The following is a 109,900-nucleotide window of genomic DNA, read 5'->3' as shown; positions in this document are numbered from 1 at the left end:
CAAGAGTAAATTGCAGAAAAGGATGGGAGATAAGTGGATGAATGATAGTTTGGTTGTATATATTGAGAAAAAATATCTTTGATAAGATTGATAATGAAACTATTATGAAGTGGTTTTAAAATATAAAAACTCGAAGAAAACAATTATAATGTAAGTTTTTTTTATTTTAAAAGTATTTTTAAATTAATTTTACTTGATATGAATTAATTTGTATGTTTTGAATTGATTTTTAATATATATCTATGTAATATAGTATTTGTTAATAATTTATCTTTTTATTTAAAAAACTCTGGCTCCGCACACCATCACCTTTTGTTTTCTATACCTTACATAAATTTTCAAGACAAATTTGGATAAATATTTCATCGGGAAATTAGCACTGCAACGAAATCAACTTCTAGTCTTGATTGATTTCGCCTGCTTAGTTATCACTACACGCATGCCAATATGGTATGATGCTTCCTTGCAACGAAAAATAACTCAGAACTTGCTGGCTTCTGGTTACAAACAGCCCCCGGAAAAAAAATGGAAAAAGAAGAAGTAGTTCTTGCATTGAAACAAACCATAAGCTGATCATCATGCTTCGTCTAAAAGATACCTTTTCCAGGATTTTGGTCAAGAAAAGCTAGAAAATAGATGCCTACATGCATGTTGACAAACAGGATTGTACCATCAAACAAAGGAAAACCAGTGGATCTGCGTTCTCACAGTCCCTGGCTTCTGAGGACAAAGTAATAGCGCTACCACTCCCTAAACTAAGAAAAAAGATAAAAGTAGGGCAGATAACAAAATCAAAGAATTTCAAGGCATGTTCAAGAACCAATTTGAAACAAAATCAATCAAGACTCCGTAGGCATCTGGTAGCGACAAACAGGGCATGTATTGCTATTCATTAACCACTCAACAATGCACTTCCCATGGTAGATATGAAAGCATGGCATGCGTTTAGCTTCGGACCCCGTTGAGATCGTTTCTAAGCAAACGGGACACTCCAAATTTGATGATCCCCTATCAATCTTCACCTCCTCCAAGTTTTCAATGGATTCTTTACTCGCGGACTGCGCCTTTGGACCCTCATTATCACTCAATGTTTCCGCTAACCTCGAAGATGGATCTTCAAGATAAAAACCAGCAGAATAAACAGTGAAAGTATACGGCGGAGGAAGGGGCGAAACTTCACCCAGGGCAAGTTCTGTCCGCAGCTGCATTGAAAGATCATTAGCATCAAGAACATGACTAGTGTATGATTCTGAAGAAACAGAAGACATGTTATCCTCAAAACCCATATCTTCCTGACCATCAGTACTATCATCTTCAAAATCAAAATAGTCATCTTCACTCAAATCATCCAATACAGACGTGGACACTTCGAATTCCAAGAGTATGCGTGCTGATTCATCAAAAGGGATCAATCTTGAATTATCTCGATCCCATCCATTGTTGTTTTCGTGGCTACTAATAAAGGGTATTTCACTAGACATCTTCAAAATAAGAGAGAATACAACCCAAAGGAAAAACTGTGAACAAGAAGCGGTGGACAGGATCAAGAAAAGAAAGGGAAGATGATGTAATCAGCAAAGAGGGTGAAAAGAGACAAAAATACATACATTGTATACCTTTTTCTTTTTGGACAAACCTCAAATATACCCCTAACTATTGGATATAATAAATTTTACTCCCAAATAATTTTTGTATCAATTTTATTCCCTAATTACTTGGATATTTCAATAGGGTCCTTTATTATAATTCTAAATATAAAACATTAAATTTTCTACAAAATGATAGTGTTTCTTATAAAGAAAGTACCTTTTGAATTGGATCTGTGATCAAATATGGATGGAAAAACTTAATTGAGAATTTTTAAAACTTGAGAGATGAAATTGAAAAAAAAAGTATATTTACAGGAAAATTGAGTGTACTTGGGATTATTTTTTTAGGTTCGTCCTTTTATTACAACTAAGGAACTAAATATTAAAAGAAAACTAAATTTTCTTATGGATTTGAAGGATTTTTCTAGATTTTTAAACTTGATTGAAATCTAATTTAATGAACTATGTTTAATTAGGTGAGGAAATATACGATTAAAAGAAAGAGGAAGAAATGCAAGACAAGAGAAGAATGCATGGTCATTATCAAATTCACGCAAAAAAAATTCTTTTCAGTACATATATTTCCTTTTTCTTCTTTTATAGTTCCTTTAGTTATGAGGTTTTAATTTTGGACCAGAAGTTCATTTTATTTGTTTTTCATTCCTTGGATTTGCTAGAGAGAGAAAAGAGAAAGTTATTGAAAAATAACAAAACAAAGATAAAGTTATTGATTGGCCATATTCTGGCAACAAAAATAATCAATCTTGATATCAACAAGTTTCGTTCAATAAGAAAAGATCTATTTAGAAGTTTTTGATATTTCATCTTGCTGGGAAAAGTAGATTAAGGCTCGAGGATAGTTTTGAATTTAGGTTACTTTTTATTTTTTAAAAGAATTAAAAGTTAATTTAAGAATTAAAATGGATTTATTGAGGTGTTTATTATGTTTCTCATATGTTTTCAAATGAAAAGGAGTTGGAATATATTTTTTTTGTCCTTCAAGTTTGCCTTGATTTTCTAGCCACCAAAGACGGATGGCAGTGGGTTGAAAGCCAACCAATAGATGATAAGTCATTTATCGCAATAAATGACGTGTCATTTGATAGACATACTTAAGTACATGATCCAAGTCATGTGTTTGACATATTTAATATAAATTAACTAGGATCAATCTAAAATATCATTGTCTAAGTATTTTTAAAAAAATATATTAAAATAGTGTCACCTTGATTTGTTTTTTATTAAGTTAGACCAAGTTTTTGCTAGTATGACAATATCATGCTTGGACTCACTTAGTCAATTAGGTTACATAAGATCAACTTTCATCCAGTTTAATTTGAATCCTATGATAGCTGAGGGCCCAACCAAACAAGTCTTTAGATATTATTTTATTGAAGCAAGCACACTTTTTTACAACCCTCCATGATGACTTTTTTTTTTTGTGTGTTTTTTTCCTTAAATTTTATTTAATTTGTTTCATACATATGTTTGTTTTTTTAATTATTATTATTATCATATGACTAAATAAAAAATTAATTCCAATAAATAAAGTTAGTAGATGACCAAGTCAATGACCTAGATTGTGGGAGTGATGGTTTAGCTCAGATTAACTCGAGTCAATCCAAAACATCATCGATTGAATATTTTAAAAATGCTAGAATGACACCGTTTTCATTTTGTTTTGTCAAACTATGTTTTAAATTCGTCAACCAAGTCGCGTTTGGATCTGATTAGTCAATCGAGTCATAAAATATTAATTTATACCAAGTTTAATTTGAAAATTATGCCAAGCAAACGATTGGGATAAAATGTCTCTAGATTGACCTAACCATCATAACTGAGTTAAATAATGCTTTTAAAAAATGTTTTCCAAGACAATGCATGGTGATATCTTATTCTCATATTCTTTTAATACATTTGCATTGGAATTATTATAACATTATTTTTTGTTTAATTTAAACTATGATTATGGTAAGATGTTTTCTAAATATATATTTAAAGAAGGATACCTTTTTTATTCTGATTTCAAATTGTCCAAATGTTTTTTTATATTTGTTCTTGTTGTTTTTTTATTTTTATTAAATAAAAGAGAGATTATACTGACATATTTTTTTTATAAGATATAAATTATTAATTTTTTTGAAAAAAGTACTTACATCTAATTACTTGAGAAAAAATGAACAACTCTCCAACTACCTAATAAAACATCTTACCTTTCTAACGTGGGATAAAGTTCTTTTTAATTACCTAATATACAAGTAGTATTTTAATAACAATCCCCTACTTATCTTGTAATATTAGGCGGTATCATGTAAAATGCATAAAAGAATGTATCTTTAGATTTAAACCTCTTCTTAGTCTAAGCATTTCAAAACTCTAAAGAAATCATGGTTCTAAAAAAAGCTTAAATCAAGATTTTATTCAATAAAATTAAAAATACTATACACCTTATCCAATTAATCCAAAACAGAAGTTCATCATTATTTCAGCACTAATATGATTTTATGCTACTTTATGAATTCATGAACATTTATAGAGTTTTCTAAATTTTTATTGAAACGACACCACTTTATATGTTCATATTAGTGAAATTTCCATTTTACATTGAGATTTCATTAACAGTGTTAATTATTCATCCTCCTATTTATTTAGAATACTAATTTTGTAAATCTTGATTTCATACACAAATTAGTATACACAATTCTTACTAATAATTTGTTATTACCCGTGAAACTCATAACTAGCAAAAGTACTAATAAAAGTTGGGTTCCTTTTATTAGTAAGTTTAATTAAATGGTCTTAATCTCATACTAGCATAAATGTTTCTAACTAAATCTCTTTAGAGATATTTAGTGAAAGATCTGCTAGATTATTGCAAGATCTAACATACACAATGATAATTATCCTATCAGAAATTAATTGCCTTGTATATTTATGTTTCAAGTTGATATTTCTAGATTTTTCACTATAAATTTTACTAAATGCTTTGGATATAGTTGCTTGACTATCACAGTGTAAAGAGATAGATGACATCAGTTATGGCCACAACTTAATATCAATAGCATATTTCTCAACTATTTTGTCTTCTTACCTGTGACTATTAGAGCTATGAACTCGAATTTCATTGTAGAATGAGTTATAAATGCATGTTTCTTTAAAACCCAAGAAATAACACCACCTCCTAAATTAAATACTTATCCAGAGGTTGCTTTTTTATCACCTACATTAGTTATCCAACTAGCACTAGTATAACTTTAAAGTACAACTGGAAAATTATTATAAAACAATCTAAAATTCATAGTCTTTTTTAAGTGATGTACTCTTGTAATTTATTTCCAATGATTCTTACTAGAATTACTTGTGTATCTAGACAATTTTCATATTATGAAAACAATATTTAGTCTAGTACAATACATGACATACATTAAGCTACTAATTGCACTAGCATATTTAGTCAACTTAAAAGAAACATCATAAAGAGTATTTGCTTCTTTGATATTCAATTGATTAAATTTATTTAAGACTTTATTAATATAATGAGATTGACAAAGGGCGAAACCCCCCACCATATTTTCTTACTTTTATACCTAAAATTATATATAGGGGTGGTTCATGGTTTGATTCGATTTAGGCTGAAAATCCCAACTGAACCAGAAAATAAAATTTCCTAAGAAAATGGACCAAATTGAACTGAAAACTAGTTCAAATTGAACTGGTTTAGTTCGGTTAAGATTGGTTGTTTAGGGTTGAAACCGAAAAATATAATCACCTCAACCAGCACACGCAAAAAGAAGGTGAAAAGAAGAAAATTTGTAACCAAATTATTTACTATACTCTCTCAAGGTCCCTGCCAGAGTATGCAAAGACAAATTTATCGGAGAAGAAAATTATGCAAGTTGTGCAGTGAATGCATCAACCTTTTTAAAAGTACAATTGTGATTAAAGTGGATGAATGAGGGAGAACACTTCTAATCTTAATATAAAAAGCATTATCCACTTCCAACAATTGTACTAAAAAAGTGGAGTGGATTATACACCGGCTCACCATGGTTTTTACTATATAGACTATACACTTTAAATGATGAAGTACAATAAATGGAAGTGAAAATTGTAAAAACAAAACCCAAAGCATTTAAAAATCAAAATGAAATATAAACACATAAACTAGTGGGGGGAGATGGCAGCCAAAGAGAGATGGAATGAGGTGGCTGCTGTTTTTATTGGAAAAGTGAGGAAATTTGTAATCTTAGGTCAGGTTACTTTTCTATTTATACCCCTCTTTTTTTTTTTTTTTAAAGTGGGTTTAAGCTTTTAAGACACATTGGGTCCAATTTGGTTACCTAATTTTTGTTTTTAAAACCAAAACCGAACCGGACTAAGTGAGTTTTCTAATTTTTAAACCGGCCTGATCAATTTTTTCTCTTGGTTCAGTGTTTTCATTTAATGTTTTTCTTTTTACGGTTTAATCGGTTGATTGGTTTTTTTGTTTAAGCCTTTAAGACACATCGGGTCCAGTTTGGTTACATAATTTTGTTTTTAAAACCGAAACCGAATCGAACTGAGTAAGTTTTCTAATTTTTAAATCGGCCTGATCAATTTTTTCTCTCGATTTGGTGTTTTAATTTAATGTTTTTCTTTTTATAATTTAATGGATTGATCAGTTTTTTTGAACACCTCTAATTATATCTATCTTGTTTAAATCCTTCATTTTAAGTTTTAAGATTATACATTTCTTCCTATCATTAACATTATTCATGTTAGTACTAATAATGATTATGTTATTAACACTAATAATGATTATGTTATTAACGTAAAGACATATTATCACACCAAAATTATTTATAAATTTAAAATAAATACATGAATTGTGATTTATATGAACTGTTTATATTAATTCATATAGAATAATTTATTGAAAATGATAGAAATAAAAAGTTTCCTACTAAAATCAGAACTTATATTCTTTGATTTATATGAATCTCTTGTTTTCATTACCCAATCATCTTTTCTATTTTGATTTCCCTTTTCTTTTATTTTTTTCAAAGGGTCACATGTTAACATTAATAAAAGATTTTAATTTTTTTATTTTTTTAAATATATAAAAAATAGGGTTAAAAATTGGACTACACCAATTGTTTTAGATAAAAATTTTAAAAAATGAAAAATGCATTGTTTTTGGAATTTTTTTTTATAAAATATTATTTGAATTGACCAGGTTAGGTCTTAACCAGTCTACATCCACCCTAGTTTGCAAGGAAATTTAGCCTAAATTAAACTTTAAAATTGATGGTTTATTAAGTTAATCTGTTAGGCTAAACGAGTTTAATAAAGTTATTTTGAATTTGTGCTTGGGCTTCCCGTAAATGGATAATTGAAAAGGTAACAAACAAAAACTATTTCCAATATGCACAAAGCCCAAACGAAAATAGATGGTGGTAAATTTTTTACAAAGATCACTGAATTCCTCATCTATAACTAATTAAAAATATCAAATACAAATCTCTGTCTTTCTTTAAATCGCGGGAAATGGAAGAAGCGGCAGCAACTCAGAGAGATCAATCAACGGATACAGAATCAGTAATCATACAACCAGACCTGGATCCACCGGCCATGTGTCCCGATGAACCCGACCGCCGTGAACCGAAAACCAATTTGAACCAGGGTGAGATCTTCAAGGCACTAGAAATCATCGAGAGAGACTCTCTAGCCATCGCCGGTAGCTTCACTTCTCTCTTCGCTTCACTTCGTTTCGCTCTCTCCGAGGTCAGCTTTGACTCTTCTAACTTTCTGTTTGGTTCTTGAGAAAAGGAAATGTAGTTTTTTTTTTTTGTGTGTGATAATTGTAGGCTACTAGTACATCAGTTGATCATATGCAATGTTTTGGTGATGCTACTGCTCGTCTTCAAGAATCTGGTAAAAATAATTAGATATTTATTTTTAAGAATTTGATTATTGTTGATATTAATTGTGAATATTTTTTATTTTTTTTGTAAATCTTTGATCATTGTATCTAATCTTGCAGTGCTTGATGCAGCAACGAAGGGAAATCGGTACATAAATTCGTGTATGAGGTATAATTTAATTAATTTGTAATTCTTAAATTTGAAAGGTTTAATTAATCAAAAGAGAAGGGTTGTAAAATTGCTTTTATTGCATTTTTAATTAGGAGAAATATTAACAGTATAGAGAGCAAGTTCTTGTGCTCATGCTTGATTAACTGGTAAAGTTTAAATTCTACTCAGATGATGATTAAAATCGTGTTTAGTATTGGGTTACCGGTTACTTTTCAAAGTGCTTTTTTTTTTTTGTTTGGAAATACATCTAAATAATATTTTTTTACTTTTTAAAATTTATTTTTGATATTAGCATATCAAAACAATTCAAAAACATTAAAAAAAAAAAAAAAAAACTTAATTTTAAGCCAGAAAAAAAATAAAAAAATTTTGGTAACGCGCTGCCAGCCGCATTCCCAAACAAGCTGAAAGTTTAGAGTAATAAATGTTAAGTATAGTCACAACTTCTATAAGATGCCTTGTGCTTTATATATATATATATATTTGCAGATAGTTTTCTGGTTCTGTGAAGCATAATTTTTACATGGTTTTCAAAATGTTAAGTGCAGAAAAACAATGCTGATGGTTATTTTTCTTTCTTACTTACTGGGATTTAATGAAGAATGTTGGATAATCTGCATGTGTGAAAGATTTTTGGAGTGCAACATGGTTGGTAGCTGAATCTGAATGAGATTGTTCTGCTTAATTTTTCACCACCTTGTTGTTTCCCTCAATTGCTCCTGGGATAGTGTCTTTGTGATTAGAAAATAGAATCAAAGTTTTGCAGCTTAATATATCTGGACAAGTATCTCGTTACCTATGCGTTGAGAATTGAACCTCCAATTTGTGCGAGTTTTTGTTTGCCAGAACCATCTGTCACCATATTGTTTTGCCACCCCCTTCTGAGTATAAACCAGAATTTAAAAACAGTGTTAAATAATTTTCATGTCTACTAGAGATAACTGGTTAGGGCGCTGAAACTAACCTGGCTGGAGATAGCTCCTTTTGTTGGCTAACTACTCACTCAAGCAACCCAACTTGGAGTCTTGAAAACCTGTTTACAGTCCTTATTTGCGAATAGTTGATGATATTTTAGATATGCCTTTCCCAACCCATTTCTGGAATTATGGTGCAGATTGAACGAGGAAATGAAGGGCATTGACACTCTAGCGACTCAACTGTATCCTTTTGTGTTTGTTTTCTTAGCATGCTTGTTTACATGTCACTTACCCCACTTGCTGCTTTAAGCTGCTTATGATGAACCGACAGGCTCATCTTACCTCCTCGGTTTCTCCTTCTAGCACGGAGGTAACCAAATTGCCAGGTGGTTCCTTCTTCTCTGGGAACCACAGGCCTTTGCATTCAAGAAAGCGACTCTTTCTACTATAAAAAAAATTCTTGGTAGTGCATTTCTCTTGGTTGTCTTCTTCGGTATTCTTGGGTTTCTTAATGCTTGATTAGAAAAAACCTGAGGAGAAATGTCGATGTGCTGGACTCGGCTGTGACCAAACTCCTCCGCTTTCCATGAACCACTAACATGGAGTTACTCGCCTGATTGGTGTTTATCACTCACGGGAGCTTTTTATATACAACTTCATCTGCTTCCCAAGCTGATTTTACTTGGGAAGGTTTGTATTATTTGGTGAGAGGGTAACTCGTTTTAAAATTCTATTTGATTTTACTCGTTTTCTGTGAATTCCACATCTGGCTGCTCCGGGGAGCACAACTGTGCATGAGATCATTGGTGGGCTATTGATATCTGAAAGCATGAACAGCTGTTAAGCACGATTAATAACATTAGTTCAATTGCACACTATTTTCCCCTGGTAGGTGAATTGATATTCTTGGCTTGGCTAGCTGACTTTTATTGAAAAGGATCTGGCCTTTTCTTGACAATGCTGTGATAGCCCTACGTGATGCTCTGTAATGACCATTGCTCCTTTTCAGCAACCGAGGACTTTGCTGCGCTGTCACCATTGTGACATCAAGCATGGTTCATTTCTGGATTCCAATTCCGAATGCATGGAAGGAGACACGAGCCAATTATTGGAGATGCTGGAAACCCCGGCAACCGCGTTTCTGGACTTCAGGATAGACAGCAGGCCCGAGTAAAAGAAAAGCCCATGAAGGCCCGAAAAAGAAACATTAACCCCTGCCCCTCTCCAATCAAGAAGAAAGATTGTGGCCACGCTATGCCCGGGGCAGTGGTGATATCATGCTGTCTCCAATAGTGCGTGACTATTGGTGATGGGATCTTGAACAACGACGTTCTTTCCTGAAAAAGATGGAAAGGGCTAAATTATGGAGTGTGAAACCGGGAGGAGGAAAAGGTTTTTTCATGGAGTTTGGTTTTGAGGTTAGCAAATGATTGTCCTAAAGTAATAATCACGCCTTATTGAAACTTGTTCCGGCTTTTGTCCTGCTCGAGCATCATTTTTAGATAAACGAGGAACACGTTCATCGCAAGGGTTAGGTTTTATATGAAGAGGGTTCACATTAATCTCAAATGTTTATAGTAAATAATACTTCCCTTGGAAGTTGGAGGTGAAATAGTAGATAACAAAAACCAAGGAACCTGCTCCTTTTTTCTTAATTTTTAATCTTCCCTTGGAAGTCTGGAGATTTAAGCTTTTTCTTAAAATCTCATATGGGTTAAAGTATGGTTTACCACCTATACTATATAGTCTATTTTCAACGATATGGTTGCATATCTAATCAACCCGTGAAAAAGAAAAAAGAAAAGTCATAATAAACCAAACAATTTGGTCAATCAACACTCGGGAACATTAGGAAAGAAGGCATAGGCTCCAAGAGCACGTTTCCATGCACTCATTAAGTAGATTGTCGTGACTGTAATAAAGGTAATCAACCACTAATTAATGCACCTTGATTACTGGGAAACTTAATTAGGTCTCCTCTCTTTTGCACAAATTGCAGTTTAGGAACTGTTAGCACAGAGACCAATTCAGAGTCCCAAATCTCTAGACATTCTTGATCACGGATGCTTAAAGATAAGAGACTCTTGCGTGTGAGTGGGCTACCTAACGTTGTTTGACTCGCCCTAAATAAACCATGGAAGATGCGCGCATAGACCAGACATGCAATGATTTCCCAACGTGTTTGTCCTGGAATTAGAGTGCGTTTATTTTTCACTTGTAAATGGTATTACGGTAGTTATTATAATTATGATTTGAAAAAAATTATTTTATAAAAATATTTTTTAATTGTGATTGGTTTAGAAAAATATATGTTTGGTTAAAAACTATAAATTGAAATTAAGGTTAAATAAAAAGTAGTTTAATGTATTTTGTTAAGACTGCTTTTGAAATTGAGGTTATAAAATAATTTTTAAAAATATATATTAATATTGATGGTTTTTAATTTAAATATTGTAGATTTAACTATTACTATTATATCATGAAATAAATAATACTTTATATAAAATATTTTTTTAACGCTAGTTTTTCGAATAAAAAACAATTAAAATAAAAAAAATATATATATTTTTTTATTTTATTAGGTCGGATCCAGTTCAATGCATTTTAAGCTTTGAACCGGACCGGTTCCAGTCGAAAAAAAAACCCATCTCCACTATTCGGGAAAGAAAACCATGAACAACACTATTCATGAGTTTTCCAGTCCAAGAAGCAGCTCTTTAGGCCCCACTGTTATAAATCTTCTGTGGGAGCATAACCAAACAATTGAGTTGCTGTGGTTGCTTCAAACGCAGAAACAACCACGCAATCAAACGGACTCCTAGTTTTAGTTTGAAAAAAATAAATTTTAAAAAAATATGGTTAAGTATGGTTGGTTGGATTTAAATACGAGTTTAGTGAAAATTGTGGTTGAAGTTTATGTACAACAAAAAACATGTATAAAATATTTGGTAATTGTGTGGTTGCGGTTACTTTTCAAAGGTTTTTTTTACTAAGAAACGCATCAAAATAATTTTTTTATTTTTAAAAAATTATTTTTGATATCACTGCATTAAAATGATCTGAAAACCAAAAAAATAATTTTTTTCAAAAACGTTTTTGAAACGCAAAAGGAAATAGAGTTTTACAAAACTGAGTTACAAAAACATGTAAAATCCTTTTAAAAAAATGGATTTCAAACTCAATTTTTTAATGGATTTCACAATTAAAAACACAGTTTAGTGTGTAGCCAAACACATTATTGTGTTTTTTGCATCACAAACGCAAAAGCTCCAAATAAACAACCGCAGCCTTAGCCGTTGACAGGGATAGTTTGGTAATAACAGAACCAGTGCCTGCATGCTAGCTCTTCTTCCTTATTCAAGTTGATCAAGCAAGCACCTTTTCTTGAATTCTTTCCCCTGTCATGTATCTATGAACTCAAGGATGTTTTTGGCGTTAATTATGTTTGATAGTGGGCGAAACAAGAAAGAAGAAGAAGCAGAGTTAGTGGACTAGTTGTAGCAGGCTGTCCTAACACACACACACACACACACACACACACACTCTTGAATTTGATTAAAAAAAGAAAAAGAAAAGAAAAAAGAGTATAATAAATCACAAGTAGTTGCAAAACTCGTAACTCACGACCCAGAAATATATATGTATATAGAAAACAGAGGAGAGTGGTAACACAGGGCACTGCATGGTTTGGGAAAACAACACTTGCTGTTAAAATATATACAATGGAGCACAGAGACAGACGATAAGCCGTCGCAACATCAATGTGATTGATGCATTCTTGGACCACCTAATTAATTACAGGCTATAGGGCGCACATGTCTCAGTGTCACAGTCACGAGGAAAGATGATGGCGAGCTCTGTTCTTAAAAGTGACCTGTGATAATTAACTACTAATAAAATGTTTTTTTCTATAATAAAATTTTAATATTTTTATATTATTTTAATACATTTATAATTAAAAAACACTCTAGAAAATACAATTACAAACATACATTGAACACGGTCTGTGGGTATCAACCTGAACCAAAATAATAATAACAGTAATACGTAAATTCAAATTAAACAGAGGATAAGGTTGGGAAATCGAGACTGTTAATTTATCATGAAGAAAAGAACTCAGTTCAATTTTTTCTCAATTAATAAACTGTTTTTTTTTTTATTATTTTTGTAATTTCATAGGATGATTTGAAGCAAGAAGATGGTGATATAATTCATCTGTAGGGGGAACTAAACAGTAGAGGCCACTTATTCTTCTCTCCACAGTCCACCACCCAACTGATACTGTCAGCCTCCATTACTGAAGGGAATTCTTTCTTTAGAATAATGTATTTATATTGCAAGTGTAATAATATATATATATATATATATATGAATTAAATATGCTTCTCCTTCCAAGCAGTATGCACTTCATGCAATGGATCGACCCTGTCATGTAGCCTGGCTTCAATGGCTGCCCCACTACTCTGCCTAACCTCCCATGGATGGAGCGGGAGGTGAAATTAGAGCAATTCATGGAGGAAAACAATGCTAAGACAGACGTTATTTTCTCCTGAATTCATTTAACAGATGAAAGGAAGGGTGACAGGTTAAATGACAAAAGCAATCAATTTAACTGGCCCACCAAGCACATCATCACAAAACAAAATAATTGTCTCTTAAAAATACATTATCCCGCGTTGAACCTAACACTGGCTTTGGTCTCTGTCAAGACAAATTTCAAAACACCATGAGTTTGTGCTCACCCCTTCATAAATGTGCAAAATAATTTCTTCAAGATTTATTATTATTATTATTATTATTATTATTATTATTATTGCTGTTATTATGTTAATGATGGCTCGCCACCACATAGTTTTACTGCAAATTAAGAGGTTAATGTGAGCGTTACTCTTTCTATGATTACTACTAAAGTCCTCCGGAGTTGTTTTGGAACAAATCTGCAAAGGAGAGCACCCGAAGTCAATAGATCCAACGGCTGATGGCTGTCCACGTTTGAGTAGGGCCACCGTTACTCTTTCTATGATAATGACTGGGAAACCACCGCCTGGATATGGTCTTTGACTAGTAGGTAGTGTGGGGATAGTCGAAGGGACTGGAGATTGGACTCCTACGGTCTGTGGTATTTATTCATACTAATTTCTCATTTCAAGAAAAATGATGGCGTATTTTGCAACACTCTGCCGTATGGGCCCACCCTTTTTAAAACAAATACTAGCGCATTCTAAAAAACCGGAATACCATCCATTGAAAAAATTCGGTGAAATTCCATATTTGCTATATTATTTTTATAATTTATTTGGAGTAAATTTTTATTTAGTTATAGTAGATTTATATTTTAATGCACATAATTATTTCTTTCATATTATAAGCTCAATTATATTATTGATATTGAAAATCTGAACACCACTACTATATAAGTAATAATTTTTGAAGATTTTAATTGGAGTCTATTTTTTAGCCTACGAGTTAGACAAAGAATTATATTTTAATTTATAAAATATATTTTTAAAAAAAATTATAAGATTATGGTTTTTATGTAAAATAGTTTACCGATCAATATAATCGGGTCCATCTAGCTGATCAAGTGAGCTTCATGATTATACTTTCACCATGTCGCACTTCTGAAGCGTCAAAATGTGAAAAAATATTATTTCACCAAATCTTTTTTAAATTGTGTTGTTTCACTAATTTTTTATGTTTATTGTGCTAATTTGACAAAAAAAAAAACAATTCTCTCGTTTATTTTCTTCTTCCTCTAGTATAAAGGGGTGTTTGAGAGTATGGTAGTGATTGTTTTTCAAAATGCTTTTAAAAAAAATATTTTTGATATCAACACATTAAAATAATACAAAAACATTTAAGCAAAAAATAATCAAATTTTTATTAAAACTCCAGGGCAAACATAACCCCAAACAAGTTCTAAAATAGGTCATCAAGACTCTCCATACTTTTTAGAACTCCAAGAAAAAATATATATTTATCCTAGTTTTCTACACTAACTTCTATATAAAAATAAGTGCAAAGGATTTCACTCCCAAATGTTTTTTAAAACTGAAAAAAAAAATCCCAAGATGAAAGAACTCTTTTTTAAACTATATATATATATATATATATATATATATATAATATATATATATATATATATATTGAATTGATCTAGATTTTGTAGTATAACTCTCTAAACTTATTATTTAGGTTATGAATTCCATTATATTTGGTTTTTTTTAATACTATTTTAATTTTTTTTTATAATATGTGAGTCGAGTGATAAATTAAAGTTGATTTATAAACTTTATTTTTTTTTAATTATACAACCAAAAAATAGATGTACATAAAATTAAACATTAACTAAATATTGAAGCGCTCATTTGAAACCGTGAAAAAACCACAAATATCAATATGAAACAAAAAAACATTTCCCAATCCAAAATAAATAAAATATTAAATCATGAAAATAAAAAAAAACAGTAAGAAAATAAAAATAAAATTAGAAAACATCAAATGAAAAACGACTAAAAAGCCCAAGCGTGCAGACCTGCAATAACTTGTGTGTCGAGCCCATTAATTTAATTTTTTTTATTTTAATTCATTGTAAACAACTAAATCAAATATTTTTATGTGAAGTTGGGCACCAATTCCCGATGACGGGTTGTTTGTTCAAGATCTTAATAACCACATAAAAAAAAGTAAAAATAAATTATCGAAATTCCAATTAACATAATTTTAAAGTATGAAATTTTTAAAAAAAATAACATAAAAAATATATATGAGAGAGAGAGAGAGTACACATGGTCCACATGAATGTTGCAATGTCTTTTTATTTTTGAATAATTAATAAATTAATCAATCATCATCAATTTAGTACTCCTACATTGGTCCACATGAATGTTGCAAATGTCTTTCCATTTATGAATAATTAATAAATTAATCAATCATCATCAATTTAGTACTCCTACATTAATGTTTCCTACCGTGAGTTCATGCATCTTAGGTTAATGGTTCTGCTATAGAAATTAATACATGAGATCTCACCTAATAATTTAAATTTTTATGTTAAATTAGTTCTTTAATATGTTATCAGAATTTTGATAACTAAGTGATCACAAGTTTAAATTCTACTTATCTCTATTTATTTAATAAAAATTAAACACGATATATATATTATGAACATGTGTAAATTTCAAGCCCAAAATACTTTTACTTGAGAGGATATGTTAGGCAATAATATAAATCAATATATGGAACCTCACCTAACAACTTAAATTCTAGGTTGAATTAATTCTTTGACATATACAACTATACCTATTTATTTTTCTTTTATTGAATGGAGTCAATAATCAATCAAGAGTCTCTTAACAACTACGCCCTTTTTATTAGTTGGACCGAATCAAACGGCACCGTCTAGTCTAATCTACCATGATACTAACTGAATGGCCGATTAAGGTAGCTATTCTCAAACTAATGAAGATAGGTTACGTGATTGTCAGTCAAAATTCAATTTTTTCTTCAAGTCATTTATCTCAATCAAGAACACATCCTTCACATTAACCCAATACATTGAGTTGAATAGATTTCTCAAAAGAACATTAAGAAAATAAAATCTCTGCCTGGCTTTCACTGCCGAGCATGCATGTTGCCCCCATTTTTGCTGCTCCAAAGAAACACACTGAAAATGTCGCATGCAGCAGAGCACTCACGGGCGGTGCAATAATTCCAAGAGATATTAGACCCCTTAATTGAGACTTCAATTAAGAACTTTAACCTTTTGTGCACGTCGCAAAATCGGTGGGGATCACCCCAATGCGAGGTCATCAACTTAATATATGCCAGAGAGAAAGAAAGGATTTCAAGAGGTTTTTACAGGCACTAGAAGCTGCCAAACTCAAGCAAATCAGGGTTGAAAGGCCACCATCCATGAGAGGATTGAAGGGCTACTGTGCTCTATTGTCTCAAATTCTAGGAGATCCATGAATACGTGAGAGAGTTTGGTGAGAATCCGCAACGCTTAAAGTGGTGATCAATTTGAGCCCACATAAATGGAAAGTTTATACAAAAGAATCTCATCATAGAATTAGACAAAATATCCACAGCACCCCTCGTGAGAAGCTAGCTGGGGAACAATTTTTGGGAAGATGTCATGAACATGATGTACGTGAGAGGAAACATACTGCGTGTGAAATTTGTCATCATCAACAAGAAGTTCTTGGAGGAAATGGTAGTCCTATTCAACATGTTTGGCTGGACTGTGAGAAGCTAGGTTGAAGCTTAAAAGATGGTAAGAGAAGAGGCAATTAAGAAATAGGAACCTGGACGCCACAAATCAGATGCGGGAGTCAAAAAAGTTGGGTTGAAGCGTGCGCAACAGCACAATACTCGGATTCATAGCTGAAATGGAATACAATAAATTGCTTCTTAACACTCCAAAAAACCAAATTATCATCATGATAAATAGATTAGCCACAGATAAAAAGATGAGCGTACGTAATCAACATCAAAGTAAGCAACTAGAGCACCAGCAGTAGCATATTATGGGCAAAGTGAAAGGACAAAATAGAGGGTGCCTTTGACATGATATGCTTACTAGCCAAAAAAACTGTGATATTAAGTTACAGCATGCATAAATTGGTTGATAGAGTTGGCAACATGAGCAATATCGGGGTGCGTGATAGTCAAGTATTGGAGTGCGGTAATGAGAGACCTATAAAGAGTATGATAAAAAAAATAGAGGACCACTAGCAAGTAAGTGTTGGGAAAAAACCATAAGAGTATGGATATGTTTTTAGTCAAGTAATTGATCTCTAGTAAGAATATCTCAAGCATATTTTGTCTTACTAATAAAAAGATGATCATTTGTAGTTAGTGAAGCTTTAAGGCAAAGAAAGTAACTGAGATTATTACCCAAATCCTTAATGGTGAACTCAAAAGTGAGCTTACAAGTAAATTTGTTAAGATGACATGAGTTGTTAGTAAGAATAATGATCAACATAGAAAAGCAAATAGATAATGCTAGATTGCTTATGAAAAACAAATGAAGGAGCGCTTCTCTTTTTAGAGACAGACCTGATATTCTTGGGGTCTATTTTTGCTTTGAGTAAAAGAAAGATAGGGAAAAGGTATTTGATTAAAGAGATGTCTGAAATAGTTTTTTCCTTTTTGGATCAAGAATAAAGATGGAAAAGATAATTTAGGATTTTTTTATAAGAGAAGGTTTTAAAAAAGCATAAAAAAAAAAAGTCATAGGCAAAAATGATTAGGGTTAAAAAAGAATATGTTTACTCCCACCATCAGATAAATTATTTTTCATATCATCACATATATTTAGAAATTCACTCAATTATCGTATTTAATGCAAGTCATCATTTTATTTTCCAATTAACACCTTCTTCTAGTAAAGACAAGCCACCAAGACATGAAGATCCCAATAGTTCTTCATGGGACATGTAAATCTTTTGAAAAAGGTAAATATCTCTCATACGCTTGATAGATTAATATTTTTTTAAAATTTTTTCTAAATCCTTCATCCTGAACAAATGAACAAAGTTTAAGGTAATAATCCATCATCTCTAAACTTAGCCAAGTGTAAATCCTTGACGTGTATGAGTCTGATGAACCACCGGATCCACAGTCAGGGATATTTTACTCTGATTAATCAAAGATATCTTAATTTGATGAGTCGTAAATATTTTATCATGACAAGACATATATATTAGGCTGATATGTAAATATTTTTCATTTTCATGAAATGAGGGGACCTCAAGAGCCATAAAAAGGGACCACGGTAACCACCACGGGCAGGTTCAATTTTTCAAACATATATTTTCAAACTATAACCATAAAAATTATCATAATGTAAAACAAGAACTAGTAAAAAAGAAAGAAAAAACCACTTGAAAAGCAAAAGCAAGTCCATGCTGTCGATTTCCAACCAGAGGCTTATATGAGTTGATTAAGGAACCCATCTTCTTTTCCATTTACAGCAACAATGGTCATGGAGAATTTGATCATCTGTCTTGTTCACGCGTCCCAGAAAAGTCGCTAACTTGAACGAAGAACCCAAAATGTCAAGAGTTTAATTTTGATTTATCATACATTTTGGTGACTTTAGATTGCATTATTGATTCCAAATTCATGCGTGAATTAATTCTAACCTCTCAACTTGTAGGTAGCGAGGCGGGACGACTCTACTTGATGGGATCCCTTTTTATTTTATTTTTTAAGTGATTTTAAGCATGGTAGAGATTAATTTTTTTTTTTTAATTATTAGTAAATATATTATTTTAAAATTTATTTTTAATATCAAAACATCAAAATGGTTAATAAACATGAGTTTCATGCTATAAAACTAGTTAAAAAAATTAATAAACAAATTAAACAATGAATTTAAAGCAAACAAAATTTAAAAACATAATTGAACAAGACATGAATTTCATGACATAACCCTAGGTATACACGTTTCTTAGCATGGATGTATAATAATTAAGTTGGAAATTAGAATGTGAGTGACAGCAACTGAAAATGATTGAAAATCCAATTTAACCACATCGTGATTAAACAACAGTAGGCATGCGTATGGATGAAAATGAACCATGAACCGGGACATGGCGTCCACAAGATGAAATTAATAAAGTGGACCAAAAGGAACAAGCCACGGTGGACCAATCACGAACGTTGCTTCAGAAATTAAGAAATCCCGGGTAAAAATTTTCTTCCTCCCAAATAATTTCTATTCAGAATTCAAAAGTCAATTCGTGAATGTTTGGAATTGAGATTAAACTTATTTTTTTAGATTAATCTTAATATATCAATGTCAAAAATAAATTTAAAAAAATAAAAAAATTATTATTTTAAAATATATTTTAAAATAAAAAACTTTGAAATATAACTTGTACTACTTTTTCCTCGTTGCTGACCATCTCAAGCAATCATCATTTCATGTAATAACAGTGTGTATAAAAAAGAAATAGAATATTAATATATAAATAAATTGGAGAATGAACGATAGATATTAAAGCTTTTTTAAATAAAAAAACTGAAATTCAAATAAATAAAACAGCAGGAATTGACTTGAATACAAATTTGTAGAATGATCGAGATGCTAAGCAGTATAACGTTAATCAAGCATTTATATTTATTTATATGCCATGAGATCCATGTATTAGCTTTGCCCCTGACCAAGCCACGTCACTACTTTTCTTTACAAGCATTTCGTGGGAAAGTTCACTGTCGTTTTGCTACGACGTTTCGATCTTTAATTAGGAAAGATAATCAGGAAGGTGGTTGGTTCGGAGGTAGTTTTGGTTTTTGTTTATATGATTTATATATAAAATATATATTTTTAGCTTTTAAAGGTATAATTTGTACTTTTAAAAATATATGTTTAAATATATATTTTTAACTTTTAAAGGTATAATTTGTACTTTAAAAAAATATATCTTTTTAAAAAATCATCATAACTCTAAACCAAACACCCTCCTATATCTAGTGATAGATACGCTTGCATTTTGGTGTTTGAATTATTGGCAGGATAATGACAAAAGACACATGCATACACATATTTCTCCCAACTTAAACGAAAAACAAATACCCTCTTAATAAAAATTTTAAAAAATGCGGCATAACCGTTTCAACCTTTTTATCAAATTTCAAATTTTTTTTTTACTAGAATTAAGTGCGGTTTGTATTTTTTGGATCGTTTTGATGTATTGATATTAAAAATAATTTTTAAAAAATAAAAAAATATCATTGGCATGTATTTCAGCACGAAAAGCTATTTGAAAAGCAATCACTACCATACTGCGAAACATTTAGAATTAATTTTGATGAAAAAACCCTCCTTAATCCCCAACCCTTGCTTAGAGCTAATGAAACCAAAAGGCACTCTTACAAAATAAAAAGAAAAGCACGAGAAAGGAGAAAGAGGGTGTTTTTTTTTAAAAAAAAAATTATTATTATTTTATTATTCAGAGAGATCATGAGGAATAGTGAGGGCTTTTAGGGGTTTTTCCATCAATCTTTTTAACAAAACCCTAATAATAACAGGGGGGGTCATCGAAGAAATATTTTAGTTCAGAAGACTATATTTTCTTCACTAAAGTCGAGTATTTTATGATTTAACCTGGAAAAATCATTGAAAGCGATCACATGAAATCTGAAAATCCAGTTCAGAATCTGTTCTTTTACACGTATGTTTTGTCAAATAACAGGCAGACGAGCACGCACAAGGAATATAATATTATCCCTAGTCGGAGAAAGGTTGGAATGATGACAGAGGAATCTAGGATTATCCAATATGAGTGTGTTTCTTGGAATTATCGCGATGATTATGTATGAAGGGCAAAAATGATTTGCAGATCGGTGGTGCGAGGCTGCTAGCTACGCCGTCGGCTACTATTTAATACATGCTAGATTATTGCCGGCGAGGATCGAGTTTTTTAAGTAAAGAAAATATTCTGATATTTTTAATATGTTTTTCTTTTATAAAATAAAAATTAAACAATGTCAAAATTAATTTAATGTAATTTAGTTAACTTATTATATCTAATAACTTAAATAATCGATAAAAATACAGTTTGGTTTTAAAAAAATTAAAACAATATATTTTTAAAACTAATTAAAAGACAACAAATTAGACTGACTCGAACCAACTATGGCTACCATGTTAAATCTGCTACCTAGATTATGAGCCCTTGATAACCTCGTAGAAATAAAATAAAATAAAAAACTATTAAACTCAATTCTCGATCAATATAATATTGATGAGTGGAATTGAAAACAAAATTCAACTAAAAACATTGCTCGGGTAACATGTCAGACATAAGTTATAAAACAGGGATAATTTCATAAAAAACAAATCAAAATAAATTATGAAACTCGATTCTTAATCAACTCAATGCTGAAAGATGAAATTACAAAAACTCAATTAAAAAGGGACACAAAAAATTACTCGAGACAGCAAACCAAACTCCTAACTCAGGTTATGAGACGAGAATAACCTCATATAATGCAAATAAGATAAATTATGAAGTCTTATTCTTAATCAAATCAATATTGAAGGATGAGATTAAAAAAAAATCAACTAAAAAAGGAAAAAATATGACTAGAGTCAACTCGGGATAACCTACAAAACTTATATCAAGAGACGAGATAACTCCATAGAAAGAAAGAAAAAAGTATGAAGTCAAATTCTCAAACAACCAAATATTGAAGGATTAAATTGAAAAAAATAATATTCAATTAAAAAACTATCATAAAAAACCTGAATCAACTTGGCTAACCTGTAAAACTCGCAACCGGGTTTTTGAGACCATGATAAATAATTTAAAACTCAATTTCATGTAAACTCGATTTGTAAGGATGAAGTTAAGGGAAAAAACAACTAAAAATAAAATAAAAATGACCCAAGTCAACACGACCAACGCACAAAACTTGTGACCCGAATCATGAAACAATGATAATAACATGAGAACCAAATAAAAAATAATTATAAATTTTAATTTTCAATCAGCTCATTGTTGAAGAATGAAGTTGAGAAAAAATTAATTATAAAAATAATTGAGCCACCATGGCTGACCAATAAAATTAATTTTTTTTTATTTTTTTTTTCCAATAAGAAATTAAAAAAACAAATTCATTTATTAAATTTTTAAAAAAATATTTCCCCAATAAGAAATATTATATGTGAACAGAGGATTTCAGCATTACCCTCTTCAACACTTTAGTTTTTCAGAAAAATCATGATGGTAACAAGAAAGGTGGTAGACTGGTAGCCCCACTTTTAGTTACGTATCACAACTTGCATGTTTATCATTTATTAGTTAAAAAGTGGTGGATAAAAAAGGTAGCGAATATTCCAGGTCCATGTCACGGTTCTTTCCTTATAGGGAAAAAAAAATTATTAAATTTAATTATCAATTAAATTAATATTAAATAATAAAATTAAAAATAAAATTCAACTAAAAAAATTACGAATTAACATGTTAAATCTAAGTTATAAAACTGGAATAATCTCATAAAAAATAAATCAAAATAAATTATTTCAAGTCAATGTCACATGTTCTTTTCTTCTAGAGCAAAAAAAAAAAAGAAGAAGAAGAAAGAAATTAAAGCAAAAAGAAAGATTACTCGAATTATTGATTAGATAAGAGGGCAAGATAACTTTTTTCCATATTATAGAAAGATTCATCGAATATTCAACGTATGCCTAAAATATTGAAAATCATGCATCCAATTCATATTTCTCTTGGACAAAACGTTCTTTGTGATTGCTGGACAAGTTGTTGAGTGCTGTTTAGTCTGATAAGACAATAGTAACAGTATCCTCGTACCTTTTGCTTCTTTTTTTAAATTTCTTTTTTTTTTATTTGATATCTTTGCCAATTCATTCATTAAAAAAAACAAAAACTAAAACTAAAGAGAGATAAGTGAAGCATCGGAGCCCAAGACGCATTGGAATAATATTTTTATTTTTATGATTTTATCCTTCTTAAAAAAACCAATGGCATGCAAGTGGGCCCCTCCATGTAAGAGCCATGCATGTGGTCATCGGGAGTCTAGTTTGATGTTAGAGACTTTTTTTTTAAATAAAAAATTTCTCATTCATCGGGAGTATAGTTTGATGTAGTGATTTTTTTAAAAAAACAATTTTCTCATTCTTCCATGATTTTTTTACTAACCCTTCAAGTTTTAAAAATTAGTCTTTAATTTATTATTTCTTTAAATTTAAAATTATTTTAAGAAAATATTTTTTTTAATATCAAGATAATAAAATATTTGATTGACTTAGGTCAATCGAAGTTAACATGTCAGATCCGTAATCCAGATTATGAGACTATAATAACCCTGTAAAAAACAATTCAAAACAAATTATAAAGCTTGATTCTCAGTTAATCAAATATTAAATGATAAAATTAACAAAAAAAACCTATAAAAATGAATTGAATTAACCTGTCAAACTTGTGATCCAGGTTAGAAGATCAAAATAACATCTTAGAAAAAAAAATATAAAGTTTAATTCTCAATCAACCTAATATTGAAGGATGAGATTAAAAAATAAAAATAATAACACAAGTTAATCCATCAAACTCATGACCCGAGTTATGAGACAAAAATAACATCATATAAAGAAAATTAAAAAAAAAAACATAACCTATCAAATTCACGACTCTAGTCATAAGACTAAGATAATATCATAAAAATTAAATTAAAATATACTATGAAGTTCAATTCTCAATCGACCTTGTCAACTTGCTAAGCATTTTTCTTGAGTTATAAGGTCGGGATAGCCTAGTAAAAAAAAAAATCAAAACAAATCATGAAAACTAATTACTAATGAAACATAATATTAAATGATGAAATTAAAAAAAAAAAATTGAGTTAATCGGGTTAACCTGCGACCTAGGTTAAGAGACGACAATAACCCAATAAAAAAAATCACATGTTGAAGGACCCATGACTCGAGTCATGAGACTGAGATAACCTCTTAGAATATATATTTTAAAAAAAATCAGCTTGATTTAACTAGGTTAAAAAGCCAAAACTCACGCACCTGATCATGAGACCATGATATCTCTATAAAAACAAATCAAAAGAGATTAAGAAGCTCCATTTTCTACCGACTAAAAAATAAATGATAAAATTAAAAAAACATAAAAAAAATAACTGGAGTAAACTTATGCTAACTTATTAAGCATTATTCTTAGGTCATGATGCTGGAATAGCCTAATAGAAAGCAAACTAAACAAATCATGAAGCCTAATTTATATTTAACTAGATATTAAATGATGAAATTGAAAAAAAAACTTTATTAAGAAAAAAAACCCGAGCTAAACAGGTTAACTTGCTAAACTCACGATTTGTATTATGAAGTGAGATAGTCCAATAAAAACAAATGTGATATTAAATGATAATTTTTTTTAAAAAAAAACATTAATTAAAAAAAAATTTAAAGAAAAAAAAAGAAAAAGCAAAGCACATGTGCAAATAAGGTCAAATTGGGGTTTTTATTATAGAATGCTAAACAGAAAACCATATATGTTTTAGTGTATTGTTAAAGAAAAAATCCGAGTTAACCGGATTAACCCACAATTAGTATAACGAAAGAGAAATAACCTTTTAAAAAACAATTATATTATTAAAAGATAACATTAATAAAAAAACATTGATTAGATAAAAATAATAATAATTATACAAATAAGGTCAAAGTGGGGTTTTCACTGCAGTAAAAACCCAGGTCTTGTTGGATTGTATAAAGAATAAATAACGCATGATAATATATTATTGCATGTGTCAGTATGTGTGTGTGGTGGGTATCGAGGACGTCATTTATATATATAAAAGCGGCAATGACGTCCACGTTCTGATAATACACATGCACTTGCGATTCAGGCCAATAATTTGTGAAGCTGAGCCCTGGTCAATGCCGTGATGTTGTTGACGGAGAGGGATTCACGCCGTCCTGTTCTCGTTGGCCTGATTTAAATTTTCACACTAAAGTATTTTACACACATGCTCAATTAAAACTTAAAAGGAAAAAAAAAATCAAGAACAAGACCGAACCCGCCCACTCAGTTTTTAACCTTTTCAACTCAACTCAAGACCTTCACGACAACCAAGACCTCTTGGCTTGGGTCCCCACACCGCTTGCTTGCTTCATGCACGCCACTTTTTGGTAATTATATATTCTTGAGTGGGTGAAAACAATTTGCAGTTTTACACTCCACCGACTTGAATGTTGTTATTAAAATAAATAGTTTTTTTAAAATTTTATTTTATGGCGATAACTCTTTTTTTTCTTTGATTGCATACAAGCAATGAAGTACAATTTTCAATGTGTTTTTTTTTTTCATTGGAGCTCGCTTTTCTTATATAATATTTTATTTATTTTATTCGGCACACGCATTAACTTTTAAATTTATAATTATTTTTTTTATAATGATAACAAATGATTAGCAATATCAATTCATTTTTTTAGCATTAAAAATGAACTTTTAATCCTACTCTCACAATGTAGCGTAGAAAAGTTGGTTGATGGGTGTATATATTTATATGTGTGTGACTGTGTGGGAAGGGTGTGAGTGTTCTACTGTAGCATTAGACATTAGACACAGTTATTATGGATTGTTTTGGTAAAATTAATTTTTTTCCCCTGAGCGGAGGTGTCTTGGTGATTATAAGATTGTTAGGGCCTAGGGGGATATCCAAGGTTTTTTTTTTTATTAATTGTAAAAATATATTTTTATCCTGAGATGAAAAAGATTTAAAGCTAAGATTGTTTTTAACTTTTCATAAACTTTTAATTAGTAAAAATATTTATTTATCCCTAATATAAAAAAAAATATTGTATTGTTGGACAAGAGTTTTTTTTTTTTTTTTCATTTTTCATGTACAACTAAAACACGTATTTCATTTTAGAAAAGACAAAATAAGGTTTTCATCTAGGGTGTTTTTGTACTTTCACACGGTGTTTTTAGTAATTACCAGGTTCATGGGGGTATTTTGGTATTTTCAAGTTGATTTTGTTAACTTTTTAATAAGAAAAAAGTTGTTGTCGTGTGCTCAACGAGTGCCAATAAGTGGATGACGTTCGCATAATTGAGACGATGTGTTGGACACCATCCGATAACCAAACTTGGCCCTCTGTTATCTATTTGCGTGCACCATTATGTCTTCTTCCACATAGTATAGTTTGTGATAAGTTATGGTGACCGGATCATCACTAATGATCGTTTTTTTTTTTCTTTTTTTTTTCTCTCTCATTCCAGATGAAGTGAATGATTATTCTTTTTATTTTTTATTTTTCAATTTCAGTCCCTTTTCTTTTAATCTTTTATTTTATTTTTATTTCTTTTATAAAATTTTTTTATTTCAATTTAGTTCTTCAATTACAAAATTCTTATATATATATTTTTTTTCATTTTAATATATATTTTTTTATTTTTAATTTTTTCCTTTGATTTTTTGTTAAAGTTATTTTGATTTTTAATTTCATCATACAATTAATTAAAGTTTTGATTATTTTTTTTATGAAAAAAAAGCACTTCAGTCATAAATTACAAGAAGATAATAAATATTCTTGGTTTTTTCTTACTTAAGACTCCATTTTTCACGAAATTCCACTATCAAAGCATATTGGTAGTAGTTAGTACAAGATGATCTCTCCATTGCTTAAATGCTCAGGGCCCCACCATCTCTCCATCTGCTCTCTCTCTCTCTCTCTCTCTCTCTCTCTCTCTCTCTGTTCCCTTACTTGCATGAACTTTGAATTCAAAGGATGAAAATCTTTCTCCTCATAATACATCATTCGTTCTCTGCAAATTTCTTTGGGTGGTTTTAAGATCTCCACTTAAAGAAGAAATGAAGCAAAAATCAAGCACTTAAATTTTGCATATGGAATACTGCTTGTCTTGGAGCCGTTTTGTCTTAAAAGTAAACTATAGTATATCTCTCTCCCTCAGTATTTTCCGACTATAAGAAGTATTTTTGAGCTGTTTTTTTTGGTGAAAATAACTTTCGTTGAGTTCAATAAAGAAGAAAGTTGTTTTGCTTGGACAGTATTGTAGGTCCAAGTGTCTCAGTTTTCTGGGTCAGTGAATACCCAGATCTTTTAATAGGCTCTTAAACCGATTCTGTTGTGTTTTTAGAGCTTGAAAAAGAAGTAAAAAGGAAGGGAAATAAGTGGGTTTGTGTTTTCCAACCATTCACGAGCTTCTCTTTCCGGGGCTTAAAAAGGAAGGGAAATAAACAGGGGTATGTTTTCCAACATTCATGAGCTTTGTCTTTCTGGGCTTACTTTGTTTAGGCTAGTAGCTACACTAGAATATTTTTCTGAGCAATAAATTAAGATACCATTTACAAGATTGAAAGTAGAAACCAAGAAAGATTCTACTTCCATTTACTGTCCCTTTCCTTATCAAAGTTTGTGTTTTGTTTCTTGTTTCATAACAGGAGATAACTTAATTACTACACTTGTCTAGTTAGTCTCCAAAATAGTATGTTTTTCACTTCTGATAAAACGAGGAGCTGAACTTCCCCTTTGGTTAATCCTCCAAGCTTCACTACTAATCTCACAAGTTCCAACCCTGAGTTTCTAGTCTCTGTTGTTTTCTTGAACAAACCTACTTTAGGTATTGAAGAATCAAGATTTTAAGCATGTGGCTCTTAAGATACTGAATATTCCATCGTCGAAGTTTCTGGTGCTTAGAAATACAGAATAAAGTTCAAAGCAAGATTCTTGTTTTGTGACTGATCTGATAAAAGTGGTGAGTTTTATCCTCTTGATCTTAAAATATGGCTACTAAGCTCCACAACCAAGAGAGACTACCAGGGAACCTCAAGAAACAGCTTGCTCTTGCTGTCAGGAGCATTCAGTGGAGCTACGCAATCTTCTGGTCCATTTCAGCAAGACAACCAGGGTACTAACTAAACCTTTCCATATCTCCTCTATTTTTGTTGTGTGTATCGGTGCTAATATTTTACTTTATTTTTAGAGATTGTTCTTTTTATAGCGAAATAAAATATATTTTAAGAATCTCGTGAAAGAAAATTTTCTGTGTTTTGTTTGTAGTATTTGTGAAAGTGGGTCAGCTAAGTTTCTGGGAGTTCATTTACATGTTGGAACTGGGTGCACGGAGTTCAATTTTCAGAAAGAGTGTAATATGTTTGATCTTCTATGGTTAGAGTTAAATCTGGTTGTTGTGTAAAGAATTGTGTAAATAGTAATGATTTTGACATTTAATTGGCATTTTTAGCTTCATGAATTGAACTTTAGGCTTAGCTTTAAAGGAATCGACCCCTTTCTAAAACCTCATTGTCCACATTTTACAGAACATCTATCAAGATGGCTCATGGTTCCTTTCTTTGAAGATGTATTTACCTTTCCCCAACAAAAGAACATAGCATTTATGATAAGCATTTCTTTTTTTGCCTGCCCTGAGAGAAAGGGTAGTCTATTTGTTCATGCTCTTATCACTGGTAAATGTGAATTTTGTAGAGTGTTGGAGTGGGGTGATGGGTACTACAACGGAGATATTAAAACAAGGAAGACAATTCAATCCATAGAGCTTGATGAAGATGAATTGGGTTTACAGAGAAGTGAGCAATTAAGAGAACTCTACGAGTCACTTTCAGTTGGTGAAGCCAGTCCACAAGCTAGAAGACCTTCAGCTGCATTATCTCCAGAAGATCTCACTGATACAGAGTGGTATTATTTGGTTTGCATGTCCTTCATATTCGACATCGGCCAAGGGTAACTTCATTTTCTTTACCATTTTTCTGAACCAGGCCTTTCAATTTACTCGTTTTTAGAGTTCAAATGTCGTTAATTCTTCCTTTGAATTGTGTTCATAGCTTGCCAGGAACAACATTAGCAAGTGGTCATCCTACTTGGCTATGCAATGCTCATTCTGCAGATAGTAAAGTATTCAGTCGCTCTCTGCTAGCTAAGGTCAGGATTCTGTTTCCTTTCTGAGATCTTATTTTATTTCTGAATAGAAGTTGTGCCCGTTAGACATACTCAAAATGATAAAAGAAACTTACCTTTTGTCCTTTTAATCCTTTTGTCTCTTGTTCTATGATGGGAATTGTGGCGACATAACCCTCAGAGTGCATCAATTCAGGTACCAATTCTACCTATTTCCTAGTAGAATTCCAGTATATTATAGGCGCAGGCACACAACACTGCACTTTTTACTGAATGCATTACATCCTCTATGAAATAATATTTAAGAACCAGCATAAATGGATTATACCAAAATCTGAGCAAACTTTCCTGTATAAACTTTCAGACTGTGGTTTGCTTTCAATTTATGAGAGGTGTGATTGAGCTGGGTGTGACTGAGCAGGTAAATACTTCTGTCAGATCTCAATTTAGAGTATAATCAACTACAGATTAGTTGTCTGTACACCACTACATTCGCCAATTCAAGTCATGTTGCTTCATTGTAATTTGTTTTCTAAAGGTTTTGGAGGACCCAAGTCTCATTAATCACATAAAAACATCATTCTTGGAGATCCCATACGCAGTAGCTGCCAAGAATTCTAGTGCAAGAAGTGACAAAGAGCTTGCATGTGCCACCTTCAATCGTGAAACACCTGACACCAAACCGATTCCAGTTATAGGATGTGGAGAACTAGACATAACTTCCCCTAACCGCAATTCAAATGATCAGCCGGCTGCAGATTCGATTATGGTTGAAGGGCTAAATGGAGGAGCTTCCCAAATGCAAAGTTTGCAGTTCATGGATGATGACCACAGTGTCCATCATTCCTTGAATTCTAGTGACTGCATTTCTCAAACCATTGTAGATCCTGTGAAGGTTGTTCCTATTTTGAAGAATGTGAAGGTAAATAACCAGAATCTTCTGGATGTTCAAGACTGCAATCACACGAAGCTGACTTCATTGGACCTTCAAAGCGAAGATTTTCATTATCAAAGTGTTCTCTCATGTCTCTTAAAGACCTCCAATCCATTGATTTTAGGACCCGATGTCCAGAATTGTCACCAGGAATCGAGCTTTGTCAGTTGGAAGAAAGCAGGATCAGTGCATCCTCACAAATTGAAAAGTGGAACTCGACAAAAAGTACTAAAGAAGATACTACTTGAAGTTCCTCGGATGCATGTTGATGGCTTGCTTGACTCCCCAGAATATAATAGCAATAAAGTTGTAGTAGGGAGGCCAGAGGCTGATGAAAATGGTGCAAGCCATGCATTATCTGAGAGGAAGCAAAGAGAAAAGCTGAATAAAAGGTTTATGATTCTGAAATCAATTGTCCCTTCAATCAGCAAGGTAGTTAAGAATTAGTTCCCAAGAGTTAATTGGTCTTGAACAGGGAGCCATAGGTTAATTTTTTCATTGTTTGTGCAGGTTGATAAGGTATCTATACTAGATGAGACCATCGAATACCTTCAAGAGCTTGAAAGGAAGGTTGAAGAGTTGGGATCTAATAGGGAGCTATTGGAGGTTCTTACCAAAAGAAAACCCCAAGATACTGCGGAGAGGACATCTGATAACTATGGCAGCAATAAGATTGGAAATGGAAAACATTCGTTGACAAATAAGAGGAAGGCTCCAGACATTGATGAAATGGAGCCAGATATCAACCATAATGTATCAAAAGATGGTTCAGCTGAAAGTATAACTGTCAGCGTGAATAAAGAGGATGTTCTAATCGAGATCAAGTGTCTTTGGAGGGAGGGAATATTGCTGGAGATAATGGATGTAGCTAGTCATCTCCATTTAGATTCTCATTCGGTTCAATCATCTACCATGGACGGGATCCTTTCTCTGACTATCAAATCAAAGGTATGAACTCAAGATTGCACAATGGAAGTGACCATCTATTTATATCATCGAGGTTAACTTGTTGATTATTATTAACCATGATTCCTTAAGTAATGTCATAATGTTTATTACAGCACAAGGGATTGAATGCTGCATCCATTGGCACAATCAAACAAGTCCTTCGAAGAGTTGCTGGGAAATGTTGAAACTTATTCTCAAATCGATGACAGTGTGGTTAGAACTCACTGCTTCATTTGTAAAATTCCGTGTCGTGGAAGGCTTTGTAGATCACAGCTATAGAACATAGAATTTCCTCCACGTAGAGCAGTCTAATAAACAGAAAATGCTCTTGTTCTGAACATTTGTATTTTCTTCAATGATTTAGCGCGGACTCTGCACTAGAATGAGTATTTGACCAACGTATTTTTAACAGTCTCTTAAATTCCCTAAATCCATTTGACTAAAACTTCCCCTTCTTGATTGTCAATTTTAGTGGAAATTAATTGATGCTAGCATGCATTATGTGAATTCACCAATTACGGCTTGCCTAAAACCCGATACCAGTGTCTGAAAAGCTGGCCCGGTGATAGAATGAAGTTAAGATGTAAAACCAACACCAGTTCGTCCACTGCACTGCTGATAAAGTGATAAGAAGGGATCCAATGTCAAAGTGGTGAGAGCACATGTAGAAGCTAATCATATTTTATAGCAGAACATAGTAGTACATCATTGGCTAAGAGAAAATTCAGATTGGTTATGTGGGCTGCTGCTCATGGCACTTGGCAGTCGACTTCGGAAGATAAATAGATGACAAGAAAAGTAAAGGCATGCAGAAAAATTCCATCAAGGTTGGATTGTTTTAGCGCGTGGGGGGTTGTACACCTGCAAATTTAAGGGCCAAACTGTGTTTATCGATCTGATTTCTCATTAGAAAAGAACATGAAGAAACAATGTATATTGTAGATGGTTAAGGTCAGAGTTAGTTTCTCCATCGCCCACACAGCAAATGTATAACACTGGCATAGGTAGTTGAAGTCCAGACTAGTTTTTCCATTACAAGAGGGGGGAAAACATGTAAAACATGTGTAAGATCAGCTAGCTTAGGTAGTTCAAGCCCGGACAAGTTTTTCCATTAAAAGAAAAAAGAGAGCATGTAAGACCAGCTAGCACAGGAGACACCCCGAAAATATTGCTGTCAATCATTGTAAGAGGCCAAGAAAAGAAAGTGTTCTCGCTCTAGTACGAGTTTTGAGTACTGTATGAAGATGTGCTCGAGAGCCATAGTACACGCACAAACATTATAGAACATATTATTTACGAGGGATCGACAAAAAAAGCTTACACCAGTCTGCATCACTGCTGATCAACTTGCAATTGGCAGAGAGACTGGCCGCAGGCTTGGCGTGGGTACCAACATGTATCCCTCCTTGGTGATAGCAAAGATGAGTCCATTGCTTCCATTCCAGTTGATCGATGAGCTCAATGAGAAAGCTGATGGATTTGCTAAGTCTTCTGAAGAAATTTGAAATATTAGAGTCTACTTTATTTGAACAATCATCAATCTTTACATGTACAGAAAACAAATTAAATTGAAAATATACTGACAACCACATCTTACTCCTCCAATTTAGACATAACAATTTGGAACAACTAGTTCTTATCGTTATCTACAAATATGCTAATCCATAACACCTAATTTACATAACAAATGCCAATAATAACGGGAACAATTTAGGCTTTCCTTCAATATTGCCCCTCAAGTTGGATCAATGAGATTAATTGATCCAAGCATGGACAATAAATGATGAAAGTGAGTAGAGGACAAGACCTCGATGAACACATCAACAAGCCTCTCTATCATGACTGTGAGGGTAATGTGTTTGGAGATAATTTAGGACTAAACTTATTGATGAATAAAATAACAATCAAAATCAATTTCAATGTGTTTTGTTTTTTCTTGAAACAGTGAATTAATAGCAATATGATTTGGTTGTCACAAAAAAAGATGAGGATCCTAGTTCAGTAAGAAGACTTTCAAGACAAATTAATTCACAAGCATAAGATGTCATTACGTGATGTTCAGCTTCAACACTAGATCGTACAACAACATGTTTTTTGCTACGCTAGTAGACAAGATTACCACCTACAAACATACAATAACTCATGATTGACTTTGGTCAATAGCATTTTTAGTCTAATCTCAATCATTATATCCAGTTATTTGAATATAATCATTATTAACCATGATGATTCCACTTCTAATATAACCTTTGAAATAGTGTAGGATGCACTTGACAATACTAAAATGAAAGACAATAAGCGCATGTATGAGTTGGCTAACAAGACTAACCGTATAGGTTATGTCAGATTGAGTAATAATAAGGTAAATAAGCTTACCCACAAGATGTTGGTAATGATTTATAGACCGAAGAGGCTCATTAGTTGTTTCAAGCATTAATTTACTACCTAATAAGGTAGAATTAGGCTTGGCATCCATCATTTAAGCATATTTAAGTAAGTAAAAAATATACTTGTGTTGGTTAAGGAATAACATTTAATGAGAAATTTTCATTTGAATTCTAAGAAAGTACTTCAAGGTGTTAAAATCTTTAATAGAAAATCAATGTTAAAGTGTGGACATGAGATGAGAAATGGTCTCAACATTATTTTCTATAATAATAAGATCATGATCATGTATAAGAACCACCAATGTCTTTTAAGTCCAAGATGGACAAACAAAAATGAGTTGGCATTACTCCTAATGAAACTAATTTTTTCAAGAACAACACTTAATTAAGTATGTCAAGCATACAGAGATTGTTTCAGTCCATAAATCATTTTGTGAGGTTGACACACCAAGGTAGGATCTCAGCTTTGAGAATGACTAAGTGCCAATTTCATGTAAACCTCTACATCAAGATCCTTATGCAAGAAAGCATTCTTGATGTCCATTTAACACATTGACCATTTATTATTTAAGACAACTGATAATAGAACATGTACAATATTCATCTTACTAATAGGAGCAACGATTTCCTTTTAGTCCACTCCAAAAATTTGTTAAGTCCCTGGACCACAAGACATGCCTTGTGTCTATCAATAGATCAATTAAAATTAAGTTTTATTTTATATACCCATCGATTATTAACAACTTGTTTTTCTCTGGAAAGTTTGACAATACTCCAAGTTTGATTCCGAGCAAGAGCTAGAAGTTTATCATTCATAACTCATTTCCATACATATTGAGAATTAGCTTCCCGGAAGTTTTGTGGCTCATGAACACTTGAAATAATAGTGAGAAAGGCCACATGAGCGAAAAAGAGGTGATGATATGAAAGAGAAGTGGAGATACGATGCTTGTCTATATAAGCAATAAAATCTTGCATTTTTTTATATTAAAAAAGCCCGATTACAAGTCGGGTCCCTGTGAATGTGCGGGTTTTCATACACTAATAAAGTAATAAACATTTATTTAAATACATGAATAAAATATATTATTGTTTTTCACGAAACAATGATGTTTTTTAAAATTACATTTTAGTTAAAATTAACAGTGGAGGAATTTTATTTCATTTTAATTTTAGTATTTTTTATAGTAACAAATATAAGTGTTGATAGATGAAAATATTTTCTTTCAATTAAAAGAACTTAAAAAAGTCAAGTCTTTACGAGTTCCCCCTACAGATAAAATTAAAAAAATAAATGGATATTAAAATATAATAAGTTGTGGTTTGATGTGTCTTGAGTTCACAAAATCAAAAGAAAACGAAATGTCATATATTAGAATAAGTTTGTCATTAAACTCGTATTCGACTCAATGAATTATAAAGTAATAAAAGATTACATCTCATGACTAAGAAAAAAGTTGCTTTGATTACATCTCCTTTGAAATTGCTAGCAATGGCAGGACTGTTATAATCTTTTTTATCTTCCTCCCTCTGCTAATAGTTTCTTGGATGCTTTTGTCTTTTGGCTTGGCTTTTTTCCCCTCTTTTCTGCAATTGGTTTCTATCTTCGGTGTTTCTTATAGGCATATGCCTTCCGGAAGATAATTTATTTCAAGACTTTATTGATTTGATTTATTATTTGTCAAGAGCTTGCTAAGATACATGTATAGCTTCATTCTTCCACAAGCGACTCCATTAGTTGGTAGTGTGATCTGATTTCATGACATGGGGAAAATGAGTACTGCCCTCCTCTTCCAAATGGCCATCGTCTGTTTTTGCATGGCATTCCTTTAGGTTATAAATCGAATACAAGGCAATGCTACAAATGCAATGGATGTTTGTTCAAACAAATATTTGCTTGCTGATTGGATGTTTTTGCATGGATGTTTCTCTTATGCAGCAAAATGCTTTTGTTTTCAGTTAACATCCGTGTTATCTTCCTTGAACTTGTCATCAATACTGACAGTCGACTTATCAATTAGAAGATTCGCACTTTTATCAATCGCAAGCAAACTACCTGTGCTGTGCTTTTTGACGATTATTGCAAATCATTGTGCTTTATAGGCATAGTAGACAATGATAATTTATCATAACATTATAGCATCCTAAACTGCTTAATTGTACATGGACAGAAGAAATAGGCATGGACGTAGTGGTTTCAAACAGTGGTGAAACCTTCTTTAAGTAGGCGAAGCAAATGAAATGAAATGAGCTGGTACAAACTTGAGGTCCCTATGACTGGAAAATTTTGCTAATTCAAAATACCAAGATAAGTACGCTAATAAATAGCCTTACACGAGCAAACCAATCGCACTGAACAGCTTCTATAAGCACTACGCATGTCTTGGCATGCGAGAAAAAGGAACAGACTTGTCATAAGAGTATTCAAAACAGCTTATCTGACCGGTTATGATGTTCCACGAAGCATACGGAAGTGTACGAAGAAGGTATATGTCCAGTATGATTATCTTTACAATTAACCGAAGGAAAATCCTATAATTGATGGCTGTCGAGGGTTCAGTTTAAACGCTACTATATGCAGGAAGTTGGAGCTGCATGCCATGGTTTCGCCAGTGCCTCTGACCAACTGCCAGTCAATTAACACAACTCCCTCCATTCTTGTCCAATCTCGGCTTTGCAATTCTTAAAAGAATCCTTTTGAAGATGTGCAAACATTTACTTGCGCGATCTAGAATGCAGAACGCCGATTATGTTAACCTGCTCAAGCTGCCTGGCAGAATTCTGTTGTGCAATTTTGACCAAAACACATAAGCAACAGAGAATTCTACTACTATCTACCTACTCAATTGCAGTCTCCATTATCACTTCTTCTAGAACACTTTCTGCTATCATACTAACAACATATTCAGCATCAATCCGGGCATCCAACCAAGTCACAGAGCTGGTCAAGTCCTTTTCAACAAGATGATCTAATGTTCGCGAAGGTGGCTGTAAGAGTATGTTCCGTTCAACATGTTTCATCACTTGTTGAGCCATGTTTTCTGCAATTGTAACAGGTCGAACTTTTGGTTCGACAAATGACAACCAAGGGGAGCTTCTCGTGTAGTTCTGGTATACCTCTAGAAGGACTTCGACAAAATAATCACAAACGAGCTTACGACCACCACATGACTCACCATGGCACTTTGATGAGAGATCATCCAAATTAAAGCCAGAAGCTCTCAAAACCGCACCTATACACTCCAACACGGATCCTAGCTCTTCCAAAGAAGTGCTTGAATTAATCTTCAGATCCAAAGGGGAGTGAACAAGAGCAGCCAAATAGTCTTCCTCATCACCTATTCTTAGTGGCAGGGCTGATAGTTCAGCTGCATAACTTTAATTGTGTCAACAAGATTGCAAAATCAGGAAAAAGAACATGTAATAATTCCCTAACATAAGAGCTTACCAGGCCGCGATGCGTGGCTTGAAGGTCTAGTAATCATATCTTCCATGAAAAAATGCTCAAGGACAGATACTGGACTTGGCTGCTCTGCTCTCTCTTTGGCCTTTTCCAAGTCTTCAACCCTCTGGATGGTTGAAGGGCTTGACAAATAATCACTTGTTGAAGATGGTGACATCTGATTATCTGTAGATGAATCCTGAAAGAGAAAATTGGCAGGGAAATGATGCAAAAGGGCACATCAAATAGCAGGAAACCAACAAACTGAAAGAGCTATCAAAACAAATTGAAAGACAGCAACAATTCAATAGACAGGGGAAACAGTCATTTACCAGTCTAAAGAATTTTGAGGATTCATGTTCGTCAGTTGTATTTGCAGTACAGGTGCTTTCATTAGCATCGCTATTGTGCGAGCCATCTAGTCTGGAGGGCACGCCGGAGGGACTACATTCTTCTGAAATTTTACTGTCCCTTTTTCCTATTATTTTGGTGAAAACTGTAGAAAATTATGTACTGCTTATACCAAACAGAATTACAAGCATGATGAAGATTAAATTGACAAAAGCTCACCTCTAGGGCTAGAATCATTTTCAAGAGAAGAGATGTTTTCATCCTCTTTGACATCAGGGAAAAGTTTGTCTGAAATAGTTTTCTCTGTCTCGATGATATGTAATTGATCCTCACATTTTTTATTATTGGCCCATGGTGGAGCCTCTAAATTCTTCCGGGTTGGACTTGTGTTGTTTCTCTTTTCACTCTGATTCCACTTGTTCTTGTTCATCAGTTGATAACTGCTATAGGGAGAAAATCTCATTTGTGGAGTGACACGGGCATGCTCTGCTTGACATCTAGGACCGGCCATAGGAAAGAATTCAATTTCAGGAAGAGAACTCATCCCATCCCAGGTTTTTGGTCTCTGCTTTCTCGAAAGATTCACATTTTCATTCATTAAAAAGTCAGATAGATGTACCCTTGTCTCAACATATTTGTCATTGTTATTTTCCTTGGAATGCCTGAGATTTGAAAATCTTGAGCTTTCATGACCTTTTTTACTGGCTGTAGCAGCTTCCTCTCTAACACTAGATTCAATTATTTCCACTTTGTCCATCTGGTCTTCACTCCTGACATCCATGGTTGTTCTTCCTAAATAACAAGAGGTTTCACCTGGTGAGTTTCTTTCATTAATATCCACACCTCCGCCACCACATTTTTCGCTCTCTTGGAAAATATATTTGGACTTCTGCACTGCACCATCAGTCAACATCAACTGCTGCTCTTTCCTGCTCACCCGCATAGCATGCATCAACTTTCTTTTCATTTTGACAAGGGGAAAAAATGAAGGTTTAACACTCTGCTGCACATTTTTTAACCTATAATGAACTGGTGGAGAGTCATGACTGATTCCATCCGCACAGTTTTGCAAGCTTGCAGAGCCAGGCTTCAAAACTACTATTGTCTCCAAGGGTTGAGGATCACCAGTTCCCTTGGACAGGTATCTATCAATGGAGTTGAAGTTTCGGGTACAGTCAGTCCTTTCACATTCCCTTGAATCATTTTTGTGTTGTTCTGGCAATTTATCTTCGGGGTAAGATTTAATCTGCTGCACTTTTTCCTGAGAGTCTCGCAAGTCTTCAATATGTTTCACCAGTAGAGAATTGGGGTCTTGTAGGAGTTTTATGAACAGTTCCTTGTTGGAATTCAGTATCTCTAGTGCTTCCATGAAATGTTTAGACTGGTCATCTGCCCCATCTGTGCTGAGGTGTTTTCCATCAATCAACTTCTGATTTATAAAAGCTTCAGCAGCTTCATTCACGCGAACCTGAAGATTGATCTCCTTAGATTGGCCATGCTTTCCATGTTGGATACTTCTACAGTTACAATCAGTTTCGTTTCTAGGTGGCACTTGATTGGAGAGTGATTCTTTGGTCACTGCAGATTCCAACTTTTTTGAAGAATCATCCGCTGAATTTTCATGCACAGATTTTGCATGCCCCATGGTTGCTACATCATAACAACCATAAATAGGTAAACGACGAGGTTTCCGAGTAGCCTTGATTGCTTTTCTATGGCTTGTTGATGAGTCACCAGCAAGTTCAGTATCAGATTGTACATGTTCCACTTTTGCAGTGGTCTTCTTTATCTGCTGCTTGATGGGCATATCTTCCTCTGCAATTTTCTGCATTTCTGTAGTCGCAGGACTGAACCCATTAAATCATGTTAGGTTATTATAATACAACATAAATCAAAGAATTCTTACCAACAGCATGTCTCTTCAAAACTGCCTTATCAGAAATCAGCTTCTTTGAGTGACGTTGGCGGAAATGAAAGATATTAATTAAGCCATATGCACATTTAGACTTGTATTTTTCATAGAATTCAGGACTCTGTGGCATTGGGCTCTTCGGAAAAGGGCTCCTCGGAAAAGGGCTCTTCGGTGACCTCCTTTCCATGATATGAGAATTAGTGCTAGTAGACATGGTGTGAAATATGCATCCAATCACAGCATCACCGATATGCCAGCATTGAATCTGAGCAAGGAATGAAATGTGTGTAAAGTACAGAACAAACAAAACTTTATAGTCAGATTGCAAGCATTCTAATTGCCTTAGAATATAGTTCTCAAACATTAAAAAAAAAACAAATTGAAAATGATAAATTGTCTCAAGAATTGTTAACGAGTCCTTGTAATTCTCTCCATCCAGTTTCAGAAATCATATCTGGATGTAGAATCTTCTACAAATTCTTATAATTTCAAACTCCCGTCCAGTTTCTAGAAAAGAAATCTAAAGAGAGAAAACTGAATCATTGTTTTACACATTTCACAGCGAACTTGAAACCAGGAAACATAATTTCAAAAAACTTTCATCAACTACCAATCCAATCCTTAAAACAACTTCTTTTTCATCATCATTCTCACTGAATACAGAACAAAATTAGAAGCTGAGTTCATACAAACTCACACTTGTTGAATATCCATGGAAAATCACCAAATGCCCCCACCAAACGCAATTTTCCACGGATTACTACCAACCTTCACAAAAATTGCACTGACACAAGCAAGGAAAAAAAAAACCACGGTAGCAGCAGCAGCAGCAGAAATATAAGTACCTGGGGGTAGTTCTTGAAAATTGAAAACAGAAGCACACGAACCGAGTCTTCCTCCCACAACAAGTTGAAGAACTCAAATGGGTAAATGAGAAACAGTAACCTCTGTCTGTCCTTTCATTTACTAATAACAAAGGAACAAAAAAACACAACCCTAGTCCCCTCGTCTACTAATAATAAAAAGCTTCCTTTGGTCAAATTATGGGAGTAGTCATTGCCCTTTAATGTTACTGCCATTAAAGAGAGGTTTTTGGGAGTTAGGAAAGGACTTGAAAAACAAAGAACGGGTGACAATGGCCTGTGAGCCAAAGCAGTTAATCAATGATGCTGAGTCACTGACCATCATGTGGCAATTGGCAGCAGATACGTGCCAAAAAGGGAATTACAAGCCTTTTCAAATGTAGCAGCTAAACTTGTCTTGCTTTCCCATTTTCCCTCCGTCATTCAATAACTAGTAGTATTCAACAGACAGACCACAACACATGTACACATAGACATACACCCACTCTTGTCTGTTGATAATGTCTTATAAGGTTAAAAATGTATGCCGCTTTAATGTTTTGGTTGGTGATAGAAGAGGGGTTTAGGTTAATCTGTTATTGAGTAAACTATAGCTTACTCCTTGTATTCTTAAGAAAGTAATAGCTTAGTCCCTCTTTTTTATGAGTTATATTTTAGTCCCTGACCGTCAACTTCTTAAACATTTGCCAATTCCGTTGCCTTTTCAATTGATAGCTAAAGTAATATCTCGGCACCTCCGGATAAATAACAGAAAGATTGGAGAAAAAAAATAATTTATAAACGAGTGTGAAATAATAAGGATTTAGGGATGTTTGGAAGTGTAATAATAATTATTTTTTAAAATATTTTTTACTCGAAAATATATTTTTTTGTTTGAAAGGTAATATTAAAGGAGGGCTAAATATGGGATTTTTGGACTAGAGTGACTAGTTTATTATTGCTTAAGAAAACGTGAACCGGGTTATAATTTACATGTTATTATCTTATGATAATTGAGAAGATTACCATATATTTCAGTGTGTGTTTATGAGGCGTTATTCTGCCCTCTAATAAAAATATGAGATCTATTAAATAATTTTGTTGATTGTGAAGTTTCTTTTTACATGGGAAATGGTGTGCGTTGGGATACCGGAGAAACCGAGAAAGGTTGTTGTCTCTCTGGCTGCTATATTTTGTCAGTTTAATGTCAGGATTTCGAAGGAAGGGCCCCTGTTGTAGGCAGTGTTGTTTTCTAGTCATGGGTTAAAAAAATTGAAAATGGATGTCCTTATTCAATCTAGACCTTTCAATCCCTAGAAAAGATAGAGCATAGACCTTTCATATTCTTAGGGTTTGAATTTTTGACTGCCATGGGTCACTTACCTCCGGTGAGCTTTCAAAACAGAGCATCGGTGAATAAAACAGAGCACATAAAGGTCCAAGGAAATACTCTGTCAACAAGTGTTGCGATACGTTGCCTGTAGTTTCTTCGGATTCATGGAATGCACATTTACATGGTAGACTCTTCTCGATTGCTTCAAATTTAAAATTTGTTTTGATAGTGAAACAAATGGATTGTTCTTGAAGACACGTAAAATGTCACTCGTGATCTCATGCGCCGGCTGCCGTGTGAAATTTGAATCAAGATTTTCACATACGATTGGATCATGAAATTATTTACTCTTGGCACCGCTGAAAATCAAAATCAAGACGTGTGAAATATTGTAAGGGCTGGTTTGTCAACATGGTGGCTGCGATTGGTTGAAATCATATTTATATTGATTTATCAAATAATCATCTCAATCTAATAATTTAAGTTTTTAGATGAAGTTTCAGTATATGATTTATTTTATTTTTTAATATACCCCTTAAGTAAAAGTTTTTTGAACTTAAAAATTACACAGATCCACACTATCTTGTGCCTAATTTTTTTAATCAAACAAATAAGGAATGATAAGATACGAACTCGTGACCGCCTTTAGCCATCCAAACCATAATACTATGTCAAAAAAAAATCTCAACCTAATAATTTAGTTGTTAGAGGAAGTCACATGATATGATTTATATTATTTTATAACACGATTATGGTATTTAACACCCAACAGTTTTACATGTGTTTTATTGAAAATTCTACTATACAAATTTTTATAATAAAAAAGATATAATTTATAATTTTTCTTAAATTTATTTTCTTTACTGAAATTTTAATTGCAAGAAACTGGGGTTTTTTTTTTTTCTTCCGACTCATGGTATTTTCCTCCAGAAAACTCTCCACTAAAATCATATTTTATCCCAATCATAATTTTTAAAATATTTTGTTAATCAATACATTACATTACAATTCTGCATAAATTCCACGAAAATTCTCTCTAGGAAATTTAATTACAAAAAAAAGAAGAAGCTATAACTTAAAGGTTATCTTCAACCATCTTTAATCTTTAAATCCTATACCAAAATTATAATTTCAAGAAGGTAAGGTTTTTTTTTTTTTTTTTTCCAGACTTTCAACTACTTGTGGTATTTTTATCCCTGGAAAACACAATAACACGTGTACGCTGAACTCGATGTTTGTTTGAAACATCAAGTTAACGGCTCAAGCCATCATTGGATTTTATTTTCTTAGAAGTTTTAAGGAAATTGGAAAAGTCATTGGATCCGATACAGCCACCTGTCACACTGGCTAGAGTATTCGTCATCCATGGGGTCATCTGGTCAACGTATGGGATCCTTGACTCTCAATCTACCCTCCCTAAATTCCTCCTGAATTCCCTGTCCACAACGCAAATCTCTCCCCCGCCTCGTATGCTCTTCCTAAAAGAACCCGCCTGTGCCCTATCTTCTATGGTATCGTACGCAAATACCTAGGGTCTTGTTTTGTGCCACCTTTCGCGGTGGTGCTGCGTTCTTTAACGAGACATCGCGCAACCGTAGCGCCGTTTAGGACCGTTGGTTTGCCCTAATCTAGTTTTAATACAAGACGAGATCATCACGGTGATAGTTTCTTATGAAATGCATTGATTCAAGCACAAGTAACGTTAGTCTTACGTAATTTATATGGTTATTTTACAGAATTCACTTAGCATTAAATAAAAATGATTTCTGTAAATCACTCTCGTGTATCCAATTGTCGATGTCTTTCGTACGTAAGTGAACCTTATAAGACTATCATATAAAATTAGCATTGCTCTATAAATATAGATAATTTATTTAAGATTTAATCTGGGTATGTCAAAACAGATACACTAATATAACAATTACTAATAAAAAAATCACTTTAATGATCTTATATAGATCTCCGAAGGTCCAATTCAAATATTTTTTATGATGGATAATTAAGTGATCATGCAATCTTGCCTATCGCCATCATAACGTGTTCGTGACATGTGAATATTATTTTATTTTATTTTTTTTTAAAAAAAAAGTCTAGCGCGGTCCCACAGCCTGTGCGTGTGAAGGACTTCATCACAACCTGACAAACAAGGAAAATGAATAATACGATGGCAGAGGTGATCAAATAGGAGAGGGTTAGCCGTCCACATCTGGAGCAGTTGATTAGGCATGGATCCTATTAAGCAAATCTCTTTTCGTAGTGTTCTTCGTGGGTATTATCTGTCTCCACGTTGAGTTTTTAATCACCAGAATGAGAGGGTGATAACGAGTGTAGATTCCACTCCATACTTGCCAAGTCGAAAAATACTGATGAAAACGAAAATGACAACGAAAATAATAGCCGGGTTGACGGGGAAATGCCTCGAAGTTTGACCGGAAATTAATAATATATTAACTGCTCCTCTGAGCTTGTGGCTTCTGTGAAGAGATTGGAATGGGGTGATCATTTATCCACGCGTATGCCTTAGTCTTCTATGAACATGAAATTTGCAGTGTTTAAAGCCTCCACGGATTAGCAACCCCCGCATCGTGGTCAAACCTGAAAAAATTTCCCTTTTTAAATCGTTTTGATGTGCCAAAAATAATTTTTTTTTTTTTTAAAAAAAATTATTAACATGCTTTTCAGCACGAAAAACTGTCCCTAATTCCCTCCACAGTCCCTCCTCTAATGCTTGCGAAAATGTTGGTCCTATGGGCCTTCTTTTGCAGTCACTTGCCTTGGTGAGCATTGGGCCCTCTTTTGCAGCCCTCCCTCTTTTGCAGTCCTATGGGCCTTCTTTAGATCCGACAAGACAGCATCTCTGAGTATAAGGCTGTCTGTAGTTCCCACTGCCCGGAATGCTCAAGTCTAGACCGGTCGAACACACTTGGAGCAAACTGATCATCGCCGAGTTCATCATTCAGATAGCTTTTGCAGAGGCTCGTTATCACTCCAAGCAAGTGTTTCCCAAAATTACAAGTGATGCTTTTACCCTTTAGCTTAACAAAATACATACCATCTTTGAGCGCGCTATTTTTCATCCTCTTACCCTCTATAACCCTATTTGCAATCATCTTCCTAAATCCATATTTATTAAACACATGCACAGCATAGTATTTAAGGCTTTATTTCTTTTTATATTAGTGTTAATTCAAGTATCAGAGGTTCTTCTAAGCTTAAGATAAGACTTTTTTTATATATATAAATATTTATGGAACGCACCTCTAGCTTTCGCAACATTTCAAGCCATCTATCAACTTAATCAGTCCATTTGGTTTGGTATGCAACTTAATCAGCCATCTATAAATAAACACACACACAAAAAAAAGACAACATAGAAAAACCAAAAAAATCATACTCGAGTTCCATTTGGTTTGACATGCAAAATCTGCAACTTGATCGTCATACCGAGGTAATCCATCAAAGCAAACTGAATAAAAACTATGAAACTTGATTACCAAATAATTCAATATTGAAGGGTGGAACTTAAAAAAATAATAATTAAAAAAAGGCAATGAAAAAAAGAATTGAGTTAACCCGTTAACCTCATGATCATGAACACAAGATTGAGATACCTCATAGAAAAGAGATTGAAAAAAAAGCACGAAGATCAATTTCTAATAAATCAAATATTAAAGGATGAAATTGAAAAAAATAATAATTTTAGAATGGGATCAGAAAAAAAAAATTAAATTCAACTCTTGTTAACCTTCAAAATATGTGACCCTAGTCATGAGTTAGGAATGACCCTATAGAAAGCAGACACTAAAAAATAGCAAAAAAAAATCCTAAATCATAAAAATGCTAAGGGATGTAATTAAGAAAAAAATACAAAAAAAAAGGATCCAAAAAAAAAATAACAATTAAAAGAAATGAAAATCAGACTTGATACAAAAATAATTTGATATCAAACACTAAGTGATGAAATTGAAAAACAAAATTCAATAGAAAAAGAATTAAAAAAAAAAAAAACAATAAAAAAAGAATGAAAATCAAATTTGATATAAAAATTAAATGAAACTAAATGACGAGGGGTAAAATTGAAGAAACAAATAATAAAAAAGGGTAAAAAATAAAATAAATAGTAATAAAAAGAATGATGATCAAATTAAAAATTAAAAATAAATTAAATGACTTCTTTATATTTTGATAAGGAAAAGAGAGAAAAAGAGGGAGGAAAAGAAAAAAAAAAGTCTTATCAAAGCTTATCCACCAAGTCGTTATCGACATGTGCGACACTAATAAAAAGAGAATGGTGAGACATTTTCAACGTTACCCTGTAAGGCGATGTTTAGGGGTGAGGGGACACCGCTCCCATTGTCCACTCCTGCACATATGCCAACAATTGTTTTTTTAATAATATTTATTTTATTTAAAAGATCAAATCACCCCATATGAACTTATTAATTACAAAAAAATCAACATGAAAAGATGAAAAAAACTCATGTACGTCATTTTAGCAATTCTTGCATGTAAGAATAATATAATCTTTATATTATACTTTTAAAATGTAAAAAAAACGAATTATACTAATACTGTTGATTTTTTCAAAGGGTAAAATAGTAATTAAATCTTTTTTAAAATGTAAAAAAGATCGAATTTTCTATGGGTTTTAAGGGTTTTTTTTTTTTTTAAAAAATTGTAATTGGAATGGAATAGCAACCCTGGCAGCCATATCCCAACTTCGCCTAATTCAAAAAAAAAAGAGAGAGAAGAAAAGAATCAGATAAGATAAAGGAAAAAGAATTTAACAAAAAAGAAGAAGTAGAAGAAGAAAAAGACTGTCCTGTTCACTCTCACCTGAAAGCGCACCGTTTTTCCCTTCAGCACTAAACCTCCCTTATCCCCTTCCACTATCATTTCATCTCTCATCATGTCAATGGCCTTCACATTCACTCTCCAATCGCACACATTTCTCTCTCAAAACCCAAACTTGCTCTCTCCAAAACCAACCTTCTTCAAACCCCGCAATTTATTTCCTTCTCTCCCTAAAACCCCTTTATTTCTTTCTCTCCACGGCACAAAACACTCGCTATTTGCTATTGGCCCAGATGGAAAATTCTACCCAAACACAGCAGATAATGACCCACCTGAAGCACCAGAAGATACAGCACATGGAGTATCAAAGTGGGAACAAGTTCATATCCAAGCTTCAAGAGCAAGAAAAGCTCAAGAAGAAGACTTCAAAAAGAACCAATCAACGTTTCTCAAAGCCATTGCAGATACCGAGGTAAATCCCAATTCCTTAAATAGTGACGGTGATGATTTGTTTGGTGAGATTGATAAGGCTATCGTAATGGAAAGACAAGAACTTGTTAAACAAGGACTGTTAAAACCAAAAGACATTAAAGGAAGTAGTGATGTTATGGAAGGTGTTGAAGAGTTAGAACCTGAAGAGGTGGTGGACTTGGAGGAGATTGATGAACTAACAGGGTTGACTGTGATTGATACTGACAGTGATGAAGATGGTTCAAGGGGGTTTGATGTGGGTGTGGGTGAAAAGAGTGGAAAAAGCAATGCTGGGGCGTCTTTGGATGAAAAGAGTTTTGATTTGGATTTTGATAGTATCGGGAAAGTGAAGGTGAATATTGTGGAACCAAAGTTTAGGATGAGTTTAGCTGAGCTTTTGGATGAGAGCAAAGTGGTGCCGGTTTCGGTTTTGGGGGATTTGGAGGTGGAGATTACTGGTATACAGGATGATTCGAGAGTGGTGAGTGCTGGTGATTTGTTTGTTTGTCGTGTGGGGATGAAGACGGATGGACATTTGTATTTGAGCGAGGCTGATAAGAGAGGTGCTGTTGCGGTTGTGGCTAGCAAGGAGGTTGATATTGAAGAGACTTTGGGGTGTAAGGCTTTGGTGATTGTGGAGGATACTAATGCAGTTTTGCCTGCGTTGGCTGCAGCATTTTATAAGTTTCCTTCAAAGAATATGGCTGTGATTGGGATAACTGGGACGAATGGGAAAACTACGACAGCGAATTTGGTTAAAGGGATGTATGAGGCAATGGGGTTGAGGACTGGAATGTTGAGTACGGTGGCATATTATATACACGGGGATCATAAACTGGAGGCACCTAACACAACCCCAGGTGCCATTTTGGTTCAGAATTTGATGGCTAAGATGCTGCATAATGGAACTGAAGCTGTTGTGATGGAGGCTACTTCCCAGGGACTGGCTCTAGGGAGGTGTGATGAGGTTGATTTTGATATTGCTGTTTTTACCAATTTGACGAGGGATCATTTAGATTTTCATGGGACAGAAGAGGAGTATAAGAATGCCAAGGCTAAGTTGTTTGCTCGGATGGTGGATCCAGAAAGGCATAGGAAAGTAGTTAACATTGATGACCCAAATGCACCTTTCTTTATTGCTCAAGGAAACCAAGAGGTGCCAGTTGTGACCTTTGCTATGGAAAATAAAAATGCAGATGTTCATCCCTTGAAGTTTGAGCTCTCCCTGTTTGAGACACAAGTTTTGGTTAATACACCCCATGGTATTTTAGAGATTTCATCAGGATTGCTTGGGAAGCACAATATCTACAATATTCTTGCGGCTGTGGCAGTTGGGATTGCAGTTGGTGCACCATTGGAAGACATTGTTAGAGGGATTGAAGAGATAGATGCAGTACCTGGTAGGTGTGAGTTAATTGACGAGGAGCAGGCATTTGGGGTGATCGTGGACTATGCTCATACACCTGATGCCCTATCTAGACTACTTGATTCCGTAAGGGAGCTTAGGCCTAAAAGAATTATCACAGGTGCGTTTCTATTACTTTCTCCTAACCTTCATCATGCATTCAGTGCTACTTCTCTAAGTTTGTGATAATTCTAGGTTTATGCTTGGATAAGGCGTTTTAAAGTCTTTTTCCTTGTACAAAGTCTTGGAACATTTGCTATAAGGAAGTGATAAAAGCTAGGCTGAGTATTATATGCACAGGAAATTCTCAAGCTAGAAATATGCTTTGTCGTATTGATTCTCTTAATTCTTTAATGATGATATATTGATTTAAGTTTTTGTCAACCATTGATCTTGCCATAGCTAGATGTTCTCTTCCATTCATGGATAATTATCCCAAGTCTGGCAGTGCAAATACAGTGATTTAGTAGTTATCCTTTGTTTAGGTCCAAAAATGCCGAAGATAATCATAATCCTGAGAATTCCATATGTAATTGGGATTTGCAAGCTCCAATTTATTGACATTAGTCCTGATCTGTTCATGGTTATCTTCTTATTTTCTCCAACATTTGACAAGTTAGAATTAGGTTCTGATTGTTGTTGGAAGAGAAAATTGTCAATTCACTTCAATAAAGTTGCCATGTCAGTTGGGATAGCTGGGAAGTGATGAGTTTCATGAAGAAATTAAGTATTGTTAACCTGACCATCTTCTTGCTTTTTGTGAAGTTATTGGTTGTGGCGGAGAGAGAGACAGAGGCAAGAGACCAATAATGACAAAAATTGCAACAGATAAAAGTGATGTGACAATTCTGACATCTGACAATCCAAGGGGTGAAGATCCATGTATGCATGTTGAACTGTACTGCGTAACTAAAATGCCATCTTTGCAAAAGTTATTACTAACTCGTTTCATCTTCATCAGTGGACATATTGGATGACATGTTGGCTGGCGTAGGATGGTCAATGCAGGAATATTTGAAACATGGGGAAAATGATTACTACCCTCCTCTTCCAAATGGCCATCGTCTGTTTTTGCATGACATTAGACGAGTAGCTGTCCGTTGTGCTGTTGCCATGGGTGAAGAAGGCGATATGGTTGTAAGTGTTTATGCTCATTTCACTACAACTCTTTTTGAAGATTTATGGACAGATGGTTCAGTATTTTTCAATGAAAAACTGAATTGTCTTCTTGAAATTATTCTCACCGTAATTTTATTTGTATTTTGTCTCTTGAATATTCTCTAAACTGCAGGTTGTTGCTGGTAAAGGCCATGAAACATATGAGATTGAAGGTGACAAAAAAGAATTCTTTGATGACCGGGAAGAGTGCAGGGAAGCATTGCAGTATGTTGACGAGCTTCACCAAGCTGGGATAGACACAAGTGAATTCCCATGGCGGTAAGTTAATTCCCTGTTATTTTGACATACTAATAAGAATGCAGCTTGGTCTTGATTGTTCTCATATTTTCAAGGACCAATTGTGAAATTTGTCTAACCTGTTTATAATAAGCTGCTGATACTGTATGGATTTCTGGGACATGGAAGTACCATTCTATTGTGTAAAGAAATTTAGATTCATGGTTCAACATTTCTTCCTCCTTTCATGCCTATGTGGAAGCGTTCATTTGGGAGTCTCATTCCAACTTGCATCTTTTAAAATCTTTTCTGATTTCAATGCTTGTCATCAGACAGATTATTCAAATATTTAGGATCTCAAACACTCAATGTGATTGTGCGATATGTGCAGAGTAACAACCAAAACAAAAGAAGAAAACATTTCTTGGTCTCTTGTTTATTGATTGTCATATGTGATTGGTCAGAACTCGAAGTATATGAAAAAGAAAATAACATTTTTATATATCTCATGCTTCTTTTTTTTTTTTCCAACTTGCCTCTGCTGCCACAGGTTACCAGAAAGCCATTGATTTAGTTTCAGAAAGGAGAATTGGTATTATTGAGCCCATCCAAAGCGATGAAGGGAACAGTAGTTTTGGTTTTGTTTGTTTTTTTTTCCCTCTTGTATAAGAGCATATCTCTTCAATTCCTAACGATAATTGTCTAAAGGAAGAGAGTGCTTTGTGGCTGGTAAGATCTCCACGGTGCAATTCTTGATGAAACCTTCAGAGAGGATTAGGTAATTGGTAAGATCTTCACTGTGCAATCCCTTAAATGAGTTTGTAAAAGCTATAATTTTTTTGTCCTGCCGGTTTTTCGGATCTTTGTGCAATCTAAAATCTGCGGTGTAAACATGTTGGATAGGAATCTGAAGTATCAGCACAATTTTGTAAGCACATTGCAGGACTGCGTGTGTTAAACTCAGCTTAACAAGAACGAGAAAGAGTATAAAGAAAAGAGAATGGAAATTGAGAAAGAACCGAAAGAAGAGAGAGCAGAGGAGAAGGAGTAAAGAATTGAGAAGAGAAAGGAGAACAGAGGGGTGAGCAGAGATCGAGAATAATATTCTGTATTTTCCTATCTCAACACCTTTTCATACACCAGTTTATATACAAGCTGTTATTCTTCTACTAACTGTAACTATATTCAAGCCTACTGATTCTCACTACTTTCTTGACTAACTCAACTGTTTTTCTAACTAATTAACTACTAACAGTAACTTCCAGCTAACAGAATTCCACCACATTAACCGTTATTAGTGCTGTTGTTGCTTCTTGTGCTCTCCTTCAATCCTTCATCACGTCTCCTAGTTCGTAACAGCGTGGGCATAGAGTACTGATTATATGCCATCCGCGAGGAATTCTTCGATGCTCCTTTGAGTATACCAAATTGATTTTGTCTACGTTTCGAATCCTATATGATGATATTGTGGTGCATTTCAATGGCCCGTTTCCTCTTCTTGTTGAGCCAGTATGGGAAGGTGAGAAGCTACTAGATTTAATGGTAGAACCGTAGCGAGTCATAGTATTTGCTGGAAAAAAAAAAAAAACGAGAAGGTCCTTGTCTCTCCCAAGCAATTTCACTTCACTTCATGCCACGACTCCTTAATCCCGACAATAAGCTTTTTTCTCATCAATCATACAGTGACTGTCAGAAAATTAACAAATGCTCAAGTTATATTCATGATTAATAATCAGAATATATGCCCGAAGGTTGATAGACGTAGAGTGCATGTGATCTGTCTTCCCACCATGATGATCCTGACAGAACAAGGCCTTGCACTTCTTAAGTGTCCTTAATGATTTGATTGTTGTTAATTTTAAACGTCTCTTTTATATTGGACTATTTGCTAAAGTAGTATCAAGAAATGTATTTAGTACTCATCAATCATCGTTGTCTCCATGGAAATTCAAATTATTTCATTTTGCTAATAGGTTTCGATAACCTGTTATTCAAGCAATGCTAAGTCAAGAAGAATAGAAGGGAAAAGGAAAGGGGTCATGAGAATTACCCTCTAATTCCGGAACTGATAATCCCTCATGTAAGTTTTGAAATTCCATGTTTAATTGGCTGAATTATCCCTGTGGATAAAAAATATATTTGTTTTTCATCATCAACTTGCCTACTAATGATAATTTCTTGCTCGATTCATCTCTGTTATGAGAAATTTTATGATATTTAAGGAGTAATTAATGATATTTTACTAGTTATTTTTTATAGTTTACTTGAATTAAAAAAAAAACAGATACAAGAAATAAAGAGAATAAAATCCATGATCTATAAAAATTAATAAAAATATCCCTATATAGAAATATATTGGTAAATTTCAGTTTTCTTTCTTCGATATTTCTCACAGCTTCTAATAATATTAATGTAAAGTTAATGCCTTGGTGCAAATGCGTTTGGTGATTCTCTATTTACGCCATGTTATTCTATTTATATATACTGAAACTGTAAGTACATGCAAATTACAGCTCTTGTAAGTCTCAGATTGAAGAGAAGTAAGAGGAGAAACAACATTCCATAGCCATGTTTGATTCAACATGCTATCCAAAGAACACCGTTTCTAAATTTGTCCACAGAAACCATTTATAACATGATCCCACCATATAGTAAAAACATTAAATGGGTTTCTCTATAATTGCCAAATTACTTAAATAATCAATAAATACATAAATCCCATTAATCTTTACAGCTGTTACATGAACATAAGATGGAAGTAAGTCCTACGGCATGGAAGTTACAAGGCTTGGAGATACGAAGCCAGTTTACATGGAAAGACAAATTTATCTCTTTCTCAACAAGACAGTTTACAATGGCCAGCCACAAGTAACAAAAAGGGTTAAAATGCCACCCATAACTCTCTCTGCTACTTACCACCCAACTCACTGACTCACTTCCATAAACAGCAAAACACACTCACACTGCACAGATGGAAACACTACACAGACAGACGAAAACATATCTTTTCTTGCCTTTTAAAGAGAGAGAGAGTGGAGATATAAATGCCACAGTGAAAACAGCTCTACTGAAAGAAATGGGACTTAGAGGTTGATGTTTGACAGAGAGAGAGAGGGGGAGAGAGAAGCATCTTCTTGTCTTGTTACATGGTGAGTTTATGTCCATCTATGAAAAACTCATTACTTTGTGCTGTTATGATTTTATTCCGAATCTTTTTTATTTGTTAATGCTCTTTTTTTCTTTCTGTTCGTTTCTTACTGTATGCAATATCATGAAAAAGAGAACGACTTTGAATCCAGTTTTCTTTTTTGTGGATTTTAAGTACATTATATTTGTATTTTGGAATTGTTTGAAGCTCTTTTCTGTATTGTTCTGGTTTTTTGGGTTTATGAGACCAACATACAAGATGGTAGATATATCCTATAAGTTGATTAGTATCTGTTCACTAGTTTTGTTATGCTATGTTATTCTCTCTTTTGAAACTCTGATTGAAGCATTATTCTGCATTTTGTTTCTGATTGTGGATTTTATAAAATAGCAGTTTGCTATGCAAGTTTGTGCCTTTATTTGAACTTTATTGCCTCATTGAAAGGTATTTGAGGTTCAGGAATTGGATTTGTTTTCTGCTGGTTTTCATCCCAGGCCTTAGTGAGGTGGGGATTTTGAAACTATTTACTTGTTCCTTTAAGATCAAGATTGTGCTCTTTCTTTTACACATGGGTTTGTGTTTCTGTAGATATTGAGCCTGTCGTTACACAATCTCGAAAGTACAGAGAATCCATGAAGTCATTGAATTCATTACTCTTTGATTATTGGTTGCTCTTTGTTTGATAAACTTGTTTTCACTTCGAAGTAGTTTCAATGTAGTCAGGTTCCTGCTTAATGAGTTGAATTCGAAGTTTGGTGGGCTGTTTGATTGTCTAGCAGCTTTTGCACTTCAGAAAATCATGGAGTCTTGATGATACGTGGGCAGGAATTGGTGCTGTGATCCTCCAGGGGATGAAAAAATAACATTGATAATTCAACATCTTCCAAGTTATTTGATGGTCCAGAGTTAGTGAAATTCTCATGATGTTCCCCATTTCTAAAATGGCAGAGCAACTGAAACTGCAGCAATGCTGGGAGTTTAGGAGGAAAGACGACGACTCTGATTCTTCAAGCAATGATTCAAAACCAAGTGGCGAACCAGCTCTAAAAAAACACAAACTGATCTCGAGCTTCATTTCAGTTGATAATGATGAAACCAGTGATGCTAGTAAATTGCACCAGATTGGCAACTGTGATCCAGGTATTTCAGACCAAATGAAATCTGGGAAAGCTGAAAATGGCCGAAGAAGGAGGAGTAAAAAGAATGATTCAACTCCTAAGGAAAAGAAGAAGGGCCCTCACAGAGAAGTCCGCCGTAAGAAGAGTAAACCTAGTACTGATGAACAAGCTGTGTTTGATGATCTTAAGAAGTACATGAACTTTTTATTAGAGGATCTTAAAGTTTCAAGAGAGAATTTGTTGAAGTGGATGAGGGAAGAAATGCAGAAATTGGTGGAAGAGGAGACTGTTTCTGAGCTGGAAACAAGAGAAGGCAGCTTTAGAGGAGAGAAAGTTCAATTGCAGATTCAAACCAGCTTTGAGGAGAATGCACAAGTTCAGAACCAAAACACTTTCGGGAACATACCAGTCCAGCATCAGAACAACATTCAGGGCTATGGCCAAGCGCAGCCCCGTAATAAGTTTGCGGAGAATGTCCACAGGCAGAACCTAATCAACTTTCAGGAGAACACCGAAGTGCATCACCAGAAGAATTTTCAGGAGAACATTTTCCTGCAACATCGAAATGCCTTCAGTTTGTGCAAAGGATCTCAAGATTGCAATGGTGGGTCTACAGAAGGGTTTGGCAAAACCAACAGATCAACTGATTCTAGTAATTGCAGTCTAACATTGGATAGTCATATTAGCCGAGCAATTGTACCCATGACAACAACTGAGAGGGAAAGAGAAGAAAGAATGGCATTATCTGCCAAGATGAATTCTAAATCTAGTCCTTCAGATAAGAATGTGCAAGTGCAGAAGCCAAAGAGTATTGTGTTGGGCATAAGAGCTCAATGCAATGGTGGATCTTTAGAGAGTTCTGCAAAAGGCAGAAAAATCACTGATTCTAATAATCACCATCAAGCACCTGAACATCAATCTGATTATGCCCTAGCGATTGGATCCATGACATCAGGCAAGAAGAACAAAGGAGAAAGGCTGGCATTAACTGTCGAGCCAATGTTTCCAACTGGCTCCTCCAATCAGGTAGCTTCTTCAATGTACTTAACACTGCCTACTGTGTTAACAAAGCCTCTTGAAGCAAACCATAGGTTTGATACATCTTCATTGAACTCTATTCAACCAAGATTTGCTGGGAATCGAATAGGCATGAGTTCAGAAGGATCGAATCTGATACTAGGTTCAAGCAGTCATCATGGATACTTTCAGGGCATGCAGCCAGAAGAAAGAAGTAGAAGCTTTGCTCAAATGAGTTCCAGAGACCTCAGTTACTTCAACCAAAACAGCACCAGGTCATCAATGGTTGGAAATGGACTCCCAGTTCCATTTCTTCAGGCTGCAAATAGTAGTTTTAACATCCCGACCCAAGTCAGCTTGGAAAATCTAGCTCCTGAAAGCAGCACCCCAGGTCTGAACATGAATGGAGGAGCCACCAGGCTTCCAGGGGGAAGCTACTCTTTCTCAGAACAGTTGATAGCCAGCAACTTCCTCAACCATTATAGTTACAAAGCTGATGGTAGACTAACGTCATATCAAGATGGTTATCAATTCCCAAAATAGTTTTCATTCGAGGTGAATAATGAGCCGGAAACAAAATTGCACTCAACTATGGATCACAAGATTCCAAACATCTCTATATTGTTTTTGCCTGGTTTCAATCCTTACCAGATGTAGGAGAGAACTATTTTGACATTTTCAAAGATCCTAGTTTCGATACTTGATTTATATTGTTTTCAACATGGGCACAAGTGAGATGAGGGATGCTCTTTCAATTAACTTTGTATCTGTGTTTCCCATGATGAGGGGTTATCTGAAGTTTCAATGCATCAAGTAAAATAACTAGGCATGAAAACGGAATATTTGAGATTGATTTCTTCTTTAATGTCATCCTCTCAAAAACAGGCTGCATGGATGCTGCAACCATGGATGGTCGGTCAATAGGAATAGTTTATCTCCTTTTCATTTGGATTTGATCAATTAGTGCCAGCTTTCTTCAGCAAAATACTACAACTTCCTCTAGCCTGTTGAAGGTGAAGGGAATAAAGTCCAGGGAGGCGTCCTGTTTCTTTCGAAGCTTGAAAAACCTGCAAATACTTTATTCTCCTCCGCCAAGCAAAACCTTGAGTTATGTGACAAGATGGATCAAAGCTGCCTTCACTTAGGCCCGGAAAGTAAAAGGTTTAACATCAATATTGATAATCACGTCAAGTCACCAAGTGATTGGGCACAATTCAAGACTAGCCAGGCCATTTCGGCTTCTCCCTTTTTCAGAATTGAACGTTATATATATATATATATAAACTCTTCAAGAATTGACTCTGCGTGATTAATTAATTTATTAAAGAATGGGAAAACTAGTTGTGTCACTGTAATTGGTTACCATTTACCAATGCATTTTTTTTTTATAATTGGATTAATTCATACTATTTAATTATTTTATATTTTTTTAGGATTAACGCTATAGTCAGAGAAAAATAATAGGCAATGACACATGCTTTGGAACTATTGGGTAATATGGTAGCTGTTATTTTCTTAAATATTTTTTTAAAAAACAAATAAATAGAAATAATATATTTTTTTCTCACCTCATTTAAGTTATTAAACTTAAAATTAATTATAATTTGAAATATGATAATAATGTTTCTCTGAAAATTTTGAATCTTGTATTAATCAAACATGTATTGAAGTTTTTATATAATAATTCATTTTTTTCCCCGGCTGGATATTATTAATATAATAATGAAATCTTCTTCTTTTTACTTTTCAAAAAAAACTTAAAACCGAAGTGGAAAATAAAAAAAAGGGAAAATTAGGCTTACTACTCAGCAAAAAATTCCAAAGAGGCTGTATATGAAACGCATTTCATATCATGATTACTAATTGTATAAAAAAAAACCCAGAATAATATTATTAATCATGATTGTTGAATACTAATTGTAGTTTAGATCTTTGTCTGTGATCTCACTTTTTTATTTATTTTACTATTTATTATGGCCATGTTTGTTTCCTGAAAAGTAGTTTTCAGGAAATAATTTTGCAAACTTTTCTGTGTTTGTTTGTCGTTAAAAAAGTTGGTCAATGAAAAATACTTTCTGGTCAACGGAAAACACTTTCTAGTCAAGGAAAAACACTTTCCGGTTAACGAAAAATATTTTCCAGTCAATTTCAGTCAAAAAAAATTTGGCTTGGTTTTCAGCAAAGTGTTTTCCCTTTAGCTGTGTTTGTTTTCCGGAAAGTGGTTTACGGGAAATCACTTTCCAAACTTTCTTGTGTTTGTTTGCTATTAAAAAAGTTGGTCAATGAAAAACACTTTTCAGTAAAAGAAAAATTTGACTTGGTTTTCAGGAAAGTGTTTTCCTGAAAAATTTAGGGGAAAAACACTTTCCGGAAGTTGTGAAAAATTTAGAAATGTCATTATTTGCTGATTATATCAAATTTGATCTTCAAACTTTTGATTGCTATATATATTTTGTTTTGAATATTTATTTTTCAATTTCATCTCTTAAAATTTTATTTTTATATTAACTTTGATCTTTATTTTTATAATTGCTATTTGCTTTTTCCTTATCATTTTGTTATTGAAATTTTTTATCTATCAAAATTTGATCCTCATTCTTTTGATTGTTACTTATTTTATTTGAAATAATTTATGAAATGTTAATTATTATTATTTTAATTTTTTCATCTTTCATTTTTTTTTAAATTTTTAGATTTGTTCTCTATTATTTTGATTATTATTTATTTTATTTGAGATAATTTATGAAATTATTTTTTTTTCAATTTCAATCTCATTCAACTTTTTAATTTGTAAGATTTGTTCCTCATTATTTTAATAAACTTGAGAAAAATAAAATATTAATAAATTATTTTCCAACTCATTTTCCATTACATAACCAAACACTAGAAAGTGTTTTCTAACTTATTTTTCATTACATTACCAAATATGAAAAAATATTTTCTCGGAATTCACTTTCCTAGAATTCACTTTCCCCGAAATTCACTTTCCAAAAATAAACTACTTTCCAGCAAACAAACGGGTCTATAAGTGTGTTTATTTTCATGGTAATTTTTTTTATTTTTAAATTAATTATTTTTTAATTTTTAAATCGTTTTTAATTGTTAATATTAAAAATAAATTTAAAAATAAAAAAAATATTATTTTAATATATTTTTAAAAATAATTAATTTTAAAAATATAGTATTTGAAAACATGGTGTAAAATGTAAATTGTGTTATTAAATTTTTTTAATTTTTTTTAATTAAATTTTATTTTTATATTTTTAAATTATTTTCATATATTAATATCAAAATAATTTTTAAAAATTAAAAAACTTTTATTTTAATATATTTCTAAATAAAAATATTTTCAATGATTGACCCTGTCCGAATAGCATACCTGCCACGGCTACAGAACACAGAACAGAACAAGACAAGACAAGACAAGATTCTGTTTCTCTCTCTTGCTCTAAATTTTCATTTATGTTAGTAGGGAAAGAAGAGAACGCCAAGAAAGATAGCTTAAAATCAATCCATGGATTTTAGAAAACTGTGCTCTATAATCACTATAACAGGTGTGATTTCACTGGTGTGTCACCCATCTTCTGTGACAGCAGGAGATATAGTCAATGATGATAACTTAGCTCCCAAAAAGCCTGGCTGTGAAAATGACTTCGTTTTGGTAACATCTAAAATGCTGATTATTTATATCGACCCAGTTCTTGCTTTGATGGTTTCTCAACCGGGTTTTGATTATTTTCTCTTTTCATTGCTTGGATTTTGTGTATTTTGTTTGTATTTTTATGGTTTAGTTGTAGCTTAAAATTGTACAAACGTTTAATTGGTTATTGTTAACTATATTTTTTTTAACATGATTACATGTTTTTGATTTTTTTTTTTGTTTCTGTTTTACAATTTTGTGTGATCTGGAGCTAGTAATGTGATCCCTCAAAAGTTGGAGTTTGTAAATTTGTGATCTTGTTGAGGTTTTGGTTCTGTGTATTTGGATTTGGTGCCTGATTTGCCCTCTAGGGTTGACTTCGTTTTGCATGTTTTAGAAAAGTTTTAAAGTACAGTTTTGAAGATGGTTTCTTTCCTTTTTATGACCATAATTTAGTACTGGTCCTTGTCTCCCTTTTCGGCTCTCTTTTGGGTTCTTTAGGTTACATCAAATGTACTTATATTATGAGCTATAATTGGGAAAATCATTTAGTGATAGAAATGTCTACCTTTCTTTTGATTTAGGTCATTCCATTGGAGCCAACTGTTTGTTATCTGGTTTTGTCGGAAAGTTGCCTTCATAAGATTTTACGGGGTCTGCAATTGTACTTTAGTTAGCTCTAGACTCTGATTGAATTCATATTATTTATCTGTTAACTTAGTGGCTGGTTTTGTTAGGTAAAAGTTCAAACTTGGGTCGGTGGAGAAGAGGATGCTGAATTTGTTGGCGTGGGTGCTAGATTTGGCACTACCATTGTGTCAAAAGAGAAAAATGCAAACCAAATTCGCCTTACACTTTCAGATCCTCCAGATTGTTGTAGTGCACCTAAGCACAAGGTTTATACTTAGTAATATTATATATGCCCAGGATATTTGAACATAGTTGTATAATTCATCGATATGCTGTGGACATTTACTACAGTCGATGTTCTTCAATTTGTTAGCTTGATAGAGATGTCATCATGGTTCACCGAGGTCACTGCAAGTTCACAACCAAAGCAAATAATGCAGAAGCTGCTGGTGCTTCAGCTGTGCTCATTATAAATAACCAAAAAGGTAATTGGCGTATTTGCTGCTATATTTGATGCATTTCTTATCCGTAGGGATCTTAATGGAAGCTCTCAGCAAACAATGATAATAGCCCTGATGTCAACTCAATCAAACACGCCAATTCTAAGTGCTACTGGGAATATGAATCTTTTTCCACCATCCTGTCCAATCCCTTTTCCGTCTTAACTTTTTCATTTTAGCTACACTCATTTTATGGACGTTGTTTTGTTAATTCCCAAAGCCCAATAAATCTGCCATTTTTAACTTAATAGGCATGTTAGGATTACATTTACAGCTGCTTGAACTCCATCCACGAACTTGCCTGTGAAATTCTTCTTTGAACTCTTTTAAACACATCATCCTTTTAATCTTCATGGACATGGAGGAGGAACTTCTCTTGAATTTACCCACAATTTGCTTACACCAATGCTTGCTTGGTCATGACAACCAATATAAAGTTCTTTACTGTCAATTTCTATCGCTATGGCTTATTTTGCGGCTTATTTTGCCTGGAATTTGTTTCCCTTCTCTACAGAACTTTACAAGATGGTCTGTGAGCCAGATGAAACTGATGTAGATATACACATACCTGCTATTATACTCCCACAAGATGCTGGTGCAAGCTTGGAAAAAATGCTATTGACTAATATATCAGGTAAGTTCTCTTCCATAGTCCACATGGTTTCAGGGTAACATTCAAATTCATCTGTTAAGTTGATCTTACCTGCTTTTGGATATTTCATTTTTCTGAAGATGTTTGTCCATTTGTTTAGGTGGTGACTTTTCTGCTTTGATGTGCTGCGTACATATATTGGCAGTTTCCTTCTTGTGGAAGAGTTGTCTAAAAATAATTGCCTGTTTGCAGTGTCTGTGCAGCTTTACTCTCCAAAGCGACCATTAGTTGATGTCGCCGAAGTCTTTTTGTGGTTAATGGCTGTTGGTACCATCTTGTGCGCTTCTTATTGGTCTGCGTGGACTGCCAGAGAAGCAGCTGCCGAACAGGACAAGCTATTGAAGGTGGTTTTTTGGACAATATTTGCAAAATAGCATCATCTTAGCACTTTCTTCTTGAAGAGTTATTTTTTTCCTTACAACTTCTACTTTCTTAATGATTTATGATTCTGTCTTCTTCATGTAGGATGCTGTGGATGAAGTTCCAAATGATAAAGCTGTGGGTGTTAGTAGTGTTCTAGACATCAATACAGCATCAGCTGTCCTGTTTGTTGTCTTTGCTTCATGCTTCCTGGTCCTACTTTACGAACTCATGTCATATTGGTTCATTGAGCTTTTGGTGGTCCTGTTCTGCATAGGTGGTGTGGAGGTATGACTTTTCCCTTTTGACACTGAAATCGTGATTGGAATGTGGTGCCAGTAGCAAATACTTACCATTTATGTACATGTCTACTTGCATTATTACCATGCTTACAAGTGGTACTTGTTATGCAAACTGTGATAAAAATTTTTGGACATCTGAACATCCTAATGTTACAGGTTTGTTCATGTTTTCCTTTTTTTTTTTTTTCCCTTTTCTTTTGCTGGAATCAATTTTAAGCATGTAGTTTCATGCATCTGCAGGGCTTGCAAACTTGCCTGGTTGCTTGATTGTCAAGGTATATAATCAGTCTCTTATTTATAAATGACTTACTGTGTTACTGAATTTTTTTCACTTTTTAAACTCCTTGCTAGCCACGTTCCATATTTCAGTTGCTCATAACTATTCTTTAATCTTTGATTTGGGGAACTTGGTTAAAAGTTCCTATTTGTTGGTAGGTTTCCAGAAAAGTAGTGTAACAGTGAAAATTGCACACCCCCTCCTAAGGAAGTTTCGTTTGCTCTTTTTGTGATTACAATCCAGTGCTATAAATGTTATTGTATAAGGGAGGGATTATATGAAAAGTTATTAAGTATTTGAATTTACTGGCTGGGAGTTTTCATAGAGCTGGTTATCCATGGATGCTTGCTGTCAGATTACCTAAGTATTTTCTACCAGTTCAGTGGTCGGGAGCTAAAGTTACAATAATTGTGCAGGTGGTTCAAGCATGCTGGAGAATCATACATAAAAGTACCAATCTTTGGAGCTCTCTCGTACCTAACGTTAGCTGTTTCTCCATTCTGCATAGCATTTGCAGTTGGTTGGGCTATGCATCGCAATCTCTCCTTTGCCTGGATAGGTCAAGATATACTTGTAAGGACACCTTCTTTCCAAATCGGTTAATGCTTTCTGCAATTTTTAAGTTTCCAATTATCAAGATTATAAAGAATTCTCTCTCTGGTTGCTGCTTTAGTAGTGCCATCTACTGTACTTTCCATTCCAATCCCACTAATAATTAATGACTCCAAAAGGAAATGGATAATAAGTGGTATACATTATGGCCTTTTGCAATCTATCTCGTATATCTCATTTTGGGTGAAGTTGTCAAGTGGAGCAATTCAGCTAATAATCCTTTGTCCTTTATTTGTTTGTAAACCAGGGAATTGCACTGATAATCACTGTTCTGCAAATTGTCCAAGTACCTAATCTCAAGGTAATGTTCTTAAAAAATCTAGTAAGCTAACAAGTACAAGTTATTGCGATAGTTTTGGCCCCCACCAAGGCAGGGTGTGAGGAAGAAGCGTTCCTTGTGGTTGTGAGTTTAAAACTTTTTCTGTTGCACCAAGTAATGGGCCTGCATAGGCTGCCCCTTAGATTTTTTATTTCCCATCATTTTTATCCTTTCTTAATTGCTTTTTTTTTTAACCTAGTATGTGTGAAGCGGATTACCTTTCTAAATAGGCAATCTTTGTTAAGTCAAATAGCTCCAGCAATTACCCCTTTTGTTTTAGTGTTGCTCTGCACATGCTCACACAATTACTTCCTTCAAGTTGGATATTTTGGTTGCTGTTGTGATATTATCATTCAAATCTCCTTTAATTCCATATAAAGATGCAATCTTTTTATTCTTTCAACTGTACTTGTTCTAGTTTTACCAGGTTTAGTATCACTCAGCGTCGATTTAGATAGAGCAAATTTTTAGGACAGATACTATTTCTGGTGACTCAGTGGTTCTTCTGAAATGAGTGAAAATGTTTGTAAATCAGGTGGGTACTGTTCTTCTCAGTTGTGCGTTCTTGTATGACATCTTTTGGGTGTTTGTTTCCAAGAAGTTGTTCCATGAAAGCGTCATGATTGTGGTAAGTAATCCTCTGGTACTTTTACTATCTATCACGTTTATCTTTTGGTTGACTTTCGATAATCAATGTGTTCACTTGCTGAAGTATAAAGATTGGTCACACCTTTTTTCTTAGGTGGCTCGTGGTGATAGAAGTGGAGAGGATGGTATCCCAATGCTTTTAAAGATTCCACGCCTGTTTGATCCTTGGGGTGGTTACAGCATCATAGGGTTTGGCGACATCCTTTTACCTGGGTTGCTGATAGCATTTTCCCTCAGGTTTACACTCCACTCCATGATTCTCTGGCATGTCTTTGCAAGAAGTATACCCTTAGCCTATTTGTATACTTGTAAACTTGATATTTGCTAGCATTCTCTGGTGTTTATTCCTCATGTTTCCCTCCAGGTTAAGCTAATTTTTTTTATATTTCTGTGATCAACGAATTCTTTTTTGCAAACTGTTCTTTTCTAAAATAAAAAATAGATAAAAAGACGAGGAAAAATGCAGTTACAGGAATTGGGGCTTTCACCTTCTAGCAGTATCTTTGGTTCTTCCGTTCTATTTCAAAGCTCTGATGCTTGCTTTAGCTGCTAGCTTTCTAAGTTGTTATAAGAATATTTGCAACCGTAGTTCTAGCTCTCCAAGTTATAAGAATCCAAATCTGCCATGACTTTTTTCTCCAAATAAACAAAATAGCACCGTGAGACCTTAAGAGAAGTAATTGCTGAATAAAAATGATCATATTATTTAACACATTGAATGGGATTTATATAGATCATAAACATCCCAAACGGTTTACAAAGAATATCCCACAAAATATGGTCAAGCTAATTACAATCAAAACAATTATTTGAATACAGTTTGTTACAGCAGAAAGATAACAGCAGCTAAAGAACAGCTCTCCTTTGATTGAGCTTCAATAAGCACTCTTGGCATTTTTGAAGTAGAAAAACGATGAGGCATGCTGCTCCACCTTTGGTCCTGGGCTTCTTTTCCAGCTTGCAAGTTCTTAATTTCATCAAGATTTTCTATGCTAAAAAAACAAAAAAAAAACCAACTGTTCTTGCAGGTATGATTGGTCAGCAAATAAGAGCCTTCGTGCTGGGTACTTCCCATGGGCAATGCTTGCTTACGGATTAGGTATGGAATTATCAAACTAGTCTCCTATCTCTATTGGAACCACTAAATTGCATTTCAAAATGAAAGGATAAAGAAGACTGTTGTGCTGTTCATATACTTTGGAATTTTGAAATAGCACTTATCTCTTACATGTTCCCTTTTTAATCATGAAACGCGGCAGGTCTTCTCATCACTTATGTTGCCCTGAACTTGATGGATGGCCATGGGCAGCCAGCACTGCTATATATCGTCCCATTCACCCTTGGTAAATTCTTTTTCACAGAAAGAGTGGAAAACAATCTGAAAAAGCAAAATGGTTTGGTGTTTACATGACCCTATAAATAAAATTCATGCGTTGATGCAGGAACTTTTCTGGCGTTGGGGAAGAAGAGAGGGGATCTCAGAGTCTTATGGACACAAGGAGAACTACAAAGACCATGCCCCCATGTCCTTCTCCAACGTGGTCAAGAATTGGACTAGGAAAAAGAAGATTTCCTGTGTAATTATGCTTGTAGTATTTCGTAGTTTATTGTCCATCCACCTGGAAGCTGGTGAGAAAGCAGCCGGTACTGTAGGCAGGCCCTTCAGGAGCTTATTATCAGTTACCATGTCAAGTACTTCCTTCTAGACAAAGAGAGGAGTGGTTTGTACAAAGACAATTGAGCTCCTATAATGATCTTGTCTCTCACCAGGATGGATAACTGTATTTTATTAATTTTTTTATATTTTTTATATTGTTTTGATTATTAATATTAAAAATAATTTTTTAAAAAAATATATTATTATTTTTATGTATTTCTGAAGCAATTATAATATCAAATATTATTTTTTATATAAACATGCAGGTAAAAAACCAAAAATTTGTAAAAGGATTTAAAACAAAACTTCTTATGCATTCTAAACATAAAATTAAATATTTAAAATTACAGACCTTAGCATGCATATTATCATATATTAAACTAAAAATAATGATATGTAAGCTGCTTATTTGTTGAGGAATTTAAAACTAGATTTAGTTATAATTTTTTATTAAGAATTAATCTTTTATTTTTAAAATTGTATTACTCGTGTAAACAAAATATATGAAATTAACTTCCTCAGATCCTAACAATATCATTTTATTTAATTGCATTTTTAAGTAAGGACTATAACCTCAAGGAAATATCACTCAAATCTCTCTCTAAAACTATAATGTAGAAGGATAAAAAGGAGAGGAAAAACAAGCTTAAAACTATTGAAGGTAAGCTAAAAATTTAAAGTAAAGAAAGTTTGAAAATCTATGTAAAATACTTTTTTTATATAGTGAATTTTAAAACCAAAAACTGACATAGAATTCTGTCATTTATCACCTCTAATTACTTGTCATAATAAAAAATTAGTTTGCTAGTTTTTGCCTTGACTTTTTTCATCAAATAAAAAATTATTTAGATTAAAACTAAAACTGACATAAAAAAAAGTTTTTGCCTTGGCTGAATCTGGTCTTCCTCTGAAATCTCTTAATCTAAGAAAACTAAAACTAAATCGATGCTTCTTACTATATATCATATATTGGATATATATATATATATAGTAACGCTACTTGCTACAGTATTTAAAATAGCCAAGTATATAAAAAAAAAATATATCAAGTATAAAAAGAAAAAAAATATAAAAAAATCTAGTTTTCTAAATAAAGTTGAAATTTACAATTGTGCCACCGCTTTAGTTCCAAAATAGCCAAAATCCCAAACATAATTACAAAATCACCATTTTTACAGTGAAATAGTGTTTCTTTTTATTTTGTTGTATAATATTTTCTATGCAAATAAATAAAATATCTAAAGATATATATATATATATATATATTAGAAAATAAATTAATAAAAAAATAATTTATACTAACAATTACATTTTTTTCTAGAAAATTTAAATATTGCATTTATGAATTAAAATCTATTTTTATTGACATAGAAAAAAAATTTGAAGGCAACCAGTGTCACAAATCAAATCTCTATATATATTTTTTAGCTTCCTACTTGAGTTTTAGTTAGTCTCAACTCTTTTTACTATTTATTGTTTTATATATTTTTTTATTTTATTTTATTAAAAAATATGAATTCATCGTTTCCTTTTTTCTTCTTTCTTCTTTTTATTTTTTTAAATTGAGGGATGTAAGTGATTGGAATTCAAAGGCTTTACTAAGCTGGAGTTATGAAGCTCTATTAGGTTGTTCAATGTCATACAAAAAACATATCTTTCAATGAAATGGACTTCACCATCGAAAAGCACAAAATTGATTGGAAAAGTTGCCCTAGACAATATCGAGTTTTTTGTCTTTCATATGTATAATGATGTGAGCCTTATTTGGGGCAGTAATGAATTAGCTTATCTATGCTGGATAGTCATTAGTATTGTTGATCAAGACCCAACAACTGATGACCCATGAAATGGGTTTAATTAAGCATAGTGTGTACTTAAAGATGCCTGTAGTTGGATCATTTGAATCTGTCAAAAGTCAAGCTGGTTACATAAATCCGAAGATCATTTGATGCTAAAAATTGTAGCTTTGCGGAGCAGTTTTCAATAAAACAGTTTGGTGTGATTTCATTACTAGAATAAGCAGAATGTGGCTTTTTGGATGGAAAGGGCCGTCTGGGTTCTCACTTCTCAGCCTCTTCTACAGCAGAGGAAGTTACACAAGGGATTGATGGAACTGCTCTTACTGCCATTGTTACAGGTTTTAGTTCCTTTTCTTGCTAAGCAAATACCCTGCCCTAGTTTCCTTGCTAGAGATTTTAGTCAAGGATACATGTAGGAAAATTTTATGAGCGTTTGAGTTGACAGGACTTCAGTTTTCACTTAATGAATTTAACTTAACTTCAGACCAAGAACTATCTGTTGTTAATTTCCAGGAGCATCAAGTGGTATTGGTGCGGAGACCACGCGTGTCCTTGCACTGCGTGGTGTCCACGTAGTTATGGCAATGCGGAATCTGGATGCTGGAAGGAATGGCAAAGAAGCAATGCTCAAGGAAATCCCCAGAGCTAAGATTGATTTCATGGAGTTAGACCTAAGCTCAATGGCATCAGTGAGGAATTTCGCATCTGAATATACTTCCTTGGGTCTTCCTTTGAACATTCTCATGTAAGGAAGCTATGTTGAAGCAGTTAAAATGTAGTTTTTATCTTATCAAATAGCCAGTTTGTCACCAGTCAGTTGAATGCTCCTGTTATGCTAGCAATAGAATTCATGTTCACAGGCAGATTCTAGCTTTCTTGCGAAGGGTAATATTTTCCATTCCTGTTTGAAGTAATAATGCAGGGGTTCTGTCATCTCCTTCCAAGCTTTCTCAAGATAACATTGAGCTGTTATTTGCAACCAGCCATATAGGTATGTTCTCTTTGACTTTTAAACATTGAAACATTCGGTCACAATATTTTATGTGTTGATATTCCAAGTTGGGGTTGAAATACTGCGATTTTCAGGTCATTTTCTGTCGACAAACCTTTTATTGGAGATCATGAAAAACACAGCACAAAAATGCAAGCAAGAAGGAAGGATCGTTAATGTATCATCAGTAGGTCACCGTATTGTGAGTCGTGAAGGGATTTGTTTCGATAAAATCTACAACGAGGCGAGGTAGGTAACAGCTTGATGGCAGGAATATTCGTGCCTATGGTTTGAAGTTCCTACATATAATGTTCAATGTCTTCATCGAGCATCAGCTGTTTCTGTCTTCCTTGCTCTTTCTGATGGCTGACAATTTCCTATTCTATTAGTTGGTTTTCTTATGGACAATCAAAGCTTGCTAACATATTGCACGCCAATGAGCTTGCAAGGCGGCTGAAGGTAATTAAAGCATAATATGTCCAAAAATTATCTTAATTTTGTTTACCTAGTATCACAATAAAGGTTTCTTTTTTTTTTTGGCTGTACTCAAGTTGCTTTCTTTATCAGACAGCATGAGTCACCAATTTAAGCAGTTTGGTATTGAAGATTACCACCACAAAATATGAACAAATTAAATGTCTTAAGTTGAAACGTGAGTCGTAATCACATTATACTGATAGGAAGAATCTAATACAAAATTGTCGGTCCATTATCGCCTGAATTTACAGGAAGAAGGGGAAGAGATAACTGCTAATTCACTACATCCCGGAGCAATCCATACCAATCTTCTGCGTCACCAGGGTTTTGTTAATGGTAGACTTTTCTCAAGCCTTTTCACTTGATCATTCTGATATTCTGTGCTTTGACAACTTACCTTTACTGTTTTACAGGATTTGATTAATCTGATGTTGGATTACGGAACTGTTGGTCTTCTTGCATATTTTACAGAACATTTGAAAAATCTTTAATAACTTGTACTTGTTGCTTATGCCATGGACCTTTTGACTATAATCAGCTTTGTGTATTTCTTCTTTTTCATTCACAGTACCGAAAATTGCCTGGTTTTATTAATATCTTTCCCATCCATTGGTCTCGATGCAGCTATTTTCAGCTTGTTCGGTAAACACATGACAAAAAATGTTCAGCAGGTATGGCTTTCATAATCCTGAGAAACATATCGCAGAAATTTATCTCATTAGGGTACCCTGTGTGCGCAAATTGGAAAACGATGATGAAATTGTTGTCTGAACAATCAATCTGTTTGCTACTTACAATCCAATATTGACTCCATGTGGCCTGGTTGCTTAATCATTTCATTTGACTCTGGTTACAGGGAGCAGCAACTACATGCTACATTGCATCGCACCCACAAGTGAAAGGGATGATTGGAAACTATTTTATGGACAGTAACATAGCAGAACCAAGCTCTCAGGCCAAAGATGCAGAATTGGCCAAAAAGCTCGGGATTTCAGCTTGATCATCACTGACAAAAAATAGTCAGGATTCTTTCATAGTTTTTTTGGCAGTAAATAAAGTTGTTTGTACTCTTGTGGACATTCAATGTCCATTGAACAATTTTTTAAAGAAGTAAATGAAAGAATTTGCTTGGTTTGATGCTATAAAAGATACACAAAACTGGCTCAAAAATACATCCCCGTTCAAGTCATGATGCGGCACAACTAGATTTAAAGACAAACCTGGCTCATTACTGTCCCCAAAACTTACAAATGCAGGTTGTTTTGCACTAGTGCACAGGTTGAATCAGATTTCTTCAATTTGATGGTAGCTATAACTGTATACATTAGATACAAGAATATCAGCAGGACAGCCCACAAGAAATTTTGCACTGAGCTGTTACAAACTGATTAAAGAAAAACAGGCCAAGCCTGGCAAATTCTCAACTGTCATCTTCACAAAAATCTGGACTTCCAACTTGGTATCGTCTTTCTGTGCAATATTTGTTTTCAACTCCCACCACACCCTTCCACCCAAAAAATAGTATAGGGGAGATAAAAGCTATGAAATCCACAAATGGTAGTAGCCCTTTCTATCTCTGCATTCCAAGTATAATAAATCTCGGTTCTATATACTAGCAGTTATACACTTGATTGTGAGGAGCTGATGAATATGGGAGCTCAGAAGGCAATTTTCTCAGCATAATCAAAATCTTCACACACTAAAGAGTTTGCAAACGACTGTTGGTCAACAAAGTTGTGAGTAAAAAAAGAGTTGGCGGCTTCGGTAAAGTATATAGCTGCCAGGTAAAGAGCTTCAATCACCAACACAAGTGGAATAGTTTGCAAGTGCTACCAAATTTCCATACTTGAGTCCTCCCATATCTAAGCTAACTGATTGCTTGCCATAAGAACTATGAAACAAAGCTCTAAGGCAATTTCCAAGAAATCTCTCCAGCCCTTTATTTTTTGCACACGGATATGATTTGTCTCCCCTTGATTAGAATGAAAAAGATAAAGGAAGCATCAGGAGTTACAGTGCCAAGAAAACTTTTTCTGATAATGGATGGATTCATGCATAGTTTAGACTTTAGATTCCGTTGTAGTGGCCAATAATTGATGAGTTAGGATTTAGGTCCAGGGAGGGCTTCAATTTCATATGATCCCTTAGGAGCTGCTGGGACACGCGATCAGCTAAAACAGGGTGCCTATCATAGAGTTCAGCCTGTCCCAACTGATTTCCAAGAGCACTGTTTTCTGAAGAAGTTATTTCCTGGAAAACACAAGAGGCTTGTGACACACCTCGAAATAGATCAGGCTTTGGCTCCTGGTAAGGGCTACTGCTATTGGGATAGAAACTACTTTGGGACCTAGGGATCATTCCTGTGCTTTCTTGCAAGCAAGTAATGGGCTGCTTTGCGTGATGAAATGGGATGGCGCCACAACCACCAGTGAGAGGTGTGGATGAACCAGATGCAGTATGAGGGCTAGATAAAGGCGATGGGGCCATACTCAAATTCATCGGTGACCTTGAATGGAGAAGAGGGCTTCCAACAGGAGACAATGGACATGAAGAGCTTCTTCATTGTATAGACATTACTGAAATAGGAAAAAAGATCGAATTAATAATAATAAGAAGAAAACTCGCTAAGGAACAAGGGTTTCTCCCCTCAATACAGCAAATGCTAACATGCAGCTTCAAATTTCAAATGCACCTCAGGGTAATGAGGACAAAATGTTACAGGTACAGAGCAAAACCAATGAAAGATGTCTTCACATTAAAAGTTATTGACAGAACAAAGAACGCAGGATGATTCATTGCTGGCAGTTGTACAAGGTGATAATAACATCCAATCTAAAAAAATTGTAATAATGCATCCAACTCATTTCATGCAAGTTGGGGGAGAAGATGACTAGAAAAAAACAGGTCTTTGAACACTGACTTCCTTCAACACTGCTCCCATAGCAAGTCATTGAATTTCAAACACAATAACTGACATAATAATTTTTTCTGTGCCTTGTTGAAAAATCTCTAGCTGAAATGCATTGTGCAGTATTAGTCAGTCTTCAGATAAGACAGAACTAGACATGCCAGTAATCCTACCAACACATTAGACAAACTTCATCAGAATGCAATGGTGCAAAGAAAAAAGAAGGGCAAGTGCACACACATGTGTGTGTGAGTGTGTGGGTGGAAAGGTGGGGGAGGGAGGGAGTGAGAGAGAGAAGAGGGACCTAAACCCCGAACCAAATTTTGACCCTCCCGGTTGATGGATAGCAATCCCGTCTGAGTCGAAGCCTGAAACATGTCTTGCAGGTCCAGTTCCCTATTGGAAGTTCCAAAATTTCAACCCATCAGTCAATTCAAGAAACATCATCAAGGCCACAACAGATAAGTCAGGCGAAGTGAAAGGAATTATTCCATATAGTGCATCACGAAGAAAACAAAATACATAATGGTAGCATTAGCAAGCAAAACATGAACAAGATAGGACAAGATCACATATACTAGCCGTCCAAGTTTCTGTGCATGAGATAAAACTAAACATATAGCTAGTAACTCCCGCTTAACACATTCATCCGTTCATTTACTTAACTGCCAGCCAATATTGAAGTACCATGAGTTTGGGATGCTTATTATCATAGTTTTGTTCTGCTCTGTTTCTTAGTTTGAAGATGGCTTATTCTCCTGACTTCCTCTGTATATTTTCTTCTTTTTATGATATGAAATCTTTTGTTGTTTTTAAAAAATATTTAAGTTCCATAAACAGTAGCAATGGAACTTCCACTTATCTCATATAATCTGTGAGAGAAAAATTGCAATACTTAATATCATAACAGGCACTAAGAAAAAATTCTAATACCATTTATCTTCCTGAGTTCATAAATGGAGGCAGTTCTTCTGAAGGCTCAATGGAAACAAATGGCCTCTCCATGAAAGCAACATTTTTCACAAAAGGGTGGTCCAAAAGTTGAGCAGCTGTGGGGCGATGTAATGGGTTCCGTTGCAAACATTGCTGCACAAAATCCTTTCCATCATTTGACAGATGATCAGGGATTTCTGGAAGTTCCTTGCTGTTTCCAATCTTAAACATAGCAGGAACCTTTCGAGAAGTAAAGAAAAATGCGGGTAAGAAATAAGATCAATTCTAGCACAACAGCAATCTGACCAAGAAACATATTTAGATGTGCAAGCAGTGTCATTCAAATTGCAAAACAAGTTGTATGGCTAGAAAATTCAAGCTGTTGTCTTTCGATTTTACTAACCCCTTCATACTGGCTCCAAGGTGGTTTTGTTGTTGCCATCTCCAAGACAGTGCACCCAAGGCTCCATATATCAACAGCAAGATTACAACCATTTGAATTCTTTATAACCTGAAAACAATTAATGAATTTAAGAAATGTGTTCCTTAAAAGAATCACAAAGAAATGTCAATTCAGAAAGTGACAATTGACCAAGGCTGACCTCAGGAGCCATCCAGTAAGGGCTTCCTCTGAATGACAATGGACAAGACTGCCCAGATATCTGGAGATCAACTGAGTTAAAATGGGTTACAGCACATTGCCTATAGGTTAATATGCATAAGAGTAAATTTCGCTCTTGCTTTGCAACTAAACCAAACAGATAGCAGTTATAGAGAATTAATTTCCTTTGGTTACATAACCAACAGGTTTTAGCATTGTTTAAACAAATGGCAAAGGCAGTCAACATATTTTTCCAGGTTTGCGTAACTAGAGAAAATAAAATTCCAGATAAAATCCTTACATGCTTTGCCATCCCAAAATCTGCCAGTTTCACACGGCCAGTGGGATCAACCAGAATATTAGCTCCTTTAATGTCTCTGAACACAATAGAAACTTGTGGCATTAACATGGTCATGTTTATAAGAGATTAGAGTAAGTTATGGTTCGATATTAAAGCCATGTGATGGCAATTATAAGGCTCACCTATGGACAGTATTTTTAGCATGCAAATAAGCAAGCCCACTCAAGATTTGTTGGGTGCAACTACGAATAGCTATTTCATCAAATTGGCCATATTCTTGAAGAAGTTTATAGATGGAGCCACCAGACACATACTCCAAGTATATATACAATTTGTCCTCCACCTGTTACGAAATAATAAACCAATTCAGTTAACAAAATCTTATTCATTAATCTGATAAAGTATCTAAAGACAACACACTACAATAAGGCATAAATGAAAAAATATTGATACAATGGAATTATAAAAATCCCAGAAAATATCATAAATAGTCTACTTAAAATTACTGCAAGTCTGTAACATATCTGGAGTCTCAATAATTTGGAATGATGAGCATAAGAAATCAATAGTTTATTAATAACATGTAAAATGAAATTATTCAGAATGTAAGAATCTTTAAGGAGGTAACATAAAGCTGGTATGAAAAATGTTACCGTTTCAGATCCATAATACTGCACTATATTAGGATGTCTTAAGCGACTCAGAATCATAATTTCCTGCACACGTTATCAATAACTATAAAATCTTCCTCAAAAGTTCTGAGAAGAGGACAAACAACAAGAAATCTTAAACCAGAAAAAAAAACATTACCTGTCCCAGCTGCTGCGCACTTTCCTTTGATTTTGCATCATCTGAAAATAGAGTTACCTCCTTCATTGTACACATCTCACCACTTTCACTAAGGTCCAAACAAAAAAATAAATTAAACAAGACATGCAAAATGTATAAAATAATGTGTATGGCAAATGGTTGATAACTCAATTCAGTATGGAGACAGGTACGTGTTCAAGAATATCATTGAATATCCGGTTTAATCATGAAATGAAATGATAAAAAACATAAGATTTGAATGCATGATAACAATGACAAGGATGGTGATAGTGATGACAATTGCAGATGGGAACTCTACAAGGTACTGTTGCAAACAAGTCACCCAAGGAGGATGCAGAATGAGTTAAAAAGGGTGTGTGTGAGCTGTGGAGGGAGGAGGAGGAGGAGGAGGAGACATATCTTTAGTTCAACTGTGAAGTAAACGAAGATTAAAATATCACTTGACACATGACAATGATGAAGATTGTGAAAGAACCATGACAGATCGACTGTTGCTTTACAGAGGTGAAATGGCATAAAAGAGTAAAACAAATATTTTGTAATTGCACAGGTCATAACTAATCCGAAACAATGTCAACTCAACTCAATTTAGTCTCAATCTCAAACAAGCTGTGAAACTAAATGGATCTGCTTCCCCCACCCTGTCATTTATGGAATAAATTTTCTTTATGTTTTTATGATGCTAAATCACTCATGTCTGTACAATAAAGAATTTAGCAATAACCTTTGTACAGACCTGTTAAGCCCAAGATATACATCTCCAAAACTGCCTCTCCCAAGTAAACGACCTTTCTTCCAGCGTGAACCAGGACTTGTTGGATTCTCCATCCTATTAGGACTTCGAGGCACTGAAGGAGATGTTGTAGTTGAATAGGTAGGAGAAAAGGGAGAGGTTGTTATCGGGGGAAGAGGCAAGCGGTGGCTTTGTTGCTTTCCATCATTTGTTGCCAGCAAAAAAACCCCATAAAAGGAGCACAGAAAATGGCACAGCTTGGGAATGTCAATCTGATGAGTTGGAATATAAACTTGTATTCGCGTTTCGTTATCAGCAGCTATGCAAAGATACCTGCCCAAGCATAAAATCCAGAACTAAAATCACATTCAAAAAGGAAAAGGAAAAGAAAAAAACAAGGCACAGTATTCCATAATCAGTAAAAACAGCATGGCGGAAAATTCCCCGTTTGTTTGTGGAACCAAACTCCATGATTAAAATGTGGGCATGATGACTTTAAAGTACCTGTATGCATCGACTGTTATGACAAATTTTAACGATTTAACTCTTATCTTGACATCAATCCTTGATGAGTTGATTCCAAATTCATGAATAAATTCCTCTGATCACCGTGGTCATACCACGTGTATGATTTGCAACTCTTTTTCTTGTGCGCTTCTTTTACAAGTGGAAATTATCACCTTGGCCCCTCATTTTATCCCCTAACTAATGTCTAATCCACACTGGAAGAGAAAATCTTGAATTCTAATACAGTTATAGTCCACTCCAGGTCAATTCAACAAAATTCAAGAAGACAAAGACACCATTTTCACACTACCACAAAGACCTTGGCATGCACTCTACAACTGTTATTGAATTAGATCCGTTCTTCAATGCCCCAGTTTTCAAAACAGACTAACATAGCCTCCTCAACCTTAGCAACCCAAAACATAATCTATCAACACCAGATCTAAATGTCCTAACTTTTTGAACATCACAAACTAACCAAAGACTAAAAACAAAAAACAAACTAAAGAGCAAAATATACGAAACAACCATGCTTAAAATTAAAAACCCATCTCCAAATTCACTTTAAAGAAACATAGAAACTCTTGAAACATCAAAATTCACCTAAGAGACAGTCCTTTTAAGCTCAAAAAAAGAAAGAAATAAATTCAAGCTCGAAATTGGAAGGCAGAAGCTTTAGTCTTTGTACTTACAGTGTACGTGAAAATATATAAACTTACAGTGTCAGTTCGCTTCGGACAGAATAAAAGAAAGAAGAGAAGAGAAGCTGAAAAGTCAGAAACAAAAAGAAAGGTGGACAGAGATCAAAATACAAACAAAAGCTTATTTTAGAGAGAGGGGGGGGGGGATTAATTATTGGAAAAAGGGAAGACCGCAGTAGACTCGTGATGCATGATAGTAACTTGGTGCTTGAAATCATGACCGTGGTAGATTTCCATTGATATGATAGTGTAATTTGGTGTTGATTAGGTCAATTTTGGTGCGAGGGAGCATAGAATATCTCTGGTATGAGATGCATGTGATTTTCATTTTTTTTTCTTATACGCTATCTTTAACGACTTGCTTCATTTATTCCATAGCCATGCTTTACGCAATTGAGTTTTCATGGAAGATTCCTTTTCTTTTGCTTTTTTTGGGGTATTTTTTTTAACTTTATTTATTTTTGTGTATGATTATGTCTTCTAGTGGTAAGGAATCGTGTTAACAACTCTCTTCTCTTGAAACACTGTATATATATCTTCGGAATAGTTTTCCCTCATTGAAATTGATTGCTTCCTCGTCTCCAATCCTGATAAATTTATGTCATTCATATTTCAATTAAATATTTTAACTTAATTTCACTTTTAGCTATTCCCTAGTCGAAGTTTATGTTTGGGAATGCGGTCAAATTGTATTTTTTAAAAAACTAGTATTTATTAGATTAAAATCAGTAAAAAAAGAAGGTGCAGGCACTCTCTAGCTATGGCTGGTTTGATTTTTAATTTGGATGCATGAAGCTAGGATGCAAAAACATGAATATTTATGTGCAAAAACGTTAGCATTCACAGGATATTTTGAAAAGAACTGTGTAAAATATGCATTAAAATGTTTTGATAAATTATAGAAGCGGAGATCGCTCATAAAATCCACCAACTGGTTCTCCACTACGGTCTTCAAGGCAAGAGTCCATTTATATACAACCAGAAACTCTTCAGGATTGTCCCTGAAATCCCATATACAAAAAGATTCAGCCCTAGCTCGAGTGAACTCTATATAATTCCTTGATCCTCCATTGATGGGTCTCAAGTTCTTGTACTGGTTCTCAACTATTGTATGTGTGGATGAAGTTATAGTAGAAGAAAGTGCTGCACGTATCAAATTAAACCTTTTCGCATTCTATCTTACAAACCTTTTATATCCAAGTAGAGTGAAGTGTGTGGGAGGAATTTTCTCCTTGCTTTTCCCTCATAATTCTTTACTGGATGCCTAAACAACTTTGAACTTCACAATAAAAAGTAACTCACCTCCTATCACAATTACTACATTAGGTGTGTGTGTGTACAAACTCATTTCCACTTGATCGGGTGGAACTCTTTTGAAGGTCTTACCCAATAACAACCGTGTACAACGAATTTCGGTAAATAAAAATATTAAACTTGATTTGATAATTTCACACTTGATTAGTCCTTAACTAGTTTATTGACTTTTTTTTGTTGCTTGGAATGTAAAAAAAAATAATATCTAAATCGTATTATTGTTATTAAACTCTAAACAACAATTTAAATTTTAAAAATCTCGTTTATATAATTATCTTAATTTTTTAAATTAAATTATATAAAGATTACTTTGATATAATCTTGTCGACTTGAGAGGCATAGTAAAAAAAATCAAAGAAAAAACCCTAAATCATGTACTATTATTTGTATTTTTAAAATAATGTTATAGATGCTTAATCATATCACTTTTTCACCCTCTTAAAATAAAGGAATTCTACCTGTTTTTAGCCCTAAAGGTCATACATTAATTATTGAATCTTTTTTTGATTGTAAAGGGATCGTAACTTTTATTTTTTGTTTAATTGTTTGAAAGATAACTCAAGCTTTCCCGTCGCATAAACAAAGATTTTGATATTTTGATATATTACATTTGGTTGTTTATAGATATTATTTAGGTGCTATTTGGTATTGTAGCTGCAAGTAAAGTTCACTCACAATCATAAATATTATTTGTTTGGTATTGCAATAAAAACAATTTCTTATTGGTAGGGCCCACCATCAACTGTGATTGTGCCATAGATTTACAAAAAGCTGCTCTTTACTACTTATTGTACAGAGAAAACCCATGAACAATACCAAGAAGCAACTCTTTACTGCTTCTTGTACAGAGAAAACCCGTGAACAATGGAGCATGTTTTTATTGTTCACGTGAACAATAGAAATATTCTCCACTATTCTAACCGGACCAGGTCCGGTTCAAAGCTAAAATTACATTATAGTTCATGTGCTGAGGACTTCTAAAAAAAAACTCATCATCTGCAACTTTTTGTGGCCAAGTGAAAAAAACTCCATGTGTTGAGGACTTCAAGCTAATGGCAATGTATATATCCTTATGGACGGACCAAGGTATAAATCTTCTTTTGCTTGTATTCCCTTTTTCCCCTGTATTTGCACTAGTCTTGTGATTAATGTTTGAAGTTGGATTAACCTGCTGGAGTTGGGGTGGCCTTCTTCATGTCAAAATGGTTCTGTTTCTTTGCCTTTTGTACATTTTTGTATTTTCCTTGCTAGCTTTTCCTTGAAGAATTTGCTCAAGGTATTCAAAAGGCAGAACCAGAACGGAGTATCATTTTACTCAGATACTTCAACCCTGCTGGGGAGCTCATGAGAGTGGTAAACTTGGTGAGGAATATTCCAAGGGTATCCCAAGCAATCACCTGCCCTACATACAACAAGTACCTGGTGGCAGATTTCCTGAGCTTAATGTATGCAGTGATGACTATCCCACAAAGGATGGTAATGGCGCATTTGAAAAAGCTTCTGACCAGGTGACTGCTCCTTCTCCTCACCTGTCATTCCTTCTCTTAAAGAAATGCAGCTAGTCAGAGTATTCACTATAAATTCTGTTTTCAGAAAATCCCTGTCAAGTTATGCTCCTACGGAGAAAGCTGAGAAAGAACTTGGCTGGAAGTATGTTCTCAACCCATCGTTTTTCCTGACATTTTACAAGGATCTTCTCTTTTGCATTCCTAATAACAATGGCAGGCTTAATAAAATACCTGTAGCCCATGGACTGCTATAAATCTGAATCGATCATTTTGGTTATCTTGTTGAATTTCACAAGCTAATTGTAGCATCAGTTTCAGTCCAATCTGTCGGTCCTTTGTTATAATTACGGTGATGGATTCTCAGGGCAAAATACGGGCGTGGAGGAGATGTGCAGAGAACAATGCTGATGGGTTGACCACAGTAACTACGGGGAGCTTGTCTTACATGACTTCGACTTTGACCTGATCGGTGGGATTGTTGGACTATTTGCCACACACCCTCACAGCGACCTCCTATCTAGTTCTTGGAAATCTCTCTCTCTCTCTCTCTCTCTCTCTCTCTGCAAAGCATATCAAAATCCAAACTTCACTGTCAAAAATAAAATAAAAACAGAAAGGAAGTTGCGCAGAATAACCTGTCACCGTTATCTCCTTTTCATTTTGGGCAGAACTAGTATAACCTGTGTGTCACTCTTCCTTTCCCATCCCAGTTTCTTAATGTTTCATTATCGTTACTTGCAACAAGTTTAGGATTCTTTAATACAACAATTAAAGTTGACTACGCAAGAGTTGACGTGTGCCAACAATGTATAATTTTAAAAAACTCAAAAAACAGTTTAAAAATACAAAATAAAAATAAAATAAGGGACCATCCCGATCGACCTTTTCTAGCAACATGAAAATCCAAAAAGACCTCACTGACACTCCTCTCATAAAGAAAAATATTAACATCAAATTTGATTATTTTTGTCATTGAAATCCAACCAACTGAACTCTTTCTCTCTTTTGCTGTTTTCTAACAAGGTTCTCTTTTTCTTTTTAAATTTAGAGACTACAATGTAAATAAATAAATAAAACAAACTAAACCATTTAATTTCCAAATTAAAGGGATAAGATTTTTTTTTTGAAAATATCACTAAACACAATATTGAAAGATACAATTAAAAATATTTTAAAAAAATCAATAAACCTAAAAAATAAAATGGACTAGAGTTACACCACAATTTTCTTAAAAAGAAAAGAGGTGCCATTTTTTCTTTGTTTTAATTCTAATACTCTCATTTTCAATTTCTTACAAATAATAAAATTGAATTTTTTTTTCACAAAGACAATCACCACTCAATATTATAATATTTTTTTTTAAATCATGATAATCTTATAAAAAAATCAAAATAAATTATTAATCTCAATGTAAAATTCTTTAAAAAAAGTAGAAAACCAGAAGAAAAAAAAACCAAAAAAAAAAAAAAAAACATTATACGAGTCCACTGTTTTTATTTCACAGGCTGCAGTACATTGCTAGCTCATTTATTTATTATTCTTTATTCTTAATGGTCAACTATATAGTATACAGTCCGTTTTTAACTTTTCCATCAATACCTAACTCTTCCTGGAAATTCCATGAATAATATAACAAAAACACACTGAAGATGAGAGTGTTGTAAGAACCAAGCTTAAAAGCAAAGTTGATTTTGAAGCCTCCCCCCCACCTCCTCCTAAAAAACATAGAAAAAACCACTGGAAGCAGTTTGAGGAACCATTTCTTTAAAGGAAGGAGCAGTTGGACTTGGACAGCAAACTAAAAAAATGAAGCAGGAAGGAGAGATGTTTGTTGTTGCTTGCAGACCCATGGCTGCTGTGTCGCCTGTATCAGCCAATTCTCAATCGCAACAACCATTCCCAACACCTTCACCATTCTCTTTCTCAGATGCCTCCGCACGATTGAGCACTAGACCTCCCGTTTACCTTTCCAATCTCATCCTTCGATTCTTGGCACTTGTGTTCTCCTTCGTCTCTGCACTTTCCCTGGCTGCTTCATCATCCAAGAAGGGTAGCCCACGTCCTTCTAGCTTCGCTGACTACTCAGAATTGCTGTAAGTGTAGCCCTATACCAAAAGTTCTGAAATTTTAGTTTCCATATTTTCACTAATGAGGAGCTCTAAACAAAACAAAAATTCAGCAACCCACAAATCAAAAGCAAGAAATAAATATGATCACTCTATGGTATTTTATTTTCATATTACGAATTATGTGTCAACAAATAATAATCTGATCACTCTACTTCCTTATGTAGGTACTGCTTCATTGCATCTGTTTTGGTGTTCGTTTATTCTGCTTTCCAACTCTTCAAAGGTATTTGGGACATTGCACAAAGAGGCATCCTCATCTCAGACATGTTCTCGGACTACATGAGCTTCATTCTTGATCAAGTAAGTGCAGTTTCATAGAAGCTTAAAACAATCCTTCTAATTCCTCTCTCAATGTTTTTGGCCTTTTGTCCCTATCAGGAAAATACAGTTCCCCGATTACTAATCTTTTTGTAAGCATTTAAAGGTGGCAGGCTATCTTCTGATCTCTTCTAGTTCGGTAGCAATAGTGTCCATCCAACAGATTGATAAAACTGCATCGATCTTGAAGGCGGTCATCATTTCCGCAATCGTGTCGTTTGTGACTTTCCTTGTCATTGTGATATGCACTCTGTTATCAGGCTACAAGCTATGCAAGAGAATCATCTGGTGACGCATCTCGTGCCTGCTTAAAATCCTAGCTTTCTCTCTGAACCACAACAAATCATCTCCGATTTCGCATGTAATAGAAAAGGAACCCCCTTTATGGGCATGCCCGGTGTAATATCATGCTCTGCTGCTTCTTCAATCATATGAAATACAATCATTTTCCTTCCTCTTTTTTCCCAGGTTAAACATGATTGGGTGCTAGGTTGTTACTACTGGATTAATAGATGAGTTGATTTTTAGCTATTTTACATGAAGGTCATAATCATAGGCTTTATAAGTGTTTACTATTACTTTAAGCTCTAAGAACTGAATATCTCATAATAAACTTCAAATTCAACATAATCTAGCTGCAAAAAGCTGCTTAAGAAAACAGCAGGGATTGACTATGCCATAAAACATACCCGTTATCTTGATGGAAATAATCTGTCCATCACCTCAAGGCCTCCGCATGTTTCTTCTCTTCTTCAGTGACAACAAGCTTGCCCTTTTTAAACTCGCATGCAGGGATACAGCCCCCAAGCTGCTTCTGCAGTTTCTTCACAGCAAACATTTCTGGCTCCTCGCAAATTGTCACCACAGTGCCCTTCCTACCAAGCCGGCCAGTCCTGCCAGCTTGATGTGCATAATGAATTGAGTCCGTAGGCAAGTCAAGATTGACAACAAGATCACACTCCGGAACACCCGGACCCCTTGCTGCAAGTTCATTCGTTATGAGAACTCTCTCCTGCCCACTTTTAAATTTCTTTAAAATTGTCGACCTACCAAGCTTGCCAAGATCTCCATGGAGCTCTGCATTTTTCATCACACGAGCCTCTAGTTTGAAGACACCATCTTTTAGTGCCTTGTATGGTTCATGAAGGCTATCACATACTGCGCATCCATTGCATGAACACTTCTTCTCAGAGTACCAACCTTGCGGTGCAAAATAGCGTTTGGATGCTGGAGGAAGGCTCTGTACTGTTGCCCGTGGCTGGAGATTTGAGTCTGAGCTTGAATTAGAAATAGGCCTGGACAGATTAACAGTTCCAGGAAGTTAAATGAAAGAAGCTCATCAATTTCATTTAAGACCAAAAAATGACAACCACGGGTATGAAGTTTATCAGCTGCACTAATCTCTGCAATCCTGCCAGGTGTACCCTAAACAATCAATGGCTTGTTTTTCTTTAAATCTTCTTTCTGTCTTGACCAGTACAAGTTGCTGAACCACTCATGTTATCAGGTCCTAACAGCTTCTAAACCCCTCTCACTATTTGCATACCTAGCTCTCTAGACGGCGCCACAATCACTGCTTCTATGCCTGTTTTTCTCCGAGTTTCTTTATCGCCACTTGAAGATTTATTCTTCAGAGGTCCAACTTCACACAGTATAGGAAGTACATATGCAAGTGTCTTCCCTAACCCAGTATATAATTGTATGACAACATCATGGTTCTTGAGAATAGTCGGGATTGCTGCAGATTGAACATTAGTTGGAACATTAAATCGTCCACTCTCTAACCTTTCTATCAACGGCGAAGGAAGGCCAAGCTCAGAAAATGACTTCGGAGCAAATGGAACCGACTCTAGTTTTGTTGCTTCCAACCGCCTTCGTTCTACTTTTCGGTGCTTCATTCGGATAATTCACTTTCAGATTCTCAGGTTTATTTCTTTTATTTTTGGTAGTTGTTCCAAACTCGGTATTAAATCCAAGATTTGCAAGAGTGAGAGGTGCGTGTTTGTCCCTGTCAATACGACACACTTCGTTGACAAAAAGCCGAGATAGAACCAAAAGATAACTCCATGACTCCCCAACAAGAAAGAGCAACCGCGGTGATACTGATGATGGCATCTTTGCTAGAGTTGAACCAAGCAGAGATTAATATTTGAACAATCGATAAAGTCTCACACAGGTGACATCTTAAGCAAATACTGTCAGAGCCTTCGAAGAGAGAGAAGCCCTTTCCTTCAAGCTGCATTTTAAGTAGACAGCAACAAAATCAAAATCAGAATGATGAAAATAAACTTGACCTTCAAATAAGTCGTAAACGTTTTCGTTTTGGTTTCTTAATAGCTATAAAAGTCCAATTGGCTGAGGCATTTTGACAAACAGGGTATGAGCGTCATAAGTGAAAGAAAATACAACAACGAAAGAGTGACTCATATCCATCCAAGGCCTGAGAAATAACGATTATATTTCTGAAATTTATATAAACGTTAACACTTAATATCCTAAAAAAAATCAACAAAAAAATCTAATTATTTATAAATTTATCATTATATTTATCAAAATAATAAAAAATGCCATCTATAATTTATAATTACAATAATGTCATCTATGATTTCATCAACACAAATTACTTTTAGACATTTCATCGAACAATTAGGGGCATCATTGGTGTTCTTTTTTTCTACTGTTTTAGGAAAGAAAAGAACCAAAGGATTCATAATAGTACATCCAAAATCAATTTTCACCGTTTCAACTCTTCCTTGTTCTATTCGAAAAGGTCAATTAAAATAGCTTCTTTTTTTTTTTTCTTCACAAGTTCTATTTGAAAAGGCCAGAAAAGTTGAGATTAAACCTTGGAGAAACATAGCAACCGGGGGCAAGCCAGGTATCCTAGTAGGATTCAAAACAAAAGAAAGTGTAGTCTTGGAATGGGACTAGGTTTAGGTGTGGAATTCTTTTTCCAACTCATCCCAGAATGGGCGTTATGGCAAAGAACAAGAAGAAAGCAATCTGTTACAAGGGACATAGTTATTAGATCTACTACTAGTGCTTTATCCATAGCCTTCCTTCCTTAACCAAAGCTATCTTCTCTGCTTGCTACAATGCCGCTTAGTTATGAAAGATAGGTTTATATCAAAGCATCCCCCAATTGAACCCATGGGTAAGAATGCCGAAACTTGTTGAATTTGTTTCATAATCATCATAAAAGTAAACAATCACTGCCTCTCAGAGCAAGCTGTGGCAATTTATGAAATGCCGAGGAAACAAATTTTCCTGGCAAGATACAAATCAAAAGAAGAATATACCCTTCTAGGCGAAACAAGCAGGCAAGCTCCCTGCGAAGCTCATCATAGCTGCTCAACTTGAAAGTATCTAGTGAATAAAAATTGAATAAAATATAGCAAGCTGATCATAGCTGCTCATCATAGCAAGCTCCCTGCTAAGCTCATCATAGCTGCTCATCCGTAGTAATCTTCAGAGTTTGTGATTGTTTTTAAGGTAGTTTTCGTGATTGTAATTTAGGAAAAGTAAATTTTAAAAAATTATAGTTAGCGTGATTGATAAAAATTGTAATTTAAATTTATATATAGTAAAAAAATAATATATAAAATATTTAATAATTATATTTAAAAGTGTACTTACAGTTGTTTTTTTAAATATTTTTATTTATAAATATATTAAAATAATTTTTTTTATTTAAAAAAAATATTTTTATATCAGCATGTTAAAATAGAATATTAATTTAAAGTAAAAAAAATTAAAATTTTTTAAAAACACTTTTAAAATACAAAAATAAATATAAATTTACAGAATTTAATTTTAAAAACATATAAAAAATACTTTACAAAAACTATATTTAAAATTTAAGTTTTTGGAAGATTCCACGGTGCAAAATACAATTTAATTTGTTATTAATCACCTTACTGTGTCTGTTTATTGCACCGCAAACTTGGCGTAAAACTGGTTGCCAAACAAACGCAGTCTAATTTATCAAAACACGGGGTTTTTATGATTTCAAAAAAATTGAATAAAATAACACCGGCAAGAAGTTTTCAGCTCCCCATATTTATACGAAGAGATTAAGTAGAAAAAACAAAAATATTGCTGTTTTGTATGTTTAGAGAGAGATAGACAATGCAGAGAGATATTGTATTTGGAAGAGAGATAAAATGAGTTTATAAGAAAACAGTGCGGATTTATATTCATTAAATATAAAAATTAAAATATATTTTCGTTGACCACCGAATCCAACAATAATTTTCTTAAATTTTTTATTGAAAACATTAAACGAGTCAAAATAAATATAAAAAAAATTGTAATTATCTTGAAAAAAAAAAAGTTGCAGACTTTTGGTTTTTTTCAACCTCATTTTTCCTCTCTTCACCTCCATTCTTTCTTTTCTTCGGCTCCTTTCTTCAATTCTAAGCTTTTTTTTTTTTTTTTAAATCTTCATTTGTCCCGGAATTTTAAGTAGAGAGAAAATAGTACTGTTATCTTAATAACTCAAAATGAAAATTTATATTTATTGATATAATTGGTGAACTTTTTTCTTTATATTTATTTTGGTATTATAATAACAATTATTTTTTAAAATATTTTTATTTAGAAATAATATTTTTTATTTTAAAAAAATTATTTTTATGATTAAAAAAATCAAAAATATTTTTAAAATAAAAAAATAATTTAAAACAGATAAAAAATATAATAATTTTTAAAAATATTTAAAAAAAAAACAAAAACAAAAAAAAAAAAAACAAAGAAGGAGAGTTGAAGTAGTGTGTAGGACACATTTTAAGACACGTATTCACGTGAGAAAAGTCTACATGATGATACCAACCACTTTCTATCGATACACTGTATGTGGGTTAACAGTTGATTAAGAAGAGGCAACTTCACGCTCCCCTAATGATTTCCTAGCTTTTCTTTTTATTCAAGAAATATTATCCATTCAACTTGCATATTTATGATATTAAATCTTTTCTTTTTTAGAATATGTAACAAAAAAAATCTTTTTTTAGAATGAGTTTAAGAATACACCTGCACGTTGGTTTATTGTATTCAGATAAATTTAGCCCTTTGCTTTTTCGAAATGAAGATTAAGTAAAATTTAAATTTTATTTTGTTTAAAATTAATTTTTTATATTTTTAAATAATTTTAATACACTGATATTAAAAATAATTTTTAAAAAAATATTATTTTAATATATTTATAAATAAAAAATACTTTAAAAAATAAAAACTAACACACTAACAAACACTCGTTCATTTATACTTTAGATATAAAAAAAAAAAAAATCAAAGCAACAAACATATTTTTTCAACCACCAAACTAACTTTTGATTTTTTTTTTCCTTTCCTTTTTATCAATAAAGTTTATAGCTAGGAAGGCGGGCAGGCACGCAGCCGGCCCTATTTCTAAATTAATTAATACTGTGCACTTGCCATAATGTATAGGAATCCAAAAGCCGCCCCTCCCCTATATAAAGACCATAAATGACACCATGAATCAAACCACAGATTGACATAAGCTGGTATCCAGTAATCAGCTATGAGCCACTTAACCAGATTTCTCACCTCCTCCCTCCTCTTTAGCCTTCTCATCATCTCTACTAATGCAGCCACCTTTGAAATCCGAAACAATTGCCCTTACACTGTGTGGGCGGCAGCCTCACCTGGCGGTGGGCGCCGTCTAGACCGTGGCCAAACTTGGTATCTTAACGTGCCTGCCGGCACGTCCATGGCTCGTATATGGGGCAGGACAAATTGTAACTTTGATGGTAGCGGTCAGGGTCGTTGCCAAACCGGGGATTGCACCGGTGGCCTACAGTGCAAGGGCTGGGGTGTCCCTCCCAACACTCTAGCAGAATATGCGTTAAATCAGTTTGGTAACTTGGATTTTTATGATATATCGCTTGTTGATGGATTTAATATCCCTATGGAATTTAGTCCAACATCAAGCGGTGGCTCAGGGAAGTGTCAAGCGCTTCTGTGCACAGCAGATATTAATGGGCAATGTCCTAATGAATTGAGGGCTCCTGGTGGGTGTAATAACCCATGCACTGTGTTCAAAACTAACGAATATTGCTGCACTAATGGGCAGGGGAGCTGTGGCCCTACCTATTTCTCAAGGTTTTTTAAGGATAGGTGCCCTACTTCTTACAGCTATCCCCAGGATGACCCTTCGAGCACATTTACATGCCCTGGCGGGACCAACTATAGGGTTGTCTTTTGCCCTCGGGGGTCTCCTCATTTCCCCTTGGAGATGGTTGAAGAACAGCGTGCAGAGTAAGGAAGAAGCTAAGAACATAGCTGACGACTTGACTTATAATAAATATTATGTGTTGCCTTGAAAATCTGGTGAATTGAGGTCCGTGTATTATGTACGTGTGGCTGTGTGTATCTTTTTTCTTTTTTCTTTTTCTTTTTCTTTTTCCTACTAAAAGAACAAAAAACGAGTCTGTGTTTTGTTCTTGCCTGTTTCCATGTGCTGGGATGTAATAAAAATTCCAGTCAAATAAAGAAATGTTTAATCACATGGCTGTGTTTATTTTTATTATTAATGTGCATGTTTCTACTAATTTATATTTATTTCAACTAATTTTATAGATCAGATCCTAAAATTAACTATTGTAACTTTGAAATTTAATTAGTTAAACTTGTAATTTTTAAAATATAAATCTAAAATTTAATCATAAATTACATCCCCATATTTTCTATGAGTTTACTTTAATTTGATGACATGACCAAGTTGCCACATATTTTTAGTGACCAAATTCGTTCCCATTGACAAGTAATTAAATAAACCAAAGATTTTCTTTATAGGTGGTTCCCGTATTAATTAATTAATTAATTATTATTATTATTATTATTATTAATTTCCTCGCTGGCTCTGATAAGATCACCATCTTATTTACTCTTGCATGCACTATTTTCCCATGTTGTCACATCAATTCATGTTTTCTCCAACAAAATTATAAGGCAGATGCATTGCATGCGAAGTGAAGGAATGGATAAGGCAAATAATATTCCACGCGCTATTCCTCCATTTCAATCGGTCTCAATCTATACAGGTGTCCCGCGCTGAAATTTTTTGTAATGTTAGAAAACGATGTACAAGTGCTGTCACTGTATTCAAAAAAACCCATCACCTCAATATATATAAAAAATCAAATTAACAAAAAAATAAACGAAAAGGAATATCCTTAGCCAGGTGCCATTTTATGCCAAGCTTTTAGTACTTTTCTCCGCTCTTTGAGGTGCGTAGCTAGGCAAGGCAAGGCTTCTTTACCCAACTTTGAACTTTCAGAGCATTACCTCTCTCTGTCCCGTGCAAGTATGATGGCTTTCGGTAAAGCGACACTCTGCATGTGCTTGTAGTTAATGGTATATTTTTTTTATGTTTTAAAAATATTTATGTTTTATAAATTAATATATTTTTAGTATTTTTAAAATTATTAATGTTAAAAATAATTTTTAATAAATAAAAAAACATCATTAATATATATTTTAGTATAAAATATTATTTAAAAAATAACCATAATTACACTACGAAAAAGCTATAATGCTTTTGTAAATAGCGTCGTAAATTAATTAATCCTTTGTTTATATGGATGATATTCGGACTTGAAAAATCGACGCCCAGCTTGCTCCATATCCTGCTGGCTTCGATGGAAAGAAAAGTCAAGAACGGAGATTCAAACTCTTCAGACGACAAATAATGGAGAAATCCATTTCACTCGAAAGCGAGTTCTCTTGCTCTTATCCATACTCTTGCCTCCCATCTCCAACTCTTCACTCTACTAATCCTCTCATGTTCAAAAGATAAATAATACAAATCTCTTCTACTAATCCATGTTCCTAAAAAGTCTACAAAAGAATAAGAAACAAATACATCCCAAGATCCCACAGCATTTTAGTTCAAGTTTGATGCAAAAGCACACGTCAAAAGCAATGCATCACACATAAATACAAAGCATCACACATAAATACATCCTCATCAACACCTTCAATTCAATACAATGTATATATTGAGTTTTTTTATGTCCATATAAGCAAAGTTTGAATTAAAAATGATATAATTGAGTTAATATTATCACTGTCTATCAAAATATCATTATGCTTCTTTGTAGTTTCATCATCACAGTCATAATCAATCCCATTGAAATTTATCAAATATATAATTAAAACATCATCAATGTATAATTATTACATGTTACACAACATTTTATTTAAAACAAATTAATAAGCATCAATCATTGATTATTATCAAAGAAATTATCTTTAATAGTTATCATTGATAAATTATATCGAAATATATCTACTTCTTCAATTGTTAAGGTTAATGGATCATCGTTTACAATTTAATTTTTCAATGTCACAAAATACCACAAAATTGATTGGATTAAAATTTATCTTTTTTAATAATTTCTATATAGTCAAAATGAAGATAAACACAATATAAGTATCGATGATACGACTTGATAAGATAATATAATATTTAAAGAATTAAATAACATAAAATATTTTTGTTTTAATCTCAAATTATAATGGATGAAAATAAGGTGATTAAGTCATTGATACTCCAATTTATTTCTTTTTCTTGGAGTAGATATGTTATAAAACACTCCAATTCCTCTCACAACATGGATAACTATAAGTTTGACTTAAAGCTCTTAAAAGATGATTCTCTTAAAAGATAAAAAACAAAAAAAAACAAAAAAAAAACTAAGCTAGAAAAATAAACATCTTTATATTATTTCCTTATTCAACTACAATCTCTTTAGATTATTTTTTTTAATTTTGCTTGATTCTCCTATTATTTTAATTTTCTTTTTTTTCATGATCTCCCATTATATATTGTTTGGTCCTTAATCACTTTAGTTCCTTTTTCTTTCTTTCCTCTCATTTCACTCAAATTCTTTTACTTTCTCTTTTTATTATTTACAAAAATAGATGAAAATACAAAATAGACGAAAACTAATTGAACTTCATTGCAAGCATATTCTTGAAAGAATTTTATATTTTGAAAATGTATTTAGAAATTAGAAGTCAAAAACAGGTTATGACACAAACAATAAATTATATTTTCTCTGAACGTAGTATGAAAATAATGATGTAATGGTAATGTATTTATACTTTATTTAGTATAATGAAATTACCATTTTCTTACTAAAAAAATACTTTTCTTTCTGAAAAAAAAGACTTATATTTATTTTAATTGAGATATTAAATCTATGGAGGATAATTGTGAAACAATTACAAATTTCAAGGGTAGAGAAAGTTATGGCATTATTTTAAAACTCCCAAAGAATTATACTGCTATGAAGAAAAAACATATGAAACAGGATAGCTGTGAAACGATTACAAATTTCAAGGGGGTGTTGAAAAAGTCAAGGCTTTATTTTAAAATTCTCAAGGAATTCTTTTATTTGCCCTGTTTTTTCGGTGATTGATGTGATATTGTGCTTGATAGGAGTGCAAAACAAAAGTAGCATTTAGACATGGTTGGCATGGCATAGTTTGCAGGTTTTAACAATAACTCTTTGGCTCTGGTGTCTGCTATATCTTTACCTGCCTTCCAATATGGTCTCTCTTTCACAGATACACACAAATACACGAAGATATTGCATCTCTCTCTCTCTCTCTCTCTCTCTCTCTCTGCATCTCCATTATATTTATGTTCGAAGTAGAGATCATTCCTAATCCTAAGCTATCTAGCTTGTTTTGCAGTGAGGCCTGCTTTTGTTCCAATAAAATTTATGAGGTTTAGATTTGGTTGGATGAAGAAACATAAATATATCTTGTTGACATTCCGAGGGGTTAGACATTTTAAAGCAAGCAAAGAATCTCCAGAATAACATTTAGCGTGACGTGAAACGCCATGATGAAAATGGATGACAGAAAATCTAGTACTGTTGCATGAAGAGGAAATACGTGTTCCAAGCGCATAGATAATTTAATTCATGTTAGAGCTTATCGCAATTCAGAAAAGGAGGGAAAAACTTCACTTATATGTATATAGACACGCATCCCATCCCTGCTTGAAATAACAAGCCACCCAAGCTGGTGATGGCTTGGGAATGGACAGAAATGGTGCAATGGAGCCACAGACAGATTAGATCCTCGATCCGAGTCTTATGCCAGATAGTCCTGGCCTTCATTCCTTCCCAATCGTTAGACTTTTAGGTCTCGTTTGAGGTGTCTAACATTAGGGGGCTGCAGAGCCTAGTTGATCTTATGAAGTGAGGAAAATTTGAAATCCTTATCAGTCAGAATTTGAGACTCTTGATGTGGTGCCAAGAACATTTCCTATCATAAAAAGGAAGCAGGAAAGGTACTACAGAGACCTCCTATGACAAAAAAAAAAAAAAAAAAAAATGTAAGACGTTTGTGTGTGTGTGTGTACCTATGGGGGTGCGACCGGTTTTACACTTTCTATTAACTCAAAGTATCTGGAAATAGTAAGCAGAGCAGTGAAGTTGGAGCTTACTCACTGATTATACATTTTTTATCCACAGACCTACCTATTTATTCATGATTTGATAATAAAATCACACTTATTCACTGATTATCATCCTCCCAGCTTCCCAGATGCGAATGGTTTTAGCTTCCGACCTCTTAACAGGGAGCTTTAAAGCTGCTGCAGGTTCCCACTGAGCTATCTCTTTGGAGCAATTTGGCAATATAGCATAAATATATGTAAGGTTACAATTACTATGTCAACTTAATTGAAGACAAGGACTTCTGTCTGGCTCCATAGAAACCCAAAATGTAACAAAGTGAGATAACCAAGCAAATTAAATCATTGGATGAAAGATGTTAAAAGGTTTGGAATGTACTTTCTACACTTCCAATGCCTGTAAGCCCAGTTCGGATTTATATACAGCTAATTTGCAGACTGCAAAACAGAGAAGGGCAAGATAGTAGATAAATTTAGGTCATTAGAGGAATACCATAAAGGAGAGAACGCCAAGAAGAAAAATATTAAGTTAGTAAAACTTCATTCAAGAATGAAGAGTGTAAAAGAGAAATACAGACGCTTAAGAAGACATGGTAAATATTATACTCAAACAGTTATTAGACAGAAAGATTTATAATTCTTTATGAGGACATTTCATCAGACATCAATTGCTACATGAACGGAGCTGGTAAGAGAAAACATGATGCATATCCTTCTAAATGAATAAAAACAGAGAAAGGCCAAGGAGGAAATCAGTACGTAAGGTAAAGAAGACATGATAAATGCTGTTCTCAGGTGACCATACTAAGAAAAAAAATTACATGATTCTTTGTGTAAATATGAATGAATGGGATTGGTAAGAGAAAACATGATGCATATGCTTCAAAACTGGTTATATTTAAAGATGCGTCATATCTTATCTAAGACGATCATCAATAAACAAAACTAACATCATTCACAATTTTGAAAGCAAAATGACGAATCATCCAAGCACTAACTGATGACCCAGTGACTCAAACCAGAAGATTTCAAAACTGGTGCCATCAAACCTGTGAATCTTTCTGTTTTTCCACATATTTTATCCCATTCTGGTTTAAAATTCAAAGCATTGAATGTAAAAAGGCAAATCATACTAGAAGAGGGGGTGTAGAAGGTAACCACAATTAAGGTCTTCCAGTAGTCAACTCGGGACTAGAGCAAGGTGACCAAAAAATTAGTTCTTTCAAAAGAAAATGAAGACATTGAACCAATATTTAGTTAAATCCACACTTGAAATAAAGCAAAATCATGCTATAATATGACAACCTCGTCCCTTTTCTTTTTTTTTAACCAGTAGAACAACAACCTATTCCTGAAAAATGGTAACAACAACCAGGTCCTGAAATAATAAAAACTTATTTCAATAGTTTAACATCATCCCAACTCTAGCTTATGTTGCCAATTTTGTTGTGCTCTTACTGTCAAACGGTGTGTCCTTTAGAGTTCATGCAATCATGTCTACTCTTCACTTTCCATATAAATGCATCAAAAGGCTTTTAGACTAGTAGTAGTGAGGCATGCATTAAGAAGTAATACCATAATACCAACAATGTTTAGAACTCCAAACAGAAATCAAAGATGCAAGGATAAGAAAAAATAGATAAATCAAATTATTGGTTTATAAAACCATTTGGAGATAAAAGGTCGAATATTTTGCTCCTGGTAGCATTGAAAGGAGTAAAGTCAGGAAGAATTCGGCTAAAGTGATGTTGATCCATGAAATTGAAACACTGATAGATAGTGCAATTTTACATTGATCATTGATGAAATCCCAAAGTCAATTTCGAAAAACGAGCAGAAATCATGATCACTTCGGATTCTGATATGGTAAAAACAGACATTCAAACTCCTACATTTGAATATTGTGTTGCAGTTCAAAACTAAGGAACTCAGGTAAACATATTCTCATTGGTAATCATATGCATATTAATTAAAGCAGAAACAACAAATTGATTTCCTCGTACTAATCTCACTGAACTGATCATTAATAGACATTTATAGACTTGATAAAATACAAGGCCATTTACAAATATATAAACTATCAAACAAACTAAGCCCTAAAACAGCAACAAACCCCTAATATACAAAAAAATAAATAAGATACTGCCAACTTTCAAAAAGTAATGTGCAGTCTTACAATTAATCCAGAAATGCCAAACTAGCCCCCTTTTTAAATCAAGATCCCATTACAGAACTTTGCCAAACCTCAACAGACTGCTGATCCTTCCACGTCACGAACATTCTGTCCCCTCCAAAAGCCAAATTAGTTACCCTTGACCCTCCCATATCCTTCACTCTACCCATCAAATTCTTCCTAAACACCCTTTCCGGCAATCCCTCTTCTCTCTTCTTTGACGAATCCATCACCACCTCAGACCAAAGCTCAATATCACCACCTTTACTACAGAACACTTGATTCCCATGAGCCTCAATCTTACACCCAACCCCCTCTTTCCTCACATTCCCCACCTTCCTCTCATCACCTAAACAAACCCACGAATCATTAACCTCACTCCCTAGCTTCCTCAAATCTGCATAAAATACCTCCCCAGAATTCACTCCAACTTTAAATATTGATGACAAATTATCTGAAACAGTAACATCTGAAAAGCAATCAACCTTTTCCTTGAACTCCCAAACCACACATCCACTCCTTATATCCCAAAACTTCACATTCCCTAACACACCTGACGGTCCACTATGAGACCCCGATGCCATTACCAAATTATAACTCTCTACCCACTTCAATTTCGTGGCCGGTATAGCAGAATCCAAATCAGCACCAAATATTTCATAATGACCAATCTCAGTAACTGGCGATAAAGTCTTTAAATCATAAACCACTATTGAATTCGAGTTTCGCCTAGTTGATTCGAAACTCGTAAACAACAAATCATTAGATGACCCAATTGCTTGTACTGTTGACCCTGATTTAGTCATATTCTCCCAATTCAATGTCTCTAAAACTAATCCCTTTTTCTCTAGATCAAGAATTTGCAACCCCGAGAAATCAGTGGCCCCAACAGCAACCAAGTTTGGGGAAATCGCTAACATGGAATCAATTGCAGTGAATTGGGTTAAAGCTGTTGACTTGTTCTGCAATGACCAATCAAAAGATGTGATCTTGCTACCATGAGACACATGCAAGGAACCGTACGGTGTCGTGGTAATCGCTGACGCCGTGTCTCGGCTGTTCAAGGGTAAAATTACGGTTTTTTGGAGGTTAAAAGGATCAAATTGAGACGGGTTCGAGAGAGAATTGACTAATAAAGACTCAATCTTGTAAAACTTTGACTCTTCGATCAAGTCTTGGAGATCGTAAGACTTGGCCTTCGAGGGGAGATTTCCGGTTCTCAAGAGGGATAAGAGAATAGAGAATAAATCAGGGTCTCGGTCGATGAAATGGGGAACGAGTTGATTCAGCTCGGAGAGTTGGGAAAGGAGGGATTTCGGACCTGCTTGAGTTAGGGTTTGATCTGTTGTTTGAAAAATTCGCCCACCAACGTTAATTGTGACTATGTTTGATTGTGTTTTCGGGTTAATCTTGAGTTTGTGGAGACTAAGGTTGTTGCTTTGAGAGGACATAACAGTTGTGGTTGTGAAGGTAGGCATTGCTCTTGTATTTTGTAATCTCTTCTATGCCTTTGAGAAGAAACTTTGAATCCCAAGATTGAGGAGGTGATGGTGGGATTGTGGTGGTTGTGGAGGTGGCGGGGAGGTTATGTGTTGTGAGGGTGGTTGTGCTAATTATACAAGGGCGAGCAAGGCTTGGTTTTGGCCCTTTTGGGTCTGGTCAACATGAGTGGCGAGCAAGGTTGCTCTCTAGAAACTTTTCTTTCTGTCAACTATGCTTATTATTAGTCTAAGGGTTTAATTTGGTTGAAAATTAACTGGTGGGGCCAGCCATCCAAGTTAGACCACCCTTTATATGACATGTCCCTTCACAGCTTCCTGCTTATAAGAAACTCTTTCCCGTAGCTAGTATAATCCGAGATTCCACTCTTCATCCTATCGTATATTACTATAAATAAATTATGTAAAATTTTATATTTTTTTAATTTAATTTCTATTTTTTTTTGTCAATTTAATCTTTAAAAAAAATCAATTAATTTTGATTTTTTATAGAAAAACGGGATTAAAAATATATATATTTTTAATAAAAACAAAATAACAAATACAATAGGAAATAAATATCCCGTCTTTTAAAATTAAATATCTTGAATTACATTTATTTTTTAATTTTTCAAGATTTATTTTTAAATATTATTAATATTTTTTGTCTCTTTAATGTCGTCCAGACTCAATGCAATTATTAAAAATAAAAAAAGCAATTGTCGTCCAGTGAAAAACCGATAAAGTTTTCCTCGAGATAGTAATTTACCCAAAAAAAAAACCTGCATTAATTTACAAAGTAAATGCGATCCGAAAAGTATTTAAATCAATTGAGATGTAAGAAAACTAACTCGACAATAGTTTTAAACGTTAAAATATATATATATATATATATATATATATATATATATATATATATATATTCTCTCAATATGTATAATTTTGGCTCATGATCATCGTGTGACGCAGGAGAAATGCTTTGCGTGTGATTTTTAAACTTATTGCACATGTTCATATATATATATATATAGGAAAATTCCAGCTGGTGTTGGTATATTGACCATTTGAATTTGACCAGAACCCACATGTTCGCATCCCTCATGTAGTTTGTGCTGTTTTAAGCCCCTCCTTTATTATTTCATATTAATAAATTTTGTGATTCTTTTTAAGAGAAAATCTCATGATACCTTTCAATAAATGCATATTAAACTATCCAAATTGGATAAATTCACTCTCTCTTTTGTAGTCTAATTGCTTGTTATTTGTTGTTTAATATTGTTATAGTTTTTATAATTGTTGTTTAAAACAATAGGTTTAAGAAAAATACTTTAAATTTTAAAAAAAAATAATTTTTGGTTAGAACTGCTCTAAGATAAGATAGATTTTTGTATGTAAAATAAATGAAAAATAAGTTTTTATAAATAAAAATAAGTTATATTTAGCTTTTACAGAAATTAAAGTTTGAAATGCAATTATAAATAGATTTTTATGAAAAAAAAATTATTTAATTAACTAAACAATTTTTTTTTTCATGTTAGATGAAAAATAAAAACATCTCAAATCTGTTTTATTAGTGTATTGCATTGGTTCAAACGTTAAAATAAAATATCAATCAACATGAGCATGATCGTGCATGCTTTCAAGAATATACAAACACGAAATTAATATTTTAGTTTATCAATTGAAGCAAATCATCATGCAATCCTTTTTACTTGATTTAAGCCAAGATAATTTGAGATTTGAGGGAGTTTTGCTGATGTTTAAGAAAATATAGATCTTCCTCAATCGTTAATTCTCAATTCTTACACAATGCCGTGAAAAAAAATTATGAATCTTTCATTTAGATGGCATAATCAATTGAAATAAATAAATATAATTATGCTTTCAATATATAGAAAATGGATCCAAAAATTTTATAAATTATAAATTAAACATTAAAAAGAATAAATTAAAAAATTAAAAATAATAAATTAAAATGAAATTAAAAACCAATAAAACTTCAACAAAAAGATCAAGAAAAAAAAATTAAAAAATCTAAGAACAAGAATCGAATTGGAAAAAATACTATATAATGAAATACAATTGAATGACTAAATTGAGAATGAACAAAAATTTTATAAAAAATCTAAGAAAAAAACTAGAAATAATAATAATACCAAAAATTGATATTGAAATACCAAAAACAAAAGATTAGCATGTACTTTTGTGGGGAGGAGAATGAAAACAAGGGGGGAAACAACCATTGGCGATAAACCACCCGTCATTCGTCACCACACTTAACACTAGAAGAAAAAGGAAGTGACAATCCTTCCAACAACACGATAGAAGTTAACATTTGACGACCAATCACCACCGCATGCGCTCAAATGATTGTGACAACATTTGTTAGTTGTGCGTGTGTATGTTACACTTCCAATTTTTTTTAAATATTTTTCACATAAATGCCCTCAACCCTACTAAAAAACAATAAAAAAATCCTAAATATATGTAAGACAAAAATGCCTCTTAAGAAAACTTCAAAATTATTTGACAGAGCATTTAAGTTGTTTTATTATTCATTAAAAAATAACCACAAAGTCCCTAGACAAAAGCTAGATTTTTCTCTCTCTCTAAAAGGTTATTTTAGTGATTCTACTATTAAAAAAATAAAAATACCCTTGTACCCCTAATTTTTTTTTAAAAGACACGTGTTCTTGTGAGAAGACCATGCTACCTCCATTATTAGCTTTCATTTTGCGTTGAGAGGGACAGAATGAGAAAAATATATTAATTTCCTCATGTATTTTAAAGTTTCTATTCAGTCAATAGATTTTAATTGATCAAAAGAATTTTAAAGTGTAAACAGTCAAACAATAAAATATAAAAATAAATATATTCACACTCAATTAAAAATTATTTCTTAAAAAGTTTAAACATCATTCAAATAGTAGAATTAAAAAAATAGACATGTAAATTGATAAAGAATTTAAACGACTAAAGGAACGTGACTTTACAAAAGCAAACAAATTATAGGCCTTTTAGGAGTCTAGAGAACACCAGTTGTCAGGGCCTTAGAGGGTTCCCCAGTAACTGGGCCTTTGTTGGATAGGCAATAATTTGAGAAACAATGGCGACTTCTGTTAGTAGCGCTCAAAGTAAAATATTTATTTATTTATTTTATTTTTAGGATTCAGCAGAATGATGGGCCCTCCCTGAAATCCAAATCTCACCTTTTGAAAAATCAAGTTTTAACGGTTGAACATAGAGAAAAGGGAGGAAACTGAGATATAAAAGTCCTGAAGTAATTAGACGAACACGTTGACTTGCCGGGATGAATGATGATTAGGGTGTCCTCGTTTCGTTTCTACTTTTGTGTTTGTTGTGGGTACAACTCTCCAAAGCAAAAATCATAAAAATAAAAATAATAAATTCATGCTCAGGTTCTTATGTGCTCTAGCCAAGTAACTCTAATTTTCCTCTAATAAACTGGGGAGGAATCCTGGATCTTTTCTTTGATTGATGTTGCTTCGTCCCAGATATCGAAATCTCCAAACAAGGGCATTGGTGAAAAAAGAGAAAGAAAAGGAAAAAAAAAACTTCCATCTTGGCATTATTAAACTATCTATTCATCATCTATATTACAAATGGGGATTACAAGAACTCAATAGATATACTGTTAGTTCATCTTTTTGCCCAAGGAAGAGAGATATGTGATACACTACGCAAGCGAGAGCTAGGCCAAAAAAAAAATCAAAACTATCATCTGTCCCTGTTTTCAGGTCTCGAAGGACTCAAAAACAGCCTTCATTTAAGGGTCAGTCTACCTTCCTTCCCACAGCAGATGAAAAATTCACCGCAATTGGCTTCAGTAAGTGGTGGTGCTCCGTTTCTAGCAGCAAAAATCCTAGATGGCTCCAAGAAGAGGTCTATTTAAACACTAGCTAGCTAACACCTGACTGCACCATAGGGAAGAAAGACCAGTTCTTGGTGGTCTCACCCTCCTTCCCTATAACACTTCCATTGGCCCACCAGTTTGAAGTACTAGGCTTGCGTGAATCTCCTTCATCAGCGTTGTCAAAGTTAAATTCTTTAGCAGAGCCAAGAGTGATGGACTGTTGCTTTCGATGCTGTGGTGCAACCTCTCCATCTGTTGAAGCCATCTCTGGCGAGTCATTAGATGTTACACCAACACGACACTCAAAGCTCTGTATCGATTCACCAGAATTATTTTCTTCTTTAGCTTGCGTGCCATTTTCCACATATTCTGGCACAGTTTTAATAGAAAATGCTGGCTTCTCTTCCACACATCTCGAGGCATCTTCAGCAGTTAACTCAAAAGAGACTCTATGACTAACAACTTGATCATTCTTGTGTCCATTGCCTGAACGAGGGCGCGACGGAACATCAGAAAACTGATGATGCAGGAGAAAGTTGGGCTTGGGCGATCCGCGCCTCACAGATTCTGGAGTCAAAGCCCCTGAACCTTGATACGATCCCCATTCACATGTGGAGAGCTTATCAAGGTTCAAGAGCTTTGGAGGTTCGCCCATTCGAAACTCAGTAAAGTGAGCACCACCAACAGCAAACTCACCATCAGGGAAAGGAGATGATGTGCCTGAACCTGAAATGCCAGAGCTAGGTGAAATGAGCTGGCCGACCGGGCTTCCTGGATGAAACTGATATGACTGAAAATCAAATGGGAATCTCAGACCTGTATCACCATTTCGGAGGCTAGGGTCAAGGAATTGAGCAAAAGGAACCTCAGGCGAGGAAGGTGTAGTCAAGTGGACAGACTCAGGAGGAGGAGTGAAAGGAGCGGTTGATGGTTCAGTGGTGAAAGTTGAGAACACAGGTGGTGAGACTAACTGGGTTTCATGGGCATAAGGACCAATGGCAAAAATAGAGGCAGGTCCACTGGGAGAGTACATGCTGGCAGAAATAGAGGTGAGGGACACCAAACCTGCTGGTGATTGAGTAACAGAAGGAGGTTCTGATTGAAAGAAAGAGGCAGGGGAGGAGGGAGGTGCAGCGAAGGGAAGTGTGACTACCGGTGCTTGGGTTGGATTTTCAGAAGCAGGAGCACCATTTCCAGGAGCTGATGGTTCAGGAAAAAGGACAGCATGACCAATTTGTTTTTTGTGTTTCTGATATCCAAAACACAAATATATACTCCAGCAGCTCCCCCATCTTCTCTTCTGTCCACACAAACTGGTATTAGAACATTAAATCACACCAAACATCCGCTCCAGCAATGGAGGATTATTTCATTTTTCTCATGGTAAAAGATTTGAATAAACTCTCATGCACGACCCATGAAGGAAACCAATAAAGTGAATTCCAATATGGATTAACGAATCAAAACAATACCTTATATTTACTTTTGACAGATTCACAAACAATAAATCATTGCACAGAAAAAATAGCGTCTGTATCCTATTCAATCCGTTGTCGCTACTACTGCAATAAGCAGAGCCCATTACGCCTACACTTACAAATCTTATTGACTACCACCCATCAAAAGAAAGAAAGAGAGAGTTCATAAATAATGGTATAATGGTATAGATACAATAATAAAACACAGCCAGCATCCGGAAACAATAATCAAGAAGACAAACTCAATCATGTTACCAAGTGCAAGACTCGGATAAAACCACAATCTTTATCAACAGCCCCCCTCTTATTTCGAGCATGAAACCACAAATCCTTTCAGCTGCACGAAATCTCAACTCTTAACCTATAATTTATCCCAAGTCCATGAGACATTATAAGAGGTGAAAAGAAGATCTTAACCAACAATGAGCTCATAATTTCTTCTCACTTACTCCTCTAAATCATATATGTGCCAGATTTTAACAGGAAATGAACTTTTCTCTATGGAAATAATAAAAAAGTTATTGCTTAACAAAACTAAACTAAGAAAGAAAAAAAATCTAAAGCAACATGCTTTATCGAAACAAAAGTCAACCTTTGTGAAAAAAGAATTATAAATCAAAAAACACAAAAAGAGGAGGTTTATTGTTCGTACTTTTAAGACCATTTCACTGGTTTTGATAGCAATATTAAAGCACTTTAAGACCATTTCACTGATTTTGATAGCAAAATCTGCTTTAATTTTGCTTGGAAAAACTTCAGTATCATGTGAATCATCACTTGATCTTGGTTAAAACTCATAATATCGCTAAATTTAACGCATAAGATTATTCATGACAACACGATCAAACAAAGCAATGAAAATTAAAAACAAAATTAATAACTACCTGAACCGTAGCTTGAGGCACACGATTCTCAGCAGATGCGATCGCAGTAGCAGCAGCGTTTATGGTCTCTAAAGTATTGTTTGCAGCTCTCGACTCTCCATTGAAGCCTCTCATCTCTGCTTCTTTTATTCTCTCTATCTTCTGTTTTCCCCGAAAATGTTTGCGTTTTCTCGAGAAAACTGAATCGAAAGAGAGAAAATTCTACCGGAGAAAACGCCCAAAGACTCTGAATAAATGAAATGAATTTTTTTTTTTAAAAAAAAAAAAACAAATATCTCAAATGTATTCTTATTTTTTTCTTTTTTTTGTTAAGGAATTTTCTCACACCGAGAAATCTCTCTCCCCGTTATTCTGTAAGGTGAGAGAGAGAGAGAGTCTGTGTGAAGTATTTTTGTGATTTGAGCAACGCTTTTGAGGTCAAACACGGCAAAGACTTAATTAATTTTTCTTTCCCTCTCTGTAATTATCGACGACGACTCGGACTTCATGCTTTTTTAATTTCTTTTGTAGTATTTTTGTATTGCCTCAATTATTATCTGTCATTTACCTTTTTATCCTTGCGATCCACTTCAATTTTCTTCCATGCTTCCTCTTCCGACATTTGATATTACGGTGAAACACGATCTTCGTTCTTGATCGTAATCCTCTATGGTTTCAAACTAGATACGGTGGAAATTTATGGAAAACGGACCTCGTAAAAATATTTAAGAGGTGTTCGGGGAGTCTATGGTAAAATTACTTCTAAAATATTTTTTTAAAAAAATATATTTAAAAATAATTTTATTTTTTAAAATATAATTTTTAAAGTCAGTAAAATATTAATTAAATTTTAACGAAAATCATATTCAAAATCAATGCCAAATGCACACCGAGAGAGCCTTGAAAATAAATGATACAATTAACTGTAATCATCTAAAGATTCGTTGTTCACGCTAGGAGAATGATACGGGTTGGAAGAAAAGGAATGATTGTAATTGTTAGTGAGAAGTGGGGGTAGGTTGGTCAAATGAGAGGAAAAGACACTATTTTATGATTGACCTGAATAGTAAGCAAAAAAATAAAAATAAATAAAGTGTAAAAGCAATTTTGTGATTGATTTAACAATAATCGCAGTTGGTAGCTTTTAATTATGGTCTTATTACCAAGAAAGAAAGAAAGAAAGGATTTGTTTTAAAATAAATAATTGACAAAGGGAGTGCACGTGTGGCCATCAACTTCTAGATAGCTTTCGTGCGCTGCGCACATATCCCATCTCAACGGTCCCATCTTCCAAAATTCTTCCCCTTTACCCCGCTTCTCTCTCTCTAAACTATTAGCTTGCACGGCTGCTCTCTCTCTCTCTCTCTCTCTTCCACACCTAACAATGTTTATCTTCTGATTATCTTTTCAATTAGGACAGCAAGGATATCATGTACACGGGAACTTCTGGAATATCGGTGTGATATAATGCTTGTTGGATTATTATATTTGAGTTTTAAAAGTTGATATTGGAATTAAAATTAATTAACAGAACACTAAAATCGATGGTTTTTTTTTTTTTACTGCGCAACACTAAAAAACTATTTATTATATAATTATTATTTTTCTTCACCTTTGGTTTTTTTTATTATTATTATTATTCAACATTTAGTGTATTATTAGTTGGATGCACATGCTACGCGGATGGGCTCACTCTTTATATTCATAAAAATTATTGTAAAAATTTATAATATAAAAAATAATATTTTTTAAAATATTTATAATAATTTTTTTTCAAATTTATTAATTAATATTAATCATAATAAAAATAAAAATAATAATATTTATAACATAAATAATAATATTTTTATATGAATATTTAGAATTATAATACAAATAATAATATTTATAACATAAATAATTATATTAAGAATTTCAAGGATGATTACAGCACATAGTAATATTTTTATACCAATATTTTGAACTATATTTATAACACAAATAATACTATTTTCTATCTAAACACTTTGAATTATAGGAGAACAAATAATATTTATAACACATTATTATATTAACACAAGTGGTTGGTCATGGACGTGTCTAGCCCAACCTGGGGGTGGGCGTGGATGTTTCTAGACCCAACCTGGGTGTGGCTGAGTCCTGCCTCAATCGGGCCGTTTGCCAAGACCCTAGCGCAAGGTGGCACTTGGGACTGCCCCTCCCTCGCATTAGAGCCGCCCAAGCGCTAGGTGGCACTCAGGTGTGCTAAAGCACCATGTGGCGCATAGGTCATAGCTAAAGACCCAATTATCTTGGGTTTGAGGTAGGACCTGATTGTTTGGGTCTGGTGTTATATACCCAGCTCAATGGCTCTGGCATGACCCAATTCTATTAGGTCTTGATGAAGGATTTTAAATATTTTATTAAAAGTATTAATATCAAAATTATTTTTATTTGTATAATGAATAGTATTTGTGTTAAAAAATATTATTATTATGATTAAAATTTAAAATATTTGTATAAAAAATAGTATTATTTGTGTTATACATATTATTAATTTATTTATAATTAACAGTATGAATATTAAAAATATTATTAGCTGTGGTATAAATAATACTATTTTTATTATAAGTAATCATATTATAATAACAATGGGAAACGCCACATGATGCTAAGGCTGCCCTTACACCATGTGGCGGTGGTGCTGGGGTCTGCACCATGTAGTGGAGCCACTCAAAGGTCAGGTGGCGCTCTAGTCTGCCTCATGCAAGGACCGAGTTGCCTAAGCGCCAGCTGTCCTTGTGTGGGTAGCGCCGGTACTAGGTGCCCGCTTACCTTGGCCTACAGCCCCACCAAAACTTGTGCCGACCATTTTCTTCCCATCCAACCCTTCAATGTTAAATGCACCCCAGCGAAAAGACAACCCCATCCCTTCCTCGCTGCCCTTACAACATTTTATGTCAAGGGCTACAATGCCATTACACTGCTCTAATCCACAGTGCTTTGTGTCTATGGAAATAGTAACAAGGGCACTAAGCCCTTTTAGTATATTACGTAATACATTTAGCTTCATGATTTTTTTATGGTTTGTTTTTATGTAATTATTCTAATTTCATGATTTGTGTTACGGGTTTAGTGGGTTAGCCCAGTTGATTTGGGTTTTTTCTTTTTAATTGGTGTTTTTTTAATTTCATTATTTAACGTTACATTGATTAAGAATTGGATTTCATAATTTATTTTGGTTTAATTTCTATTATATTATCTTGATCTCATGACTATGATCACAAGTTTTGTAAGTTAACCTTAATTGACTCAGGTCATTTTTTGTCTCTTTTTTTTATTGGATTCAATTTCATTGTTCAAAAATAGATTGCTTGAAAATTATGCTTCACAATTTGTTTTAATTTGCTTTATATAAGGTTATCTTATGACCTGAATTGCTGTTTTGGCAGGGCAATTTGGGTTGTCACGGGTCAATTTCTTGGCTTATTTTCTATGAGGTTATCACAATCTCATAACTCAGATCATGGATTTAACAGGTTAACCTGAGTTGACTCGGGTTGTTTTTTGTATCCTTTTTTAATTTAATTTTTTTTTACTTCATTTTTCAACATTTGATTGATTGTGGAATTAAGTTTCATAATTTGTTTCAATTTACTTTTTAAGCAGTCTTCCTAGTCTCACGACTCAGGTTGTGAATTGGACATATTAGCTCAAGTTGGCTTAGATTATTTTTTTATATATTTTTTTATTTATTTATGTTTTTTTTTTCAATCTCATTGTTGCACTCGACATCGCGGCGGCCTTAAAATTTTTTAAATCTTTAGAAATAACGGATTTCTAGCATCCTGTTTTTAAATGGGGAATTGTCTTTGTTTAAGGAGTCGCCACCTAGTATTATGATCACTAGGAACCCTAAACTAGTCAACAGAAGATTTTATGATTCGGGACAGGTTACGTAAAAGGAAAAGATATTATCATCCCTTAAACGTCCTACCTGAGGCAGACTGCATTGGTAGTTTCATCTTAAATTGCTAAATGTTTATTATTTTATGCTATGAAAATTTGCTTATAATATTCCTGACTCTGGTGCCAATGAATATTTAACTATGAATATTTTCAACTCTGGCGTTTGGTAAATATTACGCAGCTATAAAAAACAAAAAAAAATTTAAATCAGTATTTTTTTTTATTCCTGACTCTGGTGTCAGTGAATAAACAAATAAAATAAATTTATTTTTACGCATGCACATCTTGTTTTGTTTAAATAAAAATAAAATACAATGAATAATATAAATTTAAACCAGTATTTTTATTCATGACTCTAGCATCAGTGAATAAACCAATAAATTTATATTATTTTTTTCTTGCTAAATAAAAATAAAATACAATGAATAATATAAATTTAAACCGATATTTTTATTTCTGACTCTGGCGTCAGTGAATAAACCAATAAATTTATATTATTATTTTTTTCCATGCATACATATTTTTTTATTTTTCTGCCTTTTATTTTATTTTTATTTTTTTGGACTGGGCTGGGCCCAGCTCAGCCCACATGGGCTGGGCTAGGCCCGGCTGGGTCCAGCTCAGCTCACATGGGCTGGGCTAGGCCCGGCTGGGTAAAAGCCAAACACGCGTGGAGTGGCTCCACGCGTGTATGCACATTGCGAAGGTAATTAATTTACCTTCGCACAGTGCAACATTACATTCAAAATGAATGTACAAAAAACGAAAGAAAAATGGCTTACCTGTTCTCTGGAGACGGTGGGGATAGTGACAGCGCGGTGGCCCTCGTCTGCTTACAGCCTTCCCTCCTGCTTTCCTTTACTTCTATGCCCACTGTCCTCTCTCTTTTTTCTTTGTTTTTCCCTGCTTTCTCAGTCCTTGTGATGATGAACTGAGGACGGTGCTGGCTTCTCCTTTCAATTTGGGATCTGGTTTTGTGTTGTTTTTTTTTATGCAGAGATGAAGGCAATGGCGGGGACAATTCTCTGTGTATGCTGGATTCCTTTCCTCTCCTTCTCTCTGTGTATTATTCCTGTGCTCCGGTTTTTTTTGCTTTTGTTTTTGCTCCAGTTTTGCCTCTGTTCTTGCTTTGTTTTTGGGTTGATTTTCGGGTTTTTTTTCCCAAAATCCCCCTGTTTTCTTCTCTGGATTTTTCCTCCTCTTCTCTCGGTGAATTTGTGTTTTTTTACTCTGTATTTCTGCTCTGTTTTTTAGCCCCGGATCTTCGTCCAGTCCCTCTTCCTCCTTGTTGATTTCTTCTCCTGCCTTTTATAAGGCCAGAGATCTTCAAAAAACCGTCTCCTCCACGATCGGGATCGTGGCAGAAGACATGGTCACGATTTGGATTGGATGCACTGATTTTCCTGTTGAATCGGCTGCCCTGGCGAAATGGAAGGGATGACGAACAGTATTATTGCAAACGGCACCGTTTAACAATTTTCAATTTGACCCCTGAACTTTGGAAATTTCGCAATTGGACCCCTAAATAAAATTTTCTTTTAATTTTGCCCTTTTTGGATAAATTTCAATTAAATCCCTAAATTGGTGCACCATTTACAAAACAGTCCTTTTTTGGATTATTCAATTTGGTCCTTAATTAGTTCTTTCAATTTTGCCCTTTTTGGATAAATTTCAATTAAGTCCCTAAATTTATTTAATTAATTAAATCAAAGTTTAATTAAGTCCACAAACTTATTAATTCCTCTAATTTCATTAATTAAACTAATCCAAATTTTAAGTAAATTTTCAAACTTATTAATTCTTCAATTTTTGACAAATTTATTCTCAAATCTGATAATTTTATCCCTAAACTTCAAAATTTGTTGTCTTAACCCCATTGTCAACTATATTTAATTTTTATTATTTGTTCAAAAATTGGGTTATGACACTCATCATTCAATATTGGATTAATTAAAAAATTAACTTCATAATTTATTTTGATTTGTTTTATATTAGATTATCATGATCTAATGATCTAAGTTACAAATTTGATAAGTTGACCAAAATACTTTTAATATGTTCCCGTCTTGATATTGTTTTTTTTTTAAATGATTGTCTTGAGTTTTTTTAGTCAGACTATGATTTTACTCGTTGTTTGAGTTGCCTTTAAATCCGTCAAGTTAAACGTGTCACGTCGAATTAATGCTCATATAATTTATTTTTTTCTACTAGAAAACTTGTTAGCCATACTTGAACATTTTTTTCACATGAAAAAGAATCTTTATCTAGCCTACAACATGGCACAAGCTAACAATCTAGTTAACAAAAAACTAAAAGAAGATGGGTTTTTATTAGGGGTGTTAAAAAAAACCGATCAACTGAAAAAACCGAGAGAACCGATAAAAAAATTAATCGAGAAAAACCAGAACGAGATAAAAAAAAACCAATTAAATCGATTTTTAAAACCATAAAATTTTGCCGGTTCGGTTCGGTTCCGGTTTGACTACTTAAACCGGTGAACCGAACTGGTAGTATAAATAACAATATAACATGACTAAAGAGTTCCTAACCTTAATTGACAAGCCGCCACCCATCAATTTTCATCCTCTCTCTTCTCCCTTCTGTATATGTCTTGTCCCTTGCCCCTACATCTTGATTCTTGTCATTTAATTTTCATCCTCCTTGGCCCTGCGTCCTGCCCCCCGAAGTTCAACATCTGGTTGACCTAGTCAATACAATGAATCTGGGTGCTGGGGAGTAAGCAGATCCCGTAGTCAATCCTATTCCCGTGTCAGTTCAAGACCGAGTTGGAGTTTTTTCAGTTCTTATAAAAGGGGTTTCATCATTGCCTGCTGCGCTGTCTCTTCTCTTCTCTAGCTGACAATAACCCACATCTCCATATTCATTTAGTCTACTTGCAGCCAAACAAAAACCCTTGGCTTCTCTCTTCACTTGTAACAAAAAGAGAGAGCTCCTCCATTAGAGAAAAGGCTGCAAGGTAAAGTTTACTTTCGTGTGCTTGTAAGTTCAACTTTTTGTTTCAAACTTTGATGCTTCTCTGACATTTCTTGTCATTGGCTTCGCAAGGCTTGGATCCTTTTAACTTCTCTTGATTTTCTGCTTTCTTTTTTATCTTCCTCAGGTTTTGTCGTTGGTTGTGGTCCATCACAACTTTCAAGATTCAACCGGATTAATTTAATGATTAGGTTCCCCTGGTTTTTAGCTCCAAAACCGGATTCAATCGAACCAAACAGGTTCGGTTTGAACCGGAATTCGATTCGGTTCAATTTGAAATTCTAAAAATATGAGTTACATGGTTCGGTTGGTTTTTATGGTTCAAACCGAACCGAACCGAACCGTGAACATGCCTAGTTTTTATTGTACCCCTCCTCATTTAATACTATTCACTTGAATAATATTTTTTTTCTTTGTTTTTTTTTTTTCAATTTTAAATACGTTCTTCAACATTAGGTTTATTGAGAATCGAGTTTCATGATTTTTTTTTCAATTTACTTTTTATGAAGTCATCACAAAACTTGTGATTTGGATTGCGAGTTTGACGGGTTTACTCGGTTAACTCGAGTTTTTTTCCTCATTTTCTAATTGATTTTTTTTCTCTATCTTACCCTTTAACATTAGGTTAATTGAGAATTAGATTTCATGATTTTTCTTAGTATGCTTTTTATAAGGTTATCTCCATCTTATAACTCGAATCACGGGGTTGACACGTTGACCATATTTATTTTTTTGTGCTCTTTTTTTTAACTTTTTTTAATTTTATTTTTTCAACACCGAGTTGATTTAAAATTGAGCTTAATAATTGATTTTGATTTGTTTTTTATTAAATTATCGTGATCTCATGATTTGGGTCGCAGGTTTGATAGGCTAACCCGAGTTGATTTTGGGTCAATTTTTTAGGTTTTTCTTTTAATTCTTTTTAGTTTCATTTTCAACATTAAGTTTATTAGAAATTAAACTTTATAATTTATTTTGATTTTATTTACATGAGATTATCACAATCTTATGACTTAATATGCAGAGTGACAGGTTAACCCGGGTTGACCTTAATCAATCCAATATGTTTTCAACTCAATATTTATTATAAAGACCTCATCTTAAATATTTATTTTGTGTTAAACTATATTTTTACCTGTTATCCGAGTTGTCTTTAAAATCACTAAGATGACTAAGTCATACCAGATCGATTCCCACGCAATTAAAAAAAAAAGAACATTCTACCAAAAAAAACAATAGCAATTTCAAGATATTTCTCTACGTACGTTAACAAATTTTGATTTAACCAGAATAGCTCCTGATATTTATCTAGTAAAATATAATAGTGTTAAAAGCATTGGCATTTATAGATAAAAACTCCTATATATATTTCTTCATCGTGAGCTTTTTAATTTAATCATCAACATTTTACCTGGAATTAGAATGAAGGTGATCGAGTTAGGCCGGAGAGTTGCACAAGAGATTTTATTAATTTTAACCACCTACCTAACACACACCTAATCACATTCACTACAGTTGGTCAATATCCATCCACCAAACTCCTTTATTCTTATGTGAAAAGTCGATGCCCTAAAAAAGCCTCCCTCTCCCTCTCTCTCCCCAAGTGTATGCACTGTGCAGTGAAGGGGCCAAGCTCCCCGCCCCTTGGTGTTAATTTTGATAAGTGATATTATATAATTAGACTCCTCTAAGAAGTTTTCTAATTGCACATGTGGCCCTATTTCTCTTATTTTATTTTATTGTTACCCTTTCAAGTTTTATATTGCCCCCCAATCATTTTGCAATAGCCCCGCCACCAATCAAGGATGGAAAAAAAGACCATTAGATTAAAAAAAAAAAAAAACGACTCGAACAATACAAGCATATTGGCCTAGTAATGACTGATCTTATAGAGTCCAAAAAACTAACGGCTCTAATACGAATACCTGGTATACTAGATTTCGCACTGTAGGGCAATGAGTAGTTATTTTGTTGCTTGTTATTTGTAATTGTTCTTCCTTTTTGCGGGCAAAAGTCTTCTACTTAGGTGAGAAAAGCCTAATCATGTAAAGCTTTTAGTTTTAGGGTCCACAAAAATATGCAGCACTCACTTGGATATCTCTCACGTTAAAGCCCTAGATTCTTAGGGTTTTGTATGCGAGGAAAGTCATTGCCCCCTACATGATCTTTATGCAAGTGGTGAAAGATTGATTCCCTTCAAGGAAGGAAAGCAAGATGATTGGTGCATCTAAAAGGTGACACAACAAGCCTCTAGTAGCTAGGCTTTTCTTTGTAACCCATCTTGGTATGTGCTTAATCAAGTTAGAAGGTCATGTGATCATAGTTTAGAACAGTTTGGTCCAAGAAAATTAGGGCATGCCGTGATACTTTGCTGCACCATACATAATCTTCGAGGCAATGATGATCAATGCCCTTTCGATTTGGTGGTTCATTTACGATTTTATCAAACCAGAGATTGTCGTTTTCCAATTATTACATCCATATGTCAACCCATAGGG

General features: G+C 33.8%; 11 protein-coding genes and 2 pseudogenes across 28 annotated transcripts; 7 read left to right on the top strand and 6 right to left on the bottom strand.

Moving 5' to 3' along the window:
• Positions 1 to 6,992: 6,992 nt before the first annotated feature.
• LOC118033698 (uncharacterized) lies at positions 6,993 to 9,458 on the top strand. The gene is made up of 5 exons (XM_035038786.2): positions 6,993 to 7,352; positions 7,436 to 7,502; positions 7,612 to 7,660; positions 8,778 to 8,822; positions 9,104 to 9,458. Exons 1-5 carry the CDS (start codon positions 7,116 to 7,118, stop codon positions 9,168 to 9,170), a joined length of 465 nt encoding a protein of 154 aa, XP_034894677.1. The 5' UTR covers positions 6,993 to 7,115; the 3' UTR covers positions 9,171 to 9,458.
• A 17,281-nt stretch (positions 9,459 to 26,739) lies between these two features.
• Positions 26,740 to 31,280, top strand: LOC118033699 (transcription factor GLABRA 3). Of its 2 annotated transcripts, XM_035038788.2 has the most exons (9): positions 26,740 to 27,989; positions 28,568 to 28,822; positions 28,924 to 29,020; positions 29,178 to 29,192; positions 29,361 to 29,417; positions 29,535 to 29,918; positions 30,081 to 30,362; positions 30,441 to 30,878; positions 30,992 to 31,280. In XM_035038788.2, exons 1-9 carry the CDS (start codon positions 27,865 to 27,867, stop codon positions 31,061 to 31,063), a joined length of 1,725 nt encoding a protein of 574 aa, XP_034894679.1. In that variant the 5' UTR covers positions 26,740 to 27,864; the 3' UTR covers positions 31,064 to 31,280. The 2 variants fall into 2 exon arrangements, with proteins under 2 accessions (XP_034894679.1, XP_034894678.1); XM_035038787.2 differs by having other exon boundaries at positions 29,535 to 30,362.
• Positions 31,281 to 35,371: 4,091 nt separating this feature from the next.
• On the bottom strand, positions 35,372 to 40,283 carry LOC118033700 (uncharacterized). 3 transcript variants are annotated; one of them, XM_073405919.1, is made up of 6 exons: positions 39,816 to 40,278; positions 38,965 to 39,235; positions 37,278 to 38,891; positions 37,040 to 37,203; positions 36,714 to 36,906; positions 35,372 to 36,633 (listed from the first exon to the last, which is right to left on the bottom strand). In XM_073405919.1, the coding sequence occupies exons 2-6, from the start codon at positions 39,182 to 39,184 to the stop codon at positions 36,104 to 36,106; spliced, it is 2,721 nt and encodes a 906-aa protein (XP_073262020.1). In that variant the 5' UTR covers positions 39,185 to 39,235; positions 39,816 to 40,278; the 3' UTR covers positions 35,372 to 36,103. The 3 variants fall into 3 exon arrangements, with proteins under 3 accessions (XP_073262020.1, XP_073262023.1, XP_073262026.1); XM_073405922.1 differs by having other exon boundaries at positions 37,040 to 37,185; positions 39,816 to 40,273; XM_073405925.1 differs by having other exon boundaries at positions 36,467 to 36,641; positions 39,816 to 40,283.
• Positions 40,284 to 45,942: 5,659 nt separating this feature from the next.
• LOC118033702 (UDP-N-acetylmuramoyl-L-alanyl-D-glutamate--2,6-diaminopimelate ligase MurE homolog, chloroplastic) lies at positions 45,943 to 50,376 on the top strand. 7 transcript variants are annotated; one of them, XR_004684900.2, is made up of 6 exons: positions 45,943 to 47,936; positions 48,581 to 48,697; positions 48,777 to 48,952; positions 49,107 to 49,252; positions 49,761 to 49,988; positions 50,154 to 50,376. XR_004684900.2 is itself a non-coding variant. In XM_035038790.2 (5 exons), the coding sequence occupies exons 1-5, from the start codon at positions 46,055 to 46,057 to the stop codon at positions 49,777 to 49,779; spliced, it is 2,340 nt and encodes a 779-aa protein (XP_034894681.1). In that variant the 5' UTR covers positions 45,943 to 46,054; the 3' UTR covers positions 49,780 to 50,376. The 7 variants fall into 7 exon arrangements, 1 of the variants encoding a protein (XP_034894681.1); XR_012169006.1 differs by having other exon boundaries at positions 50,144 to 50,376; XR_012169005.1 differs by having other exon boundaries at positions 50,114 to 50,376.
• A 2,696-nt stretch (positions 50,377 to 53,072) lies between these two features.
• LOC118033703 (uncharacterized) lies at positions 53,073 to 55,299 on the top strand. The gene has a single exon (XM_035038792.2). It carries the CDS (start codon positions 53,279 to 53,281, stop codon positions 55,034 to 55,036), a length of 1,758 nt encoding a protein of 585 aa, XP_034894683.1. The 5' UTR covers positions 53,073 to 53,278; the 3' UTR covers positions 55,037 to 55,299.
• A 2,588-nt stretch (positions 55,300 to 57,887) lies between these two features.
• On the top strand, positions 57,888 to 64,074 carry LOC118033704 (signal peptide peptidase-like 2; annotated as a pseudogene).
• A 4,442-nt stretch (positions 64,075 to 68,516) lies between these two features.
• Positions 68,517 to 70,153, bottom strand: LOC118033708 (mitogen-activated protein kinase kinase kinase YODA-like). The gene is made up of 2 exons (XM_035038799.2): positions 70,083 to 70,153; positions 68,517 to 69,914 (listed from the first exon to the last, which is right to left on the bottom strand). The coding sequence occupies exons 1-2, from the start codon at positions 70,151 to 70,153 to the stop codon at positions 69,425 to 69,427; spliced, it is 561 nt and encodes a 186-aa protein (XP_034894690.2). The 3' UTR covers positions 68,517 to 69,424.
• On the bottom strand, positions 69,670 to 75,271 carry LOC118033705 (mitogen-activated protein kinase kinase kinase YODA). 7 transcript variants are annotated; one of them, XM_073405606.1, is made up of 12 exons: positions 75,044 to 75,267; positions 74,864 to 74,937; positions 73,668 to 73,997; positions 72,911 to 72,998; positions 72,754 to 72,816; positions 72,283 to 72,443; positions 72,101 to 72,176; positions 71,801 to 71,860; positions 71,602 to 71,709; positions 71,199 to 71,438; positions 70,570 to 70,661; positions 69,670 to 69,933 (listed from the first exon to the last, which is right to left on the bottom strand). In XM_073405606.1, the coding sequence occupies exons 3-10, from the start codon at positions 73,757 to 73,759 to the stop codon at positions 71,202 to 71,204; spliced, it is 885 nt and encodes a 294-aa protein (XP_073261707.1). In that variant the 5' UTR covers positions 73,760 to 73,997; positions 74,864 to 74,937; positions 75,044 to 75,267; the 3' UTR covers positions 69,670 to 69,933; positions 70,570 to 70,661; positions 71,199 to 71,201. The 7 variants fall into 7 exon arrangements, with proteins under 7 accessions (XP_073261707.1, XP_034894684.1, XP_034894688.1 ...); XM_035038793.2 differs by having other exon boundaries at positions 74,891 to 75,271; XM_035038797.2 differs by lacking the exon at positions 75,044 to 75,267 and having other exon boundaries at positions 74,864 to 75,025.
• Positions 75,272 to 79,310: 4,039 nt separating this feature from the next.
• On the bottom strand, positions 79,311 to 83,668 carry LOC118033710 (DEAD-box ATP-dependent RNA helicase 47, mitochondrial-like; annotated as a pseudogene).
• Positions 79,501 to 80,600, top strand: LOC118033709 (CASP-like protein 4A4). Its single transcript, XM_035038800.2, has 3 exons — positions 79,501 to 79,787; positions 79,988 to 80,123; positions 80,248 to 80,600. Exons 1-3 carry the CDS (start codon positions 79,501 to 79,503, stop codon positions 80,431 to 80,433), a joined length of 609 nt encoding a protein of 202 aa, XP_034894691.1. The 3' UTR covers positions 80,434 to 80,600.
• A 1,957-nt stretch (positions 83,669 to 85,625) lies between the features above and the next one.
• Positions 85,626 to 86,668, top strand: LOC118033711 (osmotin-like protein OSM34). The gene has a single exon (XM_035038801.2). It carries the CDS (start codon positions 85,684 to 85,686, stop codon positions 86,422 to 86,424), a length of 741 nt encoding a protein of 246 aa, XP_034894692.1. The 5' UTR covers positions 85,626 to 85,683; the 3' UTR covers positions 86,425 to 86,668.
• Positions 86,669 to 92,602: 5,934 nt separating this feature from the next.
• On the bottom strand, positions 92,603 to 94,466 carry LOC118033712 (BTB/POZ domain-containing protein At5g41330). The gene has a single exon (XM_035038802.2). The coding sequence runs from the start codon at positions 94,243 to 94,245 to the stop codon at positions 92,809 to 92,811; it is 1,437 nt and encodes a 478-aa protein (XP_034894693.1). The 5' UTR covers positions 94,246 to 94,466; the 3' UTR covers positions 92,603 to 92,808.
• A 3,342-nt stretch (positions 94,467 to 97,808) lies between these two features.
• On the bottom strand, positions 97,809 to 100,887 carry LOC118033713 (uncharacterized). 3 transcript variants are annotated; one of them, XM_035038805.2, is made up of 3 exons: positions 100,482 to 100,886; positions 98,936 to 99,419; positions 97,809 to 98,845 (listed from the first exon to the last, which is right to left on the bottom strand). In XM_035038805.2, exons 1-3 carry the CDS (start codon positions 100,593 to 100,595, stop codon positions 98,166 to 98,168), a joined length of 1,278 nt encoding a protein of 425 aa, XP_034894696.1. In that variant the 5' UTR covers positions 100,596 to 100,886; the 3' UTR covers positions 97,809 to 98,165. The 3 variants fall into 3 exon arrangements, with proteins under 3 accessions (XP_034894696.1, XP_034894695.1, XP_034894694.1); XM_035038804.2 differs by having other exon boundaries at positions 97,809 to 99,416; positions 100,482 to 100,887; XM_035038803.2 differs by having other exon boundaries at positions 97,809 to 99,419.
• Positions 100,888 to 109,900: the final 9,013 nt, after the last annotated feature.

Source organism: Populus alba, chromosome 1 (genome assembly GCF_005239225.2).
Source record: "Populus alba chromosome 1, ASM523922v2, whole genome shotgun sequence".
Taxonomy (NCBI): domain Eukaryota; kingdom Viridiplantae; phylum Streptophyta; class Magnoliopsida; order Malpighiales; family Salicaceae; genus Populus; species Populus alba.
The sequence above is the reverse complement of the archived record's forward strand: the minus strand, read 5'-3'. Positions and strand labels throughout refer to the sequence as shown.

Excerpts from the sequence above, each read along its gene's own strand:
- LOC118033698 (XM_035038786.2), top strand. The coding sequence starts at position 7,116 with ATGGAAGAAGCGGCAGCAACTCAGAGAGATCAATCAACGGATACAGAA. Across the intron at positions 7,353-7,435 it reads TTCGTTTCGCTCTCTCCGAG|GCTACTAGTACATCAGTTGA; the intron begins GTCAGCTTTGAC and ends TGATAATTGTAG. Across the intron at positions 8,823-9,103 it reads GACACTCTAGCGACTCAACT|AAAAAACCTGAGGAGAAATG; the intron begins GTATCCTTTTGT and ends ATGCTTGATTAG.
- LOC118033699 (XM_035038787.2), top strand. The coding sequence starts at position 27,865 with ATGGCTACTAAGCTCCACAACCAAGAGAGACTACCAGGGAACCTCAAG. Across the intron at positions 29,418-29,534 it reads AGCTGGGTGTGACTGAGCAG|GTTTTGGAGGACCCAAGTCT; the intron begins GTAAATACTTCT and ends TGTTTTCTAAAG. Across the intron at positions 30,363-30,440 it reads TTGTCCCTTCAATCAGCAAG|GTTGATAAGGTATCTATACT; the intron begins GTAGTTAAGAAT and ends TTGTTTGTGCAG.
- LOC118033700 (XM_073405919.1), bottom strand. The coding sequence starts at position 39,184 with ATGTCTACTAGCACTAATTCTCATATCATGGAAAGGAGGTCACCGAAG. Across the intron at positions 37,204-37,277 it reads AAATGATTCTAGCCCTAGAG|TTTTCACCAAAATAATAGGA; the intron begins GTGAGCTTTTGT and ends AATTTTCTACAG. Across the intron at positions 36,634-36,713 it reads AAGCCACGCATCGCGGCCTG|CTGAACTATCAGCCCTGCCA; the intron begins GTAAGCTCTTAT and ends AAAGTTATGCAG.
- LOC118033702 (XM_035038790.2), top strand. The coding sequence starts at position 46,055 with ATGTCAATGGCCTTCACATTCACTCTCCAATCGCACACATTTCTCTCT. Across the intron at positions 47,937-48,580 it reads GCCTAAAAGAATTATCACAG|TTATTGGTTGTGGCGGAGAG; the intron begins GTGCGTTTCTAT and ends CTTTTTGTGAAG. Across the intron at positions 48,953-49,106 it reads GTGAAGAAGGCGATATGGTT|GTTGTTGCTGGTAAAGGCCA; the intron begins GTAAGTGTTTAT and ends TCTAAACTGCAG.
- LOC118033703 (XM_035038792.2), top strand. The coding sequence starts at position 53,279 with ATGATGTTCCCCATTTCTAAAATGGCAGAGCAACTGAAACTGCAGCAA.
- LOC118033708 (XM_035038799.2), bottom strand. The coding sequence starts at position 70,153 with ATGAATCATCCTGCGTTCTTTGTTCTGTCAATAACTTTTAATGTGAAG. Across the intron at positions 69,915-70,082 it reads TCTTTCATTGGTTTTGCTCT|AAGCTCTTCATGTCCATTGT; the intron begins GTACCTGTAACA and ends TATACAATGAAG.
- LOC118033705 (XM_035038793.2), bottom strand. The coding sequence starts at position 75,090 with ATGATTTCAAGCACCAAGTTACTATCATGCATCACGAGTCTACTGCGG. Across the intron at positions 73,998-74,890 it reads GTCCGAAGCGAACTGACACT|GTATCTTTGCATAGCTGCTG; the intron begins GTAAGTTTATAT and ends ATGCTTGGGCAG. Across the intron at positions 72,999-73,667 it reads GTATATCTTGGGCTTAACAG|TGAAAGTGGTGAGATGTGTA; the intron begins GTCTGTACAAAG and ends TTTGGACCTTAG.
- LOC118033709 (XM_035038800.2), top strand. The coding sequence starts at position 79,501 with ATGAAGCAGGAAGGAGAGATGTTTGTTGTTGCTTGCAGACCCATGGCT. Across the intron at positions 79,788-79,987 it reads GCTGACTACTCAGAATTGCT|GTACTGCTTCATTGCATCTG; the intron begins GTAAGTGTAGCC and ends TTCCTTATGTAG. Across the intron at positions 80,124-80,247 it reads TGAGCTTCATTCTTGATCAA|GTGGCAGGCTATCTTCTGAT; the intron begins GTAAGTGCAGTT and ends AAGCATTTAAAG.
- LOC118033711 (XM_035038801.2), top strand. The coding sequence starts at position 85,684 with ATGAGCCACTTAACCAGATTTCTCACCTCCTCCCTCCTCTTTAGCCTT.
- LOC118033712 (XM_035038802.2), bottom strand. The coding sequence starts at position 94,245 with ATGCCTACCTTCACAACCACAACTGTTATGTCCTCTCAAAGCAACAAC.
- LOC118033713 (XM_035038803.2), bottom strand. The coding sequence starts at position 100,595 with ATGAGAGGCTTCAATGGAGAGTCGAGAGCTGCAAACAATACTTTAGAG. Across the intron at positions 99,420-100,481 it reads TGCCTCAAGCTACGGTTCAG|AAGAGAAGATGGGGGAGCTG; the intron begins GTAGTTATTAAT and ends TTGTGTGGACAG.